Source organism: Punica granatum, chromosome 2, assembly GCF_007655135.1.
Source record: "Punica granatum isolate Tunisia-2019 chromosome 2, ASM765513v2, whole genome shotgun sequence".
Lineage (NCBI taxonomy): Eukaryota > Viridiplantae > Streptophyta > Magnoliopsida > Myrtales > Lythraceae > Punica > Punica granatum.
This window is the reverse complement of record NC_045128.1, coordinates 9,524,020-9,664,674: the sequence shown is the minus strand read 5'-3', so window position 1 is coordinate 9,664,674 and position 140,655 is coordinate 9,524,020. Positions and strand designations below refer to the sequence as shown.

General features: G+C 36.8%; 17 protein-coding genes and 1 non-coding gene across 25 annotated transcripts in view; 10 read left to right on the top strand and 8 right to left on the bottom strand.

Moving 5' to 3' along the window:
* The window catches only part of LOC116194777 (protein TSS), a 13,596-nt gene extending 10,500 nt beyond the window's left edge, over nt 1–3,096 (bottom strand). Inside the window, exons 1-3 of the mRNA XM_031523664.1 lie at nt 2,312–3,096; nt 1,482–1,543; nt 473–565 (exon numbers count right to left, since the gene is read on the bottom strand). Coding sequence (XP_031379524.1) covers nt 473–565; nt 1,482–1,543; nt 2,312–2,381 — 225 coding nt within the window. The 5' untranslated portion in view covers nt 2,382–3,096. The remainder of the gene's footprint in view (nt 1–472; nt 566–1,481; nt 1,544–2,311) is intronic.
* Nucleotides 3,097–15,380: 12,284 nt separating this feature from the next.
* Nucleotides 15,381–18,171, top strand: LOC116196567 (nuclear pore complex protein NUP43). The gene is made up of 5 exons (XM_031526355.1): nt 15,381–16,074; nt 16,483–16,552; nt 17,047–17,290; nt 17,554–17,627; nt 17,756–18,171. Exons 1-5 carry the CDS (start codon nt 15,434–15,436, stop codon nt 17,807–17,809), a joined length of 1,083 nt encoding a protein of 360 aa, XP_031382215.1. The 5' UTR covers nt 15,381–15,433; the 3' UTR covers nt 17,810–18,171.
* A 266-nt stretch (nt 18,172–18,437) lies between these two features.
* LOC116196566 lies at nt 18,438–22,199 on the top strand. The gene is made up of 6 exons (XM_031526354.1): nt 18,438–18,817; nt 19,728–20,009; nt 20,099–20,272; nt 20,378–20,484; nt 20,863–21,182; nt 21,411–22,199. The coding sequence occupies exons 1-6, from the start codon at nt 18,656–18,658 to the stop codon at nt 21,962–21,964; spliced, it is 1,599 nt and encodes a 532-aa protein (XP_031382214.1). The 5' UTR covers nt 18,438–18,655; the 3' UTR covers nt 21,965–22,199.
* A 67-nt stretch (nt 22,200–22,266) lies between these two features.
* LOC116196565 (autophagy-related protein 11-like) lies at nt 22,267–28,802 on the bottom strand. 2 transcript variants are annotated; one of them, XM_031526351.1, is made up of 7 exons: nt 28,390–28,802; nt 27,956–28,137; nt 26,817–27,802; nt 24,294–25,881; nt 23,626–23,846; nt 23,129–23,342; nt 22,267–22,944 (listed from the first exon to the last, which is right to left on the bottom strand). In XM_031526351.1, exons 3-7 carry the CDS (start codon nt 27,758–27,760, stop codon nt 22,528–22,530), a joined length of 3,384 nt encoding a protein of 1,127 aa, XP_031382211.1. In that variant the 5' UTR covers nt 27,761–27,802; nt 27,956–28,137; nt 28,390–28,802; the 3' UTR covers nt 22,267–22,527. The 2 variants fall into 2 exon arrangements, with proteins under 2 accessions (XP_031382211.1, XP_031382210.1); XM_031526350.1 differs by having other exon boundaries at nt 27,956–28,802.
* An 11,857-nt stretch (nt 28,803–40,659) lies between these two features.
* On the bottom strand, nt 40,660–43,473 carry LOC116193971 (exosome complex component RRP43). Of its 2 annotated transcripts, none has more exons than XM_031522710.1 (9): nt 43,219–43,473; nt 42,686–42,875; nt 42,544–42,593; nt 42,374–42,443; nt 42,175–42,295; nt 41,977–42,043; nt 41,689–41,764; nt 41,266–41,564; nt 40,660–40,945 (listed from the first exon to the last, which is right to left on the bottom strand). In XM_031522710.1, the coding sequence occupies exons 2-9, from the start codon at nt 42,843–42,845 to the stop codon at nt 40,862–40,864; spliced, it is 927 nt and encodes a 308-aa protein (XP_031378570.1). In that variant the 5' UTR covers nt 42,846–42,875; nt 43,219–43,473; the 3' UTR covers nt 40,660–40,861. The 2 variants fall into 2 exon arrangements, with proteins under 2 accessions (XP_031378570.1, XP_031378571.1); XM_031522711.1 differs by having other exon boundaries at nt 42,175–42,280; nt 43,219–43,471.
* A 6,122-nt stretch (nt 43,474–49,595) lies between these two features.
* On the top strand, nt 49,596–51,302 carry LOC116193627 (far upstream element-binding protein 1-like). Its single transcript, XM_031522370.1, has 2 exons — nt 49,596–49,884; nt 51,073–51,302. The coding sequence occupies exons 1-2, from the start codon at nt 49,596–49,598 to the stop codon at nt 51,300–51,302; spliced, it is 519 nt and encodes a 172-aa protein (XP_031378230.1).
* A 5,474-nt stretch (nt 51,303–56,776) lies between these two features.
* LOC116196784 (pentatricopeptide repeat-containing protein At4g30825, chloroplastic) lies at nt 56,777–61,196 on the top strand. Of its 3 annotated transcripts, none has more exons than XM_031526682.1 (3): nt 56,777–56,907; nt 56,998–59,865; nt 60,314–60,725. In XM_031526682.1, exon 2 carries the CDS (start codon nt 57,038–57,040, stop codon nt 59,747–59,749), a length of 2,712 nt encoding a protein of 903 aa, XP_031382542.1. In that variant the 5' UTR covers nt 56,777–56,907; nt 56,998–57,037; the 3' UTR covers nt 59,750–59,865; nt 60,314–60,725. The 3 variants fall into 3 exon arrangements, with proteins under 3 accessions (XP_031382542.1, XP_031382543.1, XP_031382541.1); XM_031526683.1 differs by adding an exon at nt 60,858–61,196 and having other exon boundaries at nt 56,845–59,865; nt 60,314–60,524; XM_031526681.1 differs by having other exon boundaries at nt 56,845–59,865.
* Nucleotides 61,197–78,512: 17,316 nt separating this feature from the next.
* Nucleotides 78,513–82,681, top strand: LOC116193626 (putative leucine-rich repeat receptor-like serine/threonine-protein kinase At2g24130). The gene is made up of 2 exons (XM_031522369.1): nt 78,513–81,114; nt 81,745–82,681. The coding sequence occupies exons 1-2, from the start codon at nt 78,513–78,515 to the stop codon at nt 82,143–82,145; spliced, it is 3,003 nt and encodes a 1,000-aa protein (XP_031378229.1). The 3' UTR covers nt 82,146–82,681.
* Nucleotides 82,682–83,297: 616 nt separating this feature from the next.
* LOC116196920 (cellulose synthase A catalytic subunit 7 [UDP-forming]) lies at nt 83,298–88,982 on the bottom strand. Its single transcript, XM_031526867.1, has 13 exons — nt 88,908–88,982; nt 88,464–88,659; nt 87,943–88,148; nt 87,600–87,690; nt 87,344–87,464; nt 86,945–87,211; nt 86,519–86,864; nt 86,087–86,350; nt 85,580–85,792; nt 85,236–85,449; nt 84,800–84,996; nt 84,281–84,634; nt 83,298–84,106 (listed from the first exon to the last, which is right to left on the bottom strand). Exons 1-13 carry the CDS (start codon nt 88,980–88,982, stop codon nt 83,525–83,527), a joined length of 3,126 nt encoding a protein of 1,041 aa, XP_031382727.1. The 3' UTR covers nt 83,298–83,524.
* A 12,149-nt stretch (nt 88,983–101,131) lies between these two features.
* On the top strand, nt 101,132–107,476 carry LOC116193734 (eukaryotic translation initiation factor-like). Of its 2 annotated transcripts, none has more exons than XM_031522479.1 (9): nt 101,132–101,573; nt 103,200–103,271; nt 103,362–103,457; nt 103,605–103,805; nt 104,186–104,283; nt 104,705–104,792; nt 104,882–105,232; nt 105,321–105,563; nt 105,886–107,476. In XM_031522479.1, the coding sequence occupies exons 1-9, from the start codon at nt 101,364–101,366 to the stop codon at nt 106,972–106,974; spliced, it is 2,448 nt and encodes an 815-aa protein (XP_031378339.1). In that variant the 5' UTR covers nt 101,132–101,363; the 3' UTR covers nt 106,975–107,476. The 2 variants fall into 2 exon arrangements, with proteins under 2 accessions (XP_031378339.1, XP_031378338.1); XM_031522478.1 differs by having other exon boundaries at nt 103,605–103,829.
* On the top strand, nt 102,631–102,735 carry LOC116198343. The gene has a single exon (XR_004155278.1). It is a non-coding gene; the product is annotated as a small nucleolar RNA snoR103 (small nucleolar RNA).
* Nucleotides 107,477–108,855: 1,379 nt separating the features above from the next.
* On the bottom strand, nt 108,856–113,279 carry LOC116193735 (phosphatidate cytidylyltransferase 4, chloroplastic-like). The gene is made up of 7 exons (XM_031522480.1): nt 112,877–113,279; nt 111,350–111,651; nt 110,890–111,077; nt 110,148–110,272; nt 109,869–110,002; nt 109,409–109,524; nt 108,856–109,317 (listed from the first exon to the last, which is right to left on the bottom strand). Exons 1-7 carry the CDS (start codon nt 113,144–113,146, stop codon nt 109,226–109,228), a joined length of 1,227 nt encoding a protein of 408 aa, XP_031378340.1. The 5' UTR covers nt 113,147–113,279; the 3' UTR covers nt 108,856–109,225.
* A 4,954-nt stretch (nt 113,280–118,233) lies between these two features.
* LOC116193561 lies at nt 118,234–119,031 on the top strand. The gene is made up of 2 exons (XM_031522306.1): nt 118,234–118,435; nt 118,656–119,031. The coding sequence occupies exons 1-2, from the start codon at nt 118,300–118,302 to the stop codon at nt 118,868–118,870; spliced, it is 351 nt and encodes a 116-aa protein (XP_031378166.1). The 5' UTR covers nt 118,234–118,299; the 3' UTR covers nt 118,871–119,031.
* Nucleotides 119,032–120,266: 1,235 nt separating this feature from the next.
* Nucleotides 120,267–121,181, top strand: LOC116193560. Its single transcript, XM_031522304.1, has 2 exons — nt 120,267–120,581; nt 120,779–121,181. The coding sequence occupies exons 1-2, from the start codon at nt 120,446–120,448 to the stop codon at nt 121,003–121,005; spliced, it is 363 nt and encodes a 120-aa protein (XP_031378164.1). The 5' UTR covers nt 120,267–120,445; the 3' UTR covers nt 121,006–121,181.
* A 1,253-nt stretch (nt 121,182–122,434) lies between these two features.
* Nucleotides 122,435–124,305, bottom strand: LOC116196128 (F-box protein SKIP1-like). The gene is made up of 2 exons (XM_031525693.1): nt 123,885–124,305; nt 122,435–123,192 (listed from the first exon to the last, which is right to left on the bottom strand). The coding sequence occupies exons 1-2, from the start codon at nt 124,262–124,264 to the stop codon at nt 122,619–122,621; spliced, it is 954 nt and encodes a 317-aa protein (XP_031381553.1). The 5' UTR covers nt 124,265–124,305; the 3' UTR covers nt 122,435–122,618.
* A 1,330-nt stretch (nt 124,306–125,635) lies between these two features.
* LOC116196129 (UPF0057 membrane protein At2g24040-like) lies at nt 125,636–127,087 on the bottom strand. The gene is made up of 2 exons (XM_031525694.1): nt 126,785–127,087; nt 125,636–126,097 (listed from the first exon to the last, which is right to left on the bottom strand). Exons 1-2 carry the CDS (start codon nt 126,872–126,874, stop codon nt 125,960–125,962), a joined length of 228 nt encoding a protein of 75 aa, XP_031381554.1. The 5' UTR covers nt 126,875–127,087; the 3' UTR covers nt 125,636–125,959.
* Nucleotides 127,088–134,762: 7,675 nt separating this feature from the next.
* On the top strand, nt 134,763–138,610 carry LOC116196323. Of its 3 annotated transcripts, XM_031525990.1 has the most exons (4): nt 134,763–134,947; nt 135,438–136,045; nt 137,762–138,329; nt 138,462–138,610. In XM_031525990.1, the coding sequence occupies exons 1-4, from the start codon at nt 134,854–134,856 to the stop codon at nt 138,473–138,475; spliced, it is 1,284 nt and encodes a 427-aa protein (XP_031381850.1). In that variant the 5' UTR covers nt 134,763–134,853; the 3' UTR covers nt 138,476–138,610. The 3 variants fall into 3 exon arrangements, with proteins under 3 accessions (XP_031381850.1, XP_031381849.1, XP_031381851.1); XM_031525989.1 differs by having other exon boundaries at nt 137,762–138,594; XM_031525991.1 differs by having other exon boundaries at nt 134,766–134,947; nt 135,477–136,045; nt 137,762–138,594.
* Nucleotides 138,577–140,655, bottom strand: part of LOC116196322 (serine carboxypeptidase 24-like) — an 8,199-nt gene continuing 6,120 nt past the window's right edge. Inside the window, exons 4-9 of the mRNA XM_031525988.1 lie at nt 140,569–140,655; nt 140,352–140,437; nt 139,739–140,136; nt 139,505–139,600; nt 139,173–139,278; nt 138,577–139,052 (exon numbers count right to left, since the gene is read on the bottom strand). The exon at nt 140,569–140,655 is cut by the window's right edge and continues 6 nt beyond it. Of these exons, the coding sequence (XP_031381848.1) occupies nt 138,909–139,052; nt 139,173–139,278; nt 139,505–139,600; nt 139,739–140,136; nt 140,352–140,437; nt 140,569–140,655 (917 nt within the window). The 3' untranslated portion in view covers nt 138,577–138,908. The remainder of the gene's footprint in view (nt 139,053–139,172; nt 139,279–139,504; nt 139,601–139,738; nt 140,137–140,351; nt 140,438–140,568) is intronic.

Genomic DNA, 140,655 nt, shown 5'->3' with positions numbered 1-140,655 from the left:
ACCAACTTTTTTTTTATGAGTTCAACTTCAAGATAGTAGTGTTCCGTTTGGTTTCGCAATTAAAATTATAAAAATTTTAATTTTAACTTTAACTCAACACACTATACAATAAAAATACGCATTTTTCAAATTAAAAATTTTAACTTTAATTTTAATTTAACACACTATATAATTATTTATCATTTTTTATAATCAAAATTAAAATTATTTTAACTTTAATATCAAATGCACCGCTATGAATTCTCCAAGAGAGATGGGCGGTGAATTTTATTTTCACCGTTACAATTTCCGAGTTGGGATTAGCCCCAAGTAATATCAGACCTTTTTGTCCTTTTTGGGCATAAATCCCATGAGTACTTCAATTCGGTTGGGACTTTAGAGACCAAACATTTATGTTGGGCCCACTCCACATATTATTAGCAAAAAAAATAATATAAAAAGAAAAGGAGAAATTATTACGCGGGTGATTTACCTCGTGAGATAAGGAGAAATTGGTCAAATGACATGTCTCCACGTGGACTGCCAACAGCTTCCTAACATCTAAGATCCTGTCCGTAGATATACCCTGCAATCATAGGAAAAAGACAGATTCCTTCATTCACGTTGTGCCAGATATAGTATTGAGCGAACGAATATTAGTCGTTGGTCGCGAATGAGTAACTCGTTGAAGAATAATTATCGATCGGAATGAGTAACTCGTTGAAGAATGATTATCAATCAAAATTTTCATTTTGGGATCAACTGTCAATTTAAAAGCACTTTAATTGAGTTCTAATCAGTCACTTGAATGAGTAGTAATTCTCAATATTTGTTATCGACGAGTAGAGCAAAGTTTGCAGAACTTTTTTGGAAATGCCTCTAAATGAAAGGGCAAACCTAAATAGTGTCTTTAAATGGTAGTTGATTTGCAAATTTTTATTTTCTAGCATAATAATTGAATTTTCAATTAATTGAGCTTTTGCAAAAAATTTAACGGTTTTTTACTCAATATACTTTTTACGAGTATCGATGTAAAAAATAATTATTTTTGAACTTATTAATATAGAAAATGGGTAATTGGCTTCAAATCCTATAATTTTTATATGGTTAACCAAGAAGGGTTAAGGGAGCAGCTAATATTAATGTACCGTAGCGTGCAATGTACTTGCCTTTTTTTTTTATGAATAATATACTTGCCTTTTATATATTGTGGATTGCATTTAAAACAACAATTTCTCAAATTTGGAAAAAAAAAACTAAAAAAATTGAGAAATAGTTTTTTTAATAAAATAAAATAATTTTTTTGTTCGTTTTATTATCATATTAGAGTAAAAAATGGCATCTATGATGCATCCATCAATGGAACAAGACTGAAAGTTGTACAAGATAAGAATAACCAAAATGTAAAATGAGGAGAATATGTTATGTGCCCGATTCTCTCTATGGTTTCTTTTTAATACATGTGACAATGTCTAAACAATTTTGAGAAAGTTCGAATATACCTTGAGCATTACTTGAGAGTCATCCGGCGTATCAACAGTTATCTCGACCACGGTTGGCAAAACTGCAAAGAATTACAAATATAAACAGCTTGAATAATTCATATAGTTTGATTTTTGCATAATGCAGTTTCATACTTCTTTTTCCTATAGAAGTGATGCAACTTCAACTGGATAGCAAAAAAAATAATTTAATTCAAATTTTTGAAGAGGAAAATATTATTGTATAATACTTAAAATAGTCGGAAATAAATACGAATATCCAAATTAACGAATTAGCTTAAAAAAAATTTAGAATATATATAAAAAAGAAAAAGAATTCATGGAAAGGATAAGATAACCTTTGAACTATATAACGTATCCCATGCGAGTATTAGATATAAAAGATATTACATTTATGAATATGTAAAAAAATAAGCTGAAATACCAACTCGACACTCACCACTCAAAATATCTGCGAAAGAAGACGTATGCTCTTGGAAAAAAGTCTCGAAAAATATGCAACTAAAGAATATTAAAGTTGTAATAGATTCCGTCTGAAAAATTAAAACTCGAGGTTAAAAATTACTCAGTAAGACCAGATATTCAAAAACAAAAATGGAAAAACTAATGCAACAACAGGCTTTTTGGTTTGAGATATAGTTGTAATAATTTGGCAGAATGAACCAATCAACTTTTTTCAAAGAAATCGGAGGACATCGATTGGATGAAGAGGAAGATAAGAAATGTGAGGTGAATTGAAGTTTTCAAAAAAAAAATTTAAAAAAATGAAAAAAAAAAGATGAAGAAATTAAGGATTCAATTAGATATTAGAGGGAAAAGAAATTACGGACCTTTCTCTTCCTTCTTCTTCTTCTCTCCCTTGGCTTTGTGCGGCTTAGCCTTTCCGGTCTTAGGGGCCATTTGTGAATGGAAGCTGGCGAGTGGCTTTTAAGCCCTTCCCCCACACCTCAATCCCTCCTTTCGCTGACTGCACTTTCTATATGAACCAAACCCAAAATTTTTATCGAAACTTTTTATCGATAGAAAAGATGACTTGCTTTGCTCGGGGGTTTGAATTCTCTAAGCTCCTCAAAATTCAGCTTTGACCCAGGTGGTGAATTTCACTCAAATGACGAATGAAATAATTAACATGAGTATTGCTGGAAAACCGATTGGAGTAGTGAAGCAAGAGCGAATCCCCGCAGAAGAGGTGCTCTTTACATGGCGAGGCGAAGCGAAGGTTGCTCAAGCACCAAACCGAATCGAACTGAACTGAAATGACTATACTACACGCTTCGTGTCTGATAGTTTATGATGGGGAGCCCAAAGACCAGAAGCCGAACTGAACTGGAATGGAATGGACTGGAATGAATAGAAATGAATCGATTGGCGCGGTTGGTGGATATGAGAGTGTGTGGGGATGAAATTCTAGGAGAGGGAGTTATTGAATGTTTATGGAGATAAAGTGAAAGAGATAGAGCGAAGGCGGAGAGAGCTTATTAGAGTGAAGTAAGTATCATGAAGGAGATATAAGAGAGAGAGAGAGTGTGAGAGAGAGATATGGGATAGGATAAGGTAAGCCAAAGGAAGAAGAGAGGGAAGCTTTGGGAGTTCTAAATAAACCATTGGACACACGCACTCAATCGAGAAAGGGGAGAATGTGAGGCCTTGGCGATTTGGGGCCTCTCATTTCTTTTTGGTTGCTTCTTTACCCTTTAACACACCTCATCATCTCTCTCTCTCTCTCTCTCAATCTTTCTCAAGATTTGTAGGCTTGTCATTGGAAAAAGGTAGAGCCAGGAGCCGCTAGCTTAAAAGGTTATCATCTTCTACACATATTGTCTAAAACGTTTTGACTTCTTTTGAACATATGGTACGTGGGAGATTTTCTCACTTACAATCGGCGTGACCGACATCGGTAAAAGTTGCGGAATCGACTCTCCTTCTATTTTATATTGTGGTAAATGTAATATGCAAATTAGGGGTGTCTCTCGATTGTGCCGGAGAATGTTAATTAATGTAGATACTATAAGCTAGAAGGGACCAGTGGTACATATGTCGTGCATTTTCGTGCATGCATAGGTGAGCTATATATAATTATGAGATTTGGTACTAATCACATTATCTCTTTTCGATTAATATCCACACAAAAATTGGTGCCAAGGGTTTATATATATATTATGATTTTGGCCACACATAACAGATAAGCAATCATGTATCATTGTATATGTCTTGCAAAATATCGTTCGATTTAATCTATAAAAGTAGAGGGTGAAGCATCTCTTAGATTCATACATTTGAGTGTCAGCTTGTGTGTCCGCGCGCTTTATCTAAGCCATGAAATGATTTTGACTTCTCGGCCACATGTACAAGTGGGTTTATTCCGAATGCAGGCGAATGGCAATTGAAGTGTTCGGGTAATAAAGTGACTCTTTTTTTCTCAAAACCAATTTTCTGGCTGATCAGGTGATATTTAGAAGACCAATGAATCATGACTAATCTATGTGCGAATTGAATTAGTTCAAGGGAATTTTTTTTATTCATAAGACTCAAATCCACAGACATTTAATCACCTGAATAAACTCATCTTAGTAATTCCAAATCAATTTTAGATTGCAAATAATGTAAAATTTTTATTTTGTGTGCAAATGCTGCCTTGTACTATAATGTTGCAACTAGAGAGGCAAAGGAGGTCTTGAATTATTGTCATATAAGAAGCCATGTCCCCTAGCTCACTGCAACATATATATATATATATATATATATATAATTCAAACTATTTTAGCGAGATTTTTCTCTTTGTTTAAGAAGAAGCCTCCACATAAGCCGTCAAATAAGGCTGATGAGTAACCCTTGGCTAATTGTCGTTCGTTTCCTTGAATTCCTAATGCACATGTAGGCTTATTAAAGTAATACTTAATTAAAATAAAAAATTGAAGAAAATAATTCATTAATTTATTCTTTGATTTTCAAAAAATATAATTCGTAAATATAATTTATAAAACGTCAATTAAAAGTACTATAAATTATAATTTTATTCAAAAATATATTTCACAAAAGATTAGTAAAAAATGTATTTCTAAAAGTCAGCGCAATGCACGGATAAGATAATTAGTTAGATATATGTACATCTACAACACTTGGTTCATCGGGCTGGGTCAATTGCCGTAGCTGCATAAAATTATAGTGGTAGGTAGCAATATCCCGACGTTAATTTATTCAATTCATACCCAAGCTTGCTTTTTAACTTGCATTCGGGGACTAAAATTTCTTATTCCAAAATGCGATAATATCGAACAATAAACTAGAATACTATATATTGCCTTAGCGATGAACCAGGTTCCTTAGTCAGGGTAATTAATCTTTGCAAGGAGCACATTATTATTTAACAAATTTTTCCTGCATGCACATTACAACATGCATCACTTAAAAAAAATGCATGATTTCTCCTTTCAAATTCATCATATGATTATCATTATGTAGAAGAACAGTTCAACCTTACGGCAAAAATGGGTATCCTGTAGCAGCCTGCCGGCCATATCTTTACTGGATAGTACGAAAGACTAATACAGCACATGGAAGAAATCATAGAATGTATGGCGGGGTTGTAACTAATGGATATATACATTTATATATATAATGTTTTGTGATATGCAGATGCAAATTATCATTACAAGCACTCATACAAGATTGTGTCTAGTGGGGGGCAGGTTTTGCAGGCTCACTGAGGGAAGAAGATATGAGTGTGCAACATTGATTTTCACATGCCCAAAATGTGGAGCTTTTATCTTCCCTTTTCATGTAATAAGTTTTCTTTTATAATAGTTTTAAATAACAAGTAATGGTTTTGATGACTGACTAATGAGAACTACAATATGTCATGCACAAAGCTCAAATTAATAAATACAAAAAAAAAAATCTTTGAGTTCCCTCGTATGGAAAGTAAAATATAATTCTCTCTATCTATATATAACTGCGTGAAAGACCTAAATTAACTTTTCGAGCAACATTCATGAATCCTATTGAATAACACATGTGACATGCTATTGTAATCGTGGAACAAGCATGGTCCATTTTAATGTTTATTTCTCCTATAGTAGCCGCTGTTTTTGCATTTCAAAGTTCAAATGCTGGATGCGCTTTTTCTTTGTGAAATTAAAGCTTTTTTTTTTCTTCCGGTTACAATAAAGGATGTCCGCACAAGGGCGGCCAAAAGAGTTGGGGACCTAAGACAAAATGTTAAAATAACCTTTTAGTATAATTAATAAAATTGACATAGTTTTATTTAAAGTGTATTTTCTAACATTTTGAGACACAAAATTACTAATTAAAAATATTTCGGTTGAGGTATTTAATTCTCACGAAATAAAGAACATTAATATTATAATAATTTTGTTTCTTTTGTTTTCAGCTACAAAAAAGAACGCAAGTGTTTTGTTTTTCGGTAGAAAAGAACGCAAGAGTTATACTAATTAAAAGGGAAAAAAAACACTGGTTTTATATATAAGGAAAAGAAAAAATTGAGTGGTATGGACGGAATGAGAATTAAAGCGGATCGTAAACTAGGAGAAATATGTTGTCCATTTATTGAGGAAAGTGTATATGAGAAGGATGGTATGCAAGGAGGAAAATTGGAAGTTGGGATTATGGGAATAGTGAAAAATAAACTGAGGTTGTTGATGAGAAATGGGTATCTGCATTAGCGCAAATCGTTGCTTGATAATGTAGAGGTTTCAAGTTCGATTCTCGTCAGTGGACTATCTTTGCCTTTTTATTTAGATTTTTATTTTTACGTTCTAAGTTCATTGACCTCCATTGTAATCGTAAATTGAGGTTTTTGATAGATAAAAAGATAAAGATGATGATAAGCAAGCATAATTCAGGAAATTTAATATTAAAGCCTTGATCATTATGAGATATTAGCAATTGAGTTAGGCAAGTTAATTTTTAGAACCTTATACTTCGTTAAGGAGTAATACATGATAATTATAGAAAAAAGCTATAATACCTTTTTCTGATAAGTAAAACTATGATATCAATGTGAGTTGTTTCAAACTGTTCGGTCTTGTTAAGTTTGAGTAAATTTTTGAGCTCGAGTCCTTGTAAATGCAGAAAATTCTTACTAGGAAAGCTTTATCCTTAGTGGGCTGACCAAGCTCGACTAGATTAGTCGAAATCCAATTGAATGTTGAATACTAGGATTCACACCCAAAAAAAAAATAGCTGTGATATATTATTAAATTAATAGGCCACAAAGCCTCCATTGTAGCAAAAAATTGAGGTTGTTGATAGACAACAGAAGGATGAGTTGAGCATAATTCAAGAATTTGTATTTGAAGCCTTAATTTAGGAAAGTTAATTTATGATGCCTTACTGAGTGATATCATAAGAAAAAGCAGCTATAATACTTATTTCTTTTGGTAGATAGCTGTAATAGTGTTTTTTCAATAAGTAGAAAAGTAACTATGATATATATCATAATCATCATTAAATTATCGGGCCATAAAATTTTGAAGGCTCAGCCGACTGCCTTATTTGCCTTGCCTTAGGGCTGGTGACCGGTCTTGGGTCGATGAGTCTAGGACAAGGAACATTTAATTTAGAGTTTTAGGGACAGAAATTTGAGTTAGGATACATCAAGTTTGTGTAATGCGATTTACAATAAAATTTTCTTACCTACTAATTTAGGGGCGCGTAAATATTGTGTGAGGAAGAATCTTGCTTTTTGACATAATTGCAGTGAGATCTTTCTACCTTACTTCGCAGATATAGGATCCAAAGCCCAACTGGGGTCGCAGCATCTGTATACATAATAACCAGGGTCGAAAAAGCCACTCAATTAATAGTTAGAGATGAAAATTTAATTCGATATTAGCGATCTAATCGAATACAAGAGCATAGGCATTTGTTTTTGGAGATTTAAAATAGTTATTCATGGAACAAATTTGGTATATTAGAACATGTACACTTCTCTTTGGATCATGAAGACGAGACCACAAAGTAAACTTTATAGATTCAACATGTAAATCAAGATCGGGATTTTATATGATTCTATAAACATCATATATATAGGTCACTTCGACTAGGCTCACACCCAATATTAAATCCTCATCAATTCCCTACACAACATTTCATATGCCGTGTCTAAAGAAAAAGGCGACAATTAACATGAATTAGTTCAAGTGATTCAATACATATTCTCCTTGAATAAGTTCTAAGATTTGAGTTTTGAAGGGGAAAAAGCCAATTATGAAGGAGAAAAGCCATGATTGGAAGAGTAGCTTTATCCTGTAGTGGATCATCAGAGTTCGAACCAAAAATATTTAAGATCAATTAAACTCTAAATACTAGATAGTGTACATTAAAAAAAAGTAATGTGGAAATAAAAAGAATAATGAGATTCTTTTTTTTGAAAAAAGGAAACACGTGGCTGGTATTTAGCGACAGGCCGTTTTAGTATTTTATATTTTAATTTAATTATTTATATTTAATATTTAATAATATTTTATATTTATGATTATGATTATTATATGGTGATGATTACGATATGATATAATATAATTTAATATATTGTAATGTAATGTAATGTAATGTAATCTAATCTAATGCAATATAATATAATATAATATAATGTAATATAATTGTAATTATTAACAAAGTGTTAATTTTCGGTGTGAGTCTTAGTATTTGGAAGCTCAATTGGGTCCCGACTAATCTAATCGAGCAGGGTCGATTCATTAAGAGGTAAATCTCTCTCATTGTGGGTATTCTGTATTCACAAGGATTCGAATTCGAGACTTTATTTAAGTGGAACAAGCGTCAAATTGCTTGAACCAACTCACATTGGATAACAAAGTATTAGTTAAGTAAGAAACAACTTTCACTCTCTTAAGAAGGAAAACACAGGTTTGAGTCTCAAAAAGCGCACTTATTATAAAGTTGAATAATTTTTAATACTTGATCTTTTAGAATTGTGAAAGTAATGTATCATGCAATTTACCATGCCAAAAAAAAAAAGAACCTTGCAGAAAAAAATAAAATAATAATAATATTGGTAAAAGACAAAAACAATTGCAATGCTCTGAATAATTGGCCTTCATTATATGCGACTTTCTTCACCCTTGAAAGATCTGATTTTGCCTTTTTTTTGCTCATGGAATCTTTAGAGCATGTCGACACCGATGGAGGTCCACAAAAAGGAGGAAATAGATAGGAAATTTCACCAAAGTATGGCAAACATCGCGTTGGTTTTAGATAAATTATTGGTAAAGCGTTGAAATGACGGGGAAAAAAATAAAATGAGGCTCAGCGTGCTGTCACACTAATTGTAAAAGCTTCACTTCGATCCTTGTTCTTGGAGATTTTCCACATGCTCCCTCCCTCCTCTCGTTCCGAAACTTCCCTTGCATCACAGAAGTCGCAAATAACATTAAGGATAACACTACAACCATACATATCTTATATTGTCTGAAATCTGTATGAAATGATAAAAACTATTCACTTGATTGATAAACATAATATAACGATATGTCATTGAACTTTTGGTGATTTGATGCCTACAAATATTTTTCTAGATTACATGCTTTTACTTTGCATGATGCGCAATATCGAGGGTGCCTTCTCGGATACCACTTCGCCATATTCTATTTGCCTTTTGTTCCCCTTAGCTCTTATTTTCCCTTGCCCTTATTGTTGGAGAGGGAAAGAACATGCTTAGTCGTTCCCCTTAGCTCTTATTTTCCCTTGCCCTCATTGTTGGAGAGGGAAAGAACATGCTCAGTGCGGGACAATCTCCCTCAACACCTGCTCTCACGCGGCACCATGTGGTCTTTCTCACTTTTTACTTACACGTGTTGCGTGAACACATAAACACCCGCCCTCAATAACTTACTTCAAGCCAGGCTCTCCTCTCCTTCAGACTCGGGCGAGGGGGGTCAAATCAACTGCGAGACAGGTTTCCACTTCCAAACTCGGACTTCACTGATCACGAGTTCCATGCTCGAGCCCAGTGTAGTGTGAGTCCCTACATGGATGTGCGGAAGCCTAATGCGCTCTGATGTCATGTAAAATTCCACTGGACCTATAAGTGATTGGGCTCATCTCCAACCAAAAAACTCGAGCTGGTAAGTTGTGAAATCTAATCTCTTAAACCCGTGAATTTCTCTTTAATTTTTTCATGTGTGATAATCTTTGTCAACACTGACATTTACCAAATAGTACTCACCCATTTATAGGGCAGCTCATTTGACACACGTGGTATGTTTTATTAATGGGGTAACCTATGAACTGTATATAATATCCTAGTGGTGCAATATTGATGGACTTCCATGGCCTCGATGAGGTCGGGTAGTAATTTGCCTCATATAATGTTAATTCACTCGGAGATTCTGAAATTTTTAGTCACTTAAAATGTTGGTTCGTATATTGATAATATGAATTGAAATAAGCATTCTTTCGAAGGTATATAGACATTTGCCCGAGCTACTCACTTGTCTTGATCAGATATATATATATATATATATATATGGGCACCTGATCAACTAAAGTTTTCAATCTCGAAGTAAAGTCACTATCTATAACGATTAATCTAGTAAGATGCGCCATTTATAATGACTGAACTCCATCAAGTACAGTTTGGGAAATTGGAAGGGCTTAATTAAGTACAACCCCCAAGTCGACTTCCCATTTTGGATCTCAAGATATCTGACTTTCCAGATTCTATCTTCCTACTGATCCACGTTATTCGGCTTTTCTGCCACATTCATCTGACTCGAAAAAGTTCAGCAATGAGGAAGGGGGTTTGATATAAAGACATAAGTGACCGATTCGGAATCATAACATTTTGAATTTGATTCATTAGTGATATTTTTCTATCCCTTTATTTAATTTTCGCTACTAGTTCACAATTCTTTTAATGAGACATAAACCACCTTATAGTTGGAAAAAGAAAAAAAAATTGATCAGTGGTGATCCATCTTAGACTGATGTGAAGATTTATCACTAAAATAAATATTTGAATGCTGTACTTGCTCTGTATCCTACCAGAAAAATAAAATAAATACTGAAATGATAGAGAAAGGAGTTTTAGTGCAGTTGTATAGGGCATCAACTCAGAAATAAAAGATTTTGTATTCGTCACCACCAATAAAATTTGTGTGCTTATTTATTTCGCTTTCTATTATATTTTTATTTGGATTGAGGACTATGAAAGGAAGAGCTATGCAAATCACCAATCTAGGCCTCATTACAGCACAAATTATCTATAGAAATAAAAATTAGAGTCATGTAATTATTTTGTTTCTAAATTTTTACTTTTAGATTCAAATAAGATATATGTCTCTATATAGTGTTTTATTTGCCTCTAAGTCTTAACCTTAAGAGACAAATAAAATTGTGTCTCTATATATGGTCTTATTTGTCTCTAAATATTTACCTTGAGAGACGAATAAAATTGTGTCTCTATATATGATCTTATTTGTCAATAAATCTTTACCTTGAGAGACAAATAAAATTATGATTATATATATGGTCTTATTTGTCTCTAAATGTTTCCTTTCAGAGATAAATAAATTGTATCTCTATATGATCTATTATTTTCTCCAACATAATTAATTTAAAAAAAGTTTTCTGAATTAATGTTGACGTATGAATAAAGGAGACTAATTTATACGATTTTAAAGCATATTAACGTATATAAAGACTAATATAGAGTTACTAAATTGAATTTGAAACTTTTATATTTCGAAGGAAAGAAATCAATAATAAAGAAACATGTAATTTGTTAGTTTTACTCTATTTATTTCAATTTTTCGCTATTTTATCTTTTTTCTAAAAACCATTTCTTAACATATATTCAGCATTTGGTCTTCTCTAAAATGCAAGCATTTTCTCTTGTCATGCTTTACATATTCTTCTCGATCTTTTCTCCTCCCCACCATATCTCTCTTTTCATTCTCCACTTAATTTCAAAGACCACTTATCCTATACAAAAAAAAAACCAACAAAGAATTTCTAGCCTTTCTGGTCAACATATAAATTGTTTACAAAAATTATGTTTGAAATCTTTTGATCTAATTTCAAATAGGAATCTATCAAAAAAAATTTCGAAAAGATAAATTTTCACAAAATATTTGATTGGAATAGTACTATTATTTTGTACGTTACAAAAAAACTTGTACATATAAAATATTAATGATTTATTTAGAATGTATATATTATCATATAAAAGTAGCAAATTTAGACAAGTGAGGATCATTGGCGCATTGGATAAGGCAATGATATACTAAATTGGAGATCGCTAGTTCAAATCTCACTATTGTAAAATTAATTGTGTTGGTGTGGATGTTTGGATTGAGTTGGTTTGTCAAATTTGGGACCTGCCACTTAGTTCTGCAATAAATACTTACTTTTTTTGTAGAGCTGTATAAATGGGAACAAAGAACATATAGGGACAATTACATTTGCTTCTAAAAAGAATATGGAGACAATTTTATATGATATTTTTACTTATCTTTTAGAGCCAAATCATTAGAAACCAATGGAAATTTGTTTCAAATTTGTCTCTAAAGGTATATAGAAACAACACCAATGGGGTCAATTAATTTATTTGTCTCTAAAAGTTATAGAGGCAAATAAATGGCCTATAGAGATATATAGTACGGTTTCAATAGCTCATTTGTGTTGCAGTGTCCGCGTCATATTTCACAATACTAAAACAATGTCATGTACGTACAGCTCGTAGGAAACTCCAATACACAAAAATGTATTCAACTCCTCATCTTGTAAAATAAGACTCATAAATATTGTGTGGAAAACTAGCGAAATGAAGTTTTTATTCAAATTACTAAACTGAATATATGTCAACCTATTCTAATAAATAACAAAACTATAATGAAGCGTATAAATTGAAACAAATAATTTCAAAATATTCTTATAATAGTTAACTTGCTAGGTGGCAAAAAATAATTAACTTTACTCTAATGTTTAACAAAACAATATTAAGATAAATATTTGAAAATAATTGAAACTTGTATTATTTTTAAGGGTAAATTACAAAAAAAATCTAAATTTTATAAAAATTCTCGGTTTTGTCTTAATATTTACTTTGTAACAAAAAAATCACATGTTTTAATAATCGTCTTAGATTTGGCCTTCGTTACTATCTTGTTAAGATTTTCGTCTATTTACCTACGTGGACTTTATGGGACCCACCAAATTTGCACATCAGTTGATCATATTCTCTTTTCTTTAAAAAAATAACTTAAGTTTTCATAAAAGTATCAATTTTGTTCTAGATTTTGATTTGTAATTTAAAAAAAAATATATGTCAGCACCCCGTTTTGATCATTCGGCTCCAGGAGAGAACATTAACAACATTCCTGACTACAATTCGGAAACTGTTACAGGAGAAGATCCAGCAAACCCCAGGTTACTATTCATAGCTGGGTCAGTCGGGTTACTTTCCACTAATGGATGACAGAAATGACGATTTTGCCTCTATTCCTTGTGATCATGCTAGGTTGTCGATTTCGAATTTTCCTCGTGCTGCGGTCCTCCGTGCATCGCTCCCGGGACTATCAGGTTAACATGGTTGTCAGAATCGTGATTCGAATTATAGAATCGTACGATTCTACAATTCGATCAGGGTCACCGATTCCGATTCCACGGGATGAGTCTGAAGAGGTGGAATCGGTTGAGAATCGCGCCACAAATTGCAAAATAGCAGAATCGGACCGATTCTGCAATTCTGTATTAGTGGCCCGAGTCAGGCCAAGCCCAAGCCCAGAAGCAGGTCGAAGCCCAGGCTCAGCCCTCTTCCCCTTCCACAACACAACCACCACCACCCCCTTTCTCTTTCTTCTTTCTTTCCAGTCAGGTTTCTTGTTTTCCCCGAATCTTTAATGGCTTGTTTGGTTTGCAAATGTGATTTTAAAATTACAACTTTAACCTAATTCTACCCACAACAAAACAAAATAACTCATACAAAGTCAAAGAGTGGGCCCATTTATACAACTTTTTTCCACAATAAAATAAAATAACTCATACAAAGTCAAATGGTGAGCCCCATTTATACCACTCTTTTTCAAAATCAAAATCTGATTTTAAAATCCTACTTTAAAACCAAACGCAGCATAAGTCTTCTTGTTCCAGTCCGAGCTTTCGATCCTGCCCTAAATCTTTGAGTCTTCGACGAGTTCTGCCCTAAATCTTCCGTTTCGACTAGCTAACTTCTCCGAGCTTCCACGGTTCCACTTGCTTCTCGGCTTCTCCAAGCTTCTACCTGCGATTCTCGGCTTCTCCGAGCTTCGACCATCTGAGCTTCAATTTTGAGCTCTAACTGCAATGATTGAGCTTCTTACTGGATTTGTATCTCTGATTAGACTGATTTCTTGCTATGGATTTGAGTTCTCTATTTGTCGAGTTTGTGTAGTCTCAACTCAAGCATTAGCACCAAAGCCTCAGTTCAACTGAAACTTTTTTTTGTGTATATTGATTGGTAATGTATTGGTTTTGCTTTTAATGATTTGTAAGTTTCAACTGAAACTTGCTTCCATTGATTTTAGTGGGACTCGACCCAAGTAGGAAGAAGATGACTCAGTTTCATTCTTCATTCATGCACTTCTCTTTTCTGTGTTCCTTTTTGCTGAGCTTCTTCATGAGATATTCAATGTCCACCTGTTTTCTTGATATCATATGGAGTAAATAACACCACCCACAAATAAATAAAACAAGGTTAAAATCATAGCAAGGATTGATTTTTTTTTTCTCTAGAAAGTATGATACATATATATATATATATTAATTATAAGTAAAATCTTACCATTTACAATACGATTCTACGACCCTCGACGGATTCTAGGTAGAATCGCGATTCTGACAACTTTGCTGGTTAACATGGCTGACCCGGTTGTGAATAGTAACTTGGGGTTTGCTGGGTCTTCTTCTGTAATAGTTTCCGGGTTGTAACCATGAATGCTGTTGATGTTCAAAATTATTAGTTTTATTTATAATAAAAATAAAACTATTTAAATTTGAAAATTAACTATTGGAATATTTTACTATTCTTAAGAATTAAGAAAATCATGTTTTTCATATTAGAATAATTATTATGAAAAATGATACATGTTGTCTAACAATGAACACGTACAGTGCAAGGATAAAAGCGATCAAAGAAAAATCAATTGATCATGCATGGAATTTCCAAAAAAAAAAATTAATAGAAACACTAGAGTCCACTAATTTTGTAAGCTTATAGTCATGCAAAAGAAATTTGTCACAAGTCAATATAAACTCAAAGTCATTTATAAAATGAAAATATTATTTATAATAGGATTTCATAAACTATGTTTGAGAAACTGGTAAAAACAAACTTATAATGTAATTTTTGTTAACACTTTCCAAAATTGACATCTTATAGGATATGATTGAGCACAGCATGTATCTGGTGAATCTTTCTATATGATTATATCCTTATTCTCTTGCTCATTTTTTATTAGAGTTGGCCAGAGCTCCGATGAAGGTCGTTCGAGTCAAGTGGTGCTCCAAATGAGGTTGGCCTCGGAGTGAGTCAGATCTCTGTCGTGATCACCATCATAGGTTGCTCTTGAAGCTGATATAGGAGCTCGAGTGCTGATGGCACTTGCATCCGCGAAAACTTTGACAAAATTCGTTCAACGTTAGAAGGCAATAATACAAGCTAGTGCCATCCCAATGGTATCTATCTATGGGAATAAAAGTAGGAAATACGAAAAAGTTGAAGAATAAAAGTGAACTAACCGGTAAGATATGGGGAACAAATCGGAGTCGAGCAAACCGTTTGGGGCAATGTGAATTAACCCATAAATATAGGGCCAGGCGAGTAATTATCTGAAAATTCAGGGGAATTCGTCGCTCGTCAACTCTTTGACTGGTCTACTGTGTTCTTCCTTTGGCCTTTGCTTCTTCGATTCTGAGAAGAAGCTAAAACCCTAGCAATGGCAGTGACGCAGCTCCCCCGACCGCCGGAGGTCTACAAGCTTCCTCAGTACAAGTACGTCGACGCCGTACGATGGCTCCCGCCCATCTCCGCCCTTGACCGCCACGCGGTCCTCGCGCTTTTCGACTCCGACGGCGGCTCATCCACCGTCGAAATCCACTCCCTCCTCAACCCCAACCCCGACGCTTCCTCCACAGCAAAAAGCCTCACCACCCTAGCCGCCTGGACTCCTCCCTCGCGAGTTTCCTCCCTGAAGACCACCAATCTCGGACACAGACCCTTCATAGCCGTCTCCACCGTCGATGGTTCGGTCCACGTACTGGCCGCGCAGAATGCTCACTCGCTGGTGGAAATGGGGGCAGCTCCTCGGGTCCACGCGGGTCCAGTGTCCTGCATTGACTTGGTGGAAGGCGGAGCAGAGTGCGTGAGCGTTGGGGAGGACGGAAGGGTGAACCTTGTGAGTCTCGGGGACTCTGGTGTTTCCAGCTTCCGATTCTTCGACTCAAACGGGTTGGTCTCGTACTCAGCGGCGAGGTGGGCTTCGCCGAACGAGTTTGCGACAGGCGGACTCGGGTTTGGGCTGCAGTGGTGGGATCGGAGGAAGCCCGGGGGGCCTGTCTCACAGTTCAAATGTAATTGGTGAGAAAATTTGCTTCGTTTGGACACTTGATTGAACCTTATGTTTTGTTCGGCTTTTCATGATAATCACGAGTTGAATCGTTGATTGATTAGCGTATGGGAGTAGGCTAGGTCTTGACTTGGAAAAGAATCCAGAAGTCAAGTCAAGTTCGGAACTTCAGATATCGGATGTATTATGATGCATTCGAGTTTGCTTGGAAAGAGTGAAATGGGCTGACTCCTCATTGTTGTTAGGCATTGTTTTGAATATTTCAGTAGTATTATCCAATTATTTGTGATTCATTCCATGTTATGGGTAGCCTTTGGTGATTTTAATGTTGAATCTGTCGACACAATGTGATTAGTGATATCATTTTTCATTCAAATGTCGGTACCATATAAGGTGAAGTTCGTGTATAAATGTTTCAGGACTCAAGGAAGAGCATCTGGGATTGTACATTCCATAGATATCCATCCATCACGAAAGCACACTTGTCTGGTGAGGAAGACTTCTGCTCCCGTGCTCCATTTTTCCATCAACCTCATCCTGCTCAAAATGGAAAGAAATATTCAAATTGCTAACAATTTGGATCCTCCTGGTCTCCCTTGTCCCATGTTTGAAATGTCCCACAGTTATATTTCTCTCGTGTATAGGCATGCGAAAGGAGATGTTTCTTGGTATGATGCTGAGAAATCATTCTCATTTTTTTTTTTGGCTTTTCTTGCATAAAAGAAAAATGAAGGAAGAAGGTGAAAATAAATGTGAACTCTTGAGTGTTTTACGATGAAACAGGGATCTCATTCCTTAAGAAAAGAAAAATGAGCTGGAAACCTTATCCCATTTTCCACGATCAAGTCGGCCTATTTTCATATTCTTTTGGAATAGAGCCCAAGCTCCTTATGCTACTGAGTGATTAACTCTGGGTGGTATCAATGTATCATGAACAACCTTTAAGAGCATCGAATAACAGGTTTTATTGGCATAAATTATAGGCAGGAGGTTCGTCAGGTACCATATTTGCTTGGGACCTGAGGTGGCAGCAACAACCAATCATTCTCTCTGGGGTCGTGATGGGCGATGGATCAAAGCATTCAGTTTCGGATAGTAGTGAGGTTTGGGAGGTCCAATATGATCGCGATGTTAAGTCTTCAAACGCCAGCAACTTCTCCTCTTCCTCACGGATGTTGCCCGTCATGATGTGCTCGGAAGATGGGATTCTCGCTGTTGTTGAGGAAGGTATGAATCTTACTATAGTCCTCAACTGGTTAACTACAAAACTTCTTTTCTCATTAGGAATATTTTCATGGCCTCTTTTGTTAAAGAGAACTGAGAACCTGTTTGGCAAGATTAAAGATTGTGAAAAGAATTGCCTGATTGTATGAAATATACAGTAGAATGAAAAGCACTTACCGAAAGTTTTGTTGAACAAAATGGAAAATGGGAAACATTTTCAACCGACGGCTCTATAGACTAATCAGACATTTGTAATCAAACCACAGATGAAGAACCCGTGGAGCTCTTAGCCGAACCTTGTGCCATTAACAGCTTTGACATTGACAAACAGAACCCATCAGTAAGTACAGGGCTCCCTGAACTTCTCCTAACTCCTAAGGGAACTCTATTTCTCTTCCCCTCTTCATCTTCTTCTGAACTTTTAGTATATTTCAGCTCTGTGACTCATACCTATCTTCTGCTATGCAGGATGTGATTTGTAGTTTAGAATGGGAATCTGTGGCCATCTTGACGAGGCCATGAATGGCCGTCAAATCCAAGCAATGCGATAAGTCCAATGTCTACTCTCATGTATACAAAGCAATACCAGCTTTCCAATGATTTTGAAGTCGGAGCCAATGAGTAATATTGGGTCAGTGTCCGTGCACCTGATGTTAGGCCAACCCCTTCTCTTTGTTATCGAGTTATGGAAAGGAAAGCAATGGCGAAGCAAACCGGGGGGGAGCAAGTTCTGCTACTCGATTGAAGTGAATTTGTGTGGTATATGGTGAGGAGAAATGTGACTGATTTCGAGGTTTAATGTTTCCGATTGTATGATCCACTGTTTGAGGAGCTTATTGAGGAGGGGATGAATTGGGAAAGAGAAATTTTCCAATGCTCTTTTACTTCATGTGTTTTTTAGGCAAATTAAGTTAAAAAAGAAAAAAGACAATAAAGTATAAAGTAAAAATTAAAATCAGTAAAAATGGAAATTAAGAACTTATAGAAACAGAGTTTCTACAAATCGTGCAAAAGAAAAAGAAAAAAATAAATTGAAGGAAATTATCCATTGAAAAGAAAGGTCGGGGAAGCTGTCAAAGGCGGATTTCCACAAATAGCCCCGAATCAGACGGTTTAAGAGTGCGCCAGCCGAGGGCCACTTTCGTCACTTTGGGAAGTACCGGTCAACCTCCCGCACGTACGGACACGGCGTCCGGCACGTGCGCCCGCCTTTGGAATTTCATTCATCATTCCGACAACGTGGAGTTCGATTGGGTCCATTCTAGGGTTCGTCTTTTGTCCGATTTGTTTCTCCTCCTTGCGATCCGCGTCCCTCGATTGTGGATTCCTCGTTTGCCGTTGAAATTCGTCGCCGGAGGAGCTGAATCGATGGTGCAGTTGATGACATCGAGCGATTCGGGGATCGTGGATCGTGGGGCGGCGGGGTGCAAGGAGAAGCCGCCGGTTAAGCTCGAGATCTCGGAGGATTTCACTGAGGAGGAGCACGGCCCTCTCAGTAAGCGATCGAAGACGTCTTCCAGCTTGGATCAGGTAGGCCATGTTTCTTGCCCTCACGGATCACGTGGTGGCGTAAGTCAATGCCGCGAAGCAATAATTTGGCCATGATTATTCTGTTCATTCGTGGAGAATAATTATGTTCCAGTTTAGCTTCTGGAGGGGTTTGCCAAGTGAACCAAGAAGAACGCGAAAATGGATAGTTTTTAACCTGATAATAATTGCCTTGAATTGGTGCATTTCGTGCTCGAGTATATGATGATTTCTAGTTGCATTAAATATCTGTAAAACTCGACACTTGATAGACATGCCTGCATCACGGTGGTTGGAATTGTAAAAGGAGAAATTTAGCGAACTAAAGTACGGTGTACATGATTTGCCGCTGAGGAAGTTTTATTATGATCTAACAGTAGATGTATTAGAGGGTATTGAAAGTCGAAATCTGGAGTCATTTTTAATTGGCGCTGAAATAAATACGGAACCATACAGGAGTCAGAGGAATAGAAATCTTGGATAAATATTAAAGTTAATTTGTTCTTTTTATAAAAGATTTAACTTTTTCAAGAGTACAATTCTATTTGATATGAAATTTCCATAGCTGGAGAGCTCTCTCAATGATTTTTGTGGCGAGAGGTACCGATGCTATGTTAAAGCTGCCATAATCAAATCACTGTAATATTCATTAGATGATGTCAAATCCACGTTTACAGATTTAACCAGGACACGACTAAGCATAGCTTCTGTTTGAAGTCATGTACTTTGTAAAAATTTATTCTGCACATTCCAAGCAATTGATGGTATAAGCTTTTGTTACAACTGTAATTGCATTTGTTCTAGTGTAGTCATGCCCAAATCTAAACTAGCTCTAATCCTTAATCCTTAAGTACCAAGAGTCCTCTGTTACTTGAGTCTTTTTTGGTGGTAATTGGGTTCATATTGCTCTCAGCAATCGGGTGCGGGTGCCAATGCATTTCCTCTGCCGGCTTCCGAGTACAATCCGCTCGATGAACCCAGCCCTTTGGGTCTGCGATTGAGGAAAAGTCCATCACTGCTGGATTTGATTCAAATGAGGCTTTCTCAAGCAAATTCTGCTGATTCAGAAGTTGCACAGCCTGACGATGATACCAGTGCTGGGACTAAGAAGAGCTCTGCTCCTTTGAGCATGAATGCAGACAAGATGAAAGCTTCAAATTTCCCCGCTTCACTTTTGAGGATTGGGAAGTGGGAGGTAGCATTTTGACCTTTGTTTATCTTATTACAATAAGTCAGTAAGGATGATCCATAGTTGGTATCTAAAACATTTTCTGTTCGGTTCAGTATAAATCAAGATATGAAGGTGACTTGGTGGCCAAGTGTTACTTTGCAAAGCATAAGCTTGTATGGGAAGTCCTTGAAGGTGGTTTAAAGAGTAAAATAGAAATTCAGTGGTCAGACATTATGGCTCTGAAGGCAAATTGCCCTGAGAATGGACTGAGTACCTTGAATGTTGTGGTAACCATCTCTCTCTCTCTCCACCCAAACACCTCCTCAAACCCCCCCCCCCCCCCCCTAGCCGTGGGGTTTTTTGAAATGATAGTTGTCCTGTTTGTTCTGCAGCTTGCTAGGCAGCCCCTTTTCTTCCGTGAAACCAATCCGCAACCTAGGAAGCATACCTTGTGGCAGGCTACTGCTGATTTCACTGATGGACAAGCTAGTTTACATAGGTAACATGCCTCGAATCTTTTGGGAATTGGCAACTTTGTTCCTTCATTTTCCTCTTCCATGAACAGCTGTTACTGGGTTTTAAGTTTTGATCGTTAAAATTTTACTCTAGCAAAGAATAATTTGTCTGTAGTCTATATATGTACTGGTCCTGACCGGAGTTCATACCAGTCCATTTTCTGAATAATAAGATACTTATTAGATTTTCCACTCGGTGTGGAAGTCTTTTAAGTTTATTATTCTCTTACATACTTAGAAGATGGATCTTTTTTTTTCTTTTTTCAAGTTTATTCTCTTACATACTTGGAAGGTGTTTTTGATTGACTTTATGAATTGGTGATGTTGATTGAACGTTCTTGTTCTGTGTGTATGCTCTGTAGGCAACATTTTCTGCAGTGTCCACAAGGGCTTTTGAGCAAACACTTTGAGAAGCTAATCCAGTGCGACATGCGACTGAACTTCTTAAGTCATCAACCTGATATAATTTTGGATTCACCTTTCTTTGAGGCACGACCTGGGTTCAATGATCCTGAAGATTCGAAAAGCCATAGTTTTGGTAAGGAGAATGATAAGGCCTCCATGTCACCTAGCTTCTTTATATCGCCTGTTGCTGAGTCATCATCCCTTAAGATTGAGCAGCAGCAATCTCTTTCTACCCCATCAGTGAATAAGGCACCAGAAGCACCCTCACCCAGTTCAGGTACTATAACTGACTTTAGCCATTGCATTTGTCGTGGTAATCTGGGAGGATTTCCAGGGTTCGTAGTTTTAGATGATATATCTCATATCAAACGATTTTGTAAAAGTAGATTGCTTAATTTATGCAAGTTTCTTGGCAATTCTCATTTGAACGTTATTTTTAATAGTTTATTTTTCATCTTTCAATTCTTATTATGCTGGTGGATTTACGATTATCTTCTTCTGTCAGTGATAGACAGTTGCGCCATAGAAGGAAATGGAAGTAGTGAGTCAGCAGGCTCAAGGAGACTGCAAAATTGGGATCAAATAAAAGTGCCAGGGCTTCATCCCTCAATCTCCATGAGCGACCTTGTGAACCACCTAGGACAGTGTCTTAATGAACAGATAGCGTCCGATCCCTCCTCCACAGGTGCCTCGGAGTGCCAAGAAATACTGCAAGATATTGCACAGTACCTTCTCAGCGACACGCAATCCGCTGCAGCTTCAGACGAGAAGTCCCTCATGGCCAGGGTCAATTCTCTGTGTTGCCTATTGCAGAAGGACTCAGCTGTTCAGGATCTCCCTGAAAATGGGGTTGATTTTAGCATTGATATTGAGGCTAGGACTGATGTCGGGGGTTCTGAAGTGGATGTAAACAATCGGTCAGGATGCAATAAGCAGCCAATGGGCATGTCGAGGAAGGATTCTCTTGGCGATCTCCTGCTTCATCTTCCTAGAATCGCATCCCTACCAAAATTCCTCTTTGACATTTCCGAAGATGACAGTGAGAATCACTCCAGATAGTAGTGTTTTAAGTTAAGAATAGTGTTTGTAAATGTAAATCCTCCCTGTCAGTTGTGAATGATAAGGTGCGACTTCTCCTCATAGACAGATATATGATCTCCATGTAATCGTTTCTCAGCTGTAGCGTTGGGGTTCAGAAAACGGCATTGAGGAAGGGTACCGACAATTGTTCCCTCCCCTGTAAGAAAATTCGTGCTATAACTTGATGTTGCTTGTATCGGGCGATGTTCATCCATTTTCTGCATCGTATAAAGATTTATCCATGCTTTTAACCACGGCATAAAGAAATAGATGGCAGAGTATGAACAGTAAAAGGTTAAGGTTTGGGGTCATATTAACAGTTCGTGGGAGTCAGTGAAGAGTTTGATTTTATTTACAAAGTGCAGGGAGCAAATTCAAATTAAGTCATCACCTATACATTAGAAATAACTTGAGTTCAACTCCCACTGCGTGGAAATATCTCGCCTGCACTTTCCATCATATCTTCCCTTCTCTTTCCATATGTACACTTAATTGTTCTTCCATCATGTCTCTACATCTGCCCCACAAAAGCAGCGATGGGATCAGGAAGCAGGCAGGGAATGAATAGCAGGGTCGGGTAGCATTGCTACAGTTACTATGAAGAACTCGCAGCCCACAGGAAGCCCGTAGGGAGTCGAACCAGAACATGATCCAGACGAGTCGGTTCCTTGCTCAGCAGATGTGCTTTCAGTTAGTTCGACCTTACTGGGGTCAGCCCAGTATGGGTTCGATGGCAGACCCATGGGCTTGGCAACCTGGCGCTCAATGTGAACTATCTGGCCCACGATATACGCGGGCCGAGCCGGGCGGCGATCGGCAAATAGGGCCACGGACTCGGAGGAAAGGTAATAGTTCGGGCAGTTCCGAGATATGGCCTCGTAGTGGCCGTTTGAGTTGAGAATAAAGGCAGCTCTCTCGTGGACTTCAAGGCGACCAAACGATATCTTCTCCTTGTTTGCCTGTGGAGAAAATCGCAAATCCCAAAATAAGATCAAATGAAGCATTTACCAATTTGTTTTCTTTCTCAACATTGAGTCCAAAAATTGTTCTCAAGTTTCTTACTGGAATATACCTGAGACTGGAAATGACAAGTCGGAAAAACATAACTTGATGCTGAAACAATGCTGGGAAGATAAAATTTACCTGCTTCTCCAGTTGAAGCTTTTTATACATTGTCTTAATTAGCTCCTCCTTCTCCTCGAACTCCTTCCTCAGCTTCTCATTTGCAGCCTCAAGTTTTGGGACGTTATCAAGCAACTCTAAGCGGTGCTTTGATAAGAAGCTGACTCTTTCGGCAAGGACTCCCATGCACTTCCTGAACTCGGCCATGCCATCATCTTCATTCTCATTCAAGGAACTGAAATTTTTCCATCATAAAACAATGGAAACACCATTTGAATAATCATTAAATTGACAGAAAAAGAGCAGAAGAGTCAAGTCCAAAAAAATATATATTCATCCTTAATTTTTCACGAATTGGTCAATCGACCACGTTAAATTACTTCAAAGACCACGGATGGCATAGGAAATATGGCGGTTTGCCTAAATAAGAAAAAAGCAGGATTGCATTCTACAGGGAGGAATACTAATAATTTCCCATAAATCTTCTAGAATCAATGTGCTTGGGAAGAGAAACTCACTTGGTCAGGGATTGAGCTAGGGCACGCAGTGAGTCAGGAAAGCCCGCCACACTGCCGGGACCATACACACAGGCACGGAGCCTTTCGAAGAGACCACGCATCTTCACAGCAGATGCTCGAAGTGCACTGTATTCCGAGGCCCTCCGTTCAGCCGCACAAAGATGGGTTTGGGCTTCCTCTCTTGCCTCATGCAAGCAGTTCTCAAGGTGTGCACAGTTCATCTAAACAAAAAGGAAAGAATTATGATGTCATTGTCAAAGCAGTAATTTCACATTTCAAAATCTTTCTTCATGCAAAACCAAAAGCATTAGGGAATCTTAACATGGAAAACATGCAGAAAAAAATTTCTTACATATTGAATCAATCATAAGAGGTAATTGCTCGGGTTTTAGGTCCCATAAAATTAATGTAGAGCCAACCACCACCATTGATCAAGATCAAAGAATGTTTTAGACATCTAAATAAGAATTTTGCAAACATTGGGTTGTAGAAGACCTAGCTTCGGGCCATGTGAGCCTGTCCAATAGCAATATTACAGAAGACTATGAAATAGCAAACTCAGAACAGGTATAAATACCGAACTCAGAACAGGTATTATCCATGCACAAAGCAAAAACTTCTTGATGGGAAAAGCAATACTAAAGAAATTGGTGAAAGTGGAAAAGCACCTGAGACTCATCAAGGAGCTTCTGTCTAGCTTCCAGTTCCCTGCTAAGCATGGCATTTTCCTCCATAGCAGCCTTCAGTTTGGTCTCAATTTCTGATAACTCATTCGACCTTTCAACCAGAAGGATGCGCAATTCTGTCACGAGATCATCACTACCTTTAACAGCCAAACATGTCTCAGCAGTAGAGCTGTTTCCTAAAGACATGCCCAATACTCCCGATTTTTCTTCCTTCCCGTCCTTATGAACTCCCTGTGCTTCCTCTTCTTCCTTATCAACCCCGTGAGCCATCTCTTCACGGTGGGTTTCAATCATAGAAGAATCCAAATGATGCTGAAGAATCCCGGACGAATCCATCATATTCTCATCTCCTCCCTCCCGAGGTCTGTTGCTTGGTTGTTCCCTTGTAAGCATCCCAAGCTTCGTGTCAAAGTTATTTGAAATGCATGAGACCTCATCCATGGACTCAGATGCCCGAGAAAAGCCCAACCCTGGGCCTTCCTGGCTGTTATCCTCAACTTTTGCCCCTCCTGGAGCATCCAAGTTCGTAGCATCCTTGCTTGATGAGAGCTTTTGCTCTAACAATGTCTGCTCAAGTTCCTTAATCCTCTCCTCATAGGACTCACACTGCCTTTGCTTATCCCTAAGCATCAACTGGAGCTTTTTCTCATTTTCATCTTTCAGACGCAAAGCTTCGGCTGTCCTCTCTGTAACATCCTTCAATGCTTTGTCCCGTTGACTCTCGTCCATAGTCTCATACTCTAGCTCATTGTGGAGCAAACAGATCTGGGCAATCTTGGACGCAAGCTCAGCCTTCAACATTGTATTCTCAACTTCATTTTTTGTGGTCCCTGCGATATCCACCAATTCACTCATATCAAGTAAATCCACTGAAGAAGAAGTAGAATCTCTCATGTCCTCTGGGGCAAACTCCTTTGGCCAGCCCGCCAAATACTCGGGAGCATACCGATCAATATCAGAGACATCAATATCAAGCAAGTCAGCATCAAAGGGAGCAACATTGACATCGCATTGGCTTGGCATATCAGACAATCCCATTGATACTAAAACATCTCGGGGCAAGTACGATCCCTGGGCTTTCAGGAACTCCTCACGCCTCCTGACCTCAACCTCCCTCCTTGCAGTAAGCCTCTCCGCCAATTGCCCTGCCATGCCCATATAGAGCTTCATGGAGGAACGCCTCCGGACCACTTCAGCTAGGCAAGCCCGGTATGCAGGCCCAAGCCCACGGACCAGCCTGAGGTCCATAAACAGGTCATCTTGTCTTACCATCGCCTCCCGGAACACGGGGAACTGCAACTTCACGTCTTTAATGACATAAGAAGCATACGTTACTCTCTGAATATAAGTGTGGAGGAATGAGCTCATCTCATTCTTTCTGTCCCTGCAGAGCTCGAGCAGCTTAAGAATTGACCGGTCACATGAGATCATCCTGGGGAGGTGGTTCTTATCATGGACTTCATACATAGGTCCAAGGGCAGAGACAGCATCATGGGGACGGAGGGAAGAGGACAGCTGTTGTGGTGATACACAATCGTCCACAAGCTTCTTCACCGTGTTGACATCTTTGCTGCAAATGAAAACTCTAATATTAGATAGTCAAAACTCATAGAAACAGTCAAAAATTTAGAAAGGCTATCATCATAATATATTGACATAAAAATTTGGCATGCCTTTCCTCAGAATGAGTAACTTAACATAATTGGCAAGCTAGCGTTTCTAAGAATCATACTCTTACTTATCATGAATAACTATCACAAGAAGATTCCGCCCCTAAAAAAAATAAAAACAGAAAGACCTGGGGAACAACAGTACCTCTAGTGTAGAAGTATGCCCAATTCACAAGAAGAGGTCATTGACCAGTACTACAATCTACTCCTGTATGATACTGATTATTTCTCAACTGTCGAAATAATTGCCGGTCTCTCTTGCGTAAACCAAAATACAAACATCTCAAATACGACACAATTTTACTCAAGTATAAACTTCTGCATTATACTAATACTTAGCAGACTTGGGAGGGTCCATCATTGTATATTTTTGGAGTAAGTATAACCTTCTTATTCTTCCATCATACTTTGCTTCTTCCATTCCTCAATCTTAAACTTATACAAACACTTCCTCTTAGAAACCTTACATGTCAACTTTTCACAACTTTGGACTATCAACAGCTCTTAAGTTCTCTACTAACAAACTAGACAACATATTGTGAGAACATCATAACAAAGCACTAGCATGTATGACACAGAACCAGTCAAAATAATACACTATACAAGTCCTTAATGAACAAACACATTAATAGCAGCATCACTTTCAAACATAAAGGGAACTCATATAGCAGGTATTGGACAACTAGCAGTTTGCCTTTGGTGCCGAACCATCATCCTGGATCCTGTTGTGGACTTCCTATTTTAGATACTCAGTGATTAAAAATATATGCATCTAGCAAAATTAGAAACAAGAAAACCTGCTAAAAACAAGTATGCATTTTGAGAGAGAACCTACCTCAATGACTGCATTATACTCCTTTGCTCATTTATATAACGCTGGTGCTCCTTAACCATCCTCTCCAAGTTCCTAACGGACAGAGATGCCTTACCACCGAACAAGTCCTCAACCTTTCGCTTAACATCCCCAAACATCTGCTTAAACTGTAAAACCTTATTCTCAAACTGCCGATGAGAACTTTTACAATTCTCTTCCAACCTCCGCAGCTCCTCCTCCTTGAGAAAATCCAGCAAGCACTTTCTCGAATCCTTCTGTAAATTGGGGTGAAGCTTTATGGACCTCAACCTCTCAAGGTCCCGCTCGAAGTTCACTAAAAGATCAGAGTGGGCCCTCTTTTGCTGCACATACCTCTTCATGAAGTCCGTGTAATTTTGGTTGATCACTTTATAGTACTGCTCCAGATTAGTCCTAGCAACCTCAATTGCGCTCTCCTGAACCTTAATCTCTGTCAGGAACCGTTCGCACATCTCGTAGACTTTATAAGTTCGAGTATAGACCGAGTTTCCGCACTGGAAATGGTACCTAAATTGCTGCTCATAGGAGGGCAGCGCCTTCATTGCTGGGTCAGGAGAGTCACCCAATGGGTGGGGATGACTTGACGAAGATGGGGTAGGTGGGTCAGCGATCTCGAGAACACAGACTTCCTCTGGAGGCGGAGGTGGAGAGTTGGTCTGGAGCCGAGCTTTGTTAAAAATGAACACTTCTCGACCATCGGAGGGGAGTTTGTAGGCCGAGAGCGGCCGCTGGGGCTCCAGCTTAGTCTCCGCGCAGAGGACGAGTTGTTCATTGGAATTGATCCCTGAGACCGACTCAACGAACCGAACAACAGAATCGACTAGCATCGACCCGGTGCAGTCGAGCTCGAAGGAGCGACCGTTTTCAGCAATGTGAATGAGAAGCTTGCCTTCATAAAATGAGCCTTCAGTTATGCTGGAACTCATTTCGGCGGAGATCCTCAATTTCTCAAGCCCTCCACCGGAATTCTGAATCAACATAACGCAATTATCAGCTCAGGCACAAGTGCTACCTTTAATCCCAATGACTTGAAAAGAAAGCTTCTTCCCAGTAAAATTCTTAAACAGTAACATTGAAGTGATTTCTTATGATGGAAAGTTGGGGCATAAAATCCAACTAACCTGTCAGCTGAAGTTGAAGCAGCTCAGCAATAGAATCCACAAACCCTAGCCCTTGATGGAAACTTCAATTTTTTTAATGAAACCCAGAGAAACCCACCGGGGATTAGACACACAAACTCGGAATTGTCGTCAACCCAGCACCGAAATCAGCAGAAAGAATTGAACTTGGCACTTGAATCCTCCTATAGACCCAATTTCGGAGCAAACCCACCAAGGATTTCCCAAATCAGCCACCATTAAACGCCCAAATAAACAAAAACAGAAGAAATCAAATCCCCCCAAAAACCCCGAAATCGTCAGAATCAGCAAACCCCCAGAAAGCGGAATTAGAGAAGTAAGGAATATACAGAGGAGAGACGCGCAATTAGAACCAAATCAAAAGCTTTGGATTAGTGGATGTTGAGGATTATTCGGTAGAAGAAGAAGGCAATTACGTGAAGAGAAGGATCCAACGTGGGATTTTGTACACGAAAACTCTCTTCCTCTATCTCCCTCCGAACTTTTTTTTATTTTTTTTTTCTCTTTTTTAATATAATAATAATATATGAAGACTCGAGCTTCGTCTTCGTCTTCGTCCTCTTTCACCTTCTCCTTCTTCCTTCCTCAGACTGCTTCTTCTGCTGCTGCTTATTCCATTCTGTCTGTAAACCTATATATTTATACTTTAATCTCAACGGAGAGAGGAATTACAGAGGAAGGAGACGAAAATCACGGAGACGAAGCTTCCACGAGAAGTCGCTATTAGTCTTGGAAGTGAAAGAGAGACTTGTGCGAGCAGATCATCTCCCCCCTCTCCCCCTCTCTCTCCTCTCTTCTCTCTCTCCCAGTCTGACCCCTCATTTGCTTCTACTGCCATTCCTTAGCAGAGTTTATACAATGGGTAACTTATTCTATCTTTTTTTTTTTAATTATTAATTGTTGATTACGAGAAAATAAATTTTGCACATTTTATTAATGTCAAACGAATTCTATTTGTTTTTATATAAATAAATGCACCAATTATTGGTTTGATATCAATGTCACACGGCGCCAATTCCTTCTTTAATTTTAACGAGATTTGTTTGACATGTATTTCGGTACTACATGACTCAAAGTGATTGACGCTCGAAAAGGTTTTTTAAATAAAAATATATTTTAAATTTAAAAAAAGATATAAAAAACCTTGGGAGGTGGCTGGAGTTGGGATCTCGTTAATGGGTACAACCTCTCAATTATAATTGACGATGCATTCAGTGGTCATCGGCCGCGGCCACCCTACAAGGGTAGTAGTAGTAGTGGCCTTCGAGGCCCCACTATCCGAATAAACAAAAGAAAAGAGAGAGAAAGGGGTTCTTTCATTTTGATAAGCGGGCTTCTCCATCGACCCCTATTTTCAATAGCAACTCCAACTAGGAGTGGTCCGCCGACAAGGCTCGCACCGCTAGACCCTTCCCCTTTTCCTCTCTAGGGTTGCCTCCTCATGGTTTTTGAATTTTTTTCCTCTTTCTTAAAATTTTTCATTATAATGTTTTATTAAAAAGATTTTGAGCCACACTCGTCTAACTACCACGAGCTGTGTGGAAAAGTGAAGCGTCATGTCAATAAATATCATTAAAATTTATGAGGACATTGATTTCGTGTTAACATTGATACCAAATCAACAGTCGGTATAATTTATAAATGAAAATAGTTCATGCTAATTGTTGGAGAAATCGACTTAATCGATCAACAAAATAGAGAGAAAAGAAGAAGAGAAGATACACACACGAAGTTTACTTGGTAAAACCCCCTCAACTGATGTGATCAAGAGGTAACATCAACAGACAAATGAAACCCTAACCTTGGATACAGAGGTCTCAATCTCGCACGCTCTCCCTAATAGGTCTTAGATGTGTTACAGAGCAATTAAGGTTAAAAAGATGTGCTTTAGGTCGGCTTTAAGTGACTTAAACCGAAGAAACAATTCGGATTGCGAAACAGAGCTCGGGTGAAAAATTGTCTGGACATGTACAAACATTTGCGACCTGCTGTACGAGACGGCTGCACAACAGCTACTCGAAGCAAAAAATGATATCTTCATGTCTTCTCCTTGATCTTTACTCGTTCCAATGAGTGCCCATGACTTTGAAATGTTTGCAAAACATCGAAAATGCAAGGCACACACCAATACTAATATTGATAAAAAGTGCAGAATTCTGATTTTTCATATTACTAGTAAAAAGGCACGTGCGTTGCACATGAAGATCTTATTTTTTTCGGTGTAAACCTTAGTATCCGGATGTCCAATTGAATTCCGACTAATTTAGTAGAGCCGGGTCGGGTCGGCCTACTAAAAAGTAAAACTCTCACAGCGTTGATTTTCTACGTTCATAACAATGATGATCTTATTTTTAAATCATATAAATGTTAACTTAAATATAGGGAATATTAGTGATACTTTACTTAACCCAAAAAAGAAAAATTATTTGATTTTCACTGTAAAAAATTAAATGATTAATTTCCCTTGTCGGAGGAAGAAAAAGTCAGTGGAAAGTGCACTAAATTATATTTGTTTCGTTCTTCTTCCGTTATTGCTCGAGGGGTGAAAAATGACTTAAGATGCAGGGCCTAAGCATCAAGGGGAACGAACCTCTATTTTTTTCAGTAATGTGAAGGCACCGTTCAGAGGTATAAAAAAGGCCATTTTATTTCATGTGCAAGGAATAGAGATTGGATGCAATTTTATAATTAGGTGGGTATTTGTGAAAACAAATTGTAAAGAAACACAACGAGAGACCCACACTTTTGTATTTAGTAATTAGTAATTATAGGGGTGTAGAAGTACAATTATAATATTACTAGTTTTTTTATTGTTAATTTGGAGAGAGGATTTATTCATGAAAATATGTGTTTAGAAATGAGGCGATCAATGTAAATAGCTTAATCTATGTGAAAAGGCACGGGCAGTTATATGTTAGCGATTTATAATTGAGTGAAATGATAGGGGATATAAATGCATATTTTTAAAAGTTGGAAAGGCATTTTGAAAAAATAAATGTGGAGAAACACCGTAATGAGTTTCACATTTTTATATATGTAATAGATTTTATATATGTAATAGACTAACACTTTTTTTTAATATTTAGAAGTAAAAGTAAGGACCCCATAGGAAAAGTCCAATTTGAGCTATAATAGCACTATAATCAAAGAATCCAAACTCGTTACCGTAACTTGAATGAGGAATACGCTTTATATACCATCTATGCTATAATGTATTTATTATATATATATATATATATATATTCTAGACTATTTATATGAGAGATACAAAGTAATTTATCTTTAAAAATACAGCCTTTACACCGGGGATATAATAGTAAAATATTTAAAATTATGAATAATAGAATTTAATAATTGATTATTAAGTAAAAACACTTTTTTATTATAAGGGAGACATGTGAATTTGGTACAATGAAATAAAAATCATAATAGCTAATAAATGGTACAAATAGTCTCACTGGATATCAAACCTGCAACATCTTAGTAAAAATAATTTGTGCAACTTATTAAATATCTATATCTAATTATAAAAGCGAAATATCAAACAATGCCATCTGGGATGTAACTAGCTCATGATTGAATGACTCTTGAAGTTCTCACTAATCACAATGCGAAAAATGGTGTAATATTATTAAGCCACATCATCATCAAGAAACTCTAAAAATTCTTCAGTTACAGAAAATAAAAAGTCATCTAATATAGTTTTAACAATAAAATTTTTAAAAAATAATTATATATTTATATATGTTATTAGCATGTTCACATAAACAAAGCACAAACTTTTATACCCTACGAACTACGGAAATCCAATTCTTTTGGAAGCACAAAAATATTCAGTTAACTATTTTATAGTATATCATCAACCTATTTGAGAATCAAAGTTAAGAACTTTAATTGAAATAGGATTAATAAGAAGTAAACCATAGCTAAGAGATGAACTTTGTTAATGCAATCATAGACAAATCTTTGTTAGTCGTGAACATTTTACTATCATCTATAAACTTATGCTATAAGTGGTCAATCATCTTTTTAATATTAGCTTGCGCATATGGGCAATCCATACATCTAGTATATAATAATTACATTATGTCCACCACTGAACGAATGCCACACGGGTTATTTTTGTAATTTCGGACCCAAAATAATTACATATGGATGTCATTTTAGTTAGCTAGAGCTAGTTTCTTTAATTACGAATGAGCGCATGAGTCTAAAAGGACATTGAAAAAGGCATCTAAAGGAACAGGAAACCTTTCAGTTACAAATTGGAGATGAATGAGACTACAATATATCACCTCTCTCTACCATTTAATGTTATAGTAGATGAACCTTTCTCAATTGCACAATGCCTACTTGATTCCTATTTCCATATCAGAAATTCTTGCATGGGACACTATAATGTCCCATGATGGGACACATTTTTTTTATGCTTGAAGTATTAAAATTTATATTTTGACCCGCAGCTTATTTAATCTCGTTACAATATCATTGGGTCATATTTCAAGACAATTAAATATGTTAGACTGATGATGTGTCGCATTTAGATGCCGACACATGTCACAATTACGATCCGATCCGAAATTTTTGAACTGAACAGTTTTCAAGATAATCGGTTTAGTAGAAGGCGGTTCATAATTAAATCGGCTCGGATATATAGAACTGATTTGTAGACTCAGTTTAAACATTTAGCTATTCATATGAAAAACTATCGTTGGCCATGGCTTCCATCATCACCAGAGAATAGAGAGAGGGACTTAGATTTTCATTGGAGAATTACAACTGAATGAAACAATACATAATTCCATGAATCGAACGAATAAATTTAGTCATCTTATGATTTAGTTTCATGAATGGTTTATGTTTGGCCATGCTCGTACGTGCTAACGACGACCATTGGTAGTCGCCTTGTCGTACAGTTGGACGAAAATTGGAATTCGACGAACACGGCCCGGTTGGATGCAAATTCATTATACGGCAACAAGATTGTAGAAAGGAAATGAGATTGTTGCAATAACTGTCGACATATTTTAAAGATGTTGGACGCCATCGTCGGTGGCCACTTTCGGTGAACAAATGATTGCCTTTTTTTTTTAGTTGTCCATAAAAAAAAGTTGTGAAAAAATAACTTCTCCAATTTAACTTCCTTAAAATAAGGAACGGTAGTTTTTTTATGGGGATCACTATCCTTAAAATTATGTAATTAAAACAAAGTAAAAAAATTTAGAAAAAAGTAAAAAAATTTGAAAAACACGATTCCTATAAACTGCCATTTTAGAATTACTCATTGCTATCTCTTTATCTAGAATTGCTCAAGCAGATTGAAGAATTGGTCAAGGCCAATATGAAGCTGTCAGTTTTTCATCCGGGTCCTACGAATTGCCCTAGCAAATAACATAATTTGCTAGAGTCAATGTATAAACTCGAGTTTAGCTGTTTTTCATCAGGGTCTTTATAATGGCTTAAGCGGATTAAAGAATTAGCCAAGGCCAATATATAATGAAACGCCGTCCACTTTGGTTATGAGAAATTTTGTAATTCCACTAGCAATGCTAATTATACATTTATAATATATTCCTTGTAAATATGACTGCGGTTCGTACGTAATTAAGCGGTTAAGGGTCCGTGAAGACCGACTTTGGAATGACACCAATTACTTCAAGGTAATATCACATCTCTATAATGAATTTTAGAAGATATGAGAGTATGAATATGTGTTGCTAAGACAGCAAGTTGTTTTTTTCTTCAGGATATGGCTAAATATCGGCTCTCCTTATTGTGGAAGCTTTTACATTAAAAAAAAAAAGCAGCATTAAAAGAAATGAACTTTCAACGGATGAATGAACGTCCGATATTACAAAATTGATGTGAGCGCCTCCATCAGAATGGGTCATTTTATTGTACATTGCAATGAATTATACGTTAGGTTTGAGAAGATATGTAAAGAAGAAACGAGGTGGAGCTAATTCTGTCAATGTTCCTCTCTGTTGTTGGATTCTTTCGGACATCTTATTTAAAGTGTTTTTAACGTATCCAATGATAGCCTAGTCGAACTATATAATTTGCCCGAGCAGATTCATGTGTAGGGGAGCAACATGAGCCAATTACCATGACCATGACCACTACCGCGCCCATGACCATGCCCGTGACTGTGGCCATGATCGTCTCCGTGACTGTGCCTATGATCGAGCCAATTCATGTGTAGCGGACAAAAGGAACAAAAAACTCTCAGGCCAACAATATAATTAAGTCAACCTAATTCATGTGTTGTGGACAAGGAACAACAAGCGGATTAAAGAAATCGGTCAAGCCCAATATATAAATACACACAAACATATCAGTTTGAATTGCTGAACCGGATTATAGGATTGGCCAAGGCCAATAAATGAATATACGGGAAAAAAAATGTGTGTAAGGAACAACAAGACTGCCAAAACATAAAGAACGTAAATAAAGTAGAACTCCAGTCACTGTTTGAAACTGAAAAGAACACAATACTTCATATAAAAGTTCGTTACAAGTCTGTCGGTCCTACAAATTAAATCACCAATTTTCTGCATATGTTGGTCGGGTTCAAACCTTAGCTCCCCCTCGAACACTGCATGTTGAGCAAAAAAATTCATCTAGTGAGCAAGCACTGCATATGCCACAAGTCACCCATAGTTCGCCCGAACGTAATGTGGATGTTAGTCTGGGCGAATAGTACAAAATATTTTTAGAAAGAAAAATTAAATCAATAAACGAATGAAATATTCTTGAAAAATATTAATTCACTAGAAAAATATCCCTTAATAATCGGGAATAAAATAAGGAAATCATCGTTGCAAAAAAAAACTGATCAGAGGCCGAAAAAAAAAAGGTTAGAAAGATCAATATGGTCGGCCATCGGGGAACTCTCCGAGAATACTACGAAAAGCTTTGGGCCATGGTGCGGTTTGATGAAGTAAAGCAAAATATGTCGATAGGAATTGGCCATTATAATCCAAACCAGTTTTCCGTCGCAACTGCGGGACGTCCGCCAGAGGGAGCTGTTCATATCAAATGCATCACGAAATTGAAGATGGAGTTGAAGTTTCAATTCCTGTGAATAAATTTTTTAACTAAATATAAGGAGATGAGAAAACCGGTTGTTTGTGATAGAAATTTGATGATCCAAAAGGCAGAAGCCTTTGTATCAATTGCTAGATGATCGAACATGGTGATAGGAATTGAAAACTATAGAATGAAGGGATAAAAGAGCTTGAAAAACTGGTTAGAAAACGATATAATGAACCACTAAAAACTTGAACAAATCGGTTTAATAAATAATACCAAATCAGAGTTGCAAAAAACTGGTCTACTGATTCGGTTTTAATTCGATTAATTAGGATCGGGTTGTGTCCATTACCGGATTCCATGTTGGCTGCATGTGGATACAATGATTTGATTGGGCGACTTGTCGGACGAGGGAGGGACAAGTACAAACTATTGTGGGTAAAAACCATGAAATTAATAGTTGAAGGACTACAATTTGATGGGCAAAATGTGTAAATTGTAAATGTCCAAGATTTTATATTGAACCATCTAATGGATATGATTAGAGTCTCACCTTGAGACATTATTTAGTGTTCTGCTCTAGAAGCAAGCTTTCCACGTATATAAAAGGTAATAGTATTTTATTTTCTATTTCAACATTATTTTTAGGTAGATATTTCAACATTATTTTATACCCATCAATTTAAATGGATATATTTCAAATTTTTCTGTATAATTAAATCGAAATTATGGTTATAAGTACCTTACGGAAAACTATGGATATAAATAGCACCTACTACAAAATTAATGAAATAATTCCTTAAAGTTTCACATGCAATAAAAGAAGTTAAATAATATATATATGTATAGCCAAATGTCATAAAGCTACTTATTTTGGAAATTGTTTTACCATGAAAGTAACATCCAAGAAAAAGGAGAAATCACAAATCCAGCATTTCCTTAAATTGTTTAGTTTGATAAGTCGCTTTTTTATTATACAACTCCCCATATTTCAATATTACCCAAAAAACAATTACCATATTTCAAGCCTTATCAATCCCAGCTCAAGCCTATAAATTGCGACGGTCGATCCTCTCCTACCTTCACCGAAACAAAACAAAGCTCTTTGCTATCATATCTTTCTTTGTACCTTTAGCTCTCTGCCTCTCTGCTCTCTAAGCCTTTTATTGTTACTTTAGCAAACACAAATTCTCTTCCACTTTTGTAAAGAGGTATATGGACTTGTCATGATTTGAAATCAATCAAAGTCGACTTTGCAAACCTCCTTTGCAGACCATTAATAAGTGGAGGGGGGAACTTGTATTCGGAAAGGGTGTTTTTGAGTCGGAAATGAGTGAAATCGTCTAATGAATCACCTTTTTACCTTGCTCTGTGGTACTTCCTTCTTTGTCCTCCTCCTCCACTTAGAATTCTTTTGCAACATAATTGAAATTCTTGTAAGTGTAATGAATTCGCTAAGCACATTGAAAGCGAGTTCGACATTGTTAATACATTGTTAATAGCCCAACTCATAGAGACTCTTTTGTAGTCTGAGAAAATTGTTGCCTAGACACAATAGTAAACTATATGCCGGGATAAATAATCTCCTACAAAAGCAGTCTTCACTCCCCAAATGGTAGATTCCTTGGTTCGTTGAATGCCCTATGCTCATCTTTTAATTGTTTATTTACATCATTTATATGCTCCAAATATATCTCCACATCATTATAATATTTGAATTAAAAAAATTAATTTATGGAATACTATGAAATTCATGTCCGTAAAGACAAATAAGTTCTTTTCACCAAAAAAAGACAAATAAGTCTGACATTTATAAAGGGTATTATATTATTATTAGTATTATTTTGATTATGAACAAAATATTTATTATATGTATACACGTACATATATATTTGTTTTCGGTGAAGGATTATATATAATGTTTTTATCAGACATTTGTTTTTCCTATTCTATAATAGAATTATGTTTCACGTGCAAAAACACAGTGGTCTATTTTACTACTTAGTAGATAATAAATAAACAAGTTAATGCATTAGTTTCAACGTGCTCCCAGTAGTTTAAAGATTTTCTAAAACTCTCCCTGTAATTTTATATGTTTCAATTGGTGCTCGTTGTTCACTAAAGGGTGCCTCAATTCAACCTTGATAAGTTGACACTGCATAATATTCCTTCCTACAGTTACAATTTACGAGCTTTCTAAATTTAGCGTTCACTTAAGAGTGTAGTGAAAAATTCTATCTAGGCGATTGGCCTTTGATTTTTAAGAAGCAACATGTTGTTAGGTGACAATTTTAAGAACTATGGTTTTAATTGAATTCATCAGTTGCACAGGTTATTTTCTGCGGCAATTTTGGCTTGTTTTTACCCACAATAAAATAAAATAATTCATACAAAGTCAAAGAGTGGGTCTCATTTATATCACTTTTTTTCTCACAACAAAACAAAATAACTCATACAAAGTCAAAGAGTGAACCCCATTTATACTGCTCTTTTTTAAAATTAAAATCTAATTTTAAAATTTTACTTTGAAACGAAACACAACATTAATATGTGACTATGAGAATTATTTTTACATATATATTATGTATTCAACTATTAGTTAATCATCTATCTCCCAAACATTTTATTTTAATAAAAAATCAATTAGTTGTGTTTTAGCAATTTTATTTCACTTTTTATGGTCAAGTTCGGTGAAGCAAATTAATAAGCTGTAATTATATCCTTCTCTTTCTTCCTTTTGTTTCTGTTGGCATTATCGTCTCCTAATTCTCCTGTAGTGTCCCTCTGAGTTCGATGTGTGAGTATAACTTATGATTCCCTTTCATTTTTATGAACACGATATAATTTTGATGACATTACTGTCGTACCATTGCCGTCAATACTACAGGGAGCTGTCGCCTCACGGGCTTCAGAAGTCTCCATCGGAGCTCATGAATCATCAATTAATGATTTAATAAACAACATTGAACGATTATAAGTCAATTGGACGCGTATACGACAACGTCGAGAACAAGATACCAAAGGACAATACAGTGGTTAATTAGTTCACATTATAATCAGAAGATCCACGAGGAAAGGAACTTTTTTTTTTAATTGTCTGTGGTATGAGACTGTTTCGATTGCGAACAAAACCGTTTGATTAGGAAAAGGAAGAAAAAGACCCAAAGTAGGAGAAGAAAGAGTGTGGAAATTTCATGGTAGGCCTCATAAAGACTTGGGAATAAGACTCACTGTACGTTATGCATGCACGTGTATGCACTACAAACCCTAGGGCCCATTTCTGTTGCAGTGAAGTTTTTGGCCACGCAAAAGATATATAGATATATATATATATATATATATCAATCAAGCACTTTGTGTTTTCTACTGCTGACGAGTTTGTAAATACATAAATTGAAGGTCCATTTATATATATGAATTAAAATCACTGGGACAATTGAGACGGAAGACATTCGATATATATATAGCCGTGTATATATGTACGTACCAATCGGATATGTATCCGATTGGGTCCCTCCCCGATAACAAGTAATTATTGGTCACGTGGGCATTGCGAAGGCGAGAAACGAGTTTGGATATATCTCGAATCAAGATAAATTTTCAAGAGAATCTCCAACTTTTTTATCTAAGAAAGATATTCGGAACCGTGGAACCTCCTCAATTGTGCACTTTTTTTTTTTAAGATCTAATGTGCAATCACTTTAAAATGTAAGTAAATTATTTAAATTTGGAATAATTTTTTTCGATGAATTAGGGAGTCAAAGTCTAGAAAGTTGTAGTAAAATAGTTTAAGTAAATCATGTAAGTAAATTATTTAAATTTGGAGCAATTTTTTTCGATGAATTAGGGGCCCAAAGCCTAGAAAGTTTTAGTAAAATAGTTTAAGTAAATTACATGAGTTCGATTAAGTTACATGCTCTTTGAGAAATTAACAGGAATAAATTACTTATGTTGTGTTTGATTTTAGATTTGAGTTGAGTTAAGTTTTGATTTTAATTAGTTGGTAATAATTGTATTGTTAAATTATGTGAAAGAATGAAAAAGTAATGATTGTGTTGTTGAATTGTGGAAAAAGTAATGAATAGTTGAGATAATTTAGTATTAAAGTTGAATTGAATGGTTGAAAAATGAAAAAAAAAATTATGTTGTTGAATTGAAGATAAGTGGAGTTAGGTGAAATATAGTTAAAAGCATAGTTAAAATTGATGACAGGCTTAATTCTTAGTAAATCACTTATATATATTACACGGTTTTCGATGCTAATTAATTATGAGGTACTGTAGTTGTATTGTACTGTGACGGGTTATGCCGTATGTAGACCGACGGGAAATTTCTAGCGTACATGCATTGTGTGGCACATAAATAATATTAAATTCTTAAAATGTGCATAAATGCAGCCGGTAAATGGGACCACTTGTATTAATAATAATGATAAAGCAACTATATGTATATGATATGATATGATATGATATTAACCTGTACTATAAGAGTTCCTTGTTTGACCGGGAAGGGAAATAAGAAAAGACTTCCAGTATCTATTAGGATCATGGGTTTGCAGCATAATATCTTTGGGATTTTCTGTGTTGTTTTGTTTTGTTTGTTTAATTGGGACGCTTGTTACTTCCATATTATTTAGGATCCATTCCCTAAATTCTACCACGTGTTTATGTATATACTTACATCTTTCACTAATGGATTAATTTTTGTAATTATTTTTATTTTACATGGTATCAGAGAGTGTACGTAACACTGAATCCGACATGACAATCACGGCTAATGATCCCGAGCCTTGGTCCTGTCATCACTCTCAACTCCTCAAACAAATCCTTGCACCATTCTGATTTCCTGATCTCCAGCTTGCTCAATGGCAACGACTACCTCATGTGCAGCGCTTTACGGCCACAAAGCAAGCTCGGCTGCGTTGATGGCACAAGGCTGAGGGTGCCGACGAGGAAAAGTGGGCAAACTGCAACTCGCTAATCCAGATCGCTGGGAGAAGGGTTTCAACAAACTGTATGCAATTCACTCGGATTAAACTCCTTTTCAACAGTTCCTGATTTTTCGGAGAAAAAGTTAAAACCCTTCTGTCGACAGTAGAACAGTTATGTAATATTAATGAACTGCTTTGCCCGTCTTATTTTCATAAATTAGAGTTTACCCAAAAGGTTATAGATTCTTTCTCGTTATTATGTCAAGTAGATGCTCGAAGAGAATTAATCTCAGTTAATAGATTGAAAATATCCCCGATTTCACCGAAAAAATATTATCATTCTTCTTTGCACTCTTCACCTTTTACACATTCCTTTTAATTCTCAAACATATCATTGGTATCAATTTGGGTGCTGGTCAGAGTAACCCAAAATTCCTAAATAATATTTCAGTCACAAGTTGATATAAAGTCCCTTTTTTGGGGTACATGAGTGGCCACATTTCACTCATTTACCAATATGATGATATGATTTGGAGTTTACTTTGTTGGCCCGTTAGATTGCATGACCCGGAACGAAATTAGGCTTCCCTTGGGTCATATGACCTTCCTTGTACTTCCTTACATTCTGGCAATGGCAGTTCACTTCAAGTGGTCATATATAGACCAATGACCCATATGATCATTTTCCGAACCGAAGATATCGCGAGCAAACTTTCTTGACCCATGCGAAAACATTCCTTTTACTACAAAACTGATACAGTGCGTCAGCTCTGCTAAAAAGCCTCTTACATGTAATTTTGAATCAAAGCTTAGGTAGAGATGAAAGAGGTGGAAGAATCAATCTGAATAGAGATTAAGGTAAAAAGGACTGCATCCGTAACCAGCACATAGGCAACCAAAAATTACAACTTGCCCAGTAATGGGACCTAGTCGATCTCCATACCAGAAATAGATTCATCTAATATCTCCTGAACTTCCTTCATTCTTTGCCTTGTCAATGCAATGCAATCCTGCACAAATATAGGCTGTATCAACAGGTGCACAACATGCCTAAAAAGACGATAACAGAGGGACATCGTAGAAGCATTTTCAGGTGAACAAGCGTGATGTTAGAAATAGTGAAATACTGATAATTGTCATGTTCATGTCTGCCTACTAGACAGAATCAGCCAGTTCATTCTGATTCAGAATTATAATATGCATTTGGCTCCAGTGCCAAGACCAGATTGGGCCCGTTATAGTTAACCCTCTAACAGGAAGGTCTAGTCACATTATGATAGTTCAGATCTGCTACTGCTATAAGGTAAAAAAGCCGAACCAAATTTCTCACCTGAATAACAGAAGTTTGGGTGAGAACGGGTCCTCCTGGCTTGTAGAGAGACACAAGATGGCCAGAGGAATTCAAGACCACAGTCACAAAAGTCTCCATCACGGCCTCTTCCTCAGAGGTCGGATCTGCCAAGATGTAGTTCTTGTGTAGAGCGCATGTGAGGGAGAATGGTGGACTGCTGAGACTGAGCTTTCTCTTCTCTTTGTTGACTACCTCTTTGCCCGATTTATCACCGTTACCTTCCTCAGGGACCATTACTAATCTTCCTTCATCATTCAGAGAAACTACAGGGAAGCGCACTGCAGTAGAAGTTGCACATAAATTAAGATAAATCTTATAGTGAGATAAATCTTACAGTATCATTGAAGTTCCACATCAACGATACTGCAAACATTTGTATATGAATTCGAAGATAAATCTTACAGTGAGAAAATGCAGCAACAGCTGAAAGCAATGCAGCATCGAAAAGAGCTCCATCCGCATCCAAACAATATATGTCCTGCAAAATATAAATCCCACATTCCCCCCATTTAATTCCTGGAGAAAAAGTACAGCTCCTCGAAATACAGGCTGATTGCAGAATCTCAAAATATAGCACAATACATGCAAGTGTGGCGCATAACAAGGCACCTCAGATTTATTCACGACTCTAGCTAAACTCATGTTGTTAACTAAACTGGTTAGATGCATGTATACAGTGAAGATTATCACCAGGTAGACCATCCAAGCAGCTTTTCCACTTATCAAAGACAATTCCTTCAGGTCGATCATGCCAGAGCTGCAGCAACCAACTTGCCGGTCATCATAAACAGCAAATGTGGAATAATAAATCATACCAAGAACACTGTTCGGGTAAAGCATAGATCATATTTACTTTAGAAAGAAGAAAGAGCTGAACATTTGACATGCCTCAATATCGTGTCATAAAGTTGCTTTGAGATAACAGGTGCAATCTCAGCTGGTCTTCCAGGCCTCACAAGTGGAGAACAAATTGAAGGCATGTAATATTCTACAGCTACAAAACAGCAATCTAAATGTCAACACATGAGTCACGGAAAATCTTATGAACTAAAAGAAAATTGAAAAGGGGGGAAAAAAAATACACAACCTATGCTGCCTTCATCAGGTGCATCAGCAGAGGGAGTCATTACCTCCATCTTGGCAGCAGCTAGCATTGTCTGAGCAACAAGATGACTGTCAGTTTTAAGCAGACATAAAGTTTCTGTATAAACATGTCGTGTCTTTACAAAATTTGGGGGAGAGAGTTCGTAAACTCACAGTTGAACCAATCTTCGTCAATGCAGATCCATCAGCAGATGCAACAGCTCCTGGATATAAGTAAAAGTGATCATTCGGAATGAACATTGTCTTATTTCATAAGAGTAATGGAATAACTGGCAAGTAATCAGTTTTAACTAACCAAGGGCCACTGATGTATCTCGGGCACTTTTGAGGGTCCTACCATCGGGGCGGATAGACTCAGAAAGATGACGCTCGTAGAACCGAAGAGGAAAGAGCCGTCTGAAAGCATCCACCTCCATCTCCAACGACAAATCCCCAACCACATTTGACAATCCCATTTCTTTTTTCGAATTGCAATTCTATATATCCTGCCAAAGCACCAAAATTCATACATTTCAGAATTTATTACGAGAAGTCAGGTGTAATCAGGCTGAGCCGAACCCGAACATAGGCAAGAACAGTGAAGCTTGACGGGAAGTGACTGCAGATAAACAAGAAAGTGAATGCAAGAGAAAAGAATCGAACAGAAAGAGAAAGTCCCTGCCTCATCAATCATCATAGATTGTCGATCAGTCACAACAGAAATTGGCTCTCAAATTCCGGAGAAGTAATTTCAATTCGAGACCACGGTACAGTCCATCCATAATGCAACCAATAGCAATCTATAGTAAGTACCAATGGCAGCCATTTATAGAGAAGAAGCCACGCCACCTGTTATTCGGTAAGTACACTGGCGCCGGCGGAGCTTGAGGCGTAGAGCTGGGGCAGCCAGAGGGGAGCACGTGCTTGGCCGGCGGAGTTGAACGATAGAGGAACAGCGCGGAGCGGCCGCAGGGCGGTGGAGAGCGACGGTAATGGCGGAGGGAGAAGGGATGATTTTATTAGGGTTCGAGTTCCGGCAGAGCAGAGTAGGACAGTGACAGAGCGGGGAGAGAGACAAACAGACGGTTGAAGACCGCGCCAACGACGTCGTTATGTTCCTTTCCGGGCGCGGTTTTACTTTTTTTCTCCTTCAGGCTGAAACGCTCTCTCCGAGTGCTTTACGTGAAAATAGATTGGACCAGCCACGGGCTGTTATTATTATTTTCATATATTTTAATTATTATTTTGTGAAATACATTTTAGACATACAATGAAGCTAGTTTCGTTACACGGATTTGATTATATATATACAAATATTCACAATTTTTTTAAAAAGATTTTATAACTTCTTATGAATAATATAATTTTCAATATATAATTTCAATTCTGTACAATAATTTCTAATACATTTAAGTACTTTAGACTAATATTGAATAGTTTAGTGATAGTTTTGCAACTAAATCTCATATATAATGTGCATTGCATATTTATTTAATTATTTTGTATATCATGCTAGATTGTTATATACATTAATTCAAATATACAACCTTAGTTTTGCAATTTTTTAATATAATAATTTCTAATATTTCTATTTTCATATATTAAATTTTTACTTTTTGTGTCACTTTAATTTTGTAGAATTAGTATTTGTTATATTATCTTTTAAAATCATATATTAATTATTTTTAATGAAAATTATGGTCGATAATTTTCAGATTGCTTATTTTATCTAATATGCATGGCTCCTTTGATGGGTGTTACAATGGCTCTATTTGCCTCGAATCGTTAGTCGGGAACATTACGAAACTGCATAAATATTAATTTTCAATATAATACATAGATAAATTATAAATATTCATTTCAGACGAATTTAGATCAAATGGTACTTTTCTCAATCTGATTTAGTAAATACAACATCAAATAACTTCAAATTTCAGCATTTACTCCACCAAATAATTTTTTTCATAACGAGGGTATTCATGTTTTGCCTGACAAATCATACAGTTCACGTGAACACCCTACAAGCCCACGGGATGGTTAAGTCTAGCAACAAAATATGTTGGTGGCCCAATAAAGAGTATTCTCTTGCATGACATCCAGAACTTGATTTAAACCTAAGATTTTGCCTTAGCCACACCAATTATCACCAGTTAAGTGATTAAAATTTAATCAACCAATTGACAAACAATTACTTTTTTGTTTCCTGTTTCAACTTGGTTACTTATGTTGGAACTCGAAGTATGAGACTAATGAATTTGTGATGACACTTGAACATGTACTTCTTCTGAGTGTCTATATATTTTCTACCAGTATCTATGGATTGACCACAAGCCGAAATATGGTTAGGAGTCTTAGGACCCTAATGTGACTTGAACTTATACTTAATGCAGTTCATATGAATTTCATAACATTTTCATATTTTTTGTAATGGAATTAAAAGGAGATATCATCTCAATTTTTGTTAGAGGTATTGCAGCGCCATAATAGCTATTGGGTTAGGATTTGCTTTTCAATTTATCGTAACAGAAAATCAACTTGTATTAATAAATGGAATTTATTGAATTAATAAAATGAATAAATTACATACTATCTTTTATAGAATCAATATATAGTAAAATAGAATTGGAGCATTAATGAAGTGCATTAATAAAAATCAAAATGTAAACTGATTTGGATAGATAGATAATAGATAAACATATATAAAAGTTTATAATTTATATGTGCAATAGTTTACCTATAAGTTATAATGATTATTATTAATGTTCAGTTTAGAAGAATATAGTATAAACTATAAAGTATTATAATTAATATTGGTGATTTAAAAAATAACTAAAAATCATTGAAGATTATTTAATAAATTATTAATATATATAGTAAAATAGAATTAGAGCATTTAATGAAGTGCATTAATAAAAATCAAAATGTAAACTAATTTGGATATATAGATAATAGATAAACATATATAAAACTTTATAATTTATATGTACAATATTTTATTACCTATAAGTTATAATGATTATTATTAATGTTCAGTTTAGAAGAATATAGTATAAAGTATTATAATTAATATTTGTGATTTAAAAAATAACTAAAAATCATTGAAGATTATTTTATAAATTATATGAAACTTTATTATTTACCAAGAATTAACAAGTTATTTAAGCTTTATTTGCTATATATAGTATTTTATTTAAAACTATAATTAAAAAGGAGATAATAATTATTGTCAAAAATTAGTAAATCGACATATTTAAAAAAAATTACTCCTATATAATAAAGTAAAAATTACGTGACTTGACTAATATTTTATTGAATTAAAGTACCGGGTATTCTTATAATTAATATTGTGTAGTTGTATTTTTATCTGTATAGTAGTTAATTGGATAATGAAAAATATATATATATATATATATATATATATATATATAACATCAAAGTCATGAAATTAAGATATTGTTGTATTTACCATTAAAACGTGAAATCAATGCATCGCACGGGCCATTAGATTAGTACATAAGTGAAGGAGAATAGATGCATTTAATGACGAGAACTAATAGAGACGATTAAATTATAAATTAATTTAAATATATGGATAAACATGTATAATGTATAGCTAATTATTCATTTCAAAAAATATATAATAAAGAATTATTATAATTAGAAGCTATATAGATATTATAATTAGAATAAAAATAGAATTATATTATAATTATTATTGTTAATTCAAAATGAAATAATTATTAAATTTCAAAGTTAATAACTTAAAAAAGTTATATTTTTATCCAAATACAACAATTTACTAAATGAAAATTCAAAAGTTTGTGAACCAACTTACTTAAAAAATTACTACTATATTATGAAATAGAAATTGCAAAAATAGAATAAAATTTCTATTGGGAACGAAGTATTAAATATTCTTGTAATTATTTTATAATATTTTTATGTTTTATACATACAAAAGTTAATAGGATAATGAAAAAAACCAAAAATATTTATGAAATATCAAAATGATTAAGTTAAGATATTATTTTAAAAATATTGTTAGATTTAGTCCTCAAAAATAAAACCCGTGCATTGCATGGGCCATTCAACTAGTTTAAAGTATACATCCATTTAAATTAGATCAACATTTATTAGTATGTATTAAATATCCAATGGCTAGCAAGGAATTGTGTCGTATGCACTCCATCCTCTTAAACTCATTGGTTTCTCTTTTATCATTTTGATGTAGGATTCAAGATCCTTCCTACTCGCCCTCCCGCGCAGCGTGGATAGAAACCTAGGACATTTTCTGTGATGTGTAAGTAGCACGCCGGGATGACCACTGTGTGGATGCGTAGTCAAGACACATAGGCAGCACGTTGGGCTGGACCTTGCATGGGCTCAAAGCAGGATTGGACACATAAGCACATGTCGGACTAGACCTGCCTGGATGCGTAGCACGCTGGCATGGGGCTTGAATCTAGCTCTAATACCATACTAAAATTCCATTAATCTTACAAACCATATTCAAATTCCATTAAGCTTACAAATGGTTAGGCCCATGTTCACCCCTCTTAAAAACTTAGTGATTTTTCTTTATTATTCCGATGTGGGACTCAGGATCTTTAACAATATGAATTGAAATCAGTATAGCATGTATAATACGTAAATTTGAGAAAGTACAAACTCAAAATATCTAGGCCTAATTTCACGAGAAGATCCAGAATTAGACTTATTGGAAAACTTTTGATAAATCATTGATTCATCTTGTATCTAAATTTGTCTCATCTGAGCTCAGATGTCGATTCTAATGGAGGCTTGTTGCAGACTACCAACTGGTAAGAGATTATACATTCTCTTCTTGTTGTTTTGGAACCCTGTAAACCCAGAGCGATTTTAATAGGTCTCCAATGATAGAAGAGCTCTTTCAGCTTTAGGCTGGGTTAGATTTACTAAATCAGAGCAAGTATAAGCAAATTATCAGATCCATATCTAATTGCTATTTGAATAACTATTACTGCATTCATCACTGCAGCTACCGAACGAATTTATGTATGTCCAATGTGCAAAATCTCCCCAAAATCCTAACCTCCGAGAGAGATTTGTCAGCAAGTTAGGTCACATACGATTCTTTCCAATATTTATGTGACATCTTGAAAGTCCTCGAGTATTTCCTGATCAGTACATGATCGAGGAGATGGAAACGAGATCCTTCTTGAGGGCGGAACCACTAGGGATCCTCTTTATGCAGTTCGAGAGTCTAGTGTAGTAGAGCAGCAGTCGAGTCATTGCAGCTCTCAGAATCTCCATACCACACAGGAAATTGTTGAAGGAAGTTATAACATCTTTGTGCATCAGCTCAATCGTTGCCTTCCATCTGTTGGCAAATTCCTCCACTATGGGCTCGACCTCTGCGATGGTCACGGCCCGATCGGAAGGTGAACTTGGGATAAGATACTCAGCTGACATAATGCAAGAAAAGCAAAACAGAAATTGCAGTTATGTTCTTCATTAAGTAATAGCTTGTCTGATTTTAGATAAGTTGGGCATTCTTCCCCTTCCCAGTTTGGTGTAGTTTCTGTAACACGGGTCAACAATCTAGTTTCTTAATCTTGTGCACAAAACGAGTCGTGTTTCTCATGCACGTATAGTCAATTTTATCTTCAAATAAAATATGAGTACGACCATACATATATATATATATATATATATATAGGATATAAGATATAAGAGCTGAAGTGATTGTCGGAAACCGCCACATAAATCTATATATACGTATATTGCAACTTAATTATTTCACACAAGAGTTCAAACTGAATTAATTAAAGTTAATTTTCTTAATATAATAATAATGAATAAATGGATGAAATTAAGGGTGTCATTGCTCTTTTCTCGCTGATTGTCTAAATTTAATGATGAATACAAAATTTTAAGATAATCTCTGAAAATAAAACAACGTAATAGTTTAATTGAGTTTTATTAATTTTGAGTTCAAATATATGAATCAATTCTACCATGAACTCCAAAAAAATTAAATTGTATTTTATCATTTCAATGTGAAAATTAATTAGTTTATTGACAAACTAAAATTATATAATTAGTTATGTTAATTTTGATGAAAATAATTATACTCATTCACAAATATATAAATTTGCTGTTGGTTTTATGTAGATAAAGTTTTTGTTTAAGGCTAACAAGCAATTCATTATATTCTACTAAAAAATAACTTAAAGATATCTAACATTCATCATCATTTTGTAATGAGTATAATTATTTTGATCAAAATTAACATAATTACTTATATAATAATTATAATTTTTTATTCGGTGTGCACCATGATATTCGGATGTCTAATGGGATCCGACTAATCCAGTCGAGCCGAGTGGACCCAATAAGGGCTAAAGCTCTCATAACGTGGATTTTCTCCATTTACAATACTCGAACTCGAGACCTTACTTACGGGAAATAAGCGCGCCAAATCACTTGAACCAATTCACGTACATTGGTATCATTAATAAATTTTTCCTGACATTAAATCATATAATATATACTTATTCCATAAATAACATTCCCTCTAAATGTGTAAGTGAAATGACTAGTCCTTTATAATATGTATAACCTTATGTTAAAAAAAGGTCGATGAACCTAGTAAGTTAGACGCATTTATTGAAAAGATGTACGCTAAATGAAATATCTCCCCACCGTATATTTCTTACTATATATAAGCCCGTTTGCCCACTCCTTGCCAAATCTCTCTCTCGTTTCTAGGGTTTTCTTTCTCCTCAGTCCACACACGCACCCTCTCAGAAATGGCGGAAGAAGCTCAGTACTCGTCTTTCACGGGAAGCAACGAGCGCAGCAACGAGGAGCCGATGGCTCCGCCTTCTACTCAGTTGGCGATCGGATTCCCTGCGCCAATCCCTTCCGCTTCGCCTTATTCTGGCCCAGCTCCCCCTCCCTCGTACAACAGCATTCCCCCGCCAGCGACTGACAATGTGCAGGCTCAGTTCCAGAAATTCAAGCAGCGCGCTCAGGAGATTGCGTCTCGGTTACAGTTCAAGTTTGGTCAGTTCAAGGCTGGTCCTGACGGCGGCGCTGTCCCTGGCAGCGGCACTGGCGTCCGAGGATTTGATGCCAAGCCCGATAAAGTTTCTTTCTCCACAGTCCACAAACGCACGGTCTGAGAAGTAGCTCAGTATTCGTCTGATAAGGAAAGCGACATTATTCACGAGTACGAGGAGCTGATGGCTCCGCCTTCTACTCGGCGGGCAACCGTGAACTCCACGCCAGTGCTTACCACTTCGCTTGATTGTGGTCCAGCAGCTCCAGCTTCCCCTCCTTCATACAACAGCGTTCCCCCACCAGCAGCAGATGATATGCAGGCTCAGATCCAAATCTTCAAGCAGAGTGCTCGGGAGATTGCCTCTCGGTTGCTGTTCCACGCTGAAGTCGGTGCTAGTGTTGGCGGCGGAGGATTTGATGCCAAGCAAGCCAGGGTCTACAGTGGTAGCGGATATGATCCATCCGGTGGAGGTATTTGTTCCTCACTGAGTTATATTTCCCACAAGTTAGTTTTGTTCAGGTCTGTGCATGTACATATATGCTTTTACGAGTACATATACCATAACACGTTCAGAAACACGGGAACTTGTGCTGCGGATGTGTGGGTCGGAGCAGGTAGAGATATAACAATCATTGGTAGAAGATAAGTTTAAGGAATAACGGAGAAGATTGCTTATATATTATGGTACCGTTACCGTATTAGGGATGTCGATATTAGGGAACCCTACGCTACAGACTACAAGACTACAAGACCTATGAGGCTTTAGAAACTGATTATTGAATGAGAGGGAGCGGTCTCGTAATTGCCTTCTATCGGTGGCACCGCAGCCATGGCACTGTAACTTAAAAGAATGTTGTGAGAAAGAGAGAAGAAAACAATTAGCTGGAATCTACGGTGTGATGATGCAGATCAGTCTCAAGAGAAGTTATTACTTTGGTGTCTATACGGAGCTCGTTGGCGCTCTTCTAGGACTAGGAGGATGTCAAATGTGTTCTATTGCTCTAAAGAAAAGACTGAATGTGGTTGAAACTCAAAAGCAACTTATGGTAGATTTTTCTAGTACATGAGAATGAAATGGTATGGAATGATGATTTTGTCATTTTCTTTTGGTATGAACCTTGGTATCCGGAAGCCCAATTGAGTCTCGAATAATCTAGTCAAGCATGATCGGTAAAGCTCTCCCAGCGTATATTTTTTCCAATCACAAGACTCAAACTCGAGATCTTGTTGTCCTTTGCAAGACATTTTCATGAGTTACAACAATCATTCCATTTGCAAGATATTTTCCCTACAACTTGATGGCATGAGAAAAAATCTTAAAGAATACACATTCTATCATTTCTTATAATTTTTATATGGATCATTATATATATTGTCTATTAATTTTGTATATCTAAAAATGTCATGTCTAGAATGATATGTTAAAAATAAGTTAGATCCAATTAGGTACACTCCTTCGTATTCTTCGGCTCAACCTAGAAACCACTATATTTTCTATTAATATAATCACATTTTTATATGAGAAATTCATTTCATTTATTTCCATTTCATTCTCGTGTACCAAACATGGTCTATTTAATCAATTTTTTTTGTTTATAGCGTTCTTAGAGATTACAGTATATACTAATCTTTTTTATTTTATGATTGAATTAATACAGATAGGATGCCTGCCTTAGATTCAGCACCATCGGCGATTCCTATTTCATATAATAATGACGGCCAGGGCAGTACCATGAAGATTGAGATCCCCGACGACCAAGCCGGTTTTATTATTGGGGAGGGTGGGGAGACTATCAAGTCCCTTCGGGACGAGTTTGCGGCTAAAGTGCAGATCACTCGTGATGTGGATGCAGATTCCCATGCTCCTGAGAAGAAAACAAAACAGTAGAAAGAACAGCAGCAGCAGCAGCATAACTCTCTGTTCATCCAAGACCCCAACGGAACTTGTTAAGGAGACAAATCACAAGAAGCAAGAACAACAAATGGATAATATAAATGAAAATTTTATAATAGTTGACTGAAAAAACGATTACAGTAATCGACTATATTTATGCCGTTTGAATTCAATTGAGAAATCCCATCCATATAAGTGGTGACATTTGTGTACAATGCTAATTCCATATTCATACTTCTGTTTTTATAATAGTTTTGTCTACGGAACTTTTTAATGACTCTAGGTTGTATCCGAGAATAAATCGATTCAGGTTTGCATGCTTGTAGTGGAGGGACCTCCTTGATAGGTTAATCCCGTTATTTCCCATGCCAAGGGCTCAAAAGTAAAGTATTAATATGCATTTTGAATGGTTGTTACTTATTCAAAGTGAATGATAAGCAACATATATTAAAAATATGTAGTCACTTTCATAGCGGTATGTCAGAGTAGAATCGGTTTGACTTTGACATCCTCTCAAGCTTCCTTCTGCACTAACAAGAGAGTGACATTTTAATATAAGGTAAAACGTAATTTGATCCTTGACTTTCACAAATTACGTTAATTAAATCCATGATTTATTTTTTACATCAATATGGTCTTTGATTTTGTCGATTTGCATCAATTGGATCCCCTACTTTTCCAATTTACATCAAATTGGTCCTTTTACATCAATTATATTCTCACTGAATGAAATTAAACCAATTACATCCTCAGCTGAAAGAAAATTACATCAATTATATCGTCCACTAACTAATTGATCTTTATGACGCAAAATACATCAAGTGGATCATTTGTGTTACATCAATTAGGTTCTTCCGTCAACATTAGTCTGACGTGTTAATTAGGGGTGATCGAGTTCGGATACTCCTTTTTTTCATGATATCCGGACTCTACCCTGTAAGGAACATGTTCCAAGATTTTGAAATCGAAACATATCCTGTTGAATCCTGAAACTGAAACACATTTGGAACCTAATATTATACCATAAGTTTCGGGTACTCTATTGAAATCTGTAAATTTTTTTGTCTTGCTAAATAAAATCGAAAATGTCTCATCCGATCGAAGAATGGCAATCATATCAGCTGATCAAAGAACCAGAAAGCCCAATACATCCTATCTCCACAAATAATACTTCACATACATCCTCTTTAAAGTAGCAGACCACCATCTCCCGATTTGCCGCCACCATTCTAGCAAGAGTTAAAGCTTAGCTGATGTTATCTTCCAATCCTATCAACTCGAGATGAGAGAATGGGAGGCGAAAACCCGCCCCGGAATTCAACACTCGATCGTCCAATTCAACAATGGCCGCCGCTCGCAAAGATGATCGAGACTATGATTGGCTGATTCTTCTAGGGATTCTTCTTTCTTCTGTCGTGTTTTCTTTTCTTTCCTTTCCTTCTTGTTTTTTTTCCCTCCCTTCTTTGTTCGATAGGATCAAAATAATTGAGACTGCTTTTTTGTTGCATTTATTAAGGAAGAGAGAGAAAGAGGGAACCTCCTTATGGAGACAAGAGAAATAAAGTAAAGCGTTTCTGCTATGGGCAATTTCTCCTATGGGCAATCAATAGGTTTTTTTTTTAATTAGTGAATATTATTTTGGTTCGAGTATCGGTTTCGGTTTCGATTCTGGGTACCCTATATGCAAAAACCGGAACCGTAATCGTTTTTCGCCGGTGCCTTATTTTAATATCCGGACCCTAACCCATTTTCAATACGAGTTACCTAGATCATACCCTAACGGGTAAGTTCCGACCGTTTCTGAGCATACTCGGTATCCGTGCACACCCCTAATGTTAACTAAGGTGCATGTTACATCATTTAGATCATTGCTTTTTTTAAAAAAAAATTTCATTATCTTTTTTTTTCCCTTTTTATATAGAAAATAAATTTTAAAAAATAAAAAAATAAATAGAGGGGAGTTCTTGTGGGGGTTCCATACCGACGACCTCGCCCTAAAGGGAGGTCACTGGAGGGTGCAATACCCTTCGACTACCTTGCCCGGGGAAGGGGGTAGGTGAGGTTGCTGGAGGGGTTTCCTCACAAATTCTAATTCTTTAAAAAAAAAGATGAAAAAACAACGTCATTTTGAGTGGTGGATTTAAAATGACGTCGATTCGTCATTTCAACCTTTTTTAAAATGACAAAATGATGTCATTTTGGATTCACCCATCAAAATGATGTCATTTTTCTTGTCTTTCTAAAAAAAAACAATAATTTTCTAGGGGAAGCTCTGGTAAGGGCTTCCCCGCCGGCGACCTCCTCCCTAGGCGAGATCATCGAAGGGGACCATGAAACGAGGGAGAGAGTCAATGGGGGCTCCCCACTGTTTTTCATTTTTTTTGTTAGAAAGAAATACAGGAAAATTAAAAAAAGAAAAACAAGGAAATGTTATAAACAATGTAACATACTCCTCAGTTAATGTTATAGTTAACACTGTGATGACGGAATATGTAGTCACTTTCATAGCAGTATGTCAGAGTAGAATCGATTTGACTTTGACATCCTTTCAAGCTTCCTTCTGTACTCACAAGAGAGCGGCATTTTAATTTAAGGTAAATACGTAATTTGATCCTTGACTTTCGCAAGTTACATTAATCAAATCCTTTATTTATTTTTTACATCAATATGGTCTTTGATTTTGTCGATTTTACATCAATTTGATCCCCTACTTTTCCAATTTACATCAAATTGATCCTTTTACATCAATTATATTCTCCACTGAATGAAATTAAACCAATTACATCCTCAGCTGAAAGAAAATTACATCAATTACATCATCCACTAAATAATTGGGTCCTTTGTGACGCAAAATACATTAAGTGGATTATTTGTGATACATCAATTAGGTCCTTCCGTCAACATTAGTCTAACGATGTTAATTAGGGGTGATCGGGTTCGGGTACTCCTTTTTTCATGATACCCGGACTTTGCCCTATAAGGGACATGTTTCAAGATTTTGAAACCGAACCCTACCTTGTTGAATCCTGAAACCGAAATCTATATTATATCACAATTTCCGAGTACCCTGTTGAAATCTGTAAATTTTTTTGTCTTGCTAAATAAAACCCAAAATATCTCATATGATCGAAGAATGGCAATCATATCAGCTGATCAAAGAACCAGAAAGCCCCATACATCCCATCTCCACAAATAATACTTCACATACATCCTCCTTGAAGCAGCAAACCACCATCTCCCGATTTGCTGCCACCATTCTGGGAAGAGTTAAAGCTCAGCTGATGTTATCTTCAAATCCTGTCAACTCGAGATGAGAGAATGGGAGGCGAAAGCCCGCCCCGGAATTCAACACTCGATCATCCAATTCAACAACGGTTGCCGTTGGCAAAGATGATCGAGACTATGATTGGCTGATTCTTCTAGGGATTCTTCTTCCTTCTGTCGTGTTTTCTTTTCTTTCCTTTCTTTCTTTTTTCTTTTCCTCCCTTCTTTGTTCGACATGACCAAAATAATTGAGACTGCTTTTTTGTTGCATTTATTAAGGGAGAGAGAAAGAGGGAACCTCCTTATGGAGACAAGAGAAATAGAGTAAAGCCTTTCTCCTATGGGCAATCAATAGGTTTTTTTAATTAGTGAATATTATTTGAGTTTGAGTATCGATTTCGATTCTAGGTACCTTATATGCAAGAATCAGATCTGGAATCGGTTTTCACTGGTTCCTTATTTTCCGGATCCTACCCCATTTTCAATATGAACTACTTGGACCATACCCTAACGGGTAGGTTCCGATCGTTCTGAGTATACCCGGTATCCGTACACATCCCTAGTGTTAACTAAGGAGCACGTTACATCATTTAGATCCTTGCCTTTTTTTCTAAAAAAAATTCATTTTTTTCCCTTTTTATATAGAAAATAAAAATAAAAATAAATAAATAGAGGGAAAATCTTGTGGGGGTTCCTTACCGACGACCTCGCCCTAAGGGGAGGTCACTAGAGGGTGCATTACCCTTCGACGACCTCGCCCGAGGAGGGGGAGGTGAGGTTGCTGACGGGGTTTCTTCACAAATTCTTATTCTTTTTAAAAAAAAGATGACGAAACAACATCGTTTTGAGTGGTGGACTTAAAATGATGTCGATTCGTCATTTCAACCTTTTTTAAAACGACAAAATGACGTTATTTTGGATTCATCCACCAAAATGATGCCATTTTTTTCGTCTTTCTATAAAAAACAAAAAAGAATTTTTAAGGGGGAGCTCTGGTAAGGGCTTCCTCGCTGGCGACCTCCTCCCTAAGCGAGGTCATCGAAGGGGACCATGAAACAGGGGAGAGATTCAGTAGGGGCTCCCCACTGTTTTTCTTTTTTTCTTTTTTGTTAGAAAGGAATAAAAGATTTTTTTTCTAAAAAAAAGGAAGGATCTAAACGATATAACATACTCCTCAGCTAATGTTGTAGTTAACATTGTGATGACGGAATGACCTAACTGATGTACTAAAAAAGCTTTTTATGTATTTTACATAAAAAAGCTTTCGATTGATGTAGTGATAATTTAATTGATGTAATTTCTTTTTGTGGATGATGTAACTGATGTAATTTCCTTTAATAGAAGATGTAATTGATGTACGAGAACCAAATTGACAAATTCAAGTTACAAATTGATGCAAAAAATAAGTTAGGGATCCAATCGACGTAACCTGCGAAAGTCAGGAACCAAATTGCCTATTTACTCTTTAATTTATGAACAAGCATTTATTCCTACAATCATATCTTCTGTAATTTATCAACTATACAGTACCTTATAAGAGTGACCTATGTCATCACATCCGACCCCGATTGAGGTGGTGGAGGCTGCCGATTCAGCTCCCACTGAGTGGAATTGAAAAATCCCAAATCGAGTTTTTTGCTTTCTAGAAGAGGATTTAATAACAAATTTTTTATGTGCCGCTACTTATATGTTTCTAAAAGTCACTTTTTAGTATGTTTAAGTGAAGATAGAGGGGGGAGAGAGAGAGATATTTCGCTGAGAAAAATACAGAAAAATACGAAGAAAAAGAAAAGAAAATGTTATGATTAATTATTAAAGAAAAAGTTAGGATGGATCGACTAGTATTAAATAAAGTTCAATGGAGCTGAGAGATTTGAAGCAAAGCCACGAAGATAAGTCAGGAGAGATCGAAGAGAAGGCAGCCGATTACTAATTAATCTAGAATATTCTTTTTTACTAAAGTAATTTTTTATTTTTTATTTCAAGGAAATTTAGTACTTTAATTGCTTATAATTGGTTGTTTATCCTTTCTTCTTCTTCTTTTTTTCCTTTTCAATTCAACTTTTTCATTTACATCGATAATAAACATTCCCCGTCAGTTAATTTCAAAAAATTAAAATTAATTCCGAAAATTATAGGAGAAAAAAAAAGCCTAAGAAACTTGAGGACTTAATTACAGACGTGAGAAGTTTTGAGGGGCAAGTTGGAATATTAAGTAAGAAGAGAAACGTATAAGAGAGAATCCAGCGGGACTTGTAAAATTGTTCTCATCCACAGCTTTCCATGTTCTTGTTATCTTCTTCTTCTTCCTTCCTTCTCTCATTTCAGTCTTCAGGTATGCATATGTTCTCTCCCTCTCCATTGCTATGGTCTCTCCTTGATCTATGTCAGAGCTGATTGTCTGTAACTGCGGCTGCTGTTGCAGTCCTCACACTGGTAAAAATTTGGGGCCATTTTGACCGGTCATGGCGTCTCTGAACCTGTCTGCTTGCTTCGACGTTTACGACCCGAAGAAACTCAATCTGCCCGCGGAGTCATTTCAATGGCACGAGCGTAGCTCGGTTTTCTCGATCACGAGTTCGATGCACAATGTGGGCTGTTGCAGGGCGTATGCATTCAGCAGCTCACATTCTTCCAGCAGGGCCAGCAAGCAGGTTAGGGTTTCTCCATTGGAGACTGGCGTGTCGACTGAGTGTGGTTCTAATCTGGGGCATGTTGAAAGTTCAGAGACGGTGGAAGTGGATAATTCGGCTAGCGAGAGGTCAAACCCTAGGGCGAGGGGTCCTGTAAAGGGAGAATCCGAGAGAGGAGTGAATTCGAATCGCAGTTGTTGGGTTCGTGATGAATTTGATGCCAATTTGAGCCTGGAGGAGTGTAATTCAATTTTAAAACGGCTCGAGAGAGGTTGCAACAAAGATAACGATGACAGGGCTATTAGGTTCTACGAGTGGATGAGGAGCAGTGGGAAACTGAGGGGAAATGCAACTGCTTATAGTCTGATTCTTCGTGTCCTGAGTAGGAGGGAAGAATGGGATATGGCGGAGGAGGCTGTGCATCAGATGAAAGAAGATTCTGGTTGTGAATTGGACTTCAGGGTTTTCAATACTTTGATTTACTCTTGCTATAAAAAGGGTCGGGTCAAGATAGCCGGGACGTGGTTTAGGTTGATGTTAGAGTACAGGGTCGAGCCTAATGTGGCAACCATTGGTATGATGATGAGTCTTTACCAGAAGAGTTGGAAAGTTGAAGATGCAGAGTTTACGTTTGCCCTTATGAGGGAACAGGGGATCCAATGCCAATCTGCCTACTCGGCATTGATCACGATTTACACTCGTTTGAGATTGTACGATAAGGCTGAAGATGTTATTGCACTAGCTAGAGAAGATGGGATAGTTCTGAATTCGGAGAATTGGCTAGTTATGCTTAATGTGTATAGTCAGCAGGGGAAGTTAGAGGAAGCTGAAAAGATCATGCTATCAATGCAAGAAGCTGGGTGTACTTTGAATATTGTTGCGTACAACATGTTAATTACTGGGTATGGCAAGGCATCCAAAATCGATGCTGCTGAACGATTATTTCAGCGGATCCGAGGGATTGGAATGGAGCCAGATGAAACTACTTACAGATCCATGATTGAAGGCTGGGGTCGGGCAGATAACTATGAAATGACCATTTGGTACTATAAGGAGCTCAAGTGGTTGGGCTGGAAGCCCAATGCGTCCAATATGTACACACTGATAAATCTTCAGGCAAAGTATGGGGATGAGGCAACCGCTGCTGCAATTCTTGATGATATGGTAAAAATGGGTTCGGGGTATTCCTCGATCCTAGGTACTCTGTTACAAGCTTATGAACGAGCTGGAAGAATTTCTCAAATACCTCTGCTTTTGAAAGGGTCTTTCTACCAGCATATCTTAGTTAACCAGAGCTCCTGCTCAACACTCGTCATGGCTTATGTAAAGAATTTCCTGTTAGATGATGCTATTGCCATTCTGTGGGACAAGCAGTGGAAAGATCCCACTTTCGAGGACAATCTGTATCATCTCTTAATCTGCTCATGCAAGGAGTCCGGTCGTCTTGAAGATGCAGTGAAGATATATACACAGATGCCCAAATTGGCGGATAAGCCGAACGTGCACATTGTTTCCACCATGATAGATGTGTACACTGTAATGGGCCTATTTACAGAAGCAGAGGAATTGTACATGAAGCTCAAGTGCTCAAATGTCACGCTAGATGTGGTTGCCTTTAGCATCGTTGTGAGGATGTACATTAAAGCTGGCTCCCTCAAGGACGCATGCTTGGTCCTAGAATTGATGGAGAAGCAGAAAGATATCGTTCCTGATGTGTTTCTGTTTCGAGACATGCTCCGAATTTACCAGAAACTTGATATGCGTGACAAACTACAGGATGTCTACTGTCAAATACTGAAGAGTGGTCTCACTTGGGACCAGGAAATGTATAATTGTGTCATAAACTGCTGTTCTCGTGCACTCCCTGTTAATGAGCTATCAAGGCTTTTCGATGAGATGCTTCTTCGTGGGTTCTCTCCGAACACTGTAACCTTTAATGTGATGCTGGATGTCTATGGGAAGGCAAAGCTGTTTAAGAAGTTGACGAAGGTCTTTTCATTGGGGAGGAAACAGGGCTTGCTTGATGTGGTCTCATATAACACCCTCATAGCTGCCTATGGACAGAATAAGGACTTTATGAGCATGTCATCTGCTGTTGAAGAGATGCAATTCGATGGGTTCTCAGTCTCGCTTGAAGCCTTCAATTGCATGCTTGATGCTTACGGGAAAGACGAGCAGATGGAAAGTTTTCGAAATGTCTTGCAGAGATTGAAGCAGTCAAGCTGCTCTTCCGATCACTACACGTATAACATTTTGATGAATGTATATGGAGAGCAAGGATGGATCGACGGAGTTGCCAAGGTGCTGAGAGAACTCAAGGAATGTGGGTTGGGTCCCGATTTATGTAGCTATAACACATTGATTAAGGCATATGGGATCGCTGGGATGGTTGAGGATGCTGTTTCTCTGGTTAAAGAAATGAGGGAGAAAGGAATAGGACCTGATAAGGTAACATATATAAATCTGATCGCTGCTCTGAAGAGGAATGATAAGTATTTGGAGGCTATAAGGTGGTCCTTGTGGATGAAACAGATGGGACTGTGAGATGTAAAGTCTGATCTGCATTACCTTTCCAGTGCTGTCATCCTCTACATCTTGGGAGGATGAGATTTGTTTTCGGCTATTCCGACGGATTGATCCTTCCAAATATTCTGCCAATGGTAAGCTGAATTCCTCCTCCTCTTTTTTTTCCCCCTTTTTTCCGAGATGAACAGTTGCAGCATTTTATTTGAGCATTTTGATAAGCTATTGTCTGGTATTCCTTGTGCTGTTTATACTGTTATCATTCACAAGCACGATTAAGGTTTATAAACAGATTCTTTTAGATCTTGGAAAATGGGAAATCGGAACTGTGAAAAAGAAGAAAGAAAGAAAGAGGAGTCATCAATTTCTTTTTTTTTTGACGTCAGATTTTTGCATACTCCCTCAACACAAAAAGAAAAAAAGTTGGTATTGTATGAGACGAGTAATTAACTGTGCTCTCTTCTAAGAATTGCTGGTTTTCTTTAGAATCAGATACTGATGTTGAGTGACATTAAGAATCCTGGTTTATTCCGGCTTTAGCCAAGTCAGAGGCATAATTTTGCTGACTAAATGGCTCTGTTTCAGGAACAGGGGATGCTATTGAAAGAGCTGCTCCGTGTTTTGCCATCATTTTATAGTGAATCCATTATACAATTTTTGGAAGGCTATTTCTGCTCTCTTTTCAGGATGCGATTATCAGGCAAAAGAGCTTGCCTTTTTCCTGATCGCTGAAGCAAGGAGGTAGCCTCTTTAGGTGCTCATGAAGCAAAGTAGTCATCAAGGTGCAGAAAGCAGGGTATGAATTCTTGTAGAACTCAACTCGGGATCTACTATCTTTGTACCCTTGTTTTCAAGTCAGTTGATGAATCAAATATACGTAGTCAAGTTGATTATATAGGCCCGTTTCAAGTCCTGCTGATGGTTCAAATGTAAGTAGTCAGGTTGATTGTAGTCGAGATACTCTGCAATATAATCAATTCAGTTTTCTTATTCTCTACATAGTTGCAGCAGCATGCATTTATATAAATAGCTATCTTGGTTTCTTTTTGCTATAACATATAGTGCACTCAGTGCTTTTCGCTAATCGTTTGTCTTGGAAACAAATTGAAACATGACTATATTCATGCAGATTGTTGGTTCTTTTCGCTTCTCGGGGTAAACTAGAAGAGCAGAAACTGTTTTCAAGTACTTGTTTAACTTCGGGAAATTACATTGCAACATCCATTGAAGTGTCAATTGCAAACAGTGTGTTTGTTATCGCAGAAATTGTTCGAGATGAGTCCTGTGAACAATTTCCTGAAGCCGGTTTCGGAAGAACGTCAATGCAATGCCTGAACAAGTTGTTACTTATTTTCAATATAGAAAAAGTCTAAACTGAACCATGCCTTTAAAGTGGTCCCAAGACCCGCATTATGTAGCAAGGATATATGTGGACTGAGTTTTTATTGGCCGAAGGTTTTCATTGATCGGTTTCCCTTCGCCGCACCAGTTTTAATAGATAATAACCAGTAAAAGCTAAAGTCCAGACACTAACATGGATTGGTTTAGATGATTCGGCATCTCTTCTCCTTAAGCGAGGTCTTGATAAGTCTCGTGAATGGAGAAAATCAACGATGAGGTTGTTTTATCCCTTAGTGGATCGATTTGATTTAAACCCGAAATAGTCAAGGTCACTTGGTAATCAGAATATCAGATGGTGCCCATAAAAAAAAGTGGGGTGTTAATTGACCAAAACGAGAAAAAGGCAATATATGAAGGGTTTGAAAAGAAGTGGCATGCCAGAACTCGACGGTGTTCTATGTGAAAGCAGAACGCTTGACAATCGTCATACGGCAGCAAACCTTTATTACAAATCCTGCTTTTGGTACATCACTATCAGGAAAGATATGAAATGAGCACCCTACGGATTTAAGTAGCCTTTTCGTGGATATTACGAAATTCGATATGGTAATACTTATTCTTGATCTAAAAATTAGAGCTTTTGAATTCAATTCTCATCCCGAAAATTTTATACTCGTTACATTCCATTCGGATATTTGAATCTCACATCTCCTATTTGCCTTGCTTCGCATCCATGCTTGATTCACTTCTAGTTTTGCATCCATTCTTCATCCAAGGGCAGTGATTAAACCGAATCAGATGTGCAGAAAATGGTAATAAGCTTTCTTAGGTTAGTTGACAACCTGCCTTTGGGGAGGGGAATAACAACTAGAAACGACCGTTAATACCAGGGATGGACCGAGGGGGACCCCCTGGGTTCCCCTTGACCAATATGTCTGTCCCCGGTTAATAAACGTACGGGTGAAGAGCTAAGGATGAAACCGCCTGAGGACGGGTTCGTGTTTGATTAGTTAGTCGGTAAGGCAATAACTTGCCAACGAGATGGTCGGTTTTTATGAAGATCCTCGTTGAATCATATAAGATGTCCTCCTTTTTTGCTTTATGATATTTTATATAAAACACCAACTCGATCAAAAGAAGATATTTGGGTTGACAATTTTATATGATTTTCGAGGGGAATGCTATGGATATGGTCAATGATCCTAGCTAGGCCATTAACCATTAACAATTTATTAATTGGCATATGTTTCTCTCACCAAGTTTCCTCACCCTCTTGTCTTTCTTCATACTTAAGCCCTGAAATATAAATGTATCCACCGTTATGTAATCCATTTTACCCTGCAGTTAATCTAACAGAGTATCTAAAACTTGCAAATCCAATCGGTTGGGGAAGTCAAAGCACAAAGAAAAGGCGACACTCGGGTGTGCATTTTCAGAGTAAAATTAATCGCGAACTGGTCAGTCAGATCTTTATCGAAACTCCGAACTGGGGCGGTGCTTAGACACGTTGAAAGTAAATGCGCCGTTGAACCTCTAATAAAATTAAACTCGGAAAATGTGGATGACTAGCTTCTTGTCAATGTAACCCACACTTATAATTCACATACACTTTTGCTGACTGATTAAGCGTGCCCGCTGGGCTAAAACGAGCAATTCTTCCGGGGCTTATTGGCCAAAAGTATAACACTTGAATGGGTAGATTAACTACTAATGACAAGTGCTTATTGACCAATTATTCCACAATTAAGATCGGCAATAAGGAGCAAGAGCAATAATTATCATTAAGAATCTATATTGATCCAATATGTCTCAAAAAGGCACTTTTGATAATTATTAGTTGAGTAGAGTGGCTAATGCTCCCCATCTTCCATCAATTTACTATTATAAATCGTGATTTGCAACATTTATTTTGCCGTTTTAAAATTACACCATCCTATTTATTATGATTCTAGCGACATCATAATGTCTGGAATAACAGATCTTGTGAGTAAATGTAAATGTGGATTGCCCATCCATAATAATAAAGATATTTAATCGAACCTAATAATACAATCTGATGTATATGGTAAAGGAGAATTATGTGTAAACTTTTTTGTATGAAAAATACTATAGTAATTATAGATGAGATTTGTATACATTTAAAATTCTTACTGTGTAAAAATTTAGATTGAATATAACAATAGGTCTTGAAAAATTATTTTTTAAAAAATCCCTAAGAATTGGTATTAGGAATTAAAGAGAAAATTGTCGCAATGTTATCTTTTTTTTTCCCGCTGGCTACGAACTGAGGCACATGGGATTAAAATTAAGCGGATAAATAGGAGAATGAAAATTAAGGATTTTAGATAATGCCACTTGATCACAAGTCGAAGGTAATGTTACTACACTAAATCCTCTTTTTGTACAACGTTGCTTTTTTATTATTAAATTAAGACATAGTTTTATATAGAAAATGTAACAGGGATATTTCTATGTCATAATAAATTTGATATTTCAATTTAAAAAGCTCAAAAAAAGTTAAGTTAATAATTATTTGGAGTCTAGATTTCTATCCTATGTGTTGCATGGCTTGTTTGAAATATTACTTAATAGCTTCAATGCCCACAATAATTAAGTTGAAATGTTTCCCTAATATAATCTTGTTAAATTGAATAAATATATATCACCAAATGAACTGATAATTATAAGATTCTCAAACTTTTACAATTTATATTGCCATATATTTTTATGAATCCTAATATTTTTTGAGAAATTAAAAGTACGCATACTATCAAAAAATTAAAAATTTTGCCAAACAAAAGTCCTTTGTTTAGTATATTGAAGTGTATTTTTTACGTTAAAAATTTTTAATTGTAAAGTAATTCATTGTAATTATATAATATCTTTAATGCCAATGAAAATAATTCTAAAAACCCGATTTTATTTATCATTTTTAACTACATCTTATCAACATTTTATGTAGTTAATTTTTTCTTTTATTTTTTCAATTCTTGTAATTCAGTGCCATCTTATAGCGTCTTGATTATGAATGCAATAATTTCTATGAACCGATTATTCCTTTTTTCTTTTTTTCTTTTTAAGTATTTTTATTATCTTTTCGGTCGATTTTCCTTACATATATTTTTGCTCCAATCTTAATTTAGTTGTTCTATTAAAAAATTCAATTACCACATTTCCTATTTTATCAATTGATTCTGATTTATTTTTTGGTTAAATATTTTTAATAATTGTTCTTTATTTTTTATTTTCTTTTAATTATTAAGGGAATTTAATACTTTTAATACTACATTTAACTGCATTAATTTGTTGGACTCAGATTGATTTTCATACATGCATATAAACCAATTTTTTAATTCCAAATATTAAAGTTAATTGCTTTTGATTTTTTCACGTGAGTTAATTTAAGCATAGTTAATACTATTCGAGTGAGTTTTACTTTATATATTGATTAGGCAAAAAAAAAAGGCATTTGAAAACTAATTTATAAAAAAATAGAAATATAATCCAAGGGTAATAATAATACTTTAAAATTTTTAAATATACTAATGTTGGTCTCTTAATAATACTTTAAAATAATGTAATTCTATATAATAAATTTAAATGTAACACTTTAGTTTGAGGAACTACGTGAAAAACTATGAATTTAGTCTCCAAAAAAGGCTAATATAGCACTTGTGCATTGAAAATCCTCTTTCCATATTGCAACATTACCAAATTACGATCTTCTCACGCAAATAGGCTATTTGCCAGGCCTAGCGTGGTTATTACTTTCTCCCGCGTCTCGGCCAAATTTGAACTTGAAACCTCATGAATGGAGTCAAATTAGAGCTCCCATACCATATTAGCCAACTTCTTATTGGTTAGGCGGTGTAAGTGAGTCGTATTATTTTGGTAGACAATAAGTCTTGTTCTTTTTCTCAGATCTGAAATTTAAATGCGCCGTAGAAACTCGAATAAATCTATTCCGAACAAAATTTGGCCTGACTTCTTGCTGCTTATTGGACAAGGGAATTAATATATCAATGACGGTGCTGCCATTGATTTCCATTTTCAAAAACTTCAATTGGTAGATTATCTACCGATGAGAAGTGCTTATTGACCAATTCCACAATTACAATCGGCAACAATGAGGAAGAGCCAAATAGTTATCATAAAAAATCTGTATCCTGAGTTATTGAAAGGTAGACATTTGGGATAGAGAGAGTATTGAATGTTGCTACAGTACTTTAAAGATGCTTTTGATAATTTTTAAGGGGAGAGTGGCTGGTGCCCCCTTTTCCATCAGTTCTTATAATAAATAAAAACTTACGAGCAACGTATATATTCCTTGACTTCTCATTCAAATGAATTTTCACTTCTAAATCACACCTTAATTTTCATTACGGGAATTTGCCTGAAAAATCAATCATTTTAATGAAATTCCTCGATCTACCAATTTTAAAAATTTTTGCCTAAAACATCATAACGTTTACCTCCGTTTCCCTTATATACCAATCCATTAATTGGGCCATCAAAATTGCTAACGTAGCCGTTAATGGTGGTGATGTGGCAGACTACATGGATGGCATGTCATAAACCTTTTTCCCTGAAAAATCACATAATTTGCCCTCATCTACCTAAATATCAATAAATTTTTCCTCATCTACTAAAATATCAATAACTCTAAAAAATCACATAGTCTGCTTAAGTTTCCTCATCTATCAAAATACGACTTCTTTCAAAAATCACATATACCAAAATATGACTTCTTTGGATGATTATAAGTTTGAATAAGGGACTTACATATACGTATGTTTATTTGAATGTTAAAAGAATTTTTAACAGAAAAGAAGTGTTAGAACAGTTACAAGTTTGTCATTTGCAAATTAAAAGAATATCTATATTTGTTATCACATTAAATAATAAATGAACTTAGACATATCATACTGCAAAGACCATAACCATGCCAAAATAACCATTCTAACAGAACCGCACCCCAGCATCTATAAAATTTTAGCATGGTTCAACTTGTTGGACACAAGTTCTGTTAAAAATGTTATTTTTTCATAGTTATTGTCTTTGCAGTATAATATTTCTAAGTTTCTATCTGTATATATATGAAAACAAGATAAAAGTGGGTCGTGCCAGATGGTCCCAGAACACTTCGTTTCTGAATGAAATTTTCTCGATCTTTTAAACTTTTTATAAATAATAAAATTTTTAATTTTAGCAATATATAGATATAGATTTGTGGAATTGTTCATTATTCTATCAATTTCTGAGTTTTCTTTATTTTTAAATTTTTTAATTTAAATTTTAAAAATAAACTTATGGATTTGTGAACCGGCTGTTATTTTCTCTGATTTTTTAAATTTTTTAGAAAAATGAATTTAGTTTTGTTTTTAAAGCATATAGATATAGATATATGGTGCGATTATTATTTTCTCACATGTATGTAGTTTAATTTTAGGTACATTCACAGTTAGATTTTTGGAGGTGAGTTCTTCAACTTTTTTTATGGCAAATAAAATTTTTTAGAATTTTAGAATTTTAGAATTTTATGTTTTTAGTTAGGTATTAAATTTTGATAATGCAGATATAATGAATTTCTAACTTCAGTATTTTCATCATATCTGCATTATTAAAATTTAATAATAATTGGTTTCATAAATTTATATCTACATGAACCATGCCAAGATAATCATGCCACAATAAGTTGAATTATGCTAAAGTAATCAGTCCCCGTGTCCAACAAGTTCAACCATGCTAAAATTTTATGGATGTTACTGTGCATAAGTTCTATTGAAATAGTTATTGTCTTTGTAGTATAATATATTTAAATTCCTATATTACTTAACATGACAATAGACATGGATATTCTTTTGATTTGCAAATGACAAACTCGTAACTATTCTAACACTTCTTTTCATTAAAAATTCTTTTAACATTCAAATCAACATATATATATATATATATATATATATAAAATATAGGTCCCTAATTCAAACTTGTAATCATTCAAAGAAGTCATACTTTGGTAGATGTGATTTTGAAAGAAGCCGTATTTTGGTAGATAAAGAAAAAAGAAGAAGCAAACTATGTGATTTTTTAGGTTAAAAAGTTTGTCGATACGATCCACGTAAGCAACCTTCATTTCCCCTTTTCATTATATTCGATTCAGTGTATATTCATTTATATATTACGCTTCTAGGGATATAATATATGTGTGAAATCACACACAAATATGGTGAGTATATGTAAAGGAGTATTCAATCTTATCCTAACATAATCTGATGCATATAGGAAAGGATTACTTGTAATGGTACAATAATAAGCCCAACTATATATTACGTGTAGACTTATTTATATGAAAAATTATAACAATTTAAAATTTTTATAGTACTTATAGAAAAAATTTGTATACATTTAAAATTCATAAAATATAAAACCTTAAGTTGAACATAGGAAAAAGTCTTGATAATTAAAAAAAAGATATAAAAAAACCCTAAGAATTGATATTAGGAATTAAAAGAAATTGTAATAATTTTGCTTTTTCTTTTTCCCTTGCTATCAAATGATGCCCTGGAGGATTAAATAAAGGGAATATATAGGGGAGAGAAAATAAAATAGCACTGGAGTTTCACTAATGAAAATTGAACATATGATATTTCTTCTCAAGTCAAAGATAACGACATTACACTAGATCCCTTTTCTCCATGATCTTGTTTTGTTTAATTGTTTAAATATATATATATATAGTTATATATAGAAAAGGTAAGCGGGATATCTGTATGTCTTAATAAATGTGAAATTTCAAGCTAAAAAGTATTGAAAAAATGGTTAAGTTAATAAAAATTTGGAAACTAGATTTCTATCCCATACCTTGCACGGGTTTGTTTGAAATATTACTTAAAGTTTCATCGCTTACAATAATTACATTGAAATGTTTCAATAAAATAATATCTCGAGATTACAGCCATTAGAGATGTCTCTCAATCTAAGCCCCCATTACAAACCCAATCTCGATAAGAGTCTAAACCCGATCTCTCAATTCTCTTCATCCTCTCACTCTAAACCGAGACTCCAAGAAGATAACTCAGAAAATTTCTCGAGAAGATCGCACCATCACCGATCCCGTGATTCTAGACTCTCTCTCACGGGCCCTTAAGGGCACGGGGTTTCGCGGCACTGAGACACCTTTTACAACTCGTAAAAGACCCTATATATAGATTTACAATAGAATATTTCCTAATATACCAAAAGATATCCTAATTAATATCCTCGCGTAGAATATAATCTTTTCATATGATCAATTTTCCATTTAAAGTTTTTTGTTGCAGTTATAATTTAGTTCATCTATTAAAAGATTTAACTACCACCTATCTTTATTTCATCAATTTATTTCTCATTTATTTTTCCGGGCAAATTACAAAAAAAACCCAAGTTTTGTAAAATATTTCAGTTTTGTCCTAAATTTTGTTTTGTAACAAAAAAAACCATAAGTTTTCTAAAATGTCTAAAAAATGACCTTCGTTATAACTTCCGTCAATTTTTGCCTACGTGTGACCTACGTGGACTGTTAAAGGGACCCACTAGCCTACGTGTGACCTACGTTGACTGTTAAAGGGACCCACCATCAGTAGCAAAAATTAACGGAAGTTATAACGGAGGTCATTTTTGAGACATTTTAGAAAACTTATGGTTTTTTTGTTACAAAACAAAATTTAGGACAAAATTAAGACATTTTACAAAACTTGGGTTTTTTTTGTAATTTACCCTATTTTTCCTATTAAATATATTTAATTATTCATTCATTAGTTTTTAAATTTTTTAATTATTGAGGGATTTGTTACATATAATGCTATATTTAATTGCATTTGGTACACTCAAATATTAAAATTAGTTTCTTTTAACTTTTTCAAGCCTACTATTTAAGCACATTTAATGCACTTGAGTGAGTTTTATATTATAGGTTAGTGTTCAACCTCGTGCGTTGCACGGATTTGTGTTTATATATTTATATTTTGTACAAATAATAATTATCACCGTTTTAGATATTAATTTTATTATTATTATTGAAAATAAAAGTTCTCAACACTATAAAAAAAAGTTCTCAACAATCAATTTGCAAAAATAATTTTCAACAGAGTTACATGAATGCTTTTAAATAGTTCAATTATAATTTTATAATCAACGTTCTTATTATGTCTTGTAAATTTATTTAATTTCTTTCACAATTTTAGTTTGTATTATATATATAATTATATTATTTTATATGTTTTTATTCTTTTATATTATCTTCAAATTCATGGAATCTTCCTTCTGGATAAAGATTATTATTATTCTATATAATATCATTTTTTAATTTTTATAATCTTGCTTCGTGGGTAAGGATTGTTATTGTTCTATATAATGAGGCATTATATATTTTTTATATATGTATATTAACTAGACTTTTATATATTCCTTTTATATATTTCTTATTGTTTTAGAATTTATTAAAAGATAATCATTTCTTTGATTCATGATTCTTGTTTATAACATGTTAAATATTATTTTTCAATATGCTCGTACATATATATATATATATGTTTAGTTTTTATGATAAATTATATATATGCTTAATTAATTTTCATAAGAATATCGAAATTCTTATATCAATTTCTATAAGCTAGACTGAATTTTTATAATGTCACGTTAAGTAATATATATATATATATTTATCATTTATATATAGTTAGGAAATTACAAAAAAAAATTCTCTTAATTGTATCTAGTGAGAGATTTAGCATTTATTAAATATTTTTAATTATTATTCTTTTTTATTTTTTCCATATTCATTTAATTTTCCTTTAATTACTACATATAGTGAGTAGGAGATTTAGATAGATTAATTGCATTTATTAAAATTTATTAATTAATATATTTATTTTAAATTTTCTTTTTCCATATTTTTAAAATTTTCTTTAAAGCATTTATTATACACCTAAGCTAATTTGTTATGCACCCAAGTACATTTAAATTATATATAGATTTTCTCTTAATTGTATCTAGTAAGAGATTTAGCATTTATTAGATATTTTTAATTATTATTCTTTGTTTTTCTAATTTTTTCCATATTCTTTTAATTTTCTTTTAATTATTATATTAGTGAGTAGGAGATTTAGATATATTAATTGCATTAATAAAAAATTGTTAATTAATGTATTTATTTTTTAATTTTATTTTTTCATATTTTTTAATTTTCTTTAAAGCAATTATTATGTACCCAATCTCATTTATTATGCACCCAAGTAAATTTTAGTTATATATAAATTCGACCAACAAAATAATCATTTGGAAACTATTTTATAAAATAATTAAAAAGATATATGAAGTATGTCCAAAGTTCTTTTGTAACACATTGAAAAAAAATACTTATGCATATTAGTTGATTCATTTATTGGCTAATTTTAAAAAGTTGTACAAATGCTGTTCTATTATTACTATGATATAATTTAGTTCGAGGAACTATATATCTGAAAAATTATGAATTCCGTCTCGAAACAAGATTAGCACTTGTAACGTTGGAAAATCCTCTACAATAATATTGCATTGCAAAATTACCACACTACTATCTTCTCGGTCCAAATAGGCTATATGCCAGGCCTAACGTATTTATGAAAAGTACTTTCTACGGCATCTCGACCAAATTTGAACTCGAAACCTCAAGAATTTATTCAAATTAACTCTCATACTATATCAGCCAACTTCTTATAATTGGTTAGGCGGCGTATGTATGTGCATCCTATTATTTCGGTAGACAAATAAGTCTTGGTATTTTACTTAGGTCATTGTTGACATTCTCTTTGCATTGCAAGTTCGAGGCAACTTGGTCTTGTGGGGCCTGCTTTTAGTTTATTTCCTAGGCTCTTTTGCATTTTAATTAATTCCTAGTTCATACCAGCATAATGTCATAGTATAGTCCATGGTCTTGTGTGAATAACAGACATATATAATATTATGAGAGCTAATGTCACATGTAAAATAAACCTAATTTTATGCTCTTATTGGGTCGTTGTTCATCAAGTTGAACACATATATATTCTAGGTCAAAAATTTCATTCTGGCCCATGTTTTCCCCCTTTACAATTTTCGATTTTCTTTTCCACTAAAGTGTCAAAAACCTCTGATAAATAAAACTAAAGTATTAAATACTTGAAAACGAACTCCTCATTGCCATCCCAATATAAAAAAATTTTGATTTCAATTCTTGCGCGTATTATTTTTATTTCTCATTTTCTATCTCCTGTTGAATCTATTAATCTCATCTCTTAAAAAAACTCTACATCCTTTTATCGTTTTTTAATATTTTTTAAGACCAATATTTTGGTGGAAAATGTGTGTGTATGCATGCATGTGCCACTTATGCCTCTCCTTGTAGAACTTACATGAGAGTTTTCTGTTTTTCTTGTTACAGAAATCGGGTCGTCGTCTATATGTTTTCAAGTGGTTATTTCTCCTTTCATTTTGTTAATTTTATGTAGGAAAGGTTGATAATATCACAACGTCGGAGACATATTACGAAGTTATGCAGCAAAAATTAATCTTAAGGTGCATAAAGAGTCGGGATCGGCCATAGAGACCAAAGAAAGCTCAAAGTAACATCAGAGCCAGACAAAGTACGCATTTTTGTTGAGGTTTTTCTTAATTCTTTGACTATTTTTCTATGCAAACGATTCCAATGATATTTTTTTTCTGTATGAACCCTGGTATCCGGAAGCTCTATTGGACCCCGTCTAATCCAATCGAGTCGGGTCGGCCCACTAAAAAATAAAATCCTCTTAGCGTGGATTTTAAAACCAGCGATATTTTAATTCATTCCATATGCATGACCAATATCATCTTGATTCGTTCTCATGCAAATGCTTAAATTTATATGGAACAAGTAGGCAAGACATTGAGCGGATAAAGTTCACGCGCGTAATCAAAATATCTGAGAGATCGATCGGTCGAAATTTCTACTCATGAAGAGGAAAAGTAGAGTGGACTAAAGGATATTTAGCATTAACAAATTTGTCTCTTGTTGGGGGACTTATTAAATAGAATATGATTATAAAAAAGATTAATGAAACCATCATATCACCATATACTTTCGGTAATTGGGGGCACAAAAAGAGAACGAGAAGTGCCCATTTGCAAGATCAGCCTCGAAAGTAGGCTTTTGCCCTCAATTTTCCAAAGCCACATTCTTGAAGGCATTAATTTGTACTAATTAATCCAAATATAATATGAATGATAATGTAATTGAATTGCTTTTAGGGAAAAAGTTCATGGCATTGAATGAAATGACTGTTATTTTCCTTCTTATAAATATATGAGAAAGCATATTTTTTCGATGTATACCTTGGTATTCAGAAGTTCAACGGACTTCGATTAATTCAGTTCGAGTCTTATCAGCGCACTAAGGGGGAAAATATCTCATGATATAGATTTTTTCTATTTATAAGACTTGAATTCCGAAACCTTACTTAAAAAAAATAAACGTCGAACTGTTTGAACCAATTTATATTGGTGTAATACCTAAATTAATAGGTGAGAGCACTTTGTGGCATCACTGAGAAAACATCCATCATATAGAACTCCTCCTCCCCACTTTCGATCATCTTCTTTCACAAGAGATCTACTTAATGGAGTAGGAGAAGGGCAAGGAACGGCAACGGACAACACTTTTTTTTCCCCCCTTGAAAGGCAATTCAGCCACGGACAACATTAACGAGGGCTCTTCTTGGATATCGCATCTCTTGTCTGTCCTCAGCTAGCTAGCGACGCAGTCGATAGAGATTTCTTTTCTCCTATATGCATGCAAATTCTATACAATGGAATTTCAAATGGATAAGTTTTGAGAAATAAAATTTAGTACAATAATACTCGCTCTCGGCTGAAATTCAAAAGTCAATCTAGTGAAAGAGAATTTTTATGGTATATTATGGTCCTCTCTTTTTGTTCTCTAAATATCACATCGACCTTTTTTATAAGAAGAAAAGGAAATTTTCATGGACCTAATGAAGTCTTTTCATGTCTTTATAGCTGGTCTAACTCTTAACAGACTACTGTACGTAGACTGTTAATCCATGTGAAGATAGAATCATTGGGAATTAGAAATTTAACGCAATCTACCGGAAAGAAAAGGCAAATTTTGCACGTATACTTTTGTTTCGGTTCACCTATCTGATAATAGTTAACCAACTAAATATTCAGTAAGTGTTATTTATCGACTATAATTATCATAGAGTTTTTATACTATGATAATCGATTACTGTGACAAATTGGTACTTCTATTGAAATGTACTATATTTCTATTCAAATACGTCATCCTTCAATTATAAAAATTAATATAATCATAAATTTTCAAAATATTACGAATTTAATTGAAACATTTGCGCCAGCTAATAAAAAGTATGATTTTATGACGGTGATAAATTGTGACAGCATAAAATCTCAATTATTGTTTCTAGAGGAGGGGATAAAAGCTGACATCATCAGAGTGCATGAATACATCACTTGAGCAGACAAATGTGCCAAATTCACATTACCCAAGTTGCAAACATCATCCTACACTCGCGCACCCCCTAAGCGTGCCTATAAACAAGATTATCCGCCTCGATTTCCTGCTTAAATTGGATTATCTTATCTTAAGTTCTATGTACGATCATGTTAGCCCTTATTTGGCCCTTAAAGGGCGACCCCTGTCACGGACAGTACTATGCGCACGACACACGTATATGTATGTTGCATGTCTCATTTGACATTTTATAGAAATCATCAGTTCTCGATATTATTAACAATTAACAATACTATCTACATAATACATGAATTTCTTGTATTTAATTGGATGACCAAATAATCCCTCCGATTGAATTTTTTTTTTTTCGGTAGGCAAATTTTCTTATGCTTTACATGGCCGGATAACGGTGGAAAATGTTACTGCGAACGACTCTTCATGCAACCGAGACACTTGTTCATTTGTTTTTCATTTTGAGAATAAGGAAATATATTATTCTCTTGATTGAAAATTTTAAAATTCGGGTTAGAACATGGAGGCATTAGTCATCTACCGAAAAAAATTAATTTGAATTTACCCAAAAAAAATGAAGGCATTAGTCCTCGAAAGTCTTGCATTTACATAATATAGTAGGCTTAGTAGTATCAGATTTTATATTTAAATAGGAAAAGGAACCCGCACTTCTCGGGGTACAAAAAATTATTAGTCGTATTTCTAATTTAATTTTTAGTTATATACGACTTGAATCAATTATCTTATGAATTTAAATAGATAAATAAAGTTATCTATATGATATTATCAAGCAAATGTTATTGTTACACTTTTACCTTGACAATACATCATCTTTGTGTTATTCAATTTTATTTAATTTGAATTATTACAATATATTTCAATAATTAGGCTACTTAGTGAAACATTAATGATGAGCACCCTGTACGTATGGAAATACTATATATCAATTGGGTAGTATATTTAAGAAGATTAGTGTAAAAAGAAAATAAGATCTTATTTGAAAATAAGAGATGAAGATTTATATATATTTTTAAGATATGATGGCAAAATTATTAATTAACATAAATGTGATAACAGAAAAGAGATTACAATAATAGTAAAATTAGTTAGAGGATGAAGAACGTCCATATGACCTTTCCATCTCCTCTCTTTTTTCTTATTTTAATAAGGAGATAGCGACAAAAGCGATATCTTAAAACTTGGTCTAGGTGTGGTTCTGCAATCTTCACTGGATCATGGGTCAACTGGTTCAACCACCAATTATAAGAAATTCTATGATTTGATCTATATTTAGAATCATTAAGAAAGTCACCCATTATATTTCGCATTTGAATATGGAAGAATTATTTGATTATTGTATAAAGACTATAAACAATCTGAAAATAAGTATTTGAATATTAAGGGTTTTAATTTTATAAACTACTTTGATATGAGATCAATTTACAATATAAAATTGAAATTTGAAAAATATATTTGCATATATTCGAATTTGTATATCTAGCATTTTGGTTATAAAATTTAGTAAAACTTGGAAAAGAAAATATTTTTCTCAGAATAATTGGTCCGACCTAAAGATCGAGTCATTAAGGTCGAACACCAGAGTTTAAACATGGAGAAAGATTGAAATTATTTTTTTTAAAGTGAAAATTAAGAAAAATGGTTCTAGTTATTCTAGCAAAAAATTTGGAAAGAAAATATGATTTTCTTTGAATAATTGGTTCAGTCATAAAGATGTGGTCATTTAGGTCGACCTTTGAATCAAATTATGCACTACCTTATATGAATCGAGACTTTTTTTAATAAGAGAAGTCTATTGGTTCAATACAATGAAAGTGAAATCCTAATAGTTAATAAAGGGCACCAGCGGTTCATCACGAGAATTGAACCTAAAAATATGGTTGAGAGGTGATGGTATGTGTCACTACACTACACCATTTTTCTCATATTGGGAGGGGGTTGTAAAACATGAAAAGAAAAAAGATGAGATTTTTTTTCAAAAAAATGAAAAATTGTAATATATATTTTCATATATATTTGAGAATCGAACCTACAAACATGGTTGAGATGCGAGGGCGTGTGTCATCACATTACACCTTCTTTCTCGAATCGAGATAGGTTTTTAAAACATGAAAAATTATGGATTAATGAAGGGCACGGATAGTCTCACCACGAGAATTGAACCTAAACACATGGTTGAGAGACGATGGTGTGGGTTACTACGTTAGACTTCTTTCTCAAATTGGGACACATTTTAAAACATAAAAAAAAACAATGAGATTTTTTCAAAAGAAAATTTGAAATTTGTAATATATATTCCCATGAGAATCGAACCTTAAAATATAATTGAGAGGCGATAATATATTTCATTATAGTACAACCTCTTTATCAAATTAAGAAGGATTTCATGTTCAATACCTCATACGACATGCACCATACATTATAACCTTGTTAGGAATTGACGAAACCATAAAAACACCTCTCGTCAATACACGGATTTTGAAAATACAGATCCATCTCGTTGCAAATTAGTTTAATACTTGGTAATTAAGGGATTCCCAAGAAACATATTGAAACTCAGATTACATCATTACATTAACACAGTTTAACTATATCCATATGTAGTGCTTGAAACAAAGATTGCATCAGCTAGCTAGGGCATGAAAAGCTTAACCAAACCTTATTTAATTTGACTGTTATTGAGCAGTTGTGTCTGATACTTCACCTTTGCCTACGTGATCGATATGGATTGATTCAAGCGCAGTTCAAAGGTTATTTTCCTTAAATAAGATCTCGGATTTAAGTCTTGTTAACGAAGAAAATTCACAATTGGAAGACTTTATCCACCACTGATCTGACTTGATTCGAATTAGTCGAAACCCATTGAATTTCCAAATATTCGAATACACGTCTAGAAAAAGAGAAAGAACTAGCTACATGAGTTCATCAAATTGACATGAATTAACATCTATTATAATATATAAAAGTCGACAAGTGCTTATTAGACGTCATTTTTTGAATACCCAACTTGTGATTAATTACCTTTTGAATTGTTCGGAGAATTTAATACTTCAAATGAGATTCGTGCATTTACCTAATCTTATCCCCTTTTCCTAATTAGTTAAATGAATCTGATCATATTTTTTAATTGACTTAAAATCAATGAATTATCTCTAATTACTCCAAATGAAAAATAAAAATATTGCTTGAGAACTTGAACACACATCTCGAGATATAAAATGTTCTTCGTAAATTTTAATTTTCTTTATAATAAAATTCCTATTAATAGAATTATTCTTCACAAATTAAGCATATAAAGTTAAGTTTGTTTACCAAATTTCGTTCTCCAAAAATTTCTCCATCCTTCCCTGCCCCCTCTCTCCAGGTATATATGAGCATACATTTAAGTGAGCATGTATATATATATACATATATATATATATATATATATAAATATTTACGCATTTTTCTTAAATTACTGGATATTCTTAATAATTTTTTAGAATATAAAGTCACTCTCATATTCACGCAACAATTTCTGTGCGACGTATGGGTTAACACTTAATTAAATTGTTATTCTTTAATAGTGAACCCCCTAAATAATTAACTAAGCATGCTCATTAATAATATATATAGCCAAAATTATCTTCCCTTGCCTTCCATTATGTAATAACAACTCATCATCCACTAATCTCAGCCTAAACCCACAAGCAATTAAAAGCACATGCCTGAACAACCACTGATTGATTGATTAATTTAAGCACCAAATTAAATACTTAAAAAGGAAAGAAGTTAGGCCCGCAGGTGACAATGGACGATCATCGAAGGTAGTGGTTTAATAGTTAACAAGCTTACTCCAATGTGATTTGGTAACTCTTAGGTTTCAAGTTCAAATCCTCTCTAGTGCATCTGTCAAAAATAATTGCTAGTCGTGTGCTCTTTGGCTTGGGCCCGGAGAACACCGATTTCTATAAACCATATTAGGCCTTTGGTGATGCTCCGCTGACAGGGTCAGTACTTGTGCTGGTTATTCAGTTTATCAGATGTATTCGCGGTTGAACAAGAGAGTGCATTTGTCAAAATAATTGCTTGTTGTGTGCTATTTGGCTTGGGTTTGGAGGACACCGGTTTCTATAAATCATTGTAGGCATTTGGTGATACTATGTTGATAGCATTAGTACTTCCGTTGGTTAATCAATTCATCTGATATGTTCGCGGTTAAACTCAAGAGTTCACGCATTGCGTAGCCTGCCCACGATTTTTTATACAGCAAAAAAGTGCAGTTAACATACACAGCTATATATATATATATACACACACACACATACATACACAAACACACAGAAACACAGCTAGCAATTGATATAGCTATATATGATGAGTATCCATTTCATATACGGCTCACAAGGAAGATGATGACGTGGCACCTACCATTTCACACGTGGTCGACATGGATTAGTTGACTCGATGAGTCAAAGATCATAGGCGCCAAATTTACAAAAGAAACGTTTCTCTCCGTCTGGCCCTCTGCTGATATCTCAGTTCAAGTTCAACGGCAGTTAGGCACAGCTCTAAACATATCTCCTACGTAATATTTTATTATTTGAATATTTTTTTTTTCCCCAAGCTATATATATTGCTTTCCTCGTATAGGATGTCCCAATGCTTGTTCTTCATATGAGCATGTTTTAAATTCTTAGCCACCACGTCCCAACAGCTCTCTCTCTTTCTCCAAGCTTCCCTCTCCCTTCTCCTCGACTGTCTCTTCATTTCGGTTACTTCCTTCGATGTTTCTTATCCCCGAAGGGGATACAGAGGCGCACATTCTCTTGCCCATTTCATTGACTTGATCAAGTGTAGTATCTGTAGTTCTTATATGATATTTTCTACTTATCAATTAATAAAAGGACTATGCTGAACATCTACAAGCAATCCTTCTTTGGCTTCCTTTGGTTGTTTGTCGTGTTGCTTGAGGTCTCATCCGCTGAAGAAGACGCCAATGGTGTTATTTCAAAGGACCGAGCTTCCTTGCTCTCATTCATGGCGGGAATAGTTTCCCACTCCGAGCGTGCTCTTGATAAATGGAATGCCTCGGGTATCCATGTGTGCGAGTGGTCGGGGATTCAGTGTCACAATGTGTCCCGTGCTGTGGTCAAGCTTGACCTCAGTGGGAGATCATTGAGAGGGACCATTTCGCCTGCTCTATCAGGCATGTCCTCCTTGGCGGTTCTTGACTTGTCGAGGAACTTCTTTGAAGGTCAAATTCCGCCTGAAATCGGGTCTGTGGTCGGGCTCAAACTGCTTAGCCTGGCATGGAATCTTCTCGAAGGCGAAATCCCCAGTGAACTCGGATCACTCAGGCAATTAATCTACATCGACTTGGGAAGTAACCGTCTCTCCGACAATATTCCCTCGGAGCTCTTTTGCAACTGGTCAAACTCCATACAGTACATTGACCTCTCCAACAACACTCTAACAGGGAAGTTGCCCTTGAGAGATGAGTGTAAGCTCAAGGAACTGAAGTATCTTCTTCTTTGGTCAAACCGGCTCACGGGTCAGGTCCCACCGGCACTTGGTAACTCCTCAAAGCTCAAGTGGCTCGACCTTGAGTCGAATTTTCTGACAGGAGAGTTGCCTTTGGATATTCTCCGCAAAATGCCATACTTGCAATTCCTTTACCTCTCCTACAATGGCTTCACAAGCCATGATGGTAACACCAACCTGGAGCCCTTTTTCGATGCTTTGGCTAATTTCTCTCACTTACAAGAGCTCGAACTGGGTGCAAATAATCTTGGCGGAGTGATTCCTTTGAACATCGGAGATCTCCCAAAGAATCTCTCACAGTTACATCTTGCGGAGAATCATATCTATGGCACCATTCCTACTCAAATCTCAAATCTTACCAGCCTTACTCTGCTGAACTTGTCGAGCAACCTCTTGAACGGGACAATCCCAATCGAATTGTGCCAAATGGAGAGGCTAGAGAGAGTCTATTTATCAAACAATTCTCTATCAGGCGAGCTCCCTTCAGCTCTTGGGGACCTTCCCCACCTGGGTCTCTTGGATTTATCAAGAAACCAGCTATCGGGCTCGATTCCTGACTCCTTCGCAAATTTGTCACAATTGAGGAGGCTGTTCCTTTACAAGAACAATCTCTCCGGGACAATCCCACCAAGTCTAGGAAAATGTGTCAATTTGGAGATCTTAGACCTCTCCCATAATCAAATTTCGGGTTTACTTCCAGGAGAAGTCGCTGGTTTGAGGAGCCTGAAGTTATACTTGAACTTGTCAAGTAATCACTTGCAAGGGGCAATACCTTTAGAGCTGAGCAAAATGGACATGGTTTTAGCCATCGACTTATCATTGAACAACCTCTCTGGGAAGATCCCTTCACAACTTGGAAGCTGCATTGCACTCGAGCACCTCAACCTCTCTAGCAACATCCTAGAAGGTCCTCTCCCGAGCTCAATCGGCCAGTTGCCCTATCTCAAGTCTCTTGATGTTTCTTCCAACCATTTAGCCGGAGCATTGCCCCTGTCCCTCCAGGCATCTCCAACTCTCAGGCAATTTAATGTCTCATTCAACAACTTCTCTGGGAATGTATCAAGCAAGGGTGGTTTCTCCACACTAACCCTGGAGTCCTTTCTTGGGAATCCTGAACTTTGTGGTTCCATAAAGGATATGAGGCCATGCCCAAGGAAGAAACGTCACGGTCATGTCCTTATCCTATCGATCCTCCTCTCCTTGGTCGCAATGCCTTTGTTTTGCATATTCGGTTATCCAGCCCTCACGCTCAAGACCAGGATCAAGCGTCAGCTTTCAATCTTCCACGAGGACAATAACTCGGGAGACGAGGAACAGGGTAGAAAAGGGTTCAAAAGCAAGCGATACTACTACCTCCCCAAGATCTCACACCGCCAGTTATTGGAGGCCACGGGTGGATTCAGGCAATCAAGCCTGATCGGGTCGGGCAGGTTCGGGCAGGTCTACAAGGGGGTCCTCCAAGACGAAACCAGGATCGCCGTCAAGGTCCTTGATCCGCGATTGGCCGACATTTCGGAGAGCTTCAAGAGGGAATGCCAAGTCTTAAGGAGGACAAGGCATAGGAACCTAATGAGGATCATCACCATATGTAGTAAGCCAGACTTCAAGGCCCTGGTCTTGCCATTGATGCCTAATGGGAGCTTGGAAAATCACCTCTACAGCCCCACTGGTGGGCCCACCAGTGGGCCGTTGCATCTGACCCAATTGGTGAGTATCCTATCAGATGTGGCTGAAGGGGTGGCCTATCTGCACCATCACTCACCAGTTAGGGTCGTGCACTGTGACCTGAAGCCAAGCAATATCCTTCTTGATGAGGACTTAACTGCCCTGGTCACTGATTTTGGGATTTCAAGGTTGGTGAAGAACAGTGATGATCAGAGCAACAATGTTTACAATTCGGCCTATGACTCGGTTTCGTGCAGCTCCACTGATGGGTTGCTGTGTGGATCGGTTGGCTATATTGCTCCCGGTACGTATATACCAATAATTCAGTTTTAATTCATATTGTGATTGCCTTAATCCGAAACTTTTTTAAAATGGTGAACAACTTGGTAAATGATCAATCCCTCTTGGTTCAAGATAGATAGTAACATTTTTCCGCTCGTGTTAATGAGCCGTGCCACATATTGATTGCACTTCTATGATGAAGCGAAATATATTTCTCTATTAACAAATATCTTTCTTCCCCCTGAAAACGTATTGAAATATGCCAACATAGACTTTTTCAATGGAAATAGTTTCATGAGCAGATTAACTGCGCACCATTGTTTGACTTGTACAGCTTTCTATTAGTTATTTTATCCTTTTATCAGATTAGATTAGCCAAGCCATTAGGTAGAAAGTTGCGTGATCCCATATGATGTGACACACAAGATTCAATGCATTGTCATAAAATTGATGATCAATCTAAAATTGACTCGAGTAAATTATATAAAGAGTCTGATATCGGCATAAATTTCGAATAAGTCAGGACCATAACAACTGATCTTGACAAGAAAATTTGGTCACAACGTAGACTTTCACGTTAACTTGATTTGTAAGTGATTAAAACCTTTACCTACACCTAACAATGCATTTCCAATTTGTCGAGTTTTTGCAGAGTATGGAATGGGGAAGAGGGCTTCGCCAGAAGGAGATGTCTTTAGTTTCGGGGTCCTTGTCCTAGAGATCATAACGGGGATCCGCCCCACGAATGTCCCCTTCAGTGGGGGCTCAAGCTTGCACGAATGGGTCAAAAGCCATTACCCCTACAACCTTGACCCCATCATCGAAGAAGCTCTTGCGCGACATAGATGTCCTGGGATACAATCCGAACCCCTGAACGAGCTGTGGAGAGAGATTGTTGTCGAGCTGATCGAGCTCGGACTTATGTGCACCCAATATAACCCCTCGACGAGGCCTAACATGTCAGATGTAGCCCTAGAGATGGGAAGGTTGAAGCAATATCTCTCCAGTCCTTCCGAAGTGATGATATTGGAGGCCTCCACCACTAAGTCCTAATAAGCACTTCTCCTAATCCAATTTTAGTCCCAGGACTTCCATTTCTCTATCAATTTCGCCCTTGAAGCGTTGCAATAAGGTTCTTGAGCTCGTGCTGCTTTTCTCGATCTTGACTTCCCTTTGGGGCGGCAAATGGTGTCATGAAACTCTTCCCTAGAAGAAGGGTATGATTGGAAAAGGCTTCAATAATCTTTGGTAAGAGCAGTTCCAAATGGAGCTGACATCAAACCGCAATGCAGAGCTCAAGAGGACTTCATTTTTTAGCCTAACCCATACACCAATAACACTTTTCTTCTTTTTGTAGTGGTGGGATTTCGGTTGTCTAATGATTAATTTGTATCGATCAATTAATTGTTTCTTGATAAAGATGTACCATTAGCTCATGAATACCCAATTTTGTAATGCAAAAGAGATAGCCTCCTACCAAACTTTTCGTGGTGAGAGGAATTAATCTCAACCCAAGTGGGCAGATGTGTTCCTCATCTTTTTTTTTTTAAATAATTTATAGACATAAAGCAGAAGTACTTTTCATCTCTTTAAGATTAGAAAACAAGTTTCCTATTACTTGAACTGGAGTATGAATCAGACTTCAACTAAATACAATCTGATTAATCAGTTTCTTAAACAAAATAAACAGATTTAGGTAGAGAGATAGAGAATATATTACTATTTTTCAAATTAGTTTAATATTTATGGTGAAAAAAATTGTGCTACTTCCACCACAAATGTAATTGTAGTTGATATCTCTCTTTTTGCCTACCACATATACAGCATTTTCTGTAATTAGTACACTCAGTGGATGTTATGATCAATGATATTAAACCCTATATCTCCTAATTATTTATAACATTATAGATAAAAAAATCCATCAATAATAATTAAAAAATAGAGTATGGCGTGTGATGATATGTAATTTACTCTAGCTAAAGCATAACTACATGCCTGTTTGATGAGACATGCTTGGAGTTAGGAACTTTTTAATTTTTTTGGGCAATTTTATCAAAAGAAATAGAAAAATTCTAGGAAAAGGGATGACATCAACGATAATCTCAGTGAAGCTTAATGATATATATATATATATATACACACACGAGTCACACGCACGGACATGATAATTTGGTTCAATGGCACGATTAGTTCGACTTTGGTCAAGTTCATAGAAGATTGCGAGTCTGTATTTCAATCTGAATTACGGTATGGCACTATTGCTCAATTACCACAATCAAATGAGCAGTTTCCTTGTAGTTCACAAAGGACACTCAATCCACATACAAAACTTGATATTTTTTGACTTTATGCTACACAAAAGAAATCCCCCACCCCTATAGGTTTATTGAGTCTTTTTGAGACAAAAATGCCCATAACATTTCCAGGAAATTTCAGCAATTGATGCCACATTGTGTCGTGTCCGGCCCTTTTGTCTTCAGGACGAACGGATCGATTCTAACCCACAGCAAGGAGAAGATCGAGGCCAATAGGATAGACCATATAACGACTATCGTTGGTGTCCTGTTCTGTCTGCCCATCAGCCCCTTCAGGAACGGATAGAGGTGGACAATCACCCAGAATGCAAAGAATAGCTTCCCGAAGAGCGGACCCCAAGACTGGTAACCGTTGTTGATCGCATCGGAGATCCCGGCGACCACACCTACTAGGTTGATGATCAGGATGGTTGTCGGGGGGATCAGAAGGGTCGTCCACTTGAAAGTGTACAGCTCTCCGAACTCCTCATCATCCGTGGCTTTGGATGTGACAGTGAAGTTGGTGTCGATTCCAGCCAGAATCTTTAACAGACCTTGGATCACTGCGAACAAGTGGGCGGACACACCACCAATGACCCAAAACTGCTCGTTCCTCCACCACTCTTCAATGCTGACACCGCTCCACCGCAGCTCGAGGATGCCCGTGGCGAAGATCGAGAGGAAAAGGCCTATGAAGAAGAGGCTAGCAAAGGTGCTTATCTGTAAAGAGGCTGGAATGAATTAGAACTGCACATATCGAGGCAAAGGAATAATTTTCAGAACTAAAAACTGAATCTATGAGGCCAAATTTGCTAAACACATTTATGCATAAGTCTTCCATCTTATGGAAAAAAGATAATAATTGAAACCAAAGAGAGTCCCCAGAAACCATACCGATGGCATGATGAACTTATCAGTGAGCAAACAAACGGCGGGGAGAATACAATAGGCTAGCAGGGGCAGTGAAGTGAAGGGATAGATAGTTGTATTGATGTAAGCGAACCGCTCGAGCCACTTGAGGTTCCCACCCTTGTGACCGTACCAGACCGGGCTGTGACGACTGAAGAAGATCTCAACTGAACCAAGGGCCCACCGGAGGACCTGGTTGAGTCGATCTGACAGGTTAATGGGGGCAGACCCCTTAAATGCTGCGAGTTTTGGCATGCAGTAGATGGACCTCCATCCCCGGCAGTGCATCTTGAAGCCCGTCAAGATGTCCTCTGTGATTGATCCATAAATCCAGCCCAACTGCAGACAGAAAATTCACAGAAACATTTCAGCTTCAAATACTATAACTAAAGGATAATCTATTCTGTAGAAATGAAACCGGCACCATGCAGTAACATTCAAATCCTGAGACCGTCTAACACAACGATCCAAGAAAACCGAGAAGCAAGCAATTCTTTATTTTACCTCAAGGCCCCATTCAGTTTTGTCCTCGTACCCACAGCTAATGACATGAATGGCTTCTTTGAGCAGGGCAGCAGGGCTTGAGGAAGGAGGGACCCCACCTTGCTCCATCAATGTTGAAGTAACGAAAATGGCAGACTGCCCGAATTTCTTCTCGAAGTTCATCTGAGACATCAGCACCTCCTTGTCATCGTCCATTCCTGCCCATCAAGAACAGCTTGTCAGTCACTAATCTCTGCTCAAAGCTCATAATGTATAGGCAGGACTCTCGAAATTTTGTTGTGCTTTTGATATTGATCGCAACTATGTAAATTCTAAACTATAGTTAGCTTGTAGCAATTGAACACTACTTCTAAGGAGTACCCGATGAATATTTCCGGAATTTCAAAAGGAGTTAAGAGAGCAAATTGATCTGTCCATAAGAAAAAGAAGCCCCAACCTTGTAGGCTTGCAGCTTCGACATCCCCACCATTTGCAGCGTACTTTTTGGCCTTTCTTCGGCTGCCAAAACATGGGCAGCAGTCGCAGGTCACCATCTTTGGCCTCTTCGGACCCTTTGGAGGGCTGTAACCATACAGTGCTTGCCTCCGGAAAACACACCCTGTCCCGACGTATACTGGACCTTGAATTCCATCTAAGCCTTTCATGTTAATCTACATGAAAAATAGAAATTATACAAAAATAAAGAATGAACGAAGAGAAACAATTTTTATATTTATTGCTGGGTTTTCAAGTAACCAAATAAGATGACAGACAATAGTAGAACTTATGCAGAAAACTCACATCGAAGAAGACAGTGTTTCTGTTGGCATAACGATCGTGCCTATCAATCCCATCGAATCTCTGAGGGAACTGAACATAGCAAACTTTCCTCCCAATCTGTGGGTCCATCAAGAAGCACATTGCCTCCCGTACGGCCTTGCTGTTGTTTATGTAGTGGTCACAATCTAAGTTTAGCATGAATGGGGCATTCGTGAGGACTCCAGAAACTCGAACCTGATGATTCATCGGAAAGCAGAAAATGTCAAATGAGAAAAACGAAAGAAACTGCTTTGATTTGAAATCGGACTTTTCTGAAACGAACAGCTTTCAAAGTTCTTCATTTGCATGTCCCGCTGCACTTAAAAGGAAGGTTAAATTCAACATCTCTTGTAAAAGTAAGAAGCACTTTTTTCGACCTTATTCCTCATGTTTTACAGGTTGAAAAATCAAGAGAATGGGAAAGTTCCGCCCGTTTATAATAACCAAACAGTTTCTCGTCCAAATGATAGTCAAGATATATGTACAAACCAGAGCATTCATGGCACCGGCTTTCTTGTGGTGTTGGAACCCAGGGCGCTTCTCACGAGACACATAGACAAGACGGGGGAGCTCGTTTCCCTCTGAATCGACTCCTCCACTATGACCAAGGAACACTTGGATCATTCCTGGATGGTCCTTCGTGTTGTTCCCAGGCCATGGAGTCCCGTCCTGCATGATCCACCCTTCAGGAGGAACTTTTGCTGCCTTTGCCACCAATGCATTAATCCGGACCTTGAACTCTTCATATTCTCTCTGCGAATTATGAAATACGAAACCGTCCTCCGGTCAAGACTTTTGTTATAAGGAGTTATTTTCTGAAAACTGTGCACCTAATTTTCCAGTTTCTGTTTCTAGGAGCAGGATATTCCTGTTTTGAGTTATTGTAGAAAATGAAAACAATAGAAAACTTCTTGCCCACACCTTCATGGCACGCCGTTCTTTAACGAATGTAGGCTGGACTTTGTCCTTGAGGTAGTCGATTTTTAAGGTGAAGTACATTTCTGGAGCTCGAGGCTCAATGGCAAACTTCTTACAGAATGGTACCCATTTCCGAGCAAATTCAGCTGTCTCAGATAGAGCTTCAAAGGTGAGCATCGAGGCACCATCATCAGAAATGTAGCATGAGATCTTATCAACAGGATAATCCATAGCCAGGATTGATAAAACCGTGTTTGCTGTAACAAGCGGTGGTTCCTTCATGGGATCGACTGTACTCACGAATATATCGGCCGGTGAAAGCATGGAAGGTTCACCTTCCCGCTCATATCTGCATATGCGGAGAAGATTAGTTGATCACAGCTATATCGAGAGTGTTTAATAAATAGTATGCTTGGCAAATGAGTCTACCTGAGAGAAAGCCGATCGAGATATGTCTCACGGTCGATAGGGTACCACTTAGGGAACTGATCCAGGATCCAAGAGATAGCAAACCATATCTCGCATATGACCGAAGTCAGCCAAAGGCCAAATGCATCGTGCACGGGGTTCAGGATTCGATACCGGAGGAACAATGCCAAGATTACGAGCCGAGCCACGATCACCATCCGATATGGATTGACCTTGCTAGATGCAATCGGAACTTTCCTAGAAAGTGGCTGCCTAGCCTCGTCTATCCTGCAAATTCGAAAATAATACACGTCATGAGCTAAGTATAATTGCAAAAACGGCCCTTCGACGTAAACAGAGCTTACATTTAACCCTTTCTTAAAGTTTATCCAAAGATATAATGAGGTAAAGTGATATTACATGGCCATGTCAGGGTCATAGGCATCATCAGGTTCAGGCCCAAGATTGCCCTGCCGTAGTTTCCAGTCATCCATTCTCTCCTTCCATCCTCCCTCTTTCTTCTCATCCCATCTTTCACTTCCTGTTTCACAAACCAATCAGCAATTCCAAGTAATCACATATCGGAATTTGATCTACATTCTGAATCTATTCAGGAGCTAGATCAAAAATAATAGACACGACTTTAATTTCTATTGTAACATGTACACGATGGTACCTGGTTCAGAAATCGGATAGGGATGGATACGCTTATGCATTGAAGATGGAGCCATCTGTTCTCCATATCCGTTTGGCAACTCGCCACTCACCTACATGATACCATTCATCAATACAGATGAACATCTAATTGTGAACTAACAGATCCCCCTACTGAGTGATTATACAACCTTAAATTTCACAAAGCAGGATTAATGTGGCACGTAGGGTTGTCTAACGTAAGTTTTGTACTACGCATGATGACTGATACAGAGGGAATTGTATAAAATACCAGTGAAGTGGGAGAACTTGATTAGATCGTTGGATTATATTCAGCAAAGTTATGTACAGAGATTAGTACTCACAGGTTGAGATCTGATGCCGGTGATAATGGGTGGGAACTGAGAGTTGATGTCCTCGTCGTCAGGGCCTCTGCCGTAGCTCATCTTCCCGTGGAGCATTGCATCAACAATGTGACTTTGCCTGTTCTTTTGCTCATCTTCTATGTAAAACTCGTGCTCTATGTCATCTAGATCATCCTCATCTTCATCCCCTTCCACTCTTGGGCTCCCTAATTTCCATCAATTCATTCGTGCTAAGAAAAGTGATAATATTCAAATCTCATTGAATGCAGGATAAGACATCGGGTAGGTCGATCAGCAGTTGCCCTTATCAGACTTATGAACATAATGTCGAAATCTTTTCAAAATTTGATATGTTTAAGTTATGAAGTACATCTACGATTGTGAATATACAATTTGGAACCAATCGGTTCACTTGTCGACCAACTGTTTAGTGCAATGCACCAATCAGACTCGAGATTTGATTTAATACGAGTAACCTAAGATCTCTGTGGACACTTATATATTTTGTCAGTAGTATGTACCTTTGAGGCGCTTGTAGCGAGTCTTGCATTGGGGGCAAAGCTGGGAGCCCTCGCGACGCTCGTACTCATAGCAAGGCCGGCAGACGGGGAATCCACACTCATTACACGCCACAAAGAGGTCCCCGTCCACCGTGAGCCCAATCTCATCCCCACATATCTCACAAACTTGCCCGTCCAATTTCTTCAATGGCTTTGGCTGCAATATATATCACACGTTTGATCAATCAGTTACCAACAATATAAAAATTACAGGACATCACAACTCCATCGGCCGTGCAATTCTAAGGTCCATGCCGTCTAAACTGTTTCATATCTAGAAGATCATTTATACATGTCGTAAGACGATTTCGGTCATATAGCCCAATGCGCTTGACGTACATAAAAGAGATCATCGATGCATCAAACTAATGGAGAAAGCTTGGAATACAAGATATATCAACTCACCTCTTCATGGCCGTGAATGACAACGAGCTCATTGCGGTTGTGGGAGCCGGCGACGAGCCCAGCACTAGCCTCCATCGGGTGGTGGTGGCAATGGCAGTGAAGGAAGATGGGGTGGGGTGGCGAGGGAAGGACAAAGGTCAAGGGTGGTGGTAGTGAGGGGAAGTGTTCTTATTAATGAAAGGAAGTGTAAGACATCTCTCACCTAATGGGATGGCCACATAAGTTGGTTGCCATGTCCCCATAGCCTTGAAGCTAAGCTTCCTCCTCTTTTATTTTCCCCTCTTTTTTTCTTTTTTTTTTTTCTTTTTGGGTAGAGTCATTCTTTTCTATTTTAAATAAATAATAATTTTTTTTTGGTAATTGTGTTCTTTTATTTTCTTTTGCAAACTATAAGACTGCACCTTCTTCTGAAAATTTTCCATATGGCTCTCCCCAACCGTCCAATTATGGCAGGTAATTTGGTAGTGTTGTGTCTATCTAGCTTAAGTTCATGTCCCGCGATGTGATCTGTCCAACAAAAGCTTTTCCTACTTTCCCTTGTATGGTGTACTTCGGAATTTCGATCTCCCAAATTAGCATCTTATCCGATAATTACGATAAAGGTAAATTAGTATGTTCTAATCGTCATATATATTGCAAAAACTTTCCATGTATAGATTAGTTGGATGCCCTTTACTTGACGATTAATTAAGAGATATTTCTTCCTTGTAACCGAAAATAAAAAAGAGATATTTAAACTTAGTCTCGTACTTCATGGAAAACAATATATTGAGATGTCTCGTTTTTCAAAACCATACGACTTGAAAGTCAGATATTCATAGATATCATGCGCATTCTAAGTTATTTGAATCTCTGTCGCCACCTCTCAACCTCGCACAGTTTGGTTCACTTAGATTGTAAACTGCTATCGCAACATGAGAACGGACATTGACAGGAATTTGGTACACATTTTTGAAAATTCTAAGTCCAATAGTTTCTCCATTTTCCTTTTCTTGCCCTGTCTTCCACTCTTAGCTATGGAAGACTAGCAATTGAAACCAATAGCTTGCTCGATGAATCTCTTGCTTTTTTTTTATTTATTAATTTTAGGATCTTGAATTAAAATGGCACATCATAGATTAATTAGAATGTCTTCTCCTTCCATATTTATCATCTTCGAGGCCATGAAACTCCGTATCCCGAGAGGGGGAGGGGGGTGGGGGGTGGGGGGGTGGAATCTAACATGAATGTTAATTTGTTTTTCATGTTTCAATTGCTTCTCTCCCCCTAGCTCCCATTAGTCTCGAATAAGTTAAACTTACTCATGTTATGTATGTAAACAACTATTAATGATTCTTGCATATATATATATATATATATATATTAGATTTTAATTTTTTTAGTGTCTGTCTATCTAGTAACTTTTCTTTCCGGTTACAAAGAATGTCTATAGATCTAGTACAATGAAGTAGACTTCGTAATAACTAATAAAGGGACACAGATAGTTCACTATGAGATTCAAATATGTAACCTATCGATTGACAAGTGAGCATGTGCACCACTGTCCTGCACTATATTTCTCTTGTGTAGCTATATTACAAGTCGGAAGAGGATGAAGTTAATTAGAGTAACGCTTCCAGTTTTTGTCCATGACAAAATAATTAAATTAATTAACAATATTAGATTAAAGGAAAATTGAGAACAAATTATACTAACTTTAATTTTTCTTTAACCACTCCACTCCCTCTTCTTTCTTCCACTCTCCCTTTCTCGAGAGATTATTCAGTGATCCTACCTCGCCACATGACATGAGAAAGAACCAATTAAATTATAATAAACTAAATAATAAGTGTTAATCACTCAATTAATTGTGGTAAGTCTTCTTAACTGAAGCAATCTTACTGATTCTTCCTTACCACATCATTATGAGATAAGATTATTTAAAATTTTGTCTCATTTCTCTATTTCATCACGGGTAGATGCAGACTCTCCATTTTCTCTTTCCATGTCAACATTTTTCAATTTTTAATTAGTCACTATAAACAACCTTCATACATATTATTTCTTTAGGATTTCTAAAAAATAAAAAAGAGTTACGGCAAATTGTGATCCGGGAGGTTGAGAGATTGAGAGATTGTGCACTTTATCATCATATTTCGAGGCTGCGAGATTTTTCGATCCTATTAATTTTTTAAAGAAAGATAAAGATATTGTAGAAAAAAATATAAAATTGAAAAAGGAAAAAGAAGAAAAAAAAACTAAAGTGCCGTTGCATGTACTTGGAGAGAGAAATAAGGATAGGAAAGACCGGAGCGATGAGAGAAAATAAGGATGATTTTTCATGCACAAGTGATATGTATAATTAATTAATGCTTTTAATACATAGAAAATAAGTCAAAACATTCTCATAAGCACTTATTGAATCGTTTGAGAAAAAAAAATACGCCTGAAAAATCGCCAAATTCAATTCAAAATATGGTTTAGTAAAATTCTCACCAAATACTGATTATACTCAAGAACATAAAGGCTAATGAAACCTGCACTCGCCGCACTTCCAATAAAGAAAAATTCTCGCATGGCTAAAATTCGAAATAAAAAAACAAATATTTCAAAGGATTAATCCTGGCACTAATGAAAATCTGGTAAAAACGCAAAAAACCAAAAAAAAAAACAAAAGAAGAAAAGGATAGAAAGGGTCGTTGCTTTCAAGAACAGCTAGGGTTGTTTGTCGCACGAAGGAAAAAAGCTGCGAGTAATATGATAAAAAATATATGCTAGAATTGCTGGGTGCTTGAGATGCAAGCAAAAATTCTGACGCGAAGCCAACCAAAAATGAAAAAAGCTTCTGTACAAATCGTTAGGTGAGTGAGATGGGATCTCACCGTCTCAGAAATAGACCATATATCAACACAAAATCTACTAACCGTGTGTTGGCTCCTCCCAACTCTTAATCCCATACATACATACGTACGTACGTACGTAGATCTAATTCTTGAATTGATACGCGAATTTCATGTTTTATGGTGTTGAAAGCTCAAATTGTAACTTGTAGGAGCAAACACGGATCGTATATCATAATCTCTTCATATACACTTGATAGTGTCCGGTAACTTGGTACTAATAATCTCTCCGTACCTAAAATTGCTAGGATGGATCTCCAGTGGATTAAAATGGTTTTATTATTATAGAAAGAAAAAAAGAAAGGAGCATAGTGCGCTAAGATATGTTTTCGTCTAAGAACCAAGATATTTCAAGTTCAATTCTCGACAATAACTTCTTCTAAATCTTTTTTTTTGTGGTATTGGACTTATAATTCTTCTTTATGAAAGAAAAAAAAAACTTTTGTTACGTTATATTTAAATGGACTAGTGGTGGATCCACAATATTGGTTGTAAGAATTCTCCTTTCGTCAATGCTAAGTCTTGGTTTGAAGGGCCTAAAGCCCAACAATAATGACATGATTATTCTACAATTTTCACTGGATATAGAAGGTATTGAATGCAATCAAACCCGAAATAAATTGATAGAATTACGAGTCCAATAATCTTATATGCCTCTTTTTTTTTAATCAATTTTCCGTTGTTAGATTAACAACTCTCAAAAACTATTGACTGTATAAATCTTTTAATTTTTTTTATATGGTTTGTAAAAAATTAATTTGCCTAATGTCCCTGGTAGGACTTAATTGCGAGAGACGACACTGGGCCCGGCCCGATCTAGTTATTGGGGCCAGATAGCCCATATGAAGAAATTAGACCGGCCGGTTTGGTGATTTATAGTTGCAAGCAAGCTACTTATCCGACCGGCCGGACTTTGGTCTGCCGGATCCACCTCATCAATTCAAGACTAACCAAATTTCACAACACTATAAAGTGTGTATATGGGTAATTCTACATATTATGCAAACAAATAATCGACTGTCGTAATTGTCACAATTTTTATAATTATTAAAATTCATCCATCCAGCATTTGTAAATATAAAATACATTAATATCTTCTTCTTCTTTTTTTTGGGTTGCCTCTTTGTGCTTCGGTTTGAGTTTCAACTTTGCGATACACTGCCAACATATGCCAATGGTGTTAGAAAATAGTGAAGAGGACAGCCAGGATTGCGAGTTTGGGAGGACCGATATGGCAGGAGAGGTGGTGGTCGCAGTCCGATTTTTTTTATTCGTTGTTAATTTGAATGATAGGGACCGGAGGTGACGCAGAGCGTTTCGGAACAAGTAAGTACACGTCCTGATTGATTACCCGAGACCCCCGCCAGTTGGTAACTAGCTACATCGGAACAGATAAGTAACCGGACTGGAGTTGTAGGTCGCTGAGATCGGACCACCCAGACTGGCAGGCTGTGGGAGCAAAGGACCATTTGAAATGCTAGCTTTTCTTATCGTAAATCACTTCAGCTTCCGTGATTTCAGAGTTGAATGTGTGAATTTGAGCGTGATTATTCCTTCTTCATAGATCATCATGTTATTTATGCGTTGGAGGCCCACGTAGGATGAAAAATCGCATTATGATCGAGTTTCTTTTGTTATTTCGGACTCATCGGATCATGTTGGAGTAAGAAATCGGTCTTTAGATTGGATCAGTCGTCTCATCACTAAAGCAAGGGAGCTACTTTTGTGACGGATCGAACTCTACTAAAACGTTTGGACTTTGCCTTTGATTATTTTCGTTTGTCTATCGAATGTCCTAAAGGCTGAAGCAGTAGTCCTAATCGTAATTACCACGAGTGATGCAGATTTTGGCTTGATCATCCGTCCGGCCTATTTTACTTATTGCTTCTTCTTTTTTAATGAGTATTTTACTTATATATCGGTGACATGGAACATGAATGGAAAAATTATGACCTTTTCACTCTTTTTTTGGATGGGCGGGAATGAGAGGGAAAAAAAAGGGAGGGGAGGGGATTTCGTATAGAATTCTCTATAATTTTCGTACAAGTTCCCCTCCTCTTTCTTTCCTTTTTCTCCATTTCCCTCTAATCCAAATAAAGGGTAAGCCCCTTCTTTTTTCTTTTTTTTTTTGGTCTTGTTAGACGGATAAATTAATGATAGAGGGACATTTGCCCCTATCCGTAATTGATAAATGTTCCCAAAAAATAGTTTAGGGGTACAAGTGCCCCGCATGCATAGTTTAGGGGGAAACAGGTGATATTCTCTTCTTCTTTTTTCCCCCCTTAAATTTGTATTGCGTACATTGACAATTTGCCACATTCCAATAAGAAATAATAATACAAATAATAATTTGTGTTTGTTCTTACATAGGCTTAGTTTACGAGTGCTGTTATTGAAATAAAAGTGCTGAAGTATAATTGCTAAAACATAAATGCTGATTTTAGAATAAACAAAAGCGTTTAGGATGTAATAATTTAAAATTGTTGAAATAAAAATTAATGCTTAAAATAGAGAATAGATAGAAACAACTTTTATAAACACTTATCGACTTGCTAAAGAAAATTACATTTCAAACCGCAAAAATTAGCTAAGCTATGGTTTCGAAAGAATTCACCAAATACTATTTCTGCTTAAAATTCAACAAAATAAGCACTTATTCAACTATCATCACACTCCCAAATGAAGCTTTATTTTCTCTCCCTTGCTAAAGTGCTATATCTATGTGACAGCGCAAAGGGCCTACGCAATGCGACGGGACTAAAATTTTTCCGATAATAATATCGTAATCGTAATTTATGCAATACTCGATATAACACATAACCTCAATATATAGTAATACAATTAAAATCGTGATTTCTTAATTGTTAATAAAATTTTAGATTTCTTAAAAGGTATGTTTATTAATTTATTAATGTATGTTACGAGATCTAAAAGTTAATATATTTTTATATTTTGTCAAAATTTTGTTTTTAATAATTAGAAAGCCATTGTTTTTATTTTAAGAGGTCGTTTTGCTCAATTGATATTCATTAGAATTGAAATATAAGAAAGAATTTATTTGATATCTTTAATTAAAAATTATTATTATATTTTAGTATTAATATAATCAGAAAAAGTGTGTTAGAAAAAATTTAAATTACTGTATGATTAGTGATTGAAATTCATGATGAGAAAATAGGAAGAAAAACATGATTATAAGAGAATTTATGAGTGCTCAAAGAAGAATTTAGAACTCAATATAACAAATTTTATAAAAGAATAAAACGTTAAAACGGATAGGGGGATTTTTCAATAGTTATTTCATAAATATGAAAGTGAAAGTAACAATAACGGATTAGATAAGAAATTAAAAAATGTCGAGCATATTGATAAAAATGATATAAGTAAAAGATTTTAGGAGGAATTTTTTTAGTATTTTGAATCACTATGTTCTCATTGTGAAAAAAATTTAGAAATAATAAAAAAAATGGCACAACTTGACAGTCTAAGATGATTCCATTCATTATAATATATATATAAATTATACGGTTGAGTGTTGATAATATCTCTCAATTCTCCTCCTTGAATGTTGATTAGGATAGGAGAATAGATAGGAGGATCTAATAAAAATCATAATATTATTATGGTAATTTTAAACTTGAGACAACTCCTTTTGCTCATATAACTCCAAGATCGGTGGCTTGTCCTCAAACATCTTAATAGGCCATGTGAAGGCTCCATAGTTAAGGTGACCTCAAATATTGGGTTGTGGGAAAGGACCATTTTCAAAGAAAATAAAATGATTTGGGGTTGCTATATACATATATATAACTCCAATAACATTTTGAGGCAGTCAAATAAATTAGAATTTTTAAGAGAAATAGCTACTACCGTTGTAAACTTACTTTGATTAATCGAGAATGAGAATTTAAAGCATTAGTAGCCGTCCTTAACATAGAATTAAGATATTTCATATTCAATTATGTTAGATAAAACTTTTCATGCCATTTTATCTTTGAAAAATAAACTTGGATCAATCAACTAGATAGGAAACTAACGTTTTACGGAATGAAACTTGATAACAAAACTTCGACCTTCGTTTACCCTTTTTTTTTCTTTTTTCTAATTCTGAATTAATATATACTTTTTGTACAAGGAATGTTGGGTTATTAAATTAATCAATCAAACGCTGATCTGCAAGCATTTGATCTGATCTCCGAATGAAACTCGGTACTAAACGTTGACCCTTTCTACCTTTCTTTATGAATTTTTTGTCTAAATTATTTATACTGATTATATCCGCTAAATTACTTATATTAATTGAACCCAACTTTGGTCAATTTTATCTCTAGATAAAGCATAACGTCATTTTCCCGAACGAAACTAATTTGTATCAAACGTTGACCACTTGACCTTCTCATGCCCGTTTTTCTTAATATTTTCGAAATTAGTATATAGTACGTTGACAAATTGCCCCGTTTCAATAGACATAAATCCGTCATGTTCGAGAAAAGTTTGGATGATCCTACTTCAAATGACGTGATGACGTGATGAGGAAGAATCAATAATAATTATTTAATAAAGAATAATTCTAGCAATTATTCGAGTGATTAACATCAAGTTTCTAGTTTCATGCAATTTAATTAGTATTTCCTCACGCCATGTGACGAGGTAGGATTATCCAATAACTTTTCGTCATTTTCTGTTTGTTCTTTGATTAAATTACCTTTCCCTTGCTATGCTTATATATATATATACACACACATATATGTGGCCTCCCAGGTCATATCTTCAAAGTTCTCTGTTCCTTCTGATCAGCTCAAATCAAATGGATCTCTCACTGCAGCCACCGGAGCCACAGCTGAAACACAGCTTTCCTGCCAATCTGCCGCCACTTCCGGTTGGAGATGGAGGTTACTACTGGCGGCACCCTCAGTTGGATCCGCTAGTTGGAAATTACCATGCTCAAGGCTGCCCGACGGCCTCCCTTTACAGCTATTGGCCGCTCTACCCGCTGCCAGTACGTTATGCATATAATGGAGACCCCGTAGCTATAAGTTATGTGCTTCCTCCACCATTGCCCCTGCCACTGCCGCAACCACTTCCCCTGCCATTGCCACAGCAACAGCCGATGGCAAAGAGGAAGTGGAAGAGGTTTGGCCGATCTGCGGGCAAATTCATAGGGGAGCTGTTCAGGAGCTTGTTCCCCGGGCTGGTGATGTCTTGTGTGGCCAGTGGTGATTCTGCTGATGATGATGAGTAATGTACGTATTCCAGGCGATGGAATTCGTGGGCCTCCGATTTATATTTGTACCAAAGTCTAGCTTTCTTCGATACGAATTATTGTCATCTTCGCAAGATGAATTATTGTAATAAAGATTTTGAGCATTGAGATGAGTCCCCATTGCTCCACTGCCATTGCTAATTGCTAATTGCCATTGCCGCCACCGGCCTACTATCTACCTATGAATTCCAACATGAACGTCCTGAGCCCAATAGAAACATGGGCCCATTAATGTCGTCCTAAAAACTAAACTCTGATTAAAGCCCAAAAGAAACAGTGAACTTATCGAAAACAAATTATAAAAAACTTATCCACCGAAGATAGCGATTTAGTGGTTAACAAACTTATATCCATGTGGTTTGATAGCCTCAAAGTCCCAAGTTCAAATCCCCTCTAGTGTATGTTTTAAAAAACATTTATTAGTTGTGTGCTCTTTCGCTTGGGCTTGGGAATCCTTACTTCTCTAAACTATATTAGACATTTGGTGGTGCTATGATGACGATGTAAGTGTTTGCACAGTTCGTTTGATATATTTGCTGTTGAACATGAGAATGTGAACATTGCATTTGTTCAATTCATCTGATATGTTTGCAGTTGAATATGAGAGTGTGAAACATTGCATAACGGTAAGTCACTATTACTGTTGCCCACCATTTTACCAGGCAAAAAAGAAGAAGAAGAAGCACTTAACCAAGAAGGTTGGTTCATCGGCAAAATAATTCCTAATTGGCAGATTCTGCGCAAAGGCTTCTGAAATTTTAGCGACGGAATTATTTCATCAAAAAATATTTTTCAATTTAAAAATTAAATAATACATATTGTAAGAGGAGGAGATGGACAACTAAGCAATCCTTACCATAAATGAGAAAAACATATATACATGTGTTGGAGCTTTAATCGTAAAATTCAATTTGATAAGACCTCTGGAAGGCACGGGGGATATGTTACAAAGTTGAAAAGCACGTGTTTTATATGGACATAGTTCTCTTGATCGCTCATGTCCAGCTGTCTCTTTTTTTTTCTTTTTCTTTTTTTCTTTTTCTGGGTGAACACTCATGTCCAGCTCTGCCTATTATACTTGGCATGGTTTGTTCATCTTATTGAGTATTATAATTTATAAGAGGTTCAAATTAATTTATATATGTTGTATGAGTTTTATTTTTTGAATTATAAGAAAGACTTATGCGCCTAGTAAAAAAGAAAGCCGCATTAACAAAAATTGAATTTAGTTAGAAATTTTTTATTTGATTGAGTACGAGAGTCACTGTCCTTTTTAATAATCAGCCACTTAATAAGTCGAGATCTTGTTGATATGAATAGAGAGAGATTTGCATAAATAAACTAGGAGCGTATATAATTTCCTAAAATTTTATAAGTTTCAACGGATCAGTATACTAAATATTATTTAAAAGAAGATGTATGACAATGATACACGTCAACAGCTGATAATTAAGAAATTTCAGGTTTAATAATTAAACTACTCGTGCCCTTTTATTAATTACTAGGATTTTTATTCATTATACGATGCTTACTAGCCTTTCTTGTAAAAAAACGAAAAAAGAAAAAAAGAAACGAAAGTATTAAACTATTATTGAGTCTTTGATCTATTTTTCATCATTGAGTTCATATAATGCCGGAAGTTTACGTGATATCATCACTTAAAAAAGAAAAAAAAAATAAAGCAATCAATATCAAAAGTAGCATTTGTTTCTAGCTCGATTTGGACCTCATGGTCTGAAGCTTCTACGAACGAATTTTTGAGGGAATTTTGCCAATATTGGCATTTCTGTAGTAGTTTCTCTTCTCTAGTACATACATAAATTTGAACAATAAACTAAATAGCTCCAAATCCACTTCATTAAATTAAATTTCCTGATTCTTCTTCGAGCAATGTTTCTCTCCACTTAAAGCACAAGTCAAGGGCAAATAAAAGGGTCAACAGCAACACCAAATTTAATATCCATGGCTTTCTCTTTGATACATAATAATAATAATAATAATAATAACATCCGCTACGTGCTATTGAATGGCAAAACATTCAGTCCATCTCGACTCGACCATCACATATTATTGACGATGTAATGAAATGGAATCATAAAAAATACGCACTTAACTTGCTAGGCTTCTGTCTGCTCGGGTTGACTTAAAGTGAACCCCTAAATGCATTGCATACAAAATAGTCTAGTTTAGTCTGTAATTAACGATGCCGCTTCATGTGTGATGCATATCTATGTTATATATATATATATATATATACACACATCTATATAAAAAGTAGAGTTGAGGTGGGGTGGGCTCAATTCGATGACCTCAGATGCTCATACATAGTTACAGTTATTTTCTTGCACGTTTTTTAAATTTTAAATTATTAAAATAAATTTCATAAGTTATGACTTTTTCAGTTTTCGATTCTTTTGGCCAGGTTTTGGTTTTATATTTTGAACTACAATATTTTATTAAATGCAAGTAAATCATAATAATTTTTCAAATTTTCTAGATGGGATGTTGTTAATTGTGTAATATTTCATAACTCACAAGTTTTGAAAATCGTAACTTTAAATAAGTAAATCACGTAAGATCATATTGCTTTTCAAAAGAAAAATTAGATCATATATTTTATATATAGATAGATATATAAATCGGATTTTCTTTTCAAATAATATGTAAAAATTACCAATTATATATATATATATATTTGGTATGCTATATTATAAATAGAAAGTATCATACACTGAAATACTACTACCATTGCACATGAGCTCTCAGAACATACGTTACCATTGGACTTAAAGTGCGTTGTTCACTATTTCTTTTTTTCATTAATAATTTTCATTCTCAAAAAGTAAAAATCGAGAGTCTCAATTTGTCATTGATTCGCGGGTTCTCTGGGGAAATCTTTAGTCTTTATATATCGCTTCTTTGTGTTCCGCTTGCTATTTGGTGCACACTCAATTATTGATCACTGATGATACTCGAATATGAGTTACGTAAATTCTTTTTTCTGATTGTTAATTAGCAATTCTTCAATATTGTATAATTTTTCATTTTCATCTCGTCGTGCCTGGAATTTTTCTCCTTCACGTTCTATGCCATATATCACGGAGCTGCACTAGTACTTGACAAATCACAAATTTTTTTAATTTTTAAGATTAGATAGATATTTCCTGCCCAATAAGATGTCACAGTGAGAAAAAGATACTTCTTTCTAGCTAAATGTATGTCTAGCTTTCAAAAAATAAGGAGGGCAATTTTGAGATTTCATCGGTAGGGCAAACAAACCCAACTAGGAAACGGAACTCCCAAACATCCCATATAATAGATATATTTCGATTGGATTTGATTTATTTTTCCTACCAAAAAGATTGGATCTACTTTACGTAATTATTATATCTTATCAATATTTTTATTTCCCAAAAGAAAATAACACAATTATTATTCAGCCGTCACTAGGGGTGGAAGTGAAAGCGAAAGCGAACCAAGCCGAGAACCGATCCAACTAATGTAACCTATCCTCGAAAACCCAAAACTCAAAAAACAAATTGCAAATTCAGGCGGTTCAAGCTCCTCTTATTGGTTCTCGAGTTAGCCACTGAACCGACCTGATGAATAGACATGGACTAGAATCAACCTGAAATTAAGAGAGGAAAAAAAAATTCGTATCAGTCACAAGTCCTAATTCAAAATAACATTGATTATTTTCTCGAGTGAAAAAGTGGTTCTTTTGTGAAGTGAAAGAGCTACTTTGGTATTGTGTTGATAGTTAACCTTTATTTTATTTTATTTTCTTTATCACTAATTTCGAATCAATCGGGGACTGAACGAATAACTCGAACTATTAACTGTCATGTTTTCTACTTGATTTTAATACTTTTGGGTGCGTAATTCCCGACCCGAACCAATCCGAAAAGTCGATGCACTGACCCGAAATTGAAAAACCCGAACCATTTACATCCCTAGCCGTCACCCACACCACTCTGCGTAATAAAAGTATATATATATATATATATATCTCTTTTTTGATATTAATAAATTATAAAATAGGGAAAAAAAAAGAGGCGACGAGGGTTTCGTTTCTACAATATATTTCTCTCACCGGCACAGCTTCTTCGCCTTCTCCCGTTTCTCTCCGCAGAAGAGAGAGAAAATCCTCAATTTCTTCTCTCTCTCTCTCTCTCTCTCTCTCTCTTACCCAATCCTCTCTAGGGTTTCTTGGAGCTTCGCGGGACTCGCGGGGTCCTCCGTTCGTCATCTTCTACCTCCGACCGATTGACTGTGGTGAGATCCCGATCTCTCCGGCGAGAATAGATCTGAGTTATGCAGCAAGGTGATCAACAGACGGTGCTGAGCTTGAGACCTGGTGGCGGTCGAGGAACCGGCGGACTCATTAGGCGTCGCTTCGATTCCCCTTCGTCCACCACCTCCTCCTCGTCCCCCGCAGCTGCCTCCCTCTCCTTCGGCTCCCTCTCCTCCGATCTCCCCCTCCTCCGCCCCCATGGCGGCGGCCCTCCGTCCTTGTCGTTTAAGGTATCATCCCAATTGCTATACGCTGTTCCGATGCTGTTTGATGTGTTGTTGGTCGATGATTGATCGTTCGTTAGATCTTGTGATCGGGATTCCCAATCTTCTTCCTCGAGTCATGTGCTCTGCATAGTTTTTCTGCCCCGTAGCATTTTTTGGTTTCGATCCAGCTGAGTGATGAATCCTCAGTATCCGTTTTGACATGTAAAGGACTTTGCTTTAGATGTGCGCGGTCAAATACATGTGCTCTTTCCTCCATTTTGATTTTAGTCCTGTCCTGCTGATCCGTACTTGGTAAAGGAATCGTCTTTTTTTAAAGTGGTATATGCGCGTTCCTTTTTATGTTTTGCTTCTGTGTGGTACTACTCTGCTCGTTTTACTTCTGTGCTGCTACACCTTTTTACCGCCATAAGCTTTTGCCTTAAATGTGTTAAATTATCAGGATATACTTACAGAGGTGTCACTATTATTTCATTTGTTTACTAATTAAAAAAAAATCCTTTATTTGTCGATGGTGTTATTGGGTTCGTTAGATTCCAATCAGTAATACTTGAGTCACGGGGATAGCTTTCTGTCTGATTTCGGCAGTGGTACATATCATGGGATTGGTTCAGATTTTATATCTTTGTTGATTGGTATGCTGCTTGTGGTGCTGACGCTTTGTGGCTGATCATGTCTGTTTATTGATGCATACCAAAGCTAGGTGTTAATGTTGTTTTTCTGCCATGTACCTGGAAAATAATTGAAAGTACGTTGTCAATTCCCCTAGTCACTTTTGCATTCGTATGCAAAATAGTCATCAGATTTGTAACATCAGACCAGATAGATATTAAGAGCTAAGCTGTTGCAAAGTCTCTTTTCCCTTTTAACCGGCCTCCTTTTGTCACTTGCCGTAAAAATGAATTTTTTACATTTACTATCACTAGCAGTGCTACATTCTAAATTTGTATTCTCTGAAAGAGAAGAAATCGATGCTTTGTCTTAAAAAAAAGTGATTTTTCACTTATGGTGGGGAAAAAAGTGTGGTTTCCAAAGTTGACAATGTCCTAATTCTTGGTTGGGCACTAAATATGTGTACCTGCTGTAAATATGGACAGAGAAAAATTTGTAGGATTTAGGGGAGCCTATATTAGCCTTAATAGTGCTCCCAAAGGACCTGCAAACATGTCAACTTACTTAAGTCCTTATAACAAATCAGAATTTATAGTACAGCTTTTCCATGATTTATATGAAAATTTGCTTTCTCCTTTGTTAGTTGATCCTATAATTCAATTGTAGACTTCATGCCCAGGGTATTTACTTTTGTGAACTGCTGTCTAAACTTCATTAAATGAGTAAAGTTTCTGCATGTTTCATGTTTCCTCTATTATGTGGTGTGGTCGGTCTACTTGTTTAAAGTTGGTATTTTGAATGGTATCTTGTTTGGAGTACTGGTAAAGCGAAGTCTATGCTAATTATGGTCAATATGTTTTCATTTGTTTTAGCAAAAAAACCGATGAATTTTCCATCATTTTGTTTTACTAATATAATGATCTCCAGGAGCTTTCATCTTTTCCTTTTTTTGGGTAATTTCATATTGCTGTTTGTACGCTGATAAAAATGCTGATTGAGGGTAATGCCTTTTTGTCTTAGACTGGGGACTCGCAATTTGAGGTGCAAGAGCGGATTCGGTACACTCGAGACCAGCTGTTACAGCTTAAGGAGGTGTGTTATGTCACCTATTAGTCTCCTTTTACTGTCCTGAAGTCTCTCATAAGACATTTTCTGATGACTCATTCTTCATTGGTTTCACAGGCTGTTGAACCCCGTGATGAAATTCTGAAAATCCAAAAAGAAATTGAAGCTGAACTCTTTGGTGAAGAGCAAACCTGGGTGCGCGCAGAGAGCAATGTGAGTCTGCTTTATTTATTTATGTTGGTTTTAGCAGTGCAGCTGTAGAACAATCATGAAGCTACTGTTTCTTGATATATGTAGGTAGGCAAATTTGCTTTCTAGTCATTGAGTGTCTTCCATATCATCTCCTCTTCCCTCTTTCAGGTGCCAAATCAACCTCAAGGCCGTTTCTCGGAGCCAGACAATCGTGACTGGCGTAATCGATCAGCACAGCTACCTTCCCCAGGAGAGGAGAGATCCTGGGAGAACATTCGAGAAAATAGAGATTCTGCTTCCAGATTTGACTCTAGACAGCCAGATGGCCAATTTTCTCGGCAAGATCAGCTGAACTCCCAGTTTGCAAGGGTACAGATCTCTTCTAATCAGATGGTAAATTTTGAGGAAGAATATGATTGATTCTGATGCTTTTGACAACAATTGTAAAATTGTATTTCCAAGCTGTATCAGGAGTTTGTCAGTTACTTCTTGGTAGATCTTTTTTGCTTTGATGAGGCTGTTGGGTTAATTAATCTGGTCGCACATTGATAAAACCCTTTAGATTGAATGCCATAGGCTAAAGAATTTCTCGACTTTTCTTCTCAATTATTTGGATTTCCTTGTATTTTCTGTTATCTATATTTGCATGCTTTTGGCTCTATCCCTTGTCAACTATTGAATTAAATAAAATGTATTTAGACTTTACCGCTGTGTGATTCTAACTTTGAATATCTATGTTCATTGTACAGGGAGGCCCAACTCCTACTCTCATCAAGGCTGAGGTGCCATGGTCAGCTAGAAGGGGAAATCTCTCTGAGAAAGAACGTGTTCTGAAGACTGTGAAGGGGTAAACATATTACTACTAGTTTTTCTTTCTTTTTTAATCAAATTTTCATTTTTTTAATCTTTTGTGGTGATTGATCTGTTGCAATAGCCTTCTGACCTGCCAGGGCTGTTGAAGTACGGTTTGCAAAAGTAGACAATCTAAAATCTCTAGGTGTTTATCTTGTGTAGATGTAGTAAATGTTGGAAAGCCTATTGGTTTGCTGCAGGAATATTGATAGGATTTTGGGATTCTTTCATTGCCTATTTTCTATTAATTCTTAGAATGATTGCAACCATTATTTGCCTAATTAAATAGATTCCTACCATGAGCTCATGCTTCTGATGTGACTGTCTATTCATCAGAGAGGATATTGGCATTGCTACTCTTATCTGGGTAAGCAGTCTGACGTGTTGAATGTTTCTTCTTTTTTTTTTCTATGCAGGATTCTTAACAAGCTGACTCCAGAGAAGTTTGATCTTCTCAAGGGTCAACTGATTGACTCTGGCATCACGGCAGCTGATATTTTAGAGGTTTGACCTGATTTTCTAGTTGCTGCTGCTGCTGAATTGCATGTGCTCCCTATCTCCATTGAACAAATTAATGTTTAAATTAACTGCAGGGTGTGATTCAGCTTATTTTTGAAAAAGCTGTATTGGAGCCCACATTCTGTCCGATGTATGCTCTTCTGTGTTCAGACCTCAATGAGAAGCTGCCTAACTTCCCTCCTGAGGAACCCGGTGGTAAGGAAATTACCTTCAAGCGGGTCCTTTTGAATATCTGCCAGGAGGCATTTGAAGGAGCTGATAAACTAAGGGATGAGGTGAGGCAAATGACTGCACCTGAGCAGGAGGCCGAGCGAAGAGATAAAGAAAGGATGGTCAAGCTCCGTACTCTGGGGAATATTCGTTTAATTGGAGAGCTGCTGAAGCAGAAGATGGTACCTGAGAAGATTGTACACCATATTGTGCAGGTTTTTATCAGACACCATTTGTTTCATGTACTCTCCATTTATCAACTATCAATGAGGGTAGTTATTGTGGAATTCTTTATGAAAATAGGTGCTTCTGGGACCCGATGATAAGGCCTGTCCTGCTGAGGAGAATGTTGAAGCCATATGCCAATTCTTCAACACCATTGGGAAGCAACTTGATGAGAGCCCGAAATCGCGGCGCATAAATGATGCGTACTTCAATCGGTTGAAAGAACTGACTAGCAACCCCCAGCTAGCTCCTCGTTTGAGATTCATGGTTCAAGATGTTCTTGATCTCCGCACGAGCAACTGGGTGCCTCGGCGGGAAGAGGTGATCTGTCTATTGCTAAATATTCTGCTTTGAAAAATAATGCTATTTCCTCAGTTTTATTTCTTGATGAACATATATTTAGCATCCAGCCCAGCAACCCATGCTTAGGTAGTCTGTCAAGTGAAACCGTAAAAGCTTGTTTTTTTACATTCTGTAAAATTGAAGTTGTGGATTTAACGAGCTTTTTCCTACTCAACCTAGTAGGGAACTTGGAAGGGATCTCTAACCCTTTTCTGCCATGAAGGGATCTCTAACCTTGTTGGTTTTTTGTACACATGGTCCCCTTTTTCAAGTTTTGACTAATTCTTTGCTGATGTGACAGGTGAAAGCAAAGACTATCACTGAAATCCATTCAGAGGCAGAGAAGAACCTTGGGCTACGCCCAGGTGCTACAGCCAGCATAAGGAGTGGACGTGGCATTGTTTCTGGAGCACCGGGCAGCATCAGTCCTGGAGGCTACCCAGTTAACCGCCCCGGCAGTGGTGGCATGATGCCTGGGATGCCGGGGACCAGGAAGATGCCTGGGATGCCTGGGATCGACAATGATAACTGGGAGTTCCCTCGAACCCGGTCAATGCCTCGTGGTGATCCCTCTGGAGTTCAGCCTTCTGGTGGGCGAATCCCATCGCCATCTGTGGGCCGATCGCCTTCTCTTAACACGAGGCTCTTACCTCAGGGCAGCGGTGGGCTTCCAAGTGGGAGGACCAGTGCCCTTCTTCAGGGGAGTGGCCCACCTCCTACTTCTCGTCCCTTGAACTTTGGGGTTGGCACTGAAGCCCTCGGTCAGCCAGCTAAATCTATTCCTACTCCTGCACCATCTCCTGTACCTGTTGCAGAGAAGCCAGCAGTTTCTCCTGTACCTGTTGCAGAGAAGCCAGCAGTTGCCGCTGGGAAATTAAAACCCCATGATCTCCGGAGGAAGACTCTCTCCCTTCTCGAGGAATACTTCAGCGTGCTGATTTTAGCCGAAGCTCTGCAGTGTGTAGAGGAATTGAATGCCCCAGAGTACCATCCCGAGGTGGTCAAGGAGGCCATTTCTCTTGCCCTGGAGAAGAGCCCACCTAGGGTTGAGCCTGTAGGAAAACTCCTCGAGTTCCTTCTCACCAAGAAGGTCCTCACACCGGGAGATGTAGGCAGCGGTTGCTTGCTTTATGGGTCTATGCTGGATGATATCGGGATCGACTTGCCTAAAGCTCCCAACAACTTTGGTGAGGTCCTTGGAAGGCTAATTTTGGCTGGCGGGATAGATTTCAATGTTGTGAAGGAGATCCTTAAGCAGGTCGAGGACGACAGGTATCAGAAGGAAATCTTCAATGCCGCGATGAAGACGATCAATTCAAGCCCTTTAGGGCAGGCTGTGTTGGGCTCGCAGGCTTCTGATGTTGAGGCCTGCTCAGGTCTTCTCCAGTGAAGTAAGTGATTCTACTATATCATGTCATTAATCCGCATGAGTAAGCTCGGAAGATTCCGCCTCGCTGGATCAGATATGTCTCCATGTGCAACCATCGGGATGGTCATCTATTTAGTCATGTTCTTTTTTTCTTTTTTGTTCTCTCAGAGGGGCAGCAAATTGTATTACGATGTCATGAGAACTGGTGCCGAGGACACATTTAAAAATTTTGAGTTGTATATTTTTTTTCCTTCGAAATCATCATAAAGTTTGTCTCGGAAAAAAGGGGAAAAAAAATAGGGGGTCGAACTTCACGGCGCGTAATTTTGTTCTCGAAGTGGGACTAGAAATTTTATTGTCATCGTGTCAGAGATGGTTTAAATACTGTAGCTGTGGTCCACTGATGGATCCCAGTTGGTTTTTATGTTCCTTTAGTTTTTGATGGTTCATTTATTGCGTCTCCCTTTGTGGTGGCCTCTCCCTAATTCGAAGAACAGAATTTTGAGCAGTTACATTTAGTTCATAAAGAGCAGATGTCTTGCATTCTCGAATTTCTTGTATTGTCCCTCGAGGGTTTGATGGTGATGCCCATTTTACGCGCGCATCTTCTCTCAAAATTTATTTGCCATGCTGAAATCCCGTACTATATATAGGACGTCCTCCGGTTATCCACAGAGAACGATGATGTCCTTTCGGCCAGTTGCGGTATTTCCATGGTAGAATTTACCAAGTGACGCCCTTTTGTGCCCTGAGGAACATCTTTGGCCAGTTGCGGTATTTCCATGGAAGAATTGGCCGGTTGACACCCTTTTGTGCCCTGAGGAACGTTTCTTCTTTTAATGGTTTTCACAGATCCTCCTTTGTACCCGGCCGACCAAGCATGTTAATGTGCGGTATTAGTCTCTGAAGGTCACTGCCCGAACCGATGAATCGGTGCTGCTCTAAGCCTCATGAATGAGTAATCGCTTTGGTAGTTGTCATCCTTATCGATGAACCAGACTGCTTCGCTTTTGCTGTCTGTGATGCTTCTTAGCGGGTCTCAATCCATTGCCGGCGATATCTCTGACGGTCTGACCACTGGCCATTCTCCAGCCAAGCTTATGTAAAATGGCTACGTTTAGCTCCCCTGCTGTAGTGATCCCAAAGCTGCACGCCTCCTCCAGTTTGGTTAGTACATCTGACTCTATCGAATGGATACGAACCTTGCCTTCGCTTCGGAATCTCATAACGAAGCCAAATCAGGAGCTCCATCTCGCATACGTAAAACAAAAAAGTCGGTACCAATTTGGCAAGGTACAATTCTCTCATAAGAGTGGGGAGGATTTTGCCTTCCGCCCTGCCAAACCTACTTATTACCATATCCGCAATATACCATACAAGCGTCCATGAAATTAACCCCTCGATATCAAACCGGGATCAATTGAGGCATTTTGTTCGAGAGCGATCTACCAGGGTTAGTTAATGTGAAACTCCCATTAATGAAATTCTAGATAATTATCGAGTTCAAAGACCTACATAATGCCCAGTTGAAGGATCAACAGTTGTATATTCAATCTGAACAGTCATCTTTTGTCAACATGAATATATATCCTAACGTGAAGTAAATGACTTAGACTTGTTTGGTTTCAAAGTAGGGTTTTAAAATCTATTTTAACTTAATTCTACTCACAACAAAACAAAATAATTTATATAAAGTCAAGGGTGGCTCCATTTATCACTCTTTTTTCACAACAAAACAAAATAACTTATACAAAGTCAAAGGGTGGGCCCCAAGGCCCATAAAGACGCATATACTTGATCGATGTTCGGGTTTATATCCTCAGACTTCAAATGGACTGTTCTATTGAATGGGACGATCCCACTCCATTCTGTTCATGTCATTCATGTTATCCGAGTCAAATGAATTGAACCAACTCAAAATTTGGTTAGCCACAACCAAATCTGGGAATAGTAGCTTTCTTTCTGTAAGTAAGTGGAAAAGGAAAAAAAGAATTGCCGACTGAGAATACTAACCTCGGAATTTGTTTTATTGAAGCGGAACATCAGAAATCATAAAGAACTATAAAATAAGAAAATAATGACCAAGAAACAGCATACATGATAGAGGCCAATCCGAACTGCCGTTGCCTGATAGAGACCAATAGCTCCATTTCATGGTCATCAGCTACATTCTTCCCTATGGTCGACCCTATTTGCTGACAATCGCCTGCTTCAATTCAGTTAGTAACCAACAAAAGGGCTCCTTTACCAAGCGTTGCTCGAGAGTTCGATCTCATACTCCGTAAAGAGGAAGAATGGTCTTGACAAAAGAGTACACGAGTGCGCCAGTGAATATATAGCTGTCAACCCTATCCAATATCCCACCTAAAATGCAAGGACACAGCAAATTTTCTCAGTAAACAGACAAAAGAGACAAATGAAAAATCATAGGGATCACAGTGAGAGAAGTAGCTACCATGTCCTGGAATAAGAGAGCCGGAATCCTTTACCCCAGCATCCCGCTTGATCATTGACTCGGTAAGGTCACCAAAAACTGACCCTAAGAAGGTCAAGAATCCCAGGGGTATTGCACTGGAAGACCCGAAAGAGAGCACTTTCATAAGCACACACAGAAAATGAGTATGCGACTAGCAGAATAATCAGCCAATCGGGAGTTAGCCAAATAAAAGGTTGGACATCAATAATTACCTTTCTATAAACAGCATAAACAGTCTTAGGTTTGCACCGATTTATCAAGCAATTACCCAATTTCTTATTTTCTTTTTCCCCCCATGAAAAATGTTCCTGAAGAGCCTACTCCAGCCCCAAGAACACCCCCAACAAATCCATGAACCCAAGTACGTGCAAGGTCATGCCAAGCCAAGCGACTTGTCAGCAGAAGCATGAAGATGGGAAAGTGGTAGGCCTACTCTTACCTAAGCACAGACGTTGGCCAGTTGAATATCTTCGATAGTATCACAGAAGTAGCTATACAACCACCTAGGCCAACAATGGTACCCTCCCATGTCTTCTTGGGACTAATATTCGTAAGCGGCGTCCTGCCGAAAGCCTTCCAGCCAAGAATACAAAATTTTAAAGGTTTTCTTGCAGGAGTAGCAAAGACCAGATTTTTACTACAATGAAGAGAGAATTTTCCATGAATATCTAAAGCATGGACCTAGAAAACTCAATGAGGAATTTTCCAAAGACGTCACCTTGCCACCAAGAAACGCATACGTGTCTGCTGCAATTATGCTGCTAATAGCAATCAATGTCGCAACAAGGCCTACAGTCCAATGGGCTGGGCCCCCGAGAAGAATGGGCCACCTTGCTCCTACTCCTGCCAAATAAATGATATATGAAAGATCAAAAGGCCGTAATTTTCTAAGACATATACTCACTGAGAACGCAGCCATAATTTCAGAACCGAAATGCTACAGAACCCAAGAGTTAGTTCTGATTTGCAACTACAATCTAACTTCAACAGGATTCTTCTGACATTAATATGATAAGTGAAATTATATAATTGTCATAATAGATACAAATATATATTATTTGCATCTGCCTCTGTAATTTAGACTATTAATGGTTAATTTGTTATCACATGTAATTTTGGCGTCTTCACAATTAGCTGTTCGCACAGTAACTTTTCTAAACAGCCCACAAGCTAAAAACAGCAACCACACCTATGTTTCTCCTGCAAGACACAACTTAATAAGAATCAGTAACTTTGTTATTCTCACTTATTAACCCAAAATCACAAGCAGCTAAAACTGAGGATTTCCAATACAAATTTCATGTGCATGAGGTTTTGCATTTTCAATCCTTGCAGCACAGATGCTATCCTATATCCAAGTCCAATAGACTCAAAAAGAAACTAAGCTAAAAGAGCAAAACGGAGCTCACTGCATGAAATTGTTATATATATATATATCAACAACAAAAATAAGATCTTACTGGTGTTGAGTGCTGGTGCTGCTAGTCCCCGAAGCTTAACCCAAAAACAAGGGAGGTAGCCTACATAAAATAGCCCAAACATTGTACTGCTGAGCTGGGAAAATCGCGGGTTCCCTCTTTGTAAAAGCAGCGCAATAGCGACAAAGAAGGCAGCAGATGTTACAGACACATCTATGTGACCAAAGTACCTATAATGAACAGAAAAACATTTCAGCAGTTGAATTTCCAATAAAGAAGTCAATCATTAAATAGATTTTTGTTATGACGAGGAAATATTTTGTCAATTATAGATTTGAGGGAAATATGCTTCCAAAACATAAAACTACGACTTTATTATGCAACAAAACCTGTCTTTATCAAATTTCCCTTTGTTGGGAGGCCATGGTTGAGAAGCATAAAGTCTAACTGCTGATAGATGCCAATGAAACTATTGGCTAAGGGAAAAGAAGATCAATCTTACCATGTGAGTATGGGCATAAGGGCACAGATAACTGAGCAAACTCGAGAGACAAATCGAGGAGGAGGGGTCATCCCAGCTGTAATCCCACGACTCCGAACCAACTCGAAATACTCGCGTGCGCCTATGAAAACAGCAGCTGCGAGGGCCACAGTGAAAACCCAACCTCCTGCTAATACAACCGCGCCAACAGAGACCCCAATACCGAGGCCAAAGACAACCCTCTTTCTCAGTTGACTCGCTTTCTGCTGACTCTCTACGTTGGAGTCCCCTTTTACCGAAGAGTGGTAGCCCTCGTTGGCTTCCTACAACATACCCATTTCAGCCTTTTCTGTTTGGCATTGTGCAATCAACAATGCTGCACTAATGTATATAATACTAGTTGAGCACCAAATTGAGGAAGTTCCTGATGCAATACAGCTTGAACACCATCATCTTTTAGACTTTGAGCGGTAAGTACTGTCTCCTAGAGTAGATCAATGATATATTCACTTGGCTCATTGCCAAACTGGCTTTTTCTTCAAATGACAGTGTTTATACTAAAGGAATAAGAAGAAATCTTACAATAATGGTGAACCCTAAAGAAAATAATTTGCATAAAAAATTATAGAACCAACTGGAAAAGATAACCCCATATATTATCGTTGTTCAAGTTCCTCCTAGACTACAAGAATATTTATATCTGAGCATATAGAACTTTTCCTCCGATGATTCTTCACTTCAAATTTTCCTTTATGCCTTAGGATTTATAGGAGGAGGAGGAAGGGTCTACTCAAAAAGCAGGCATAGTTCACAGAGAGACCTCCCGAGTGTCTCAAAGTCCGGGACTAAGATATCATTATAACCAGTCAACTACAAAATACTTAGTATTGTCCACTGAATTGCTATCCATCTCAATACTGCAATTGACCAGGATTTCATGACTAATTCAACCTTTACTTAGAGTCCTATAATCACTATGATTGAAGAACAACATGGAAAAAGAATATTAGCTCAATGTAACCCAAAATTTCAACTTTTTTGGTAATAAGGGAAAAGAACAATAGCATTCAATTGGAAACAGACTGTAACTATATCTAGTACTACTCGAAATCTACTCCAATGACAAAACAGAAGAATAATTAATCAATAATAGCTAAGGTTGTGTTTGTTTACAACTTAATTAAATAAGTGCTTAAAAAATTAGTTATAAGTTAGTTACATGAGAAAATGAATAGGAGAGAAAGAGAAAGATGAAAGATAATGGTCGTAAGCAAAAAAATTTAACTTAATGAAATAAGCCATTGCTTTCAATCTCTTACAAAACATTTTGCCACCCTTATCATTCCTACTCTCTTCCTATACATTTCTTTCTTTAACTAATTAAGTTCCCTTACAAAACATTTTGTCACCCTTATCATTCCTACTCTCTTCCTATACATGTCTTTCTTCAACTAATTAAGTGCTTAATTTATCAAACATTGTTCCAAACAACATTGTTCAATCCGAATTCACTCAATTGGATAGAGATTATATATGCACTGAACCGACCTGATTGGCATCGTCCTCACTGCGCTGGCCAGTGTCAGCTTGACCGACCACGGCAAACAATCGGCGGTAACGCGAAGTACTCCAGCGTCGATCCCGGGAGCAAAGAGCACCTCTGGGTCCATCCAGGAGTAGGCGAAGATGAAATTTTGAGGGCCGGCTGAGGATTAGGGCATTCCGATGAAAGAAGGGCCGACATGGGCAAGCGGAAAAGGGGGTGAGGGACAGGTGGGTCAGATGGAGGGGATCGATCCTGGCACAGGAAAACGCCATAAAAGGGGAGAAGGGAGGGAGGGCGGGGGCTAATAAGGAAGGCAATGGTGATTAAGGAGCATAATACTTGGGAACAGACATGGGAAGGAGAAAGGGACAAGGGGGATTGGGAGGGAGCAGACAATGGCAATAACAAATGCGACAGTGTCCAATGCTGCAGCAGGTGAGCAAAGAGTGTTCTCTGTCTTGTGCAAGAATGGGGACATGTTTGCAATTATACTGAAATTGAGAGCACTGATGCAAATTTATGAAATGAGACTTCTTTGCAATTATATAATAAATGGGGCGCCGATGCAAATAAATTAAAATTTAGGCTTTCTTTACGAGCAATATTTTTAGGCTTTCAACTAAAAGAGAAAATTGTGTGCGTGTACAATAACTCAATTGTTCAGTGTGTAAAATATATATATATATATATATATATATATATATTTATTTATTTTTTTCGGTGATTCCATATATATAGTTATATAGAATAATTAAGTCAATTTATTTTTATTTTACAAAACAAGCTTGATAATTTCAGTATTCAATTCAAGTTATCAAATACCACCTCGACTTAGATTTAATATCTCTTTTCATTTTCCTTTTCTTTGTGTACATGAATATATCAACTCAATGTGTTGAATTCTAAAAAAGTCAGTATGTGTTTGATTATACAAATTAAATACTACAATTTACCTTTGAGCACTTAAAATGAATTTCCATAACACCAATTAATAGTAAAATTAAAATTTCAGCGCTTAATTGATTTTTCATTATTAGATAAAAAAAATGAGCGACTCATCTTAATCAGCTATTTTTAAAAATTGCGATGCCTCCATGGTTTTTACTAATTGCAAATTAATCCCATTCTCCCAACACAACGGGAGAGAGGGAAGAGAGAGAGAGAGAGAGATAGAGAGAGTGAGGGATCGGCGCTCGTTGCTCGGTGGTGGCCCTATTTCCAACCACCTTTGCCTCATTCGAGTTCGCTGATAATCTTTAGAGGAAATAATGTTTACATGAGCTGCCAACAAGGAAGAGAGCTTCACCATTTCCAGTACTTCGTGTCTTACTTTAAGGGCTAAGGCACTTATGGTTGCTAATGGCATAAAACTGGTGTGGTTCTCTATTCAAATATAACAAGTCATATAGCTTCATCAGTAAACTTGATGTTCAAAACAAACAAGCCACACTGAATGCAATTTGCAACTTCTGCTGTGACGAAGAAAACGATATGGAAATCTCGCCTTTTCACTGGGCAAATTTGGTACAAAGTTTCGCACTGACTCGCGATGGTGGGGATTGCACTTTTGAGCTCAGTTGGGCTACTAGGAGATCTCAAAGGGAGGGTAACAACAACTGTAATAGATAAGGAAACTACATGCAGATGAATAGCCTTCCCTTTAAGGGAATAAATATGGGCAGCTATTCGAGCTACTGTTTAAGGGTACCTCTTAGCTCTTAAAGATCTGAAGAAGAAAAGGACTGTTTTAGGGTGTCTCATTGTGAGCTAAGAGTTGATGTACATTGGCTTTTGCAAGCTTAACGAGTTTGTTTTGGTTCACTTGATCCTGTCATGCTTTTCCCCTTTTTGGGCCTACTCGCTTTCTCTTCTTCGGCCAGCAAGCCAATATTGGGCCTGCGTCTCTTTTGTTGGGCGTGCATGGCTATTTGACTTGTAGGGGTCTAAAAGCGATGAGTATTTGATTCCTAAGGCTGTGTTTGATTACTCCAAATGAGTGTTGAAATTTACTTAATTGGATTAAAATTGTCTGATAGACACAAATAAAAGTGACTTAACTTAATGAGTAAGTTAAAAAAGTACTGAATGAGTAAATAAATAGGAACTTACTTAATCATTTAGCGGTTGTTTTTGCTAAATCGCTAAACAGAGAGCAATTTTATCAAATTTGTGGCGGTGCCCCTCACCTTTTACATAATTTGCAAATCACTCCATTTGCATTTTCACACTAGCAGAAGAGAGAGAAGGGAGGGGCGCTTGCGACGACGTCATAGGCCACCGACTCCATAGAGAAGGTCGCCGGCGAACTCAGAGGACATTGGCAACCTCATCTGTGGAGGTGGTGGCCAGGATCAAGGTCACCACCACCTCGATTACCGTCCCCCCTCTCTTCGATCTCCTCTGTGGAGATGGTGGTCGACGATGGCACCGCAAACGCCCCCTCCCTCTCCGATATGAAAACCCTCGATCCTTTTTTGTATTTTGCAATTTTCAATTTTTAAATTTTCTGAATTTAAAAAATTAAAGTAAAATGTGGGAAAAAGGAAAAAAGATGTTAAAGTATTGAGCATTTATGTAAACATAATTTCTGCAATTATAATTTTTACCCAATCGATCACTCTTCACTTAATCAATTAAGCATTTATTCTATTTAGCTATTAAATTTTCAGTATTTAATTTTCAACACTTAAAATTAACCCCAAATAAACACAACCTAAGTATATTGAATAAAAGAGAAAAACTTGCGACCAAAAAAAGGACTAAAAAGAGGGTCTAATTATAACACATTGGTGCACGTCATTATCTAATAATCAATAGGTTCCATATTTGATACTTGGTGGAATTACCTATGGCCCTTTATTAATTTTTAGAATTTATATTTCATTGTACTACAGACTCATGGGTATTCCTTGTGATAGAGAAAAAGAAAGACTAATAGTGTGTTTGGTTCTAGAATTGAATATAGTTGAATTTTGATTTTAATTGGATTGTAATGATTATATTGTTGAATTATGAGAAAAAAATGTGAAAAAGTAATGAATAATTGAGAGAATTTAGTATTAAAAATTGAATTGAGTATAATGAAGTTGTATGTGAATTTATTTATGAGCCCCATCTTTTTTATTTTGAAGAGTTGATTTTTGTTATGTAGTGAGTAAAGTTAAAATTAGAGTTAAAATTTTAAAATTCGATTGCGAAATTAAACCGAGTCATCTCTTAATAAATCAACCCCATTTAAATCTATTAGTCGAATTCATTGAAATTTTAAATATATCAGGTGGCGTCCAATCAGTAATCAATTTATGGTGTGGATCCACATGAGACAACCAAGTTCAATTCTTACAAACAGTCAAACGCGTGTCCTTGACTGCCGACCTGCCCACTCCCTCTGATAATTCAAAGGCACCGAGTTAAATAAGATTATTATTTCAGAATAGACGAGTTAAAACATTCTCAAGCTATTTCAATTCGGTCGATACTGATTTCCAATTTTTATCATCAAACATTTTTCCTCTCTTTTCTGTCAGAAATTGACTATTATTATCGTAGGTTTATTCTCCTCGACCGATGTCCTTTAGTGATTCTCCTACCAATACGGATGTACTCAGACAAATCAAACCTTTTTTTTTTTTTTTAACCAGGGGTATGTGACTTTCGGAAAATTGTTAGTTCCCAAATAGACCATATTGAGACATGAGAATCACGAGGCTTCAAGCGTTGTGCATAAACTCCTTCTGGCTGCAGTTTATGAAACATGATAACATGCTCTTCATTCAAACGAAAATTTACCTCATACATAGATATTTTTTGAAATGCACATTCTGATATTTGGAAGTCCAATACACCCGACTGATCTAGATTCAAGCTGAACTGTTCAATTGAAAGATAAAGTTCTCCCAAACGTGACTTATCTCTATTAACAAAACTCGAGCCAACTGGGCCCTGGCTCAAGAGAGGAGGTGTCAAATTACTTGAACAAAGCCACGTTATTTCCATTACATGGATATAATTTGTTCGTATGTGGTATGCATATGGTAAAAACAATATATGCACAATAATGTGCTCACAGTCATACTTACTGGTTTGCTTCTTTTTGCATGTGCCTTGTATATATATGAGATAGGCATGAAGCCGTTTCATCTTTATCCACCAAACTAAATTTTGCCATGGCTGAGCTAAGAAGCTTAGCCCTCCTCATCCTTCTCTTGGTACTATCTCTATCTCCATTGATGTCTGCTCACGAGGCTCATCGTGCTCTCGGGGCCTCGCTCGACGGCGGACTGCCGGGCCACACTGATCACAACCAGCTCCTGCAGATCCACATGCCCAGCAGCTTCGTCCGTGGAAGGAAGCTAGTAATCCATGGGGTTCAGTTGAAGAGAGCCAAGAGTATTTTGCCACGTGGCAGCACCACATCCACATCCACTCCCTCTTCCTCTTCCTCTGCCTTCAGGACTGTGGAGATGTCTGCATTCTCTGTCATGGCCTCCCTCCTTTGTTCCTCTATTCTCCTTAGGGCTCTCCACTTACTATAATGAATTATAGTCATTCTCTAATTTCCACCAAGGGTCACAATTTCTTATATATTTCCTTGTTTTTTTTTTCCTTTTCAATTAATCTTGAAAAGGGGTAGATTTTGGATGATTAGACCCAAATTAATATCCATTAGCCTTCGATTGAATCCCCAAGTGCTGTATGTCTATATAAATATGTCGTCTTATTAAGATCCAGTAAGTTGTCACGTGTTACATACAAACGAGACATAGTCGTCTGTCTCAGTTGTAAGAAAGTCGGGGGAGAATATAGCCAGCTCGGCTGAATCCGTAATTGTGTATTTGAATGATGGATGGATCAATGGATGCAACAACAAATTTAATTGGAAAGATGTTTCGGGATGAGAATTTGCACCTTTCCAGAAGAAGAACAGGAGATTGCCCAATGAAAGGCATCATCCATCAATCAATTTACATTGTTCTTGTCCCCTAGAAAAGAAGATATGCCCTTCACATTGTTCTTGATCTCCTCTCCCTCGGAAAAGCAAGAGCTTAATTAGTGTCCGCAATGAATTTACTAAACACGTCCCGTTGGAACTGGAAGAAGATGCTGTGCATAAGTGAATTTGTCTGAACTTTTAGATTGAGATGAAACTCAAATATTAAATTTGTTTCGAGTATGCAGATAATTACTTAACGATTTTCCGGGCTTTTAATTTGTTTGTGGACAAGAAAAATAGCAGAAATAAGCACATGAAATGAACATATGCCCAACAGGAAAAAAGTAGAGGGGGAAAAAGATTCTCTTTTCAAGTTGTTCAAGTTAAGAACCTCTAGCCTTTATGCTTTTAGGAGCAATATAATCTTTCATCAGATGCCTTAACTCCTATCTCTGTCTCTCTTCCCCTCTGCGATCTTTTCGATTGAACGACATGAAGAAAGTTCTGCTCGTATGGCTCTTCCTAATCATCTATTGTGAACTTGTTTCAATTTCGAACTGTGAAAGCTCTTCGAATCCGGAAACTAGAGATGCCCAGCTCCCGGAGCACGATGACAAGCTGTTGCCCGGTGAGTTCTTGTAGCCAGTCTTTCGTTACCTCTTTCTCGTTCTCCCTTCTGTGCAGTTTCAAGTTATTTCCTGCCCGATTGCTAGTCCAACGTTTTGAAGTTCTCACAAAGGCAAAAAAGAAAAAAAGAAAAAAAATTAGATGACATTGTACGTGAAACATCTACCATCACATGATAATATTCCGAATCATGTCGGATTTATGTTGTGCCTGTGATTCAGATGGAGATGGCTATGGAGAAGTTAATATGGACATGGACCAACTTCGCAACCTAGGTAATGTCAAGCGGGCAAAGGGAACTTATGGTGGTGGAGATGTTCTACGGCCTCGAAATACTCGTAGTGCTGCGAGTCCCAATCTTGTTAAGGCTTCAGTCCTTTCCAAGGCACTGAAGCATATCGCTGTGGGACTACTCGTTATATCTATCTTCTACTGATTCAGGGGCAACTATCGCAGTCCCTGATTAGGATTGAGTCCCGTAGCTTATCTTCCTCTTCTTCCTTCTTTTGTGTTTTCAGTTGTCTTCCTTCCTCAAACTTTATGAAAGACGATTTCTTGTGTCTTGATTCAAGACAATAATAGCAAAGGTTATAGTGACTTGTGTTTCTTTAATCATGCTAAAACCAGAAGATAGAGATCCAAAATAGACCATATTGAGACGTACGAATCACCGGGCTTCAAGCATCACGTGAAGACTCCTCCCCCCTGCTGCAGCTTGTGAAGCATGATAACATGCTCTTCATTCAAACGAAAATTTACTACTTCTTTATCTTACATGGATACTTTTTCCAAATGAAACATCTGATATTTAGAAGTCCTGCAGTAACCTATTTGTTCATTGAGGGATAAAACTCTCTTAAAGGTTGGATTTTCTTTATTCACAAAACTTAAACCTACGACTTTGTTCGAGGGGAAAGAAGTGTCGAATCACCTAAGCCAACTCTCATTGTTCCCTTTACATAGATATTTGTTCATATGCAATATGGATATGATAAAAACAATATATTACAATAATGTGCTTATAGTCATAATTATTAGTTTGACCCCGTAAAAACAGATATACTTAGTTATGTGCATGTGAGTATATATATGAGATAGGAGCAGAGCCTCTTTTCTCATCTTCTTTCACCTAACAATTTCTTATTTATTTTGAGAGATGGAATAGATTTTGGATGTTTAGACCCAAATATATGTCCATTACAGGTGATGGATATCCCTAAGGGGTGTATGTCCATATAAATACGTCACTTTTATTGAGATCCAGTAAGTTGTCAAGTGTTATGTATGACATCGCTTGCCTCAACTGTAAGAAAGTGTGGGGAGATAGCCAGCCTAGATGAATCCGGACCAATTGATGTAACAATAAAGTGCAAATGTGGAATCTTTTACGGTATGAGTTATGTCAGGACTTTGTATGTAACACAATTATGCATTAACCGAAAGGATGTCGATTAATTGGAAAGGTGTTTCGGGACGAGAATTCGCACCTTTCAATGGAGAGAAATGTCAAACAAGGCATCAATCTGTTCCCTAAGAAAAGAAGATATGTTCTTGCCATTGTTCTTGATCTCCTCTCCTCGACAAAGCAAAAGCTTAATTAACATCCACAAGTTAATTAAATGCGACCCACAAAGCAGATTCGAGTAGTAGGAACTGGAATAAGATGCCGTGCATTAATGTATAATTGAACTTTTAGATTAAGATAAAACTCGGATATTTAAAATTCTTTCGAGTACGCAGATAATTATTTAATACTCTCCGGGCTAAATCTTTTTTTGCTGAACTATAAAATAGCAGAAATAAGCACATGAAATGAGCAGATGCTCAACAGGAAAAGGTAAGAGAAAAGGGGATTCTTATTCCAAGGCGTTCATATTGAGAAAGCGCTAAGCTCTATGCCTTCTTGGAGCAGTATAATCTTTCATCAGGTGGCTTAATTTGCTAGCCAAAAGCTCACAAAAACTCCTATCTCTATCCCTCGTCCCCTCTCCAATCACTTGGATTGATTGACATGAAGAAAGTTTTGCTCTTTTGGTTCTTCCTAATCATTTGTTATGAGCTTGCTTCAATCTCGAATTGTGACAGCGCTACGAATCCAGAAACTAGAGAGGCTCAGCTTTCAGAGAACGAAGACAAGGTGTTGCCCGGTAAGCTCTTGAAGACCGTCTTCTGTTTCCTTGAGTTATTTCCTTCACCATTGCTAGTACACCCAGTGCATTAATAATCCTCTGAAGGGAAAGAGCTAAACTATCGAAGTTCGTCCTGATTTCTGCACCTGCTCATCTACCATGTGAAACTCCTCCAAAGAATTCAGTCACATTTATATGTTTTGCCTGTGATTCAGATGGAGCTAGCTATGGAGAAGTTAATAACGAAACCGACCAACTTCACAACCCAGGTAATGTCATAAGTAATGTCAAGCGGGCAAAGGGGAGTTACGGTGGTGGAGATCTTCTACGGCCTCGAAATACTCGTAGTGCTGCGAGTCCCAGTCTTGTTAAAGCTTCAGTCCTCTCCACGGCGGCAAAGCATATCGCTGCGGGACTACTCGCTATAGGTCTCTCCTACTGATTCAGGGCAACTATCCCAGTCCCTCATTACGGATTGAGTCCTGTGTTAGCTCATGTTCCTCTTCTTACTCCTCCTTCGTTTTCAGTTATCTTACCCTCTTAACTTTGTGAAAGACCATCTCTTATGTCTTGATTCAAGACAATAATAACAAAGGCTTTAGGGGCCGTTTGAATTCAGAGTTAAAATTACTTTGATTTTGATTGTGAAAAAAGACAAATGAGATGTGATTATAAATTTGACTTGGAAAATATGTATTTTTGTTGTGTAGTATGTTGAGTTAAAGTTAATGTTAAAATTTTTGAATTGAAAAATGTGTATTTTTATCGTGTAGTGTGTTGAGTTAAAATTAAAGTTAAAGTTAAAATCAGTTAACTCTCAATCCAAACGGGACCTTAGTAACGCGTGTTTCTTTATCCATGCCAAAAGCGAAAGATCGAGATCCAAAAAGCCGGAACAGCGACTGGTAATAGTAGATCAGAAGCAGGCCTGCACTGAAGGAGAAATAAGAGCTAGGACATTGAAAATTACCTTTTTGGGGGATTTTAGAATAAGCAAACTAGAACGTACATACATGAAATGAGGAACTAAAACTAAGGGGAGGAGTTTGTTTTTTAAAAAATTTTCAACTCAACTCAGCTTAACTTCACTTATGTTCAATTCAACAAGACAATCATTACTTTTTAAAATTTTAAAATTTGTTTTAATTATTCAATTCAATTTTTAATATTAAATTTTTTCAATTATTCATTACTTTTTCACAATTCAACAACACAATCATTACTTTATCTCAACTATTCATTACTTTTTCACACTTTTTCTCATAATTCAACAATACAGTCATTACAAACCAATTAAAACCAAAATTCAACTCAACTCAACTCTAAATCCAATGCAATGTCGTGCAATCCTCAGCGCAAAATTCGATAGGTAAGCATAGGAATGCAAAGAACCGATATTAGGGGGCGTTATCAATGAAATAGGAGTACCAAGATTCACGGCTAAGAGTGAATAAGATAAGAGAATCGGCCAAGATTAGAAAACATGACCGCATAATGTATTTGATTTTTGAGTTGAGTTGAATTAAGTTTTGATTTTAATTGATTTGTAATGATTATATTGTTGAATTATGAAAAAAAGTGTGAAAAAGTAATGAATAGTTGAAAGAAAGTAATAAATAATTAAGAGAATTTAATATTAAAAATTAAATTGAATGGTTAAATTTTTTTTAAAAAATAGAAAAAGTGATAATTGTATTGTTGATTGAAAATAAGTGGAGTGGAGTTGAGTTGAAATTTTTTTAAAAACCAAACACCCCAGAATTCCTATACAAAACAACTACTCCTGTGACCTCAGAAGGCGCTAAAAGAAATCATATCTAGCTCAACAAAGGATCTCGAGAGCAGCGAATCCACAGCAAAGACTGGATAAGTATATATGCTTAAGCAATGCAAATTGATCTATTTACCATAGATTTGCATACAAATCATTGTCCAACACAGATATGCTTCTTGCATAAGGATTATATTGATTACAATGAAGCAGGGAGAATTACAGAGCAGAGAAGAGTACAAACATGCATTCCCAAGTCATTGCACCTCGAAAAACCCACCCGATCAGATACGGAATACATCCGTCTGGAACCTCTCATCATAAAGCCTCCAGTGCCCATACATCTCTGTGTGAAAGACTGAGCTTGGGATGTAAAGGTTTGGTTTCACAATCTCCTTCAGACTCTTCAGATTGTCCGATGCATTCGAGATATCCCGACCCGTCAAATTTGCACAGCCTGAAAGGTCCAAGTATTCAAGCTCAACGCACCCGTCACAGATCGAGGTGAGGCCTCTTGCTGATAACTTCGAGAATCGGATCGCAAGGTACTTTAGTCGGGTCATGTATTTCCCGATAACAGCAGCTTCTACGTCCCCGTCTTGCGGGCAAGAGTTTAGGTACTCATTTGGAACAATTCCCACATGCTCAGAAGGGTTGAGCCAATTCATAAGGTTCCTCTTCAGCATTCGGAGGTTCGGGCAGTTCTGACCAATCAGAGCAAGGGATTCATGGGATATCTCATAGCAGCAACTCACATCAAGCTCCTGGAGGTTCGGGCACCGAAAGGCTATTCGAGAGAGGGACTTGTCAGTGAGATTCAGGCAGCTTTTGATCGAGAGAAACGCAAGATTCAAGCACCTGCAATAGCAACTCGGGGGATAATGTCAACACAACCTAAACAATCAACACTATCATATGACCATGCTTTTACAGCCTTCAGTAACCTTTTCCATCATAAACCCTAAGGTCCTGTTTGGTACGCGAGAATGGAATGGATTGGAAAGGAATGCTCATTTCTTCATTGCACCTCATTTTCTCATTAGTGTATCTTACATAAGTTGGAAATGACATTCCCTCATTATCATCATTTTCCTTCATTTCGATGGAATGAGCATTCCCTCTATTAAGAAAAAGAAAGGTCATTTTCTCATTTCATACTATATATTGTGAACCATCGTATATGTTCTTTTAATTTATATATCTAAGAATGTATATAACATGATATATTGGTAAATAAGTCTAATATTATAAAGAAAATCACATTTTTTGACTCTGATACAATTACATTTCCCTATATAGAATACATTTCTTTCCATTCCATTTCCGCATACCAAACTGGACCTAAGAAGAGCGAAGCTGTAAGTATCGATGTTCTCCGAAAACAATCCCAGACAGCATCCATGATTTTCCTTTTTCAAGTAAATGAAATTGGGACCGATGAACAGGCGGAATTCTTAATTGAAGCAGATCATTACGCTCAAAAATCAAAATTTTTGCATCTAACTGTCGGGAAATGAATGAAATCCTAATCAGGGAAATGGAGAGGATACCTTTCGGATGCGAGGCTAATTGCGCGATCGGAGCAGTGGCGAGTACTGATTTTCGTTAGAGATCCATTGCTCCAATTGATCGCAGAGATCAGCATGGAATCCATCTTCCTCTCGAACTCGGGGAGCCACCACCGGGCCGACCCAGCAGCTGAGTTGAAGAGAGGCTCGAGGTCGAAGACCGAGTGGAGGGACGGGTCGGTGGAGGCGCGGTGCCACGACCTGCAGACGAACATGGGACCGGTCCATAGGTGAGCGGCGGTGAGTCGGGAGAAGATGTTGACGAGGCACTCGTGCGTCAGCTCAGCCCAGTCAGCGCCGGACACGGCAGCCGACGAGCTCGTCTCCTCCGCGGTCTCCGGCTCAGGTTCGCGTTCGCTCATCTTTGGTGTCGGGGCGGAAGAGAATGCTGTCTTGGGGAATCCGATAGCTTATGATGCTCTGCTAATTTTAATTTAGTCAGTCAATTTTTGTTTTATTCATTACTGGCCACTAAAGTTTACCTTATGTCAGCTTTTGACCACTGAAAGTCGGAAAAGGCAAAAGCGTGTCATGAGGGTCACTCCGACTAATGTTCCGATTAACTTGATGCAAGTTTGACTCTAGTCGTTGCCCAGGCGGTACTAGCTATTAGACTCCATCATTTGCTAAGACGAGTTTGAGTGCGGTTGATTTTATAGCTGTAGAAGATCATGATCCATTAAGTGAAATCTTGATAAACACTATGTCGTGGTGGATGGTTACTTCCTGCAAGCAAGGTAGCTATATAGGCGAAAGCTGTTGGCGTTCGGTGGTTAACTATATATCGATTTGCTTAGTGCTTTTGAAATGCAGGGCGAAGCTGCCGTTTGATACCACATTCAATGAACAAGAGGAAGCGGCTTAATCTTTGAAGTAAAACTGATTAGGATGCTTGGTGCTCGATCACCATCGAATGGATAGGGACAGAATCGTAAGATACAGAACGTTAACTTGATCATTCTGAAAGAATTTGCAAGTGGAAACCTTACTCAAAGAAACTGTATCTTAATGGCAAGACACGGGAAACTGACCGTGCTACTTCATCTAGCAAAGATTTTCAAGCAGGACTAAACTCGCCAGAGTCTCAAACTTGATACCTGGTCCATTGGCTGTACATCGTTTATAAACCTTATGTAACCAAAGGTATTTTGCAGTGCGACATGAACAAATGCCTCCATGAACTTTCGGAATCAGAAAGCTGTTGCAGGACTTCGCTCTTATTACTCCATGGGAACTGCAAACTCCGGAAACAATAATGCATAGACCCGAAATAGACAAGGCGCCCTGACCTTCATATAGGAACTCCTCCTCTGAAGTTTTGGCCCCTGATCTTAACTTTCAGTTGATTTTTCTCAGTCCCCACCCCTGAAACTCATAACATCACTCAGACTCCTGAAAGATTCAGTTATACAGCACTGATGCATTGCTGCATATGACAAGGAAGCTACTCTAACGAGACAACAAAGCCCTGACTGACACGGAAAGAGCACTGCTTTGATATAAATATCGTAAGGTATAATGGAACTCAACATATTCTTAGAGAACCTGGTGTCGTAACTCGTAAGGCATAATTCATGTTAGGTCCCCTCCTCCCCTACAAGCTTTCTTCAGCTCAAGCTGATAAAGGAGTCGATCTCATAGATCACTCCAGATGGCACAGAGTGAGATATGCTCGTTACATAGAAGAGCGTCTATCATCAATTCACTGAGATAAAATGAGCTCTGAGAAGGGATAAGGAGCAACAGGTAAGGGACATAAGCCCAAGTCTCCGTTCACAAGCTCAAAACATTTAGATGAGTTATATTATGACAAAGAATCCACTTCCAGAAAACTCTCCCAAATATGCAGTAGATAACCATTAATCCCAATAGATGTAACGATCCAGCAAGCTAGATCGTCGCATTTCCCAACCGAACAGATAAAGAAAGCTATTTTTATGAATCAAGCAAAACTCTGAATATAATACATAAAGCAGTAGCAGTCTGAACAGTGTAGCTTTAACATTCATCAGTCGAAACAGCTAATACCACCCATAGACAGGAAGGGAAGATAGGTGCTACGCCGGGGCATAAAGAGGGCGCCTGTACTCGTCAAAGTACTGATCGCGATCAACAAAGACAATGGCGTAGAGTGCATAGATTATACCCGGAATGTATCCCAGAATTGTTAGCAGCACACAGAGCCAAAACTCAACCTGCAATAACATTGAGAAGCAACGGGGCGTAAAACCAAGTCAAAAGCTCTTCATTTTAGATCATGCAGTGAATTCTCCAGTTTCTTGCTTAATTAATAGCCACCCCCATCACGTTTTCTCCTAATTCACGATAACAAGGAGGGGCATGTCATGCCAACCAATTTGCTAACACTACGAAGAAATTTGAGTTCCAATTTTCTCTTCCAACAAGCACAAGACAGTGTCAAGAAAAAGAATTAATGGGATAATTACAAGGAAAATCCTACAAGTATGCTAACTTTGAATCCAGATCCTAAATGAACTAGTTCGGCTACATCGGTCTTAAACCGTTTAGCATGTCATACACAATTAGTCCAAGCTGACCATTTTCTGTTATGTTCGTTAATCGGAGGATGCTGTGGAAATAACGGAAATTTGCCGTTTTGCACTGAATGCTGTAACATGCTATAGGATTTAGGACTGATGTAGGCTGATTCATTTAGGAACCCGATTCAAATTTTAGCACGACTTACAGGACGCCGCTGTAATTACTCCCAAGAATTAATGGAGAAAACCCACAATCCCTTCTATTCTTTAGAGTTTAGAGAACAAATGTTTGATTGCCCAGAAGACGTTGACCAACAAACAATGCAAGCCCATCAACATGAAGAGGAAACTGATGTGAGAGAGAGAGAGAGAGAGACGTACGGAGCAGCAACCGTGCCTGAGGCAGACGCCCAAGGGGGGGAGGAGAATGGCGATCAGGATCTCACAGAAGATCTCACATTTAGTCGCCATCTCGATTCGATTCTACCTCAGAAAGAGAGGGCGAGACAGAGAGAGAAGCTTGATGCTTGATCTTGCTATGAGATTTGAGAAGGAGAGAGGAAGAAGGCCACAAACGAAAACAATCCTCTTCCCCTTCTTAATGTAGAAGAAAACAGAGGAAGAGACGGAGAGAGAGAGAGAGAGAGAAGCCGACAATCTTATCCGCAATTTGTTTATGAACAGACGACCTGCGAGGAAGGAAGGTCGCGGTCAATAACGGGAGTCGGGACTTTCCTTTTTCTTCTTGTTTTTTTTTGAATTATTTTTTTCCTTCGGCCAAATAAACCCCTTTTTTTTGTCGCCAAAAAAAACTTTTTTTTTCCTTCTATCTGAATTTATGACTCTCAAAAATCGAGAAATTTTTGGTCATCCTACTTCGTCATGTGAGAAAATACTAATTATATTGCATAATACAGATAAATTGGTGTTAACTAGTCGAATAATTACTAAAATTATTCTTCGTTGAATAAATATTATAAATTTTTTCTCATCATATTAATGTGAAGTAGAATAATTTAAGAATTTTTTCAAAAGTTATTACAATTGTCTTACGCAGTTATTATATATTTTAAGATTTAAATGCATTTTTTATTAATTATTATTGGCTTGATCCGAGCCAGAGAGAAGCTGACAATCTTATTTGTTCTTCAATTTAAGATAATTTCAAAATAAACATGGGCTGAGCAAAACATTATTTCCTCTTCAATTTGAAAGTTCTTTTTGTCGAGTTTATCCGATTCTAAATTGCATAGGTTGATTATCCTTTCCACTTTCACATGAGGTAATTACCAACCAACATAATCAACATGATCACAGAAAATTTTGAAACCACTTTGATATTTATATTATGTTTGATTTTAGAGCTCTCCATAAAAATATAAAAGCCTTTTTGGTTGCACAATCTGTAAAGCTAAAAATTATTTACAACTTTATAACTGAAAGTATTACTACAACTTCAATCAGTGAACGAAAATGTTCCCATAATCGTAAAGAATGACTCACACTCTCAAGTTATATTTATAGTGCGATGTGTTGGAGTAACTATACTCGACATCACAACATTATTCATTTTTCTTGGAAGAGATTTTAGTTAGTTAATTTTAATATGATATTATTCAATTTAGCTTCGTTTATAAGTAAAAAGGAATTCTTCAATTTAGCTAATTTATTATATTTTAGTCTTATCGTCTACTGTGAGTACATGCATTTTCGGTTTCAGGAGCGAGGTGGCGACACTGAACACTGCCACTTTTCACATTTTTATTGGTGGCACATGAAAAGTCATGCACGAAAAGCTTCATTCGTTCTATGTGGCGCTTCCTTACGTCTCTTCCCGGCTTTTATTGTTTTATTTAGATAGATTTGTTTTTTAACAGATGACCTCCGAGGAAGGAAGGTCACGGTCGATATCATGACATTTCCTTCTTTTTTTTCTAACTATTTTTTCCTTTGGCCAAATAAACCTTTTTTTGCCCAAAAAAAATATTTTTTTTCTTCAATCTGAATTTATGCCGCTCAAAACGAGAACTCCTTGGTGATTCTACTTTGCTATATGGTACTAATTAGATTGCATAATACAGACAAATTGATGTTAATCATTCGAATAGTTGTCATAATTTTTCTTCACTAGAGAAACATTATAGGTTTTTTATTACCACGTCAATGTGAAGTAGGACCGTTTAAGATTTTTCAAAAGCTCATCTAATTATCTATCGTGTTATGCAATTATAATATGAGGTATAATATGAGGTGAAACGGACTCACCTCCCTTGAAATTTATTAGCGAAATAACAATGAATCACATTGGTTAAAGAACTATGCATTTAGTCCTATTTGATTTATTTGACTAAATTATTATTTTCGAAAAAGTACCAATTGAGATTATAAACTTCTCATGAACCAAACAGCCCCTTATTTTAGAGTTACACTGAGGATGACGTTGATTTTATCAAGGCTAGGAGCACATATAGCCTTGGTCCATGGGTGGAATAAAGCCTGAGCAGAATGAACAAAACTGACCATTTTCTTAAGCATCATATTCTGGCTCCAAAATTTTTACGTCTAATTGTCAGCTGGGCTCTTAGTTGATGTATAGCAGAACAATGAGTAATTTTTTGATGTGATATTTTACCATTCGTGTTGAAACATTCAACCATGCAACAAAGAATAGAAGAAATTGAAAACCGCAAACATAGCCATTTATTTCTTTTCCAATTGTGGTTTATTTTTGATGTTTTCTCCGATACTTTTTGATCTTATAATTTTTGTACATCACCATTTATTCTCTTTCAAGTCATATAATAAAGATCGAGAAAGATAATGTGATCACATTATTGCTACTTCACTGCCCGAGGATGCTTTCGTATTATCTCTTGTTAGGAAGATGATTTCCCAATTAAATATGGCAAAATTACAGATCAGAGGTAACATCAATGCCTCTGATAAATTTATTATAATCAAATCAGATCAGATCAGATCCAAGATGACATTAATGTGTTTGGCAAGTGAAACTCTACTGATTTTCAATTCAATAACACAATTATTACTCTTTTTTTTCTGTTTAAAATTTTTTAACCATTCAATTCAATTTTTAATATTAAATTCTTTAAACTATTCACTACTTTTTTTACAATTCAACAACACAATAATTACTTAATAATTACTTTATCTCAACTATTTATTACTTTTTCACATTTTTTCTCATAATTCAACAATACAATCATTACAAACCAGTTAAAATTATAACTCAACTCAACTCAACTTTAATACCGAACACACTGTGGTTGATGACTGAATTAATTAATTAGAAGACAATTACTATCTATAATGATAATTGTTTAAAGGGGATAATATTTTTTTTGCTGAGTTTTTAAAGGGGATAATAAGTTATGTGTGGTGGGCTCTTCTGACTAATAATATATCATAAGAAAAATCACCCCAAGAAGAAATTTCACTTCTTGGGGTAATTTTCTCTTTAGGATAGTTTTACTGTTCAACTACCAGCATGTCTAACAGTAAAAGCATAGCCTTCTTTTATGGCGAAACCATAGAAGACAATATTCTCTTTTTTTTTTTACTCAGATAATTTCTGCCTTTTTTTTTTCTCGATAGTAATGACATTTCATTCATCACTCAGAAAGGTACACAGGAAACTGCTCAAGCAAGATTACAAGCCTAAGACAATAGATGAACTTCCTAAGACAACTGCAAAGAAAGAAAAAGACAAATTAGCACAGCACAGTACGCTCCGTTTGTTTTCAAAGTCGTGATTTAAGATTTTAACTTTAACTTTAACTCAAAACACTACACAATAAAACACACATTTCAAAAGTCAAATTGGTGGGCCCCATATATTATTAAAATACAATCTCATTATAATTAATTATCTATACCTTCCATTCATTTCATATTTCAAAAGTCAAACTGGTGGGCCCCATATATTTTTGTCTTCTTCTACAATCACAATCACAATCACAAATTCGTGACTTTAACTCCGAAAACAAACGCATTGGTATAGTCTCAAACTAAAACTCTTGCCGACTACAAGGATCCCCAGTGAAAATCGAGCAGAGATCACCAGTCCATAAATCATATTTAGCCTCAGGATTCAACTCCAGATCTTGTAAGAATTTCCGCAGCAAAGCTAAACAACAGTGTGTTGAGGTACCTCGGCGCTATCGGGCTTATCACACCATCACGAGAAAGACAACGACAAAGGCGCCTCAAGTTCCTGCACCCCAGCCACCAAAAGGGTTGATGACAGGTAGACTTCATCAGAGGTGGTCTTTGCAAGCTAATATCGGCCTAATCGGGCTGGAAAGCTTGCAATGACCTAAAAACAAACGAATCTAACAAGATCTGGCCTTAATCTTCAAATTTAGGGTTTGTTTCAAGAAAATCAGCTCGAAAGTTTGAATATTTGGGTCAAACCTTGGTAGATCCGCCTGAGATCTTTGAAGATCCAAGTGATCCAAGAGGGTCACCCATGGATCTTCAAAGATCTGAGTCGTCTCTTCAGTTAGCGGCTAGGCTGCAGTCCCGAGCATCGATCCTGTGGGGATCAGTTGGTCGGAGTCTTCATTGCAAGGAGTGGAAGCAAGGTTTTACCACGCATCGAAGAGAGAGGGAGGAGAAGTAGAACCTAAGAAGCCACCGGAGAAAGGAGAAAAAAACCAAGACCGACAGGACAAAGCCTACAAGAACTCCGATGGAAGAGATATACAACCATCGGTGTAGGGGTGGAACCTACTAACCGAGGAGGAGGGGATACGGCACGAGACGCGCCCGACCGAAGTCAGACTCTCAATTCTGGCGGGTGGGTCCACGATCCTAGCCACCACCCCCGATTGGGGTCGTAAACACCCCCTTTAGTTACCAGCAACCCCAATCAGGGGGTGATGCCCGAGATCGAGACCCCACTCACTAGAATCGGGATAACCCCCAATTTGAGAATTCTCCCGATTTCGAGAGGTGGGACCTCAATCTCGCCCACGCTCCCCCGATTGGTATTACCGACACCCTCTATGGTCACCGACAACCTAATCGGGTGGGGGTGGGGAGGGGAGGGTGGCATGGATCGAGGCCCCTACCGCCTCTCCCCAGATTTTCCTTTTTAAAATTTTTTTTGGAAAAAAATTATTAAGAGATGTTTGTGGGTCCCACTCAACTTATCATCTTCAACCAAGTGCCATTGGTAATATATGTTAGTAATTTCCGTTCAAATTAGCGGAAAATTTGAATTCGTGCTAAAATTGATATCAAATAGATAGTTTGTGCATATTTAGGTCGAGAAAAAAAGTTCTTGCTAAAATTGAAAAAATATGTAAACTTCGTGTATTTTTTGATAATTAATCCCATATAAAAGGAAGTCAATATAATAGATAGCTTCCTGCAACACGCACACATAAACAAGGAAGTTAATAGAATAGACAGATAGATAGCTAGCCCGCAACACACACACACACACATATATATATATATATTTTATATATATAAAAAGAAAAAGGTAGTTAATAGAATAGATAGATAGCTTTCCCGCAACGAATATATAAAAGGATAATAATAATAATAGTAAGCTCTAAATTTATGGAACAAAAAAGAGAGTATTAAGCCAGATAATTTTCAGAGAAAATTACAAAAAAAAACACCTAAGTTTTATGAAAAAATTCTCAATTTTGACATAAATTTTATTTTGTAACAAAAAGAAACAAGTTTTTATTGTTGTCCCAGAAATGACCTATCGTCAAACTCAGAAAATTGGAAACAAACAGGGAAACATTTAAAAATGATAATAAGAAATAAAAAAAGTAAATTCAATAAATGTCCAAAAATTCAAAAAATTGAATTTTAAAAAATGTCCAGAAAATGTTAACAAATTTCTGCTCTTTTTTTTCCTTCTATAAAAATGATTATGAGCTTTCTAGATTTTTTTGTAATTTTTTTGAATTTTTCTGAATATTCTCTTTTTTTTTTTTCGAATTTTTATGCACAGTCGACCATTAATCCTATTAATTTTCTTTCATGGAAGTACAAAAATTCTGTTTAATATGTTTTTTCAATATTCTTTCCTTAATTTTATTCAATATTTCTTAATTTTATTTCTTGCATTGTACGGATTTTATAAATAAAATTTCATCATAAAAATTTAAATATGAAGATACTAATTGCTATCATTTTACAATCATATTAATGTATAGAAAATTTACTTTTTATGCTTTATAAACTTCAATGGGGTAAATTTCAAATCCACGCTAAATAATATTAATTGAAGAGTTCGAGCAAATAATTCATGTAAAACACTTCATATACGCAATAAAAATCATCAATCTAATTTATAGAAAAATAATTTCAAAATCCTAAAAAATTAGATTCCTTATCTTTAACTAATTAACAAAATAATAATCATAAAATCTATAAAAATTTATTGTTAGTATTAAACTGATTTCTATTCTCAATCACATTTCATGTATTATGTTTGGTGAGTTTGAATAATTTTTGATAAAATGGATTCGATTTGAGATTTCTTAATTGAACTTTTAAAATTTATTTTTTAGATTTTAAATGTTTCCCTTTCCTTAAAATTATGAACAATTATTTACTGATGAAATCCTTGAAATTTTGAAATAACGATCTGTGATTAATACATTTCTTTGAATATATTTATTTCTTTATGGACAATAATAATAATTATTTAATTTTTATATTGTATATTAATTTTTATTTTAGGCATTTACTATTGGATATATTTATTTATTTATAATAATATTGTTATTTAATTTGTATATTGCATATTAATTTTATTAATACATTTACTATTAGATATATTTATTTCTTTATAATTATTACTAATATTATTGTAATTTAAAAGCTATATTGCATAGTAATTTGTTAATACATTTACCATTATACCCCTATTTCTTAGGGTAGACATTATTATATATATATAAATAGATTATAATAATATCAACGAAGTATGGTATATATGTACAAATAACAATAATTACTGGTGCAGGCACCTTAGCAAAGCAACTTTTTCACAACCACCAACAGTATCACTTGTGAATTCCTGATGCAATTATTTTGGTTATCCCTTCTTCTTTGCCATTGCTGAATTTGTTCTTGAGATTCTTAATTTCATAGGAGCAAATTTTGAAATAGACTAACAAATGCAAATATAAAATAGACAAGCATTCGTTAATTATCATAGGTAAAAAAATGGAACATTAACTATCACATACACAAAAGAGAATTAAGGATTAATCCTTTTGACATGATCACTTTTACACTAAATCCTAAAACCATCATATGTCACGCTACCTTTTAAGAACACATACGATCAACACCAATAATAACAAAGATGCCAATATCAAGCATGTAATTTCTAGCATCTTCATCATATCTTCATGCTTCAAAATTTTCTTCTTCAACTTGCCAATAACCAATTTATCAATTGCATTTAGGGTGCCCTATTGATCAGCATCGATCACAGGAATACACATCACCAAGCTCATCCAACCATTGGAAGTAAGAACAAGATATGCCTTTGTTCTAACAAAAAGAAAAAGCATAATAAAGGCAATTATCAGCAAACCAATTCAAACCAAAATATTTTTACCCCCAAAAAGTGAGAATATCACCCTCCCTCTGAAACCCTTAAAATTTTTAGAATCACCCCAAAGTAGGGACACCAATAAAACTGTCTGCCATAGTTTTTATAGTCCTCAAAATCAAAATTGACGCGTTCCTCCCGCAATTACAGATGAACTGTGAACTATTCGTCCAATTGTCCATGCTCGACCCACTAAACTGACGATTCCACAATCGAGCTTGCTCTTTGCCTCTGTAGTCTTTATGTCCTTGAATTAGCCTTCATGGTCTCAATTAGATTTAGATGAACAGAACAGAGGCGCAAAAAAGGAGGAGGGTCGCAGAGAATGAGATGATAAGGGAATGAGACGATGAAGGACAGAAAGAGAGATGGGATGGATCTTGGGTTGAGAATAATTTAACCATTTAACACCGTTAGCCTCTCAATTTAACTGAAAGACTTAACTGATGTAGTAAAATGATCGAATTGATGTGTCATGAACTTTAGGGACTTCACCGATGTAGCAAATGACTCATTTGATCTAGCAGAAGACCTATATGATGTTAATGGTTGACTTGATATAGCAGAAAGACCTAAGTGCTGTAAAAAAGACTCAACTAATGTAAACATCATAACTCGGGTATCCAAGTGATGAAAAAACTAAGTCAAGGACCAAGTGATATAAACTCGATAGCTCAAGGACCAAATTGACTGTTTACTCAACGAAAATTAAAATTGGACTGATATAATAAGAAATATTATTTAAGAGGCGTGATCGTCCACCTTGGCTGCACTTCACCGCCCCAAAACCCTCACCCTGTCTCTCTGTACTCCGTGCCCCTTCTCTCTGTGGTCCTCTTCAATGGAGCTCAAGTACCGGGCGGTCGATCAAAGGCCGTCGGAGTACATTCCGCATTCTCCGGGGGTCAGTTACTTCCCGCAGCAGGCCATCAGAGGTATGTCCCGGAATCGCTCTCTGCCCTTTTCCGTTTTGGTTTTGCATGAAAACTGGGGAGAATTTCGCCGGATGAATTGACCTCCAATCGCTTGGTCCTTTCATGATCAGCGCTGGGACAAGTCGCCCATACATGTCTGTGTCTAAAGCCACCGTTTTCATATCAATTTTCGGTTGTCGGCGGTTACTTTGTGATATGCTTACATATTTTCGATAAAATTGCTTAATATGTAGCAGTTACTTGATCGTGATGCCTTTGGGGCAATGCCATTGCTAAATTATGAGGGATAGGAATGGGGATTTTGCGAAGAAAGGGATTGCTTTGCTCTGTAGTTTTTGGGCGTAGAACAGCCAGTTAAGCGGGAGCCCTCATCACCCTGTTTGATGTGCATATACCAATGTGTTTTATGCACATTTGATTTATCGAGCAGCAGACTTAATTTTTCATCCCAAAATATTGATCTTTTGGTTTGGTAACCTTCCACTTTCAGCTGGTTTCATGAGTTCTGCTGATATGAGATATGCTCCAGATTTGGGGTTAAATCCGACCATCAACATGGAAGCAAACCAAAGGCGAGAGCGAAATGGCTCCCTCGGAGCACTGGACAATGATATGGGATATCCTCCAAACCGCAAATTAAATGTGGAAGTTGACCTGATGCTGGAGCAGAATAACTCTGTGCAAGCAATACAATATGATGCAATGCAGCGCCAGTTGGAGAAGCAGCGAATCAGAGAAGAGATCATAGCCTCGGAGTTTGAGAGGCGCAGAATGCTCGAGCTAGAGGTCAGAAGGGAATTGGAACAAGAAATGGCAATGCAACGTGCGGCTGATGGATTTTCATTTCAAGAGAGATCTGCGATGTGGTTTGATGAGAGATTCTCCTTTGTGGATCGGGTAGATGATCAACTGATGCGGGAACCATGGGCATCTTGGGGTCGTGATATGTTCTCATCTAGGTACCCCATGAGGCTAATCCCTGGAGCTACTCGTGCTACAGTGGATATGTTCCCATCGAGATACCCTGTGCAGCCATTCCCTGGAGCTACACAATCTGAAACGGATGCTGAGGTTCGTAGAAGCAGGATAATTATGCTGGTGAGTTTAAAAGTCTTTAATTACTTTCCATATGCGTGTCCCTGCGCTTGTTAACTCTTCTTATAGCTTTAATCTTGTTATGAGATTTTATGAATGTGTTAAGGGAAACTCAAACTGGGTGTGAATGAATTTTCTGTTTTCTGCTGTCTAGTTTCTACATTGCTTTCTAGCTTTTGCTTATTGTTTTGTGAATTTGCTTTGCTCATCAAATCATAGGATAGGTTCAGGCAGGTCATCACTGAAATTCCTTGCACGTGTGGAAGAGAAAAGCTTTTCCATATGTTCATATTTAAATTTCTCTGTTCTTGTATCACACTTTAGATTATCTAGATTAGCTTTTCTACCAGATCATGTAAAAGGAATGTTTTGCCTGTCGTAGCTGCAATCTTCAGTTAGGGAGATCATTGAAAGAGCCCTTTCGCTTGCCTATAATTTAAGGAACCTCTGCAATATCTTAGAACATTTGGTACCTTATTAGTCTCTGTTTAATTAGTCTTGGTTTGTCAATGTTGTTGTAATAATGATATCCCTCTTTTTAGTGTTCTCGACAACTTTCTATGTGGTAAGTGGGCAATTAAATTCGGGCATCAGTTTAACCCCTCAGAGGTTTTAGTTCTGGCATAGTACTGAGCCTATTAGCTTAGGCATCTGTTTAATCCCTCAGATGCTTGAAAGACTAGGTGTCTTTGTAAATCTTTTAACTTGGGGGTACTGTTACGTGTTAGAAGCTTTATAAAGCGATGCTTATGCATACATGCAGAATGACATGTTTTTCTGATTCTGATATGCTTTAATAATTAACTGTCTCTTGATATGCTTTAATGTTATCTATTATTGTTTTTTTAAATTCTTTAAATTTAGTAAATTTTGTTTTCTTTCTTAGATATTTGAAAGCAAGAAAGCTTTTACTTGCAAAGTTAGAGTACTTATATTAGTTTTTCTGCGGAATTAGCTTTTAGTAGCTTTTGACTTGAATTATGCTAGCTTTCAGTAGCTTCCCAAATGCTTTCGTGGGTTCTGAGAGAAGCACTTCTATAGAAGTAATGCTTATCAAGAGGTTCTAATCCCTCTGGCTTTTGGAGGTGAGATAAGCTGAAGATGATATCTATGAAAATATTAAATGGTAAAGTACTCTATGGCAAAAGCGAATATAAATCAAATTTTGAGCAATGAGGATGGATATTTTTGCACTTCCTGATGGTTGTGAGATTATTTTGTACGGTAGAGAATATATATATGCTAGTTGTCGAATGAATCAATAGGTTGCCATTATCTCTGATTTATCTATTTGTAGGAGTTAAAAATATAATATGCGTAGCCTTACGTAAGCTGCTGATAATACTTAAACTACTTGCTGAACACCGTAGCTTACTCATCGCCTTTGAATGCTGCAAAACCATTGTTGTCTATTATTAACTGTCTTTGCAGCCGAAGTTACAGTACGTCATGTCTGAGTTAAACCTACAAAACCGAAGTTAATGTACTGCTGAATGTACTGCTAGTTGCCTAGTAGAATTTAATTTGACCTTGAAAATGATGAGTCTTGATTAGGTAGCACACTGTTGCAGGAGGTCGATATAAGCATATGTAAAATTGAAGTTTACGTGGTTGGCTTATTACTTTCAGTACTGTAAATGGTTAATGCCTTTCAGTATTGTCTTATGCTTTATGAATTGATTTCCTATTAACTGCTTGTGAATAATCAATCACTTGCAGGCTAAACCAACTCCAAATCTCTCTGGAGTAAAGAGGAAACTTACCACCCCACCTGGAGAAAGTTCCTGGGTGCCACCTATTAGAAATGAAAAAGTGAAGGAAGAACATAGCTGCGCCCTTTGCCAAGTCAGTGCCACTAGTGCGAAGGGCCTGAACGAACATCTCCAGGGGAAGAAGCACAAAATGATGGAAGAGAAGCTCAGAGCTGAGAAGATCGACAGAAAGAAAGCTCCAAACGGGAAGTTTTTTAAAGGTAAATCCCCCGCAAAATCAACAAAGAACACTAAGGAAGAAATGGATGAGAAGTCCATGCCGCAGCCTTTGGAGGATTTGAAGGACAATAGTAATGGTGCCAGTTCAAGCAAAGATGACAGACCAAAACTTGCTCCAGAAGTGGATATTCGTCCTGAGTCAAGAAAGAAGAGGAAGAAGAGCTTCAAGTTCTGGTGCGAACAGTGTGGAGTTGGTGCTTACTGTGAGAAGGTATTCGAAACGCACATGAATGGAAAGAAGCATTGGCTCCATCTACCGATGAACAAGCCAGCAGCATCAGATACTGCCGAGAACGGTAATAAATCCAGCCCAGCTCCTAACATGAGCTAAATGGTTGGTTATATATTGTTCTCTGTCGTATGGGGGTTAAATCTAATTTCTAATACGACTTATTCAGTCATACTGATACTGAAGGTTTTGTGATTAGGTTGCAACGCATAACTAGCTGATGCAGGGGGCAATGTATATCTTCTCCTTGATTTGAAGTTTTCGGTGTCTCTGAGGCTGACAATGAATGATAACGTGTTGCGGTGCTAATTGAATTAGAAGAAGTTCATTAACACTTGCATTCAATAATTAAAGGTTCTGTTTACAATTCATTATCTGAATGTGAAGAATCAAATTGACCACTAAACTGAAATGAATTTTCCCCGCCTCTCTCTGCCTTGACCCAACATTATTTATTTGTCTTAGTCCATTGGATTACTCCAAGAACTTTGAATTAAAGGTAAAAGGGAAAAAGAAATCCGGATATTTGCTGTAGTGTTCTCACCGGCTAGTCGGGTTTCATCTGCCGGTGATCAGATTAGACTAAGCAATCAGCATTCTCCTGCACGAAAGTTATGCTCACAGACCCACCTGATGCCGAGCAGCATCAAGAGTCGGGCAGATTCTTTCCGGCCAAGAAGGATCTGAAGAGGATAAAAGCTCGCTTTGGTTGGAAGAGCGGGACCTCGTGGCCTGCTCCTCGCACCGTTGCAAACGTTAGACCATCGTAGACTTCTGTCCACCCGCCAACCTGTAAACAAAACATCAGGATAGTTGTCATCCGTGGATACGCCTATCAATTGATCGAAAGCATACATTATAGATCGAGATGCATTGACCGCATATTCAGACTCGGGCTAGGGTTACATACCTGATCACCAGAATACCAAGGGTACCACCGCGTCTTGATAGGTAGATTCAGATGGCTGAGAGAGAATCTTGTGGCCGTCACTGGAACTACCGAGTCGGTGTCACCGCTGTATTACAACAATCATACGAGTCGTATGTCAGTACGTCTTGCACATGTTCAACCACATCATTTCCAATAGGATGGGAAAGGTTTCAAGTCATTTATTGGAATACTATCGACCCACTACACTATGGATCAATAACTTTTGTAACTGTATGTACGGTTTGCCAATGTGATTTAATTTTGATATCCATCGATTTAAAATCCAAGAATATAACTTAAGTTCATATTACCTGAAAACCCAAATCCTTAAGCCAGCTGAGATTAATTCCTTGTACGTGGGCAGCATAGACATTTCAGAATCGTTCCAGTTCTTGATCAAAACATCACTGTTGCGATATAAAGAAAAAAAATATAATAAAAACAAAAAGATAAATAATAAATAAATCAAACACAGCATTATAGGAGAAAATGAATCACGACAATTATCAGAGAATGATCGAGCTCAAAGAGATTCAGCGAGTGACCTGCAAGCAGTCCATCTATATGGAATTCCCGTGGTGTTTGCGTGCATGGCTTTCTGCACGTCGGGCCGGTTATAGTACTTCTCCGCATACTTTTCCGTGCAAGGATCATAGCCCGAGACCCGTCTTTGGAGGAGGCTATTCCTGAACCTCAACAAAGGTAAAGTCTCATTGGAAAGTCGTGGACATGAGGGCGTGTAGATGCTGTACTGATCGATGTTCCCAAACTCATTCGCGGCATAGATCACCGAGTCATCGCATTTCTGCGAGGGTTTTTCCGACGAGAAGTTGCAGTACTTGAGGATGGATTTGTAGCTGGCATCAGAGATCATGGAGTGGCTCCACCAATACGTCACCGTACCAATGTTGTCGTAGTAGTGGTCCATAACGGCATTCCCCACCTGTGCATCATATGGTCCTGCTTAGCGAAACTATCATCCAATATATATGGCCGAACATACGATCTTTTTGGTTCGAAGGCAGACCCATTAGATTGGGAAGCGTTTTTTATCCCCCGATGAAAGAAAAATATATTTTCCCGAAGCGAAAACAAGTTCTCTTGTAGGAATAATCAGAGACCATACGCGATTAGTTGAAATGGTTGAATTAAGCTTACAATGAATCCCTTGAGGTTGAGAATGGGACGAGACCGTCCCTTATTATAGTCATGGACCTTCATTGCCAACTGGGGAACATAATGGCCTGCAATTAATTGAAGACATCATGTTAAAAATTAAGAAGCTATGTATCTCATCTGGACAGAAAATAAATAGTTCAGGACGAGTAAAATTTAGAAGTGATAAGCCTATGTTACACGAACAATATTAACGTACCTGCGTAGCTCTCCCCCGAGATGTAGAATTCTCGATATTTGTATTGAGGAAATCTCGCCATCCATCTTATAAGAAAAATAAGGGCGT

Excerpts from the sequence above, each read along its gene's own strand:
- LOC116196567 (XM_031526355.1), top strand. The coding sequence starts at position 15,434 with ATGGCAGTGACGCAGCTCCCCCGACCGCCGGAGGTCTACAAGCTTCCT. Across the intron at positions 16,075-16,482 it reads TCACAGTTCAAATGTAATTG|GACTCAAGGAAGAGCATCTG; the intron begins GTGAGAAAATTT and ends TAAATGTTTCAG. Across the intron at positions 17,291-17,553 it reads TCTCGCTGTTGTTGAGGAAG|ATGAAGAACCCGTGGAGCTC; the intron begins GTATGAATCTTA and ends ATCAAACCACAG.
- LOC116196566 (XM_031526354.1), top strand. The coding sequence starts at position 18,656 with ATGGTGCAGTTGATGACATCGAGCGATTCGGGGATCGTGGATCGTGGG. Across the intron at positions 20,485-20,862 it reads GGACAAGCTAGTTTACATAG|GCAACATTTTCTGCAGTGTC; the intron begins GTAACATGCCTC and ends TATGCTCTGTAG. Across the intron at positions 21,183-21,410 it reads AGCACCCTCACCCAGTTCAG|TGATAGACAGTTGCGCCATA; the intron begins GTACTATAACTG and ends TTCTTCTGTCAG.
- LOC116196565 (XM_031526350.1), bottom strand. The coding sequence starts at position 27,760 with ATGAGTTCCAGCATAACTGAAGGCTCATTTTATGAAGGCAAGCTTCTC. Across the intron at positions 23,847-24,293 it reads AGCTCCTTGATGAGTCTCAG|ATGAACTGTGCACACCTTGA; the intron begins GTGCTTTTCCAC and ends CTTTTTGTTTAG. Across the intron at positions 23,343-23,625 it reads CTAGCTCAATCCCTGACCAA|TTCCTTGAATGAGAATGAAG; the intron begins GTGAGTTTCTCT and ends GAAAAATTTCAG.
- LOC116193971 (XM_031522710.1), bottom strand. The coding sequence starts at position 42,845 with ATGGGATTGTCAAATGTGGTTGGGGATTTGTCGTTGGAGATGGAGGTG. Across the intron at positions 42,444-42,543 it reads TGACGAAGATTGGTTCAACT|ACAATGCTAGCTGCTGCCAA; the intron begins GTGAGTTTACGA and ends CTTGTTGCTCAG. Across the intron at positions 42,296-42,373 it reads ACCTGATGAAGGCAGCATAG|ATTGCTGTTTTGTAGCTGTA; the intron begins GTTGTGTATTTT and ends GTTGACATTTAG.
- LOC116193627 (XM_031522370.1), top strand. The coding sequence starts at position 49,596 with ATGGCTCCGCCTTCTACTCGGCGGGCAACCGTGAACTCCACGCCAGTG. Across the intron at positions 49,885-51,072 it reads ATATGATCCATCCGGTGGAG|ATAGGATGCCTGCCTTAGAT; the intron begins GTATTTGTTCCT and ends GAATTAATACAG.
- LOC116196784 (XM_031526683.1), top strand. The coding sequence starts at position 57,038 with ATGGCGTCTCTGAACCTGTCTGCTTGCTTCGACGTTTACGACCCGAAG.
- LOC116193626 (XM_031522369.1), top strand. The coding sequence starts at position 78,513 with ATGCTGAACATCTACAAGCAATCCTTCTTTGGCTTCCTTTGGTTGTTT. Across the intron at positions 81,115-81,744 it reads GGTTGGCTATATTGCTCCCG|AGTATGGAATGGGGAAGAGG; the intron begins GTACGTATATAC and ends GAGTTTTTGCAG.
- LOC116196920 (XM_031526867.1), bottom strand. The coding sequence starts at position 88,982 with ATGGAGGCTAGTGCTGGGCTCGTCGCCGGCTCCCACAACCGCAATGAG. Across the intron at positions 88,660-88,907 it reads TCATTCACGGCCATGAAGAG|CCAAAGCCATTGAAGAAATT; the intron begins GTGAGTTGATAT and ends TATATATTGCAG. Across the intron at positions 84,107-84,280 it reads ATAAGTTCATCATGCCATCG|ATAAGCACCTTTGCTAGCCT; the intron begins GTATGGTTTCTG and ends GCCTCTTTACAG.
- LOC116193734 (XM_031522478.1), top strand. The coding sequence starts at position 101,364 with ATGCAGCAAGGTGATCAACAGACGGTGCTGAGCTTGAGACCTGGTGGC. Across the intron at positions 103,272-103,361 it reads AGCTGTTACAGCTTAAGGAG|GCTGTTGAACCCCGTGATGA; the intron begins GTGTGTTATGTC and ends TTGGTTTCACAG. Across the intron at positions 103,458-103,604 it reads GGGTGCGCGCAGAGAGCAAT|GTGCCAAATCAACCTCAAGG; the intron begins GTGAGTCTGCTT and ends TCCCTCTTTCAG.
- LOC116193735 (XM_031522480.1), bottom strand. The coding sequence starts at position 113,146 with ATGGCGTTTTCCTGTGCCAGGATCGATCCCCTCCATCTGACCCACCTG. Across the intron at positions 110,003-110,147 it reads ATGCGTTTCTTGGTGGCAAG|GCTTTCGGCAGGACGCCGCT; the intron begins GTGACGTCTTTG and ends CTTGGCTGGAAG. Across the intron at positions 109,318-109,408 it reads CTCTCTTATTCCAGGACATG|GTGGGATATTGGATAGGGTT; the intron begins GTAGCTACTTCT and ends CTTGCATTTTAG.
- LOC116193561 (XM_031522306.1), top strand. The coding sequence starts at position 118,300 with ATGAAGAAAGTTCTGCTCGTATGGCTCTTCCTAATCATCTATTGTGAA. Across the intron at positions 118,436-118,655 it reads CGATGACAAGCTGTTGCCCG|ATGGAGATGGCTATGGAGAA; the intron begins GTGAGTTCTTGT and ends CCTGTGATTCAG.
- LOC116193560 (XM_031522304.1), top strand. The coding sequence starts at position 120,446 with ATGAAGAAAGTTTTGCTCTTTTGGTTCTTCCTAATCATTTGTTATGAG. Across the intron at positions 120,582-120,778 it reads CGAAGACAAGGTGTTGCCCG|ATGGAGCTAGCTATGGAGAA; the intron begins GTAAGCTCTTGA and ends CCTGTGATTCAG.
- LOC116196128 (XM_031525693.1), bottom strand. The coding sequence starts at position 124,264 with ATGAGCGAACGCGAACCTGAGCCGGAGACCGCGGAGGAGACGAGCTCG. Across the intron at positions 123,193-123,884 it reads ATTAGCCTCGCATCCGAAAG|GTGCTTGAATCTTGCGTTTC; the intron begins GTATCCTCTCCA and ends TTGCTATTGCAG.
- LOC116196129 (XM_031525694.1), bottom strand. The coding sequence starts at position 126,874 with ATGGCGACTAAATGTGAGATCTTCTGTGAGATCCTGATCGCCATTCTC. Across the intron at positions 126,098-126,784 it reads TCAGGCACGGTTGCTGCTCC|GTTGAGTTTTGGCTCTGTGT; the intron begins GTACGTCTCTCT and ends ATGTTATTGCAG.
- LOC116196323 (XM_031525989.1), top strand. The coding sequence starts at position 134,854 with ATGGAGCTCAAGTACCGGGCGGTCGATCAAAGGCCGTCGGAGTACATT. Across the intron at positions 134,948-135,437 it reads CCCGCAGCAGGCCATCAGAG|CTGGTTTCATGAGTTCTGCT; the intron begins GTATGTCCCGGA and ends TTCCACTTTCAG. Across the intron at positions 136,046-137,761 it reads GAAGCAGGATAATTATGCTG|GCTAAACCAACTCCAAATCT; the intron begins GTGAGTTTAAAA and ends AATCACTTGCAG.